Below are 144,179 nucleotides of genomic sequence, written 5' to 3'. Positions count from 1 at the left end.
TCTTAATGGTTTAGATTTGGATCACAAGCAGAACTTGACACTATTGATCCAAATCCACCTATGTTATAAAGTTGATAAAATATTTATTTCTAAAATCAGCTCCTAGGTCAAACATGGCGAGACACTAGGACTTCTTGGGCATGAGATCATCCACCACTGCCTCGACAAAGCCTTTAATAGAAATTTAATATTTAATTTCCTAAAATAACATTAGGTTTAACCGAAAAGAACAATCGAATCACAAATTCAAAAAATTAAAAAAAAACACAGCTTTGAATATCTAATCCGAAACTCTAGAATCATATGCCTCTTGTGTTTGGAATTCACACAAAGAAAAACTAGTATGATGCGGAAAATAATTACTAGTTATACCTTTCTTTGTATGTAACGACCTCTTGATCTTCTACCATATTCCTCTTCTTATCTCGGACGTCGTGTGGGCGATGATCTACCGAGACAAGAACCACCCAAGCTCCTTCTTCTCCAAGCTAGTTTCGGCCACCACAAAAACTCCAAGAGATGTGAGGTTCGGCCAACACCACCAAGCTCCAAGGGATACTAGAAACAAAGCCTCCTATCTCTCCTTCTTCTCCAAGCAAAATCCGGCCACCAAGCTTTCTTCAAGAGGATGATGCCACCGGCCACTTGAGAGGAAGAATAGGGGAAGAGGAGAAAAGAGAATCCGGCCACACCAAGGAAGAGAGGAGAAGAGAAGAATAGAATAGAGTTCTTAGCCATGAAGACACCCCTACCCCCTCTTTTATAATCCTTGGTCTTGGCAAAATAAGGAAAATTTAAATAAAAACTTCCTTATTACTTTGCCATGAAAAGGAAAATTTAATTTGATTTTAAAATCAAAATCCTTTTCTTAAACTATATGGCCGACCACTCTAAAACTCCAAACAAGGAAAATTTTAATCACAAGAATTAAAACTTCCTAATTTGTTTCCGGAAATTTTAAATAAAAATTTCTCTAACAATTTTTCCCTTCATGGTTGGTTATAAAAGGAAATTTTATAAATTAAAAACTTTCTTTTAAACATGTGGTTGATTTCCAAAAAGGAAAGTTATCTCTAAAATTAAAATATCCTTTCAATCTACAAATAAGGAAAAATATCTAATCTTTCTCTTAATCTTTTGTAGAAGACTATAAAGGAAATATTTAATTTTAAAACTCTATTTTTAAATCATGAACATGGTTATAAAAAAGGAAAGTTTTATCAAAATTAAAATCTTACTATCAATCTACAAATAAGGAAAGATATCGAATCTCTTCTTAATCTTTTGTAGAAAGCTATAAAAGGAAAGATTTAAATTTTAAACTTTCTTTTAAAACTATGAAATCCACATAAGAAAAATTTTTAAAATAAAAATCCTTTTATTTTGCTTAGGGCCGGCCACACCATGCTTGGGCTCCAAGCATTGGCCGACCCCTAACTTGACTCATCCTTTCTTCTTTGGCCGGCCCAAGCTTGGGTTCCAAGTTTGCTTGGCCGACCCCATTAGGATGGGTAAGAAGGTGGGTAAGGGTGGGTATAATACTTTATAAATAAGAGGCTATGATAGAGATCGAGAGGAGGAATTGGTTTTGGTCTCCCGATGAAATTAAGCTTCCCGTGTTCGCCCCGAACACCCAATTTAATTTCATCAATAACAATTCATATCACTAAAGAATTATTATTGAACTACCGCACCAATCCCAAATTACATTTTGGGCTCCTTCTTATTATGAGTGTGTTAATCTCCCCGTGTTTAAGATGTCGAATGCCCACTAATTAATTAAGTTACTGACAACTCATTTTAATTAATATCTTGTCCAAGAGTAGTACCACTCAACCTTATCATCATGTCGGACTAAGTCCACCTGCAGGGTTTGACATGACAATCCTTATGAGCTCCTCTTGGGGACATTATCAACCTAGATTTTTAGGGCACAGTTTCCTTCTATAATCAACAATACACACTATAAGTAATATCATTTCCCAACTTATCAGGCATTTTAATATATCGAGCTAAATCGCACCCTTTGATAAGTCAAAGAAATAAATACTAAATATATGTGCTTGTTATTATATTAGGATTAAGAGCACACACTTCCATAATAACTAAGGTCTTGTTCTTTTATTAAGTCAGTATAAAAGAACTTACCTTAAATGGTCCTACTCAATACACTCAGAGTGTACTAGTGTAATTTATTAGTCAAGATAAATTAATACCTAATTAAACTACGACTATTCTAACAGTTTGTTCCTTTCCATCTTAGTCGTGAACAACTATTTATAATTTACAAAGAACTGATAACATGATCTTCTGTGTGTGACACCACACACCATGTTATCTACAATATAAATTAATTGAACAACTACACTTAGCATATAAATGTAGACATTTGACCAATGTGATTCTTATTTCTAAATAAATGTTTATACAAAAAAGCTAGGCTTTTAGTATACACTCTAACAATCTCCCACTTATACTAAAAGACTATGCTGCCATATACCCTTCCATACATCTGATTCCCAAACCTTCAACATGCCCATCAAAAGCCCTTGCCTTAAGGGCCTTAGTGAAAGGATCTCTAGGTTATCACTTAATGCAATCTAGGCAGCAACAATTTCTCCTCGTTATACGATGTCTCATATTGGGTGGTACTTACGCTCTATTATGTTTATTTGCCTTATGGACTTATGGTTTCTTCGAGTTTGCTACTGCACCACTATTATTACAAAAATTATAATAATCTTTGGGCAAGCCAGAAATCATGTCTAAGTCCATTATGAAGTTTCTGAGCCATATAACTTCTATGGTCGCCTCAGAGGCTGCCACACACTCAGCTTCTATGGTGGAGTCCGGAAAAACACCTATGCTTAATATTCCTCCATTATTATGGCTTCATCTCCTAAAGTAAACACAAAACCCTGAGGTCAATTTACTATTGTCCCTATCTGATTTGAAGTCAAAATCCATGTAAACCACAGGGATCAAATTATCTACCTTGTAAACTAGCATATAATCTCTAGTCCCTCTAAGGTACTTTAATATATGCTTTACGACAGTCTAGTGTCCCGGTCCTGGATTACTTCGATATCTACTAACTATGCCCTGGGCAAAACAGATATCCAGTCTCGTACACAGCATTACATACATTAGGCTTCTAATAGCCGAAGCATAAGGAACTGCCTTCATGTCCTCTATCTATTTTGATGTCTTCGGAGACATCTCTTTAGATAAAGATTCTTCATGTACAAAAGGTAGAAAAACCTTTCATGGAGTCTTGCATACTTAAACGAGCTAGGATAGTATGAAGCTCGGGATAAGCACAACATTCTTTTCTTGTGATCCCTTTGATCTCGAGAATATGTGCGCACTCTCCCAAGTTCTTCATATCGAATTATTTGGACAACTATACCCTTACTTCCGACAATACTTTGATATTGTTTCCAACTACCAAAAATGTCATCTACGTATAGTACAAGAAATATCACCACGTTTCCATCACACTTCTTGTATACACAAAACTCATCCGGACACTGAATAAATCCATAGGTCTGGATTACTTCATTAAACTGGATGTTCCAAGACCTTGAAGCTTTGCTTCAGTCCATAAATAGACTGATTGAGCTTACATACTAGATGCTTTTTGCCCTTTGCAATAAACCCCTCTGATTTCTTTATATGGATGCTTTCTTCAAGATTTCCATTAAGGAAAGCTGTCTTGACATCCACTTGCCAAATCTCATAATTAATATGAGCAACAATAGATACAAGAATCCGAATAGACTTAAGCATGACTATTGGTAAAATGTTTCCCTTTTTCAACAAGCCTTGCTTTGAAAGTTTTCACCTTCCCGTCTGTCCCTCTTTTTCTATTGTAGACTTATTTTCACCCAATGGCTTTTACACTATTTGGTGGTTTTATAAGCTCAGTATTCATTGCTCTTTGCCAAGATGCTGCATCTTTATCTTGGAGCGCTTCATCATATGTCTGGGAATCTGGTTCATGTTCACCAGGGATCAAGTCCAAAAACTCTCCCAAAACATGAATATTTTAGGTTGCCTAACAACCCTCCCACTACGACGAGGCACTTTATCCAATTGTGCATCATTTGTGATACGTGTTGCAGTTTCTTGTGATATCTCATCTTGTACAGTTGGTACTAGATTAGACGTGTCCTTTATTATTCCTTAAGAACAAATTTACTTATGGACATGTGATTCATTACATAGTCCTTTTCTAAAAATTGGGCATTGGTGCTAACAATGACCTTCTGATTTTTAGGACTATAAACCTCCTTTCGTTTCTATAGGATAACCCATAAACAAGTGAACTCTTGTTCTTAATTCCAACTTATCAGTGTCTCCCTTCAACACATGTGCTGGACTACCCCAAATTCGAATATGCTTTAGACTAGGCTTACGCTCATTCTACAATTCTATGGGAATAGAGGGTTCTGATTTAGAAGGTACTATGTTCACTTTCGTTTCCAGAGTATATTCTCAAAACGAATTTGGTAATAACTCATCATCGATCTAATTATTTCTATAAGAGTCCTATACCTTCTTTCTGCCACACCATTCTGTTGGGATGTACCAGGTGCAGTCAGTTGGGATTTAATCTCGACTTCTGATAAATGTCTCCTAAACTCTCCTAAGAGGTACTTGCCACTACGATCTCATCGCAGTGTCTTGATACTTTTACCTTGATGTTTCTCCGCATTAGCCTGTACTCTTTGAACTTATCAAAGTATTTAGACTTGCGGCGCATCAAGTAAATATACCCGTATCTCGAATAGTCATCTATAAAAGAGATGAAATATTCAAAATCACCTCTTGCCTGGATAGTTATAGGTCCTTACAAATCAGAATGAACTAATTCTAACACGTCTTTGGCTCTATACCCCTTAGACTTAAAAAGTCTCTTGGTTATTTTTTCTTCCAAGTAAGACTCACAGGTTGGAAAGATTTCCACTACCAATGAACCCAAAAGTTCATCGGCTATTATCCTTTGAATCATACTCAAGTTAGTATAACCTAGACTTAGATGCCAAAGATATGATTGATTCATTTCCAAAGGTTGCTTTCTCTTATTAGAGTTAGAAGATATGTTATTAATTTCCATTTGTTGCATCGTGGGAGTTATTGAATTTATAAATTGCCAACCAACGTACCAGAACAGATAACTTCCCTCTTTTTCTTGATAACAACTTTGTTATTAAAAGAGACAGAATATCAAGTTCTTTGAATAGTTTGGAAACTGAAAACTAGTTCTTTCTAAACTTGGTACGTAAAGATAATTTCTTAAAATCCATATTTTATTCCTATCAGAAGGTAAACATCTCCCATTGCAACAGCTTCTACTTTTGCAGTAGTGCCCATGTAGATGGTGTTTTCCCTTTCATATAGTTGTCGGGTTTCCTGGAACCCTGCAATGAATTGCATACATAATTAGTGGCTCCCGTATCTACACACTAGGTACCGGTAGATAACACCACTAAACATGTTTCAACAACTAATGAATAAAATACACCTAGATTGTTCTTAGTTCTGAAAGGACAGTCCATCTTAATGTCCAAGTCTTATTTCTAATCTTAATTGAGACTACTAAGTCTATTCTATAGTATAACATCTAGGGGATTGACAAATATTTGTAATTCTAAGAATCACAAAAATATTTGGTCAAGACCAACACCTTAAAATCCCCATGAATTTTGTATGCCATGATAGTGTGGACGTATACAAAATCAAAGAGAAAATTTTATCCATTAATTTTATTATCTTGTCAACCTAACTTTATGACAAATAAAATTAATAATTGGTCTATCTCTGATCAAATATTTGATCAAAACTTTGAATTTAAAATAATATTGATTCCTCAAAACAATATCATTTAAATTCACCAACACCTCAAACACCGTGAATTTTGCATGCCATGATAGTGTGGACGTATACAAAATCAAACATTTATAAGAGGAGGGTTCTACCCATTAATAACTTTGTCAACCTATCTTTATGACAAATAAAATTACCTCAAACACCGTGAATTTTGTATGCCACGATAGTGTGGACGTATACAAATCCAAACATTTGTAAGAGGGGGTTTTAATTTTATTATCTTGTCAACCTATCTTTATGACAAATTAATAGTTGATTTTCCTTCGGTCACACAAATAATAGCAGTGACTCCGATGGGGAGGATACTATTAGATATGCCTAAGTGTATACCATTACTTGACACTTAGTCGATTAATTAAGATTGTGCCCCTTCCGATGGGGAAGATCACATGCTCCTAATTAATTTTCTATAGTCATCCAAAATGGAAGTTTGATCTAGTGATCCACAAACAAACTCATCCGATATGGAGGAAGACACTCAGAGCCAACGCGCAAGTTTGTTTGCATCACTTACAAACCAGTAATGGAGACCGTGGAATTTATTTAAAAATCACTCTCCCACTTAGTTATTTAAGGTGAGGAATTTTAACCTAGCAAGCACACATCACACACATCATAGTAAATAAAAGCAATAAATATGGAAATTAATTTTCCAACTATTATGGTATTTTCCATCACTGTCCTTCGCGTGCTGTCAGCCCTAGGGTTCATGTCGTCGGGTCCATCAAGATTCTTTTTTCGCTGCGTCTCTGGTCCTCCAATAGCACCATGCATTGTAAGGATACGATCCGCGACAGAAAAAATAAAATTTTACATACATCGATCCTATATTCCACAAGAGAATGTACATCAAGTCTAGATCAAACATAAATGTAAAATCCTAGGGCTAATACAACTCTTGTTGTATTAGTTAAATACAATCATGCACACAAAATAAAATGCCCTTGAAATGTCCAAGGGTCCAATCACACATAATAACCATAAACCATAATAGTTGGAGCCTGCAACCACAGAGTTAGCATATCCTACTATTATCCTACCTAAATTATGTATGACATGTACATAATTAAATTGAAAACCAAACACACAGAGGTAAACCCAAGCTCTGATATCAATTGTTGGTTGGTCCTAGGAAGATCGTACCGGTTCCACCGTATAAAAATTTTGTACAAGTGTTGAACCTTTCCTAAACAACCTATTGTGTTCTTTAGAAATTAAATTAGGAATCACAAACGGAACTTAACATTATTGATTCCAAATTTAACTTATTTGTTCTTAATGGTTTAAATTTGGATCGCAAGTGGAACTTAACACTATTGATCCAAATCCACCTATGTTATAAAGTTGATTAAATATTTATTTCTAAAATTGGCTCCCAGGTCAAACATGGGGAGGCACTAGGCCTTCTTGGGTATGGGATCATCCACTACTGCCTCGACAAAGCCTTTAATAGAAATTCAATATTTAATTTCCTAAAATAACATTAGGTTTAACCGAAAAGAACAATCGAATCACAAATTAGAAAAATTTAAAAAAAACACAACTTCGAATATCTAATACAAAACTCTAGAATTATATGCCTCTTGTGTTTGGAATTCACACAAAGAAAAACTAGTATGATGCGGAAAATAATTACTAGTTATACCTTTCTTTATATGCAACGACCTCTTGATCTTCTACCGTATTCCTCTTCTTATCTTGAACGGCGTGTGGATGACAATCTACCGAGATGAGAACCATCTAAGCTGCTTCTTCTCCAAGCTAGTTTCGTCCACCACAAAAACTCCAAGAGATGTGAGGTTCGACTATCACCACCAAGCTCCAAGGGATACTAGAAACAAAGCCTCCTATCTCTCCTTCTTCTCCAAGCAAAATCCGGCCACCAAGCTTTCTTCAAGAGGATGATGCCACCGGCCACTTGAGAGGAAGAATAGGGGAAGAGGAGAAAAGAAATCCGGCCACACCAAGGAAGAGAGGAGAAGAGAAGAATAGAATAGAGTTCTTAGCCATGAAGACACCCCTACCCCCTCTTTTATAATCCTTGGTCTTGGCAAAATAAGGAAAATTTAAATAAAAACTTCCTTATTACTTTGCCATGAAAAGGAAAATTTAATTTGATTTTAAAATCAAAATCCTTTTCTTAAACTATATGGCCGACCACTCTAAAACTCCAAACAAGGAAAATTTTAATCACAAGAATTAAAACTTCTAATTTGTTTCCGGAAATTTTAAATAAAAATTTCTCTAACAATTTTTCCCTTCATGGTTGGTTATAAAAGGAAATTTTATAAATTAAAAACTTTCTTTTAAACATGTGGTTGATTTCCAAAAAGGAAAGTTATCTCTAAAATTAAAATATCCTTTCAATCTACAAATAAGGAAAAATATCTAATCTTTCTCTTAATCTTTTGTAGAAGACTATAAAGGAAATATTTAATTTTAAAACTCTATTTTTAAATCATGAACATGGTTATAAAAAAGGAAAGTTTTATCAAAATTAAAATCTTACTATCAATCTACAAATAAGGAAAGATATCGAATCTCTTCTTAATCTTTTGTAGAAAGCTATAAAAGGAAAGATTTAAATTTTAAACTTTCTTTTAAAACTATGAAATCCACATAAGAAAAATTTTTAAAATAAAAATCCTTTTATTTTGCTTAGGGCCGGCCACACCATGCTTGGGCTCCAAGCATTGGCCGACCCCTAACTTGACTCATCCTTTCTTCTTTGGCCGGCCCAAGCTTGGGTTCCAAGTTTGCTTGGCCGACCCCATTAGGATGGGTAAGAAGGTGGGTAAGGGTGGGTATAATACTTTATAAATAAGAGGCTATGATAGAGATCGAGAGGAGGAATTGGTTTTGGTCTCCCGATGAAATTAAGCTTCCCGTGTTCGCCCCGAACACCCAATTTAATTTCATCAATAACAATTCATATCACTAAAGAATTATTATTGAACTACCGCACCAATCCCAAATTACATTTTGGGCTCCTTCTTATTATGAGTGTGTTAATCTCCCCGTGTTTAAGATGTCGAATGCCCACTAATTAATTAAGTTACTGACAACTCATTTTAATTAATATCTTGTCCAAGAGTAGTACCACTCAACCTTATCATCATGTCGGACTAAGTCCACCTGCAGGGTTTGACATGACAATCCTTATGAGCTCCTCTTGGGGACATTATCAACCTAGATTTTTAGGGCACAGTTTCCTTCTATAATCAACAATACACACTATAAGTAATATCATTTCCCAACTTATCAGGCATTTTAATATATCGAGCTAAATCGCACCCTTTGATAAGTCAAAGAAATAAATACTAAATATATGTGCTTGTTATTATATTAGGATTAAGAGCACACACTTCCATAATAACTAAGGTCTTGTTCTTTTATTAAGTCAGTATAAAAGAACTTACCTTAAATGGTCCTACTCAATACACTCAGAGTGTACTAGTGTAATTTATTAGTCAAGATAAATTAATACCTAATTAAACTACGACTATTCTAACAGTTTGTTCCTTTCCATCTTAGTCGTGAACAACTATTTATAATTTACAAAGAACTGATAACATGATCTTCTGTGTGTGACACCACACACCATGTTATCTACAATATAAATTAATTGAACAACTACACTTAGCATATAAATGTAGACATTTGACCAATGTGATTCTTATTTCTAAATAAATGTTTATACAAAAGCTAGACTTTTAGTATACACTCTAACACCAATGAGTAAAGGCATAAACATGAGTCTTACATCGAACCCTGTCCACAACTACTCCTTGTTCCTAGAACAAAGGATCTACTCCATAGACGCAGGAGAAAAATCCAAAGATATAATATAAGTAAGCATACAATCCTCAAACGAGAAGGGAGAAAGAGAAGAGATGCTTATCCAATAATGTTGAGTAATCTTCGGATCCAATCATTTGCTTTTGGAGTTGATGCGGTGATGAAGGTGATCTTCGATCGTTGAACAAAGGTCCAGAATAGCGTGGAACGACACCAAGGTAACTCTCTTCTGACGACTCACCTCCCCCCCGAGGAGAAGAGTTATAGGGCACGGGCGCCGCACGACCCATGCCACGACCGTGCGAGATCTGCACGGCCAAGCTCTTCTTCTTTTCGGGTTAAGTGGCATGACCATGCCACATCTGCATTGCCATGTCTTGCTTTGGTTCGGGCTGCCCTTCACGACCGTGTGGATCTTGGCTACTGGTTGTGAGGCACGGTCGTGCAAGGTTACACGACCGAGCTCTGCTTTCTCTCGGGCAATGACCACACGGATGTGCAGGGTTGCACGACTATGCTCTGCTCTCTGTCTGGAAGGGACACACGACCGTGCAGGGTTGCACGGTCGTGCTCTGCTTTGCTCCATTGACAATCGCCGTTTTCGCTACAAAAGTTATCCTTGTCAACAGAAAACCCAACAAAGAGCAGATCTCTGACAAAAGAGTAATAAATACTGAATAAACGATAAGAGAGATGATCGTGCAAAGAATATATACAAATAAAACAAGTGAATGTGCATTAAAACATGCATAAATGATCATAATATCTACGCACATCACACCCCCAAACTTAAACCTTTGCTTGTCCTCAAGCAAAACGCTACAATTTATGTTCATGAGTTCTTATAGTTTGGTTTCATCAAGAACGAAAACGGCGATCAAACAGTTTGGTTTCATCAAGAACGAAGATGAGCCTTGTGTCGACAAGAAGGTTGTAGGGGATATAGTTGTCTTTCTCATATTGTATGTGGATGACATACTACTCATTGGGAAGGACATCCCTATGCTTCAGTCTGTCAAGACCTGGCTAGGGAGTTGCTTCTCAATGAAGGACTTAGGTGAGGCATCCCGCATTCTAGGGATTCAGATCTATAGAGATAGATCTAAGAGATTGCTTGGCCTAAGTCAGAGTACATACATTGACAAGGTACTCCTTCGGTTTGCCATGCAGAACTCTAAGAAGGGATTTCTGCCGATGTCACATGGCATGAGTCTTTCGAAGACTCAAGGTCCCTCTTCTAGAGAGGAGAGAGACCGCATGGATCAGATCCCTTATGCCTCAGCCATAGGATCGATCATGTACGCCATGCTATGTACTCGACCTGATGTCTCGTATGCTTTGAGCATGACAAGCAGATACCAGTCAGATCCAGGTGAAAGTCACTGGATAGTGGTCAAGAATATTCTTAAGTATTTAAGAAGGACTAAAGAATATTTCTTGATATATGGAGGTAATGATGAGCTAGCTGTAAAGGGTTACAGTGATGCTAGCTTCCAGACAGACCAGGATGACTATAGATCATAGTCGGGGTTCGTGTTTTGCATTAATGGTGGTGCTGTGAGCTGAAAGAATTCGAAGCAGGACACAGTAGCTGATTCTATGACAGAGGCTGAGTATATTGCTGCATCAGAGGCAGCAAAGGAGGCAGTTTGGATTCGCAAGTTCATCACTGAACTTGGGGTGGTTCCTAGCATGCTAACCCTATTGAGCTCTATTGTAACAACAATGGAGCTATTGCACAGGCGAAGGAATCTCTCTCACACCAGCGGACCAAACACATACTACGTCGCTTCCATCTCATTCGAGAGATCATCGAGAGAGGAGATGTGAAGATTTGTAGAGTACCTACAGAGGCTAACATCGCAGATCCCTTAACCAAGGCTTTGGCACAGAGAAAGCATGATGGTCACACTAGGTCATTGGGGCTTAGAGCCTACATTGATTGGCACTAGTGCTAGTGGGAGATTGTTAGCTAGAGCCCTAGAGCCAATCATTTGATGATTGTATTTTAGACTTGTTGTATCATATTCTATATAAATAAAGGCATTTGGTTTTTGGTTATTATACTTATTTGTATTGGTGCCAAATAAACTAAGTATAATAACGTCCTTGAGTAGACGGTTCTCACCTATATCAATCGGTTAGTTGAACCGATAGTGAGATGATATAGGGAACACTACTCTTAATCATTCCTAGTCGAGTATTAACATTCAGGGATAATGTTAATGCAATAAGACTAGCATGTAGGTCAACTCGATGACTTGATCTCACAAGTCATGGATATAGAGATATCAAGTTGACACATGGGTATGCATTGAAGAATGTATACTGAATGACCCGCCATGAGAAAGTATCATGGATCGTTATATGAGTGTCATATACTTTCTCATGTGGCTATTAGTATGACTACTAGTCCTTAGACCTGAAGTCACCATGGTTCCCTACATAAGGAGTTATGTACTTTGGTTTCGTCAAACGTCACCCGTAACTGGGTGGACTATAAAGGCGATTACTGGGTATGTAACAAATTATGCGGTGGGATGTGAGTGATGTAGATGGGATCTTTCCCTCCTATATGATGGGAGAGACATCGGTATTCTTGATAGAGTGAGACCACGAAGTGCATGACCATGCCCAAATGAGTCAATATGAGATATTGAGCTCATTTGATTGAGTGAGTCTACTTGGGATTCAAGATTTAGATTGATTAGAGGATGACATGGTCTATGCCTCACATTGATCAATCTATATGTCTAGGATAGAAGGACACTTGTCATATATTGTGAGGAGTCACAATTAGTAGTCACACGGTGATGTTGGATCTCAACATTCTTGTAACTTGGGTAGTAATGATGTATTGCTAGATACCGCTCATTACTTATGTTTCTAAATGAGTTTAGGGGCATTGCCAATGTTACAAGAACCTATTGGGTCACACACAAAGAACAAGTGGATGGAGATTAGGTTCATATGATGAACCAAGAGGATTGGATTCATTTGATGAATCAAATTGGATTAAGAGTAATCCTAATTGGGCTAATTGAGTTGGACTCAAGTTGATTCATGTGTTTAATGAGTCTAATTTAGATTATGACTCATTGAATCAATTTAATTAAATGAATTAGATTCATTATATTAAATTGGCTTGAATTAAATGGTTGGATTAGATCAACCATGAGAGAGATTAAGTCAAGTTTGACTTGACTTGAGAGGAAGATGAAGAGTCAAGTTTGACTTGACTTTATGCCACCTCATTGGTGAGTTGGCATTAAGTGGACCAATGATGATGCTCCACATCATCATGATTACTTAAGTGAAGTGCCACCTCATGGGAGTTACCAAGAGTTGTGACTCTTGGTATCCCATGGAGGTTACAAACCACTTAATTAGATGAAAAAAGAGTTTCATTTTTTGCAAGTGTAACTCTCATTCAAGTGATCTTCCTCCTCCTAAGCTCTCTTCTTGCTCCTTCTCTTCTCTTGGTCGTGGGTTTCAAGCAAGGGAGAAGAAAGGAGAGTGAATCTAATCCAAGAAGAAAGGTTAGTGAAAGTCACATAGAGATTTTAGAGGAGTGTGTTCTCTTCTTTTCCTTTCTTCTTCTTCCAATCCTACCCGAGAGCCCTAGAGAGTGCTAGCACACTTGTGGTGATCTCTTCTCCATCCTTGTGTGTTAGAGAACACATCTTGTTCGTGTGGATATCACTAGAGAGTTGTCTACGTTGACAACTTCGAGATCCGGCGTACCGTTGGACGAGCGGGATTTGTGAGGGCACGCTTCAAAGGTATAAAATATTTTTCCTTTGTAGATCTACTTCAGATCATAGTTTGAAACTCGTACTCGTATTTTCGAAAGTTTTCTTCGCACGGATCCAATGGCTAGGGGGTTTCAGGGTTTCCGCGACGCGAAAAAGCGATTTTCGCGGCCCGAAAAACCCAACAGCTTCCACTTGTCTTGAGTCTCGACCTGTATCCTTGGTAGGCACACTCCCGACCTGTATGCATCAATCTTCTTCCACTTGTCTTGAGTCTTGCTTCCGAACGTATCTTCTTCCCGATCGCAGGTAGTTAGCACTCCAAGGCCGGTCTAACTTCCTGCCCTGATTATCTTGTAAATAATAAGCCCTTGACGATAATTTCTTGATGACTTTGTAAGGCCCATCCCACTGTGGTGCTAGCTTGGCCACATCTCCCACGGGGTTCACTTGCTTCCAGACCAAGTCTCCTTCCCCGAAGAACCATGGGATTGCCCTTTTGTTATAATTCTGCCTCATTCTTTGTCTGTAGGCCTCCAGTCTTGCTGCTGTCCTCTCATAAATTCCACCGATGAGATCCAGCTCAGCCAGTCGCCGCTCTGCATTTCCTTAATCGTATAACATCCTCCTAACTGACGGCACTCCAATCTCTATAGGTACCACCACTTCGTTGCCATAAACTAGATGGAATGGTGTCAGGTCTGTACTTTCTCGGGGTGTTGTGCGGTAAGCCCATAGAATGCTCGGCAGCTCTTCTACCCAGTTGCCTCCCACGTGATCCAGCTTAACCTTCAGACCTCGCACTATTTCTCGATTGACCACCTCGGTCTAGCCGTTGCTTTGGGGGTATGCTACTGAAGTGAATGCTTGCATTATACCGAACCCCTTACACCAGGCCTGAATTTTTTACCCTTGAAATTGCCTCCCATTATCTGATACCAATTTGTGCGATATGCTGAACCTGTAAAGAATATTCTTCCATAGAAACTGGATGATAGCACCTTCTGTGATCCTGACCAGGGCCTCTGCTTCCACCCACTTGGAAAAATAATCCACCACTACCAATAAAAAACGCTATTGGCCTGGAGCCATTGTAAATGGTCCCACAATATTCATGTCCCACTGATCAAAGGGGCACGAGACTATAGATGTTCTTAGCAGCGCAGTTGGTCGGTGCGTCAGATTCTGATGTTTTTGGCAGGATAGGCAAGTGTTCACCAATTTTTGAGCATCCCTCTGTAAAGTAGGCCAGAAATATCCGGCTAGGAGCACCCTGCGAGCTAATGTCCGACCTCCCACATGACTGCCACAGCATCCCAGATGTATTTCTCGCAGGGCCTGATCTGCGCCCTCCATGCCCAAGCATTTGAGTAATGGTCTAGAAAAGGACCTCTTGTATAGTTGATCCCCTATCATGACATAGGCATGAGCTTGTTTTCTGACCAGCCGTGATTCCTCTAGGTCAGCCGATAAGGTACCCTGCAAAAGATACACTACAACAAAAACCCTCATAGACATCGGTGGAACAATAATGATTTTAAGCAAAAACCTATTCTTTGAGTATTTTACACCGATTTTTCCAATAACCGATGTTTATGAGCGCAGATTTTCGCTCACAGACATCGGTTTTTTAAGCGATGTCTATGGGCGCCTTGTTTTCGTTAATAGATACCGATTTTAACAGCGGTTTTTAAAATCCGATGTCTATGATAAAATAAAATAATTTAATTTTTCCACCCATACTTAGCCGAAATTTGCAACACTTCACTCTTCCCTCCAAACCTAAACCTATATCGCGTCGTCCACCCATACTTAGCCCTAAACCTATATTGTCGCGATGGCACCACCACTTTCCTCCGGCCATCTCTCTCAGCCTCATCTCCCTCTTCTCCTTCTAGATCGAAGTACCTGCCTCTCCCGATTAGGATCAAAACCACCTGCTTCGGTCCTAAGCAAAGCTGCAGCATAAATCGTTCCGTTCTGCCTCCTCGTCCGATCATCTCTTCCTCCTCCTCCTTCCTCTCTTCGCTCTTCTAGGCTGAGGCAGGGGCCGATGAGATCCTAACAGCGAGAGGACGCCCACGACCACTATGGCACGGTTGGTCGGCAACGTGAGGGAATCCGAAGGAAGAGAGAACATCACCGAGATCCAGGAGTTTGCTCGCTTCGCCGTTGACGAGCACAACAAGAAACAGGTCTCAAAGACATTGCTTGAAGCTTTCTGACAATTAGTTATGCTTTTATCTTTTTTTTTTATTTCATCTATAAATTATTTGATTCATGTATCTATTATGATTATAAATGTTCTTAATAATCACTTTTCTACTTGTAAATGCTGAAATGTTGTAGCAGTATTTTTCTCTTGTAAATATTCAATGTTTTCATGAGCTCACATTGATGGTTCTAATTGGAGTGGATCATAGTTCCTGTAATTTGATTTAACATATGCTAGTTCCATGTCTCGTTTATGCATGAGTGACTGGTTTCACTCATTTGGTTTATGTTAGCTACATCTATCTTGTTTGGTTCAGTCTTGATAAGTTCCTAATCGTTTCTTCCATAAGTAATCTCATGAATTTATGCATACCAGTGCATTTCAACTCTATGTTAGGGTTTTGATTTACTGGAACCACATGAAAATTTATTCTAGCTTGTTATAGCAAGACTTATTGAGGCTGGAGTTGTCTGATACTCGTGATTTGTTTTCTTTGTTACTTGTTCTAGTTCTTTTGACTTAAAATTTAACATTTTTGCAGCTTATTTTTTGGAAGCATATCATCCTGTTAGAAAAGGGGATCTTTTCCTTGTCAGGGGTGGGATGAGGAGTGTTGAGTTTAAGGTTATAGAAACTGATCCTGCAGAGTACTGCATTGTTGCTCTTGATACAGAGATTTTCTGTGAGGGGGAGCCGATAAAAAGAGAAGACGAGGACAGGCTTGATGAGGTAGGTTATGATGATGTTGGAGGAGTTAGGAAACAAATGGCTCAGATAAGGGAGCTAGTAGAGCTTCCTCTAAGACATCCTCAACTATTTAAATCTATTGGTGTCAAGCTGCTAAAAGGTATTTTGTTGTATGGTCCACCTAGTTCAGGTAAGACATTAATAGCTAGAGGAGTCGCAAATGAGACAGGAGCTTTTTTCTTTTGCATCAATGGTCCAGAGATCATATCAAAGCTAGCCGGTGAGAGTGAGAGTAATTTGAGGAAGGCTTTTGAGGAAGCAGAGAAAAATGCACCCTCAATTATCTTCATTGATGAAATTGATTCCATTGCTCCTAAGAGAGAGAAAACTCATGGGGAAGTTGAAAGGCGCATAGTGTCTCAATTGTTGATACTGATGGATGGGTTGAAGTCTCATGCTCATGTAGTTGTCATTGGGGCTACAAACAGGCCAAACAGTATCGATCCAGCTCTTAGACGATTCGGTAGGTTTGACAGAGAAATTGACATCGGTGTTCCTGATGAGGTTGGCCGATTGGAGGTTCTTTGCATCCATACTAAGAACATGAAGCTATCTGATGATGTATGTGAACATTACCAATTGTTGTTACCTTGTTAATAGATATCTTGCAGTGAATGTCCAAGTTATGAAATTTGATTTATTCAATGCAGGTTTATTTGGAAAGGATTGCTTAGGATACTCATGGCTATGTTGGGGCTGACCTTGCTGCTTTATGCATTGAAGCCGCTCTCCAGTGTATCCGTGAAAAGATGGACATAATTGATCTAGAAGATGAATCAATTGATGCTGAGATTCTCAATTCTATGTCTGTTACAAATGAACACTTTAAGACTGCTTTGGGATCTAGTAACCCATCTGCCCTCCGTGAAACTGTAAGTTTTTGCTTGGGTAATTGTAATCATTTTCAGTTAGTTTTTTTTCCTTCTAAATATGATTATCTACATGAATTTTTAAAATAAATTGTTACTGCAAGAATTGAAAATGAGAAATTTGACATTGGTGTTCTTTCTAAATTAAACTTACCTTTTTCAAATCAAGAAATTCTATAGCCTCATGTGTCTGGTTGGTAACTTGTGTTTACTGTCATATGTTGATGAATGACCTAAAAACCACTTCTATTTCTACCTTGAGATATGTTGATAGTTTGTTGGGTTTTGATCAGGTTGTTGAAGTACCAAATGTCAGCTGGGATGATATTGGTGGGTTGGAAAATGTCAAGAGGGAACTGCAAGAGGTAGTTTGCTGGATATGTTTGAGGTTTTATGTCCACCAAGTGTGTTTTTTTCTTTCTGATGGTGATATTCTAGGACTTCTACAGCATGTATATTTCTTCTATTTTTGTTCTTTGCTGTAGTTAAGTAGACCAAATGATACTTTTGTTTGACAGATTAGAACAGTGGATGTTTTAACTCAGAAAACTAGGCATTTGAAGGTGAAAAGTGGTGAGATTAGGGAAATGAAAGGCGCAAGAAGAATGGAGCAGTATAGCAAGTTGAACAGATTCTGATTCTCATAATTTAATGTAGCCTCAGCTTGATTTTTGACTCACGATGTTCTACCTTGATGTGCACAGTATTTATTAGCTTTTGATGTAAAAAGAATATTTGTGTATTTTATGGATACTGTTGTAAGAAGAATATTTATGTAATTTGTGAATATTTGTGTATTTTATGGATACTGTTGGAAGAAGAGTATTTGTGTAATTTGTGAATATTTGTGTATTTTCTTGGATACTGTCGATTTTTCACTGTTTCGGAAATCGAATTTGTGTCGTTAAACAATACTGATATTACATCGATTTTCCACCATTGTAAAACCGGTGTCATAACTAATATTACATCGGTCGTATACCGCTGCCAAAACTGGTGTTATTAACATATAATATTACATCGGTTTTACACCGTTGATGAAACGGTGTTGTTAAGTGATACTACACCAGTTAATAATCGATTCGAAAACCGGTGTCGTTAAGTGATACTACACCGGTTTTAACCCGATGTCTAAAATGGCAGACCTTTTACTTCGCCTTCATAGACATTGGTCGAAAATGTAATAGATAGCAGTGGAAAACCGATGTCTATGAGGGTTTTTGTTGTAGTGATAGTTGATCATGGGTGCCCGCCAATCAATGGTTGCTTCCCTATTATTCTGCAAATTTATCTGAGCTATAAGGAAGGTTTGTGCCATTGATCTGTCCAATACCCAAGTAGTTAAGGAACTGGCCATATCTTTGCTAGCTCATCCTCTTTCTCGTTCTCTGCCTGGGGATCTTAGTCACTGTAACTTCCGCAAATTCTTCTTTCATCTTCTCATATGCTTCTCGATATATTTGTAACTTATTACAAGTTACCTCAAAGTTGCCCACCACTTGTTGGGTTACTAATTGGGAATCCAAGTAAATGATGACCTGGGCAGCCCCTACGTGCCGAGCTGCCTGCAACCCTGCCAACAAAGCTTCATACTCTACCTCGTTGTTAGTGGCTCTGAAATTAAGTCGAACAGCCAACTGCAATATGCCCCCTTGGGGAGATATTAAGAGACTCCTGACCCCACTTCCTTTGTGAGTTGCTGACCCATCCACGTAGATTTTCCAAGTTTCCTCAGAGTTAGTCTGATGAATCTCAGTCAAAAAATCTGCCAAGGCATGCGCTTTGATGGCTGTGTGTGGCTGGTATTGTATGTCGTATTCTCCTAGCTCAGTTACCCACTTGATAAGTCGGCCGGCTACTTCTACATTAGTCAGGGCTCTTCCCCTGGTGCTATTAGTTAGGACCGTAATAGGGTGCACCAGGAAGTAGGGTCTTAATCGCCGCGCCATAAGAACCAATCCATAAACCAACTTTTCCAGGGCCGTATATCGAGACTCGACCCCTTTCAATAGATGGCTGAAGAAATACACTGGTCATTGTACATTATCCTGTTCTTTAACAAGCACAACCCCCACGGCCTCAGGGGTGGTAGACAAGTATACCCACAGTGGTTCTCCGACGATCGGCTTGAATAAGGATGACAGAGCCTCCAAATACTTCTTCAGTTCTTCAAAAGCTCGGGTACATCCCTCGTCCCACTGAAACTTGGAGGCCTTCCTGAGTACTTTGAAGAAAGGAGCAGCCCGGTCTACAGATCTGGAAATGAACCTTGACAGGGCTGTTATTCTGCCAACCAACTTCTGTGTCTCCTTCAAATTCTGAGGAACTTGCATATCCCGTAGTGTTAGTTAGAGCCCTAGAGTCAATCATTTGATGATTGTTGTATGGACTCATTGTATTATATTCTTATGTATATAAAGACATTTGTTTATGGTTATTATGCTTACTTGTATTGGTGCCAAATAACTAAGTATAATAACGTCCTTGAGTAGAAGGTTCTTATCTATATCAATAGATTGGTTGAATCGATAGTGAGATGATATAGGGAACGCTACTCTTAATCATTCCTAGTCAAGTATTAACATTCAGGGACAATGTTAATGCGACGAGACTAGCATGTAGGTCAACTCGATGACTTGATCTAACAAGTCATGGATATAGAGATATCAAGTTGACACATGGGTATGCATTGGAGAATGTATACTGAATGACCCGCCATGAGAAAGTATCATGGATCGTTATATGAGTGTCATATACTTTCTCATGTGGCTATTAGTATGATTATTAGTCCTTGGACCTGAAGTCACCATGGTTCCCTACATAATGAGTTACATACTTTGGCTTCGTCAAACGCCACCCGTAACTAGGTGGACTATAAAGGCGATTATTGGGTATGTAACAAATTATGCGGAGGGATGTGAGTGATATAGATGAGATCTATCCCTCCTATATGACGGGAGTGACATCATTATTCTTGATAAAGTGAGACCACTAAGTGCATGGCCATGACCAAATGAGTCAATATGATATGTTGAGCTCATTTGATTGAGTGAGTCTACTTGGGATTCAAGATTTAGATTGATTAGAGGATGACACAGTCTATGCCTCATATTGATCAATCTAGATGTCAAGGATAGAAGGACACTTGTCATATATTATGAAGGGTCACAACTAGTAGTCACAAGGTGATGTTGGATCTCAACATTCTTGTAACTTGGGTAGTAATGATGTGTTGCTAGATACCGCTCATTACTTATGCTTCTAAATAGATTTAGGAGCATTACCAACGTTACAAGTGTTGGTGCAGGAAGCATCCGACGATCGAACCTAAGTTTTGATAATGGCAAAGAGATTTAAAGTTAAGATTCTCTATTATTTAACATGTTGAATGAGTATTTCAGGAAAGTCCTAACTGCGGTTAGGCAGGTGAAAACCCTAGGGGGTGGTAACCCTAGGTCCTAGGGGGTGGTAACCCTAGGTGGAGAAAAGTCCTAGCTGCGGTTAGGCAAAGGGAAAAACCTAGGGGGTGGTAACCCTAGGTCATAGGGGGTGGTAACCCTATGCGGAAAGTCTTGGCAGGTCGATGGCTTCAGGCAAAAGTCCTAGGGGGTGGTAACCCTAGGTGGAAAGTCCTGGTGTCACGAACCAGGTGAAAGTCTGGACTAGCCGGGAAGCGGATGTCCAGCAGAAAGTCCGGAAGTATCGAGTGCTGAGCAAAAGTCCAATCGATCTGGAGGATCGCACTGGCAACAGGTAAATCTCCTGAGTGGAGTAGGTGAGGACGCGTTCCCCGAAGAGGGAACAGTAGGCATCGGGTCGACCTAGGGTTTTCGGCTGGAAACTCGAAGTCAGACTCGGATAGTCCGGAGACTGTCTATACTTCATTTATCATGTTTATTGTGCTAACTTTGTGTTGCAGGATAGTGTTTGGGACTAACGGATCTTGCAGGAGCAAAGGAGCAACCTAAAGCCTCGGATGAACAGTGTCCGAGGCGCCTCCATGGAGGCGCCTTGAAGCAGGCAGAAGGCGCCTTGGAAGGCGCCTTGAGAGGGCTATAAGGCGCCTTGAATGGATGAAATTCGACCAGGTCAGGTTTGATCCATGCGGAAGACCAGGCAGCATGGAGGCGCCTTGAATAGCCTTCAAGGCGCCTTGAACACCCTTTATAAGGGGGTTTCGACCATCACTTCTAAACAACGCATTCCAAGTCTGCTCTCTTCAACGTGTTGCTCCGAAAGATGCCCGGAAGTGCTGCTACAAGTCTCCGAAGACCCGAAGCTCCAAAATTCTACTCTTGTCGTCGGTATAACTAGTTTTTCCATTTACTTGTACTTCATCTTGTAATCCTTTTATCGAGCTTATAGTTGTTGCCCACCGGAAGCGATCAAGGATCGCGGGCCTTCGAGTAGGAGTCGATCAAGGCTCCGAACGAAGTAAAAATCCTCCTGTCTCTGTGTGCTTGTTTTGTTTTATTCCGCTGCTTAATTACTCCGATAATTCTTACGATTCCGATAATCGAACAAAATAGCCACGAGCGCTATTCACCCCCCCTCTAGCGCGGTCTCGATCCAACAATTGGTATTAGAGCGGGGTCGCTTTGAACTGGTGCAACCACCATTCAAGCATTTTTTTCGTGGCTTTGTCGTGCAACTCCGATAATTCTTACGCCTTTCGTTTTTTTTCCCTCCAAAATTATTTTCGAAAAATACATTTTCATCCTTTCACGATTTATTAGTATTGATAAAATATTGAATTTGACAAAATTTGAAATAATATTTTTAAATATTTTTTTAATAATATTTTATTATTATTTTATTATTTTTTCTTGAAACTCGTAAATTTTTTTTTCCTTCTACCATACTACTAATCCAGGATTAAGTCCTGGGACAAGTTTTTTGCTCATTTTTTCGTGCAAGATTCAATGGCTCTCCAAGAAGGCTATAGCACCACTCGACCACCGCTCTTCTCCGGCGAAGACTTCGGCTACTGGAAAGGCCGAATGGAGTCGTACCTACAAACCGAGTTCGATGTCTGGATGATCACCAAGACCGGGCTCGAAATACCAACTGACGGCGCCGGCATGCCACTACCGTTCGAGAACTGGGACGCGAACCTTATCAAAAAGGTAGAAGCAAACGCAAAAGCAACGTATACACTTCAGTGCGGCTTAACGAATAGGGAGCTGAATCGCGCCGGCCCATTCTCAAGCGCCAGGGAGCTGTGGGAGAATCTGATTCAGTTACATGAAGGTACCCAAGTAAGTAAGCATAATTTTATATATGATTTATTTGAATTAGATGAACAGTATGATACTACTTCGGTCGAGGAAGGTATTACATTGGTTGCAGGTACAAGCAAGACAGAGGAAGCTAGAAAGAAAAAGACGAAGAAAGTGTTAAAGGCAACATGGTCTGAGTCATCAGACGAATCTGAATCCAATGAAGAAGAATAAGCAAGCCTCCTCGCTCTACCAGTACTAGCACATGTTGTTGAAACAGAGTCCGAGTTCGAGTCCGATTTAGAAATCGAGAGCGAATCAGACACCGAGTCTGAGCGAAGCCACGGATCTGTATCCGTTTCAGAAGGACCCAAAACCACTGTAAGTGCTTTAATATCTAGTATTAACTTAGATGACTCGCAAAATTTAATTCCATACTTGCTTAAGAAGTTGGCTAAATCCAACATCCGGGTTAAGTCGCTCCAAAAGGAGGTAACAACCCTTAAGGAAGCGACTGACTCGAGTTCTTTAGCTGAGTTAGTTCAAATTGGAAGTTCAACTCAAGTCCAACAACTTAAGTAAGAAAATTCCTATCTGAAAGCTCAAATTAAAGAACTCAAGAACACATTGGAACGGTTCACCTTGGGTTCCAAGAATCTGGATCTGATTCTTGGAAAACAGCGAGCCGTTTACAACAAAGCCGGACTTGGATTTAAGACCAAAACGAAATACAAATCGTATTTATCATTAGTTAATAGAAATAATATAAAGGTAGTCCAAGCATGGGTACCTAAGTCCAACTTGGTCAATCAAGTTGGACTTGGTCAATATTGGGTCCTGAAGGATCAAATACACTACCTCGATAGACCATATCGAGGCTATGATCCAGGGGGAGCAAAAAGAAAAACAATCTTAAAATTTTTTTTAAAAAAATTAATTAAAAATTCGAAATTAAATTCAAAATTTGAAATTTGAAATTCAAAATTAAATTTAAAATTCGAAATTAACTCAAAATTCAAATCAAAATCAAAATTTAAATATAGATGGAGGATCCAGAATAGCTGGCACCCCCAACTAAATTACCCGACTGGGTAACTGAACCTAATCTACCCGAAATGGGTAAAACAAGAGTAGATTACCCGGTAGGGTAACTAAGGTTAGATTAAAACGGACTAGGTTTAACTTGACTCATAGTACTGGTGAAGTTTTTGGATGATAGTACGTTAGGGAAGCTTGGGCATCGCATGTCTAGGAAGATATGGCTTCGACCTAGTGCATTTGGCCAAGTGGAACTGACCGAAGCTACCCTTAAATGGATCCTAACTAGTTAGATCAAGAATTAGTATTAAGTTCAATGGGTAGGACTATTTGGAAAACCTCGAAGGCATGGTTACTTTAATGAGCTCCGTGTGACTCACCATAGCCCAGAAGTTTATCCAAAGAATGCTTACTTGTTGAAACCAAAGCTAAACCTGAATCTAACACAAAGTTAAACCAAACCCTTAAATTCAACAATAATTCATCTCACAACAATTATAGGGTTCCCTGATTGACAATTTAGATCAGGTGAGATGACTAAAAAATTAAATTATAAAAATTGACTTGAACTTAAATCAAGTTAATCAATAATTAAATTACCTTTAATTAACTTGAATTATTCTCAAATTTCATAACAAAATTTGAAAAATATTTTCAAAATCATTTTAAAAATCTTTTTAAACTTCATTTCAAAATTATTTGAAAAAACTTTCAAAATCATTTTAAAAATCTTTTTAAACTTCATTTCAAAATTATTTGAAAAAACTTTCAAAATCACTTTAAAAAATATTTTTAAACTTCATTTCAAAATTATTTGCAAAAACTTTCAAAATCATTTTAAAAATCTTTTTAAACTTCATTTCAAAATTATTTGAAAAAACTTTCAAAATCACTTTAAAAAATATTTTTAAACTTCATTTCCAAATTATTTGCAAAAACTTTCAAAATCATTTTAAAAATCTTTTTAAACTTCATTTCCAAATTATTTGAAAAAACTTTCAAAATCACTTAAAAAAATATTTTTAAACTTCATTTCAAAATTATTTGCAAAAACTTTCAAAATCATTTTAAAAATCTTTTTAAACTTCATTTCAAAATTATTTGAAAAAAAACTTTCAAAATCATTTTAAAAATATTTTTAAACTTCATTTCAAAATTATTTGAAAAAACTTTCAAAATCATTTTAAAAATATTTTTAAACTTCATTTCAAAATTATTTGAAAAAACTTTCAAAATCATTTTAAAAATATTTTTAAACTTCATTTCAAAATTATTTGAAAAAACTTTCAAAATCATTTTAAAAATCTTTTTAAACTTTATTTCAAAATTATTTGAAAAAACTTTCAAAATCTTTTTAAACTTCATTTCAAAATCCTTTGAAAAATATTTGAAAAACTAATTTCAAAATCCTTTGAAAAGTACTTGAAAAACTTATTTGAAAATCCTTTGAAAAATACTTGAAAAACTTATTTCAAAATCCTTTGAAAAATACTTGAAAAACTTATTTCAAAATCCTTTGAAAAACTTAGTTCAAAATCCTTTGAAAAATATTTCAAAAACTTATTTCAAAATCTTTTGAAAAATATTTGAAAAACTAATTTCAAAATCCTTTGAAAAATGTTTTTCAAAATCCTTTGAAAAATATTTGAAAAACTTATTTCAAAATCCTTTGAAAAATATTTGGAAAACTAATTTCAAAATCCTTTGCTCCCCTAAATTTACTAGACTTACAAAAACATGGAATTAGCCCTGAAGGAAATGGAAATTTGAAGTTTGAGCATGCTCATACTTTAGGGCTCTGATACCTTAACAAAACAATCTGGATAACTTAAAATCTATTTAACCTCATGCTTGGACTTAAAGACCAGCTAAAATAAATAACCTAAATTAAACATTTAGTCACTCCCTCTTTGTATTAACAAATTCTTACTCCTATCTTTTCAAAATTAAGTTTTAACGCTAAGTACCTTTTAAACTGAACCTACATTCTCAAAATTCATTGTTTACAAAAGGCTTAGCTAAAGTGACTCATATAGCAACCTTCAAACTTTCTCAAACTTAGCCCCCTTATAAATTTTAACTCTAAATGATAAAATACTTTTCTAAGTTAAAAATATTCCGATTAACTAAGTTTCACAAGCCTTCTTCTTCCTTCTCTCAAAAAGATTGTTTTCTTAAAATCTTAAAACTTGCTTTCAACTGATTTTTGATATATGACAAAGGGGGAGAGTAGAAGAAAATTCAAAGAATTAAAGAAAATTGAAAGAAATTCAAATTTAAAAAAGTGAGCTTTATATTAAGGGGGAGTCTTTATATTAAGGGGGAGCTCTGCACTTAATTTAGCTCTGCACTTAACTATCATTATGCTTGTAATTTCATGCTTATCTTTTAATGGCATTATTTTCTTAACTTTGAATTTTTGTTGCCATAATCAAAAAGGGGGAGATTGTTGGTGCAGGAAGCATCCGACGATCGAACCTAAGTTTTGATAATGGCAAAGGGATTCAAAGTTAAGATTCTCTGTTATTTAACATGTTGAATGAGTATTTCAGGAAAGTCCTAACTGCGGTTAGGCAGGTGAAAACCCTAGGGGGTGGTAACCCTAGGTCATAGGGGGTGGTAACCCTAGGTGGAGAAAAGTCCTAGCTGCGGTTAGGCAAAGGGAAAACCCTAGGGGGTGGTAACCCAAGGTCATAGGGGGTGGTAACCCTATGCGGAAAGTCTTGGCAGGTCGATGGCTTCAGGAAAAAGTCCTAGGGGGTGGTAACCCTAGGTGAAAAGTCCTGGTGTCGCGAACCAGGTGAAAGTCTGGACTAGCCGGGAAGCAGATGTCCAGCAGAAAGTCCGGAAGTATCGAGTGCTGAGTAAAAGTCCAGTCGATCTGGAGGATCGCACTGGCAACAGGTAAATCTCCTGAGTGGAGTAGGTGATGACGCGTTCCCCGAAGAGGGAGCAGTAGGCGTCGGGTCGACCTAGGGTTTTCGGCTGGAAACCCGAAGTCAGACTCGAACATTCCGGAGACTGTCTATACTTCATTTATCATGTTTATTGTGCTAACTTTGTGTTGCAGGATAGTGTTTGGGACTAACGGATCTTGCAGGAGCAAAGGAGCAACCTAAAGCCTCGGATGAACAGTGTCCGAGGCGCCTCCATGGAGCTTGGAGGCGCCTCGGGTGCAAAAGCTGAGCTGGCTGCGAAGCACCACTGGAGGCGCCTTGAAGCAGGTAGAAGGCGCCTTGAGAGGGCTATAAGGCGCCTTGAATGGATGAAATTCGACCAGGTCAGGTTTGATCCACGCGGAAGACCAGGCAGCATGGAGGCGCCTTGAACAACCTTCAAGGCGCCTTGAACACCCTTTATAAGCGGGTTTCGACCAGCACTTCTAAACAACGCATTCCAAGTCTGCTCTCTTCAATGTGTTGCTCCGAAAGACGCCCGGAAGTGCTGCTACAAGTCTCCGACGACCCGAAGCTCCAAAATTCTACTCTTGTCGTCGGTATAACTAGTTTTTCCATTTACTTGTACTTCATCTTGTAATCCTTTTATCGAGCTTATAGTTGTTGTCCACCGGAAGCGATCAAGGATCGCGGGCCTTCGAGTAGGAGTCGATCAAGGCTCCGAACGAAGTAAAAATCCTCCTGTCTCTGTGTGCTTGTTTTGTTTTATTCCGCTGCTTAATTACACCGATAATTCTTACGATTCCGATAATCGAACAAAATAGCCACGAGCGTTATTCACCCCCCCCCTCTAGCGCGGTCTCGATCCAACAACAAGAACCTATAGGGTCACACATAAAGGGCAATTAGATGGAGATTAGGTTCATTTGATGAACCAAGAGGATTAGGTTCATGTGATGAACCAAATTGGATTAAGAATAATCCAAAGTAAACTAATTGAGTTGGACTCAATTTGTTTCATGTGTTAAATGAGTCTAATTTGGACTTAGACTCATTGAGCCAATTTAATTCAATGAATAGAGATTCATTAAATTAAAAAATTGACTTGAACCAATGGTTAGATTTGATCAACCATGGGAGAGAAGTGGTCAAGTTTGACTTGACTTGAGAGAAAGATGAAAGGTCAAGTTTGACTTGACCATTGCCACCTCATTTGTGAGTTGGCATTGAGTGAGCTAATTATGATGTGCCACATCATCAAGGCTAGCACATGTGTGTGCCACCTCATGAGGGAGATCAAGAGTTGTGACTCTTGATATCCCATGGAGGTTTAAAAGCCTTCTTGAAGTGGCCGGCCACTTTAACTCAAGGGTGAGTTTCATTTTGTTTTGGGTAACCTCCTTCTTCTTCCTCTCTACCTTTCTTCTCTCCCTCTCCTCCACCATTGCTGATCCTCTAAGGTTGCTAGCACATCTTTAGAGGTTCTCTCCATCGATTTGTTCGTGTGGATACACATAGAGGGTTGTACACTAGACAACCTTGAGATCCAGCAAACCTTGGACGAGCGGGATTTGCGAAGGGCTTCGCATCAAGGGTAATCTCTTTTTCTTTGTAGATCTAGTGTATATCTAGGTTAGAGAAACTTGTACACGTAGAAAATTTTTGTTTTATAACTTCGCACAGATCCGGTGGCATGGGATTCGGGGTTTCCGCAACGTAAAAAGCGATTTTTGCGGCCTGAAATACCCAACAGTGGTATCAGAGCCACATGCGAAGCGTGTATGAGTTTCTTTTGTATTTTTATGAAAAATATCAGTTCTGTAACTTTCTGTAAATTTATGATTTTTATGTATTTTATGGGTATTTTTCTCATAGAAGCGAAGCAACAAGTGTTTGAACACTTGTAGGCTTCGACTACCGAGAAATACCTTCCGAATCGGCAAAGTCTCGCCCAAAATGATTTAGGATAACGGGCTAAGGCGCTGTAGGATCGCTTAGGAACACTCGCGATGGTTATATCGCAAGTAGGGGGGCTGCCCCTAACCCCGCAAGGGGCTTCGTTTCACGATTGCACCCGAAAATCGCTAATCGGGACCGCCGGGAAGTAGCGACTCATAAAATTGTAAAAATATTAGAAAAATTACAAAAATTTATGGAAATCACATAATTTAGAACTATGTATCATTTTATGATGGTCATGGCCCAAAGAACCCAATTTGATTGGAAATATGTGTTGTAATTCATAATATGGCCTGTGCGCCATTTTATGTGTTTGTGCGTGTTGTACTTAATTCGCGATCTGCGCGTCGTGCCCTTCTATTTATATTCCTATTGTAAAATAGTTTTAGACTCGAATGTAACTCGAGTTTCACCTTTTTTTAATGTATAAAATGAGGCGGTGGAAGATCCACTCGAGGAGGAGTTACGAGGAGAGTGCGAGCAACACATGGCGGTCAAAGGGAGGAGCTTGGAGAAGCTATTGACCCTAGGTTGACCAACCGATCTTCTCATTGGCTTGAGAAGATCGTAGTAAGGCCATGACTAATCGCAAAATTTAATTAATTGCTTGTGTGTGTGTATGTGATGCATGCTAGATTAGTAATTAATTAGTGCCTTAACAATTAGATTCGATCTAAATCGCGTACTTGATACACATCGCTGATTAGATTAGATCTCAATCACGTCAACTCAAAATGCCTACCATGCCGTGATACCCATCACTACCTCGATCACATGTTGTTGAATCTGCCAAAGTAGAGCAACACATATTATCTTGGTAGGGTGCGGAGGGACAATCTTGGTCCCACCTATCAACGCATGGGTGAGTACAACTCAATTAGATTGAGTAACTAGTTAACTCAATTGGATCGAGTTTAACTATAGACATTTTCCAATGGTTGGTAGAAAGGTCAAAATCACATTTATATTAACTCTTGGGTGATTTAGCCAAAGCTAACTCAAGTTTTAATATGCATGCGGATCTTGATCCTATAAACAAGAGTTGCATAGAGATGTAATTGGTAATTAGTTACCTACCGATCATACTAAGTCTTGGGTGATTTAGCCAAAGCTAAATCAAGGCGTAGTATGATGTGGATCTTGTCCCACACGAATTATAGTTGGTTAGAATTATAGTTGGTGTGGTTTGACTACATCCATGACTTGATTCTGTTGGTGCAACATCCCTCAGGTCAAGGTTGACCAAGCTTGAGTCTTAGTTTGGGTTTCGATGTTTGACAATACAAGGTTGATTGAAGAAGAGTCAAGTAGGTCAAGGATTGACCGGATACTTGACTGAGAAGTCCTAACTAGGATGTTAGGCAGAAGGAAAATCCTGGTGAGTGAAGCCAGGTGAAAGACCTAGTGAGTGAAGCTAGGCAGTAAGGAAATCCTAGTGAGTGAAGCTAGGTGAAAGTCCTGGTGAGTGAAGCCAGGCAAAGGAAAATCCTGGTGAGTGAAGCCAGGTGAAAATCCTAGTGAGTGAAGCTAGGTGAAAGTCCTGGTGAGTGAAGCCAGGCAAAGGAAAATCCTGGTGAGTGAAGCCAGGTGAAAATCCTAGTGAGTGAAGCTAGGTGAAAGTCCTAGTGAGTGAAGCTAGGCAGAAGGGAAGTCCTGGTGAGTGAAGCCAGGCACGGGGAAATCTAGATGGGTCAAGGTTGACCAAACATCTGGTGAAAGTCCAAGTAGGTCAAAGGGATTGACCGGATACTTGGCACGAGGAAGAAAAGTCCAAGTAGGTCAAAGGGATTGACCGGATGCTTGGCAAGAGGAGAAAAGTCCAAGTGGGTCAAAGGGATTGACCGGACACTTGGTGAGAGAGTTCTAGATGGTCAAGGGTGACGGGATGCTAGGTTTTATGTACCAACAAGTCATGGTTGACCGGATGTTGGTTTGGGAGGCTCGGGACTTGGTTTTGGGTAAAAACCAAGAGCTGAATCAATCAGTGGATTGATCAGTGGATCGATCAGTGGATCGATCCATGCTTTTCCCAGCGAACAGAAAGCCTCTGGATCGATCAGTGGATCGATCCAGGCCTCCGGATTGATCAGTGGATCGATCCAGGCTTTTCCCAGTGAACAGAAAGCCTCCGGATCGATCAGTGGATCGATCCAGAGGTCTCAATCGATCAGTGGATCGATTGGGACGCTGCTTCTTCGCGCGATAAGCGCTTGATCGATCCGTGGATCGATCCAGACATTTTTTCAGAGCATAGAGGTGCTCTGGATCGATCCGTGGATCGATCCAAAGCCTCCCCAATCGATTGGGAGCAATCCAATCGATCGGGATCCGACCGTTGGCGTCGTTTATAGCTGTTGGCGTGCGATTCCTTCAGTAGAACTTCACCGATTCATTCCAGATTCATCACAGCTCCTCCCCAGCACTCTCTAAGCTCCTCACCGCCAGTTTTTGAAGGTTCTTGGAGGTTCATCCAAGTCAAGAGGCGAGTTGCAACGAGAAGAAGAAGAAGCTAGGGTTTTTACTGCATCTCTTGTAAGCTTTTGCTTATTCTTTACTACCCTTTCTTCTACTTGTATTGAGAGTCTTGTAGGGCTTCTCCGCCTTCAGTAGTTACCGAAAAGGAGTGTTTATTAGTGGAGGTGTGTGTGTGTGCGTGGATCCTTGGACTAGTCACCTCTTGTGAGGTGGATACCAAGTAAAATCCTATTGTTAGCATTGTTGTAGTTTTGTTTCTTTGTATTCCGCTGCGCATCACTTTGAAGAAACAAGCAACGAAGCACGATGAGCACACGCGAAGCTATTCACCCCCCCCTCTAGCTACTTTTAGGTCCTAACAAGTGGTATCAGAGCAAGGTTGCTCTTCACCGGAATCACTGCCGGAAGGGGCAAACATAACAAGCAAAGCTAGAGGGTGAAGAAGTTGGAGCAAATTCATCAAAGTCAAAGAATTCAAGAAGCTCAACTTCAAGATGCAATTCCAAGATGGACTTGGATTTGATACAAGGGTGGCTCCACCATACACATCCACAAGCTTCGATTCTTGGAGATCAAGAATTGAAAATTTCTTGATGATGGAGATAGAGCAATGGTTTGCTCTAATGGAAGGTTTTAAGGCTCCAAGGAATTCAAAGGGCAAAGTTCTCAAAAGGAGCAAATGGAGCCAAGAACAAATCCAAAGATGTGAGGCCAATGACAAAGTTACCAAGCTTTTGGTTAATCTATTGCCGAGCAACATCTTGGAGAAAATTGGAGAAGTTGAAGATGCCAAAGAGCTATGGAGCAAATTGGAAAAGGCTCATGAGATCCCCTCCACTGTACCTAACCAAGAAGAATCCAAAGAGGGTGACTCATTGGAGCAAGATCAAGAGGAGGACTCCGAAGTTGAGAGATGCTCAACTTCCGAAGAAGAGAAAATCCAAGAAGCTTCATTCTCAAGGGAGTGTAATCAAAAGAGCAAGGAAGGAGCATATTCCTTGTTTCATGTACAAGAGGATGAAGAAGAAGGTGAAGCCTCCACCTCTAGGATTGAGGGGGAGCAACTCTTGGTGAGACCGGATCAAGAAGAAGGAGAATCTTCCACATCCGGGTCAAGAGAAGAAGAGGATGAAGAAGCTTTCACCTCCACAAGTCAAGATAAATCAATTGGAGGGAAATCGATTTCGGATCAAGAGGAAGCCTCTACATTCATATCAAATGGAGGAGCAAGTGCCACCCCTACACAAGAAGGTATAAATAGTTCAATTAATAATAAGAATCATATTATATGTTTTGAATGTAGGGAACATGGGCACTACAAAAGCAAGTGCCCTAAATTGGCCAAGAAGAAGGGCCAAGTGGCACCTAAGGGCAAGGAGAAGCCGAAGGAGACCATCCCCGGAACAAAGAAGAGCAAGGAGCACATTGTGTGCTTCTCTTGCAATCAAAAGGGGCATTACTGGAGTCAATGCCTTAAGGGGAAGAAGATGGTCAAGGCTAAAGGAGGAAGCTCAAGTCAAGGGGGAGCCTCTAAGGTAAAAAGGAAGGTAACTTTTATTGAGCCTACCCCTTTACATTATGGTAAAAAGCATGATAGTTCTAACTTATATCATTTTAATGCTATTTACCATGAAAATAGGAAGCATGATAGCGTTAAGGAAAAACATATAGCTTTTCATGCTAAAACCACTACACCTAGGGCTAGGAATGTAGGTAAAAGTCTAGGCAATAACTCTAAGGATTTTAGCTACAAGCCTAGAAACAAAAATGCTCATGGACTTAATGGAAAATCAAAAACTAAGGACTTAGTGATGGAAAATCAAGTCTTGAGGTCAAGACTTGACAAACTAGAAAAGACCCTAAAAAGGATGGAAAATATCCTTAAAGGGCAAAATGAGCAAAATCTAGGTTTAGGACAACAAGGGTCATCCAAGGGCCATAGAGGTTTGGGATACAAACCTAAAATCAAAAAGGATGTACCTACTTACCATAGGGTTCCATATAGCTATGGAACCAACCCTAAGTCTAGAAGTCAAGTCAAGGATACAAGGGAAGTCATCCCTAGAAGTATCTTTGCAACAACAAATGTGACTAAGACCTCTAAGAAGTCTAAGAAAGTCACTAACAAGGTCACAAGGGAGGCTATCCCTAGAGTTGACCTAGAAAAAGTGATCAAGGCTTCTAAGAAGCCAAACAAGGTCACTAGGAAGGTATCTAGGGAAGTTATCCCTAGTGAATACCTAGAGCATCCAAGGAGAATCAATAGGTTTTGGGTTCCTAGGAGCATCTTCTCTACCCCATAGATGGGTTAGAGAGTGTCAACTCTAAGAAGAAGGGTAGTTAACCCAACTTTGAAGAAATTGACACTCAAGAAGCATTTTCAAGGTTATTATTAACCTTTGAAAATGAAGTGGATTTATGTTTACTCTTGGGAAGAGTAAAATGTGTCACAATTTGATAAATTGGATGATATTTTAAGTGACACAAATTGGGAAAATCATAAGAACTACCAAGTTGGGATTTTGATATGTTCTTAGGAAATTTAAGATCAATCTAAGCCTTAATTTAAAATGCTACTCTTGTGGAAGAACGAAATATGCCAACATTTGAGGAATAAGCTTAATTTCAATTGGCATAAGTTAATCAAGAGAACTAGAAATTCCAATTTAGGCTTTGGCATTTTCTTGGAGCATTTAGAGGGCAATCTAGGGTTAAGTTTTAACTTAGCTAAGGTTTAAGGACACTTAGATAGGTAATCTAGGTATCTTATTTATGCTAAACCTTGTCATGTTATGTTTGTCCATCACATGCCATGACACCATATTTAGTTTTATATTTTTCATTCATGACTTATTATGAAAAATACAAAAATACCATGTCATGTCATACATACATCATGTAATTATAGGAATCTTTCTTTTGAAAGCTATTTCATTTTGATGTATGCCATAACATTATCATGCATTATGTTTAATTCCTTAAAAGCAAGGACAAATGGCATTTATCAACAAGTGTTTTCAACAAGTGTTGTCAACAAGTGGTATTAACAAGTAACATCCTAAGTGGATGTTCAATATCCACAAAATACCTAGATAGATATGCATGATCCCTAGATTAGGGCAAAACCAAACTTTATATCTCACAAAGACCAATAAGATGACTTGTATGTGTTTTAGTGCACATTAGATACAAGTGAGATGTTAGGATGATGAACAAAACTCAAGATGTTGATTTAGTGCATTCTTTTGAGTTTTAAGTTCATCAAAACATATAGTTATGTGTTTTCCCATCATTGGGAAAGCTAATGTACAAGTAATGTGCATTAAGCCCAAGGAATATGGTGGGATATTAGTTTTGAAAATGTTTTTAAAATAATTTTGGAAAACCTTGGTGAAGGCTATCTTTTGATAGTAATCACCATTGAATAGTTAGACACAAACTTGAAGAAAACACTAAAGTTTTTGCAAGTTCTCAAGTTTGTGTCAATCTTTGAAAATATGATGTATTTTCATAGAAAACTATTTTTCCATGATAAATTATACCCTAAATAATGTCTACACAAATTTTTACGATTTTTAGAATTTTGTAGAATTTTCTAGGGGTTTCTGAAATTGGCTGAAATTGAATTTCAACAATTTCAGGCCTTCAATCGATCAGTGGATCGATTGGAGTGCCTCAATCGATCAGCCGATCGATTGAGAAGGCATTTCTCGCGAGCAGAAGCTCGCTGGATCGATCAGCCGATCGATCCAAGAAGACTGAATCGATCAGTGGATCGATTCAGCAGGGTTCAATCGATTGGAACCCAACTCCAATCGATCGAAGATGCTGATTTTGGCTGGGAAAACTTATTTTCAGCATTTTGAACCTATTCTAGTCTAGGTAACCATTCCTAACCTTTCAAAATATATTTGTATACATAAAAAGGATGTTTTCATGTGGAAAACAAGGATGGATTGGTTAAGGAAGGCTAAGTTGAAGTTGAGGTTGAGGTTTGTTTCAAATTTTGAATATTTGAACCTCAAAACTTCTACAATTGGGTTTCCTAAAGGTTTAGGGATTCCAAGTCATTGTTGGTGCAATGACAAAAGTTACTACCATGTCTTTAGGGGGAGGGACTCTTTAAAGACATTAAAATTATTTTTCATGAACCTTGGGAGGTGGTTAACCTTCTTTTCAGAACATGCTCAAGGTTAAGCGTTTGAACTTTAATGGGGAGTGGATATCCTCATTGTACAAGTGGTTCAAGTTAAAAATGCTCAAGGATGGGCATTTGACTACATTAATGGGAAATGTAGGGTTAAGGATAATGAAGGGTATGAGACCTTCATTATCGTATTGATCACAACGAGTGAAGTTGTGAACAACGATAAGCAACTCTTCAGGGGGAGAGTTTTCAACAAGTGAATGTGTTGATGTGTGCCCAAAAATGAGGCATGATTTGATGTGTGCCAATAGGGGGAGAATGAAAGAGAGTAAGTTAGGCTTTCATTACCTAGAGGGAGTTTGCCCTCTTAGGGGGAGAATGAAGGGCTTAACTTATGTATTCATTACATAGTGGCATGAAGAAGGTTTAGGCTATGGGATTAGCCTAACTTACATGTGGTATTGTAAGTGATAGTGTTGATATTGTCAAACATCAAAAAGGGGGAGATTGTTGGTGCAACATCCCTCAGGTCAAGGTTGACCAAGCTTGAGTCTTGGTTTGGGTTTCGATGTTTGACAATACAAGGTTGATTGAAGAAGAGTCAAGTAGGTCAAGGATTGATTGGATACTTGACTGAGAAGTCCTAACTAGGATGTTAGGCAGAAGGAAAATCCTGGTGAGTGAAGCCAGGTGAAAGACCTAGTGAGTGAAGGTAGGCAGTAAGGAAATCCTAGTGAGTGAAGCTAGGTGAAAGTCCTGGTGAGTGAAGCCAGGCAAAGGAAAATTCTGGTGAGTGAAGCCAGGTGAAAATCCTAGTGAGTGAAGCTAGGTGAAAGTCCTGGTGAGTGAAGCCAGGCAAAGGAAAATCCTGGTGAGTGAAGCCAGGTAAAAATCCTAGTGAGTGAAGCTAGGTGAAAGTCCTAGTGAGTGAAGCTAGGCAGAAGGGAAGTCCTGGTGAGTGAAGCCAGGCACGGAGAAATCCAGATGGGTAAAGATTGACCAAACATCTGGTGAAAGTCCAAGTAGGTCAAAGGGATTGACCGGATACTTGGCACGAGGAAGAAAAGTCCAAGTAGGTCAAAGGGATTGACCGGATGCTTGGCAAGAGGAGAAAAGTCCAAGTGGGTCAAAGGGATTGACCGGACACTTGGTGAGAGAGTTCTAGATGGTCAAGTGTGACCGAATGCTAGGTTTTATGTACCAACAAGTCATGGTTGACCGGATGTTGGTTTGGGAGGCTTGGGACTTGGTTTTGGGTAAAAACCAAGAGCTGAATCAATCAGTGGATTGATCAGTGGATCGATTAGTGGATCGATCTAGGCTTTTCCCAGCGAACAGAAAGCCTCTGGATCGATCAGTGGATCGATCCAGGCCTCCGGATCGATCAGTGGATCGATCCAGGCTTTTCCCAGCGAACAGAAAGCCTCCGGATCGATCAGTGGATCGATCCAGAGGTCTCAATCGATCAGTGGATCGATTGGGACGCTGCTGCTTCGCGCGATAAGCGCTGGATCGATCCAGACATTTTTTCAGAGCATAGAGGCGCTCTGGATCGATCTGTGGATCGATCCAAAGCCTCCCCAATCGATTGGGAGAAATCCAATCGATCGGGATCCGACCGTTGGCGTCGTTTATAGCTGTTGGCGTGCGATTCCTTCAGTAGAACTTCACCGATTCATTCCAGATTCATCACAGCTCCTCCCCAGCACTCTCTAAGCTCCTCACCGCCAGTTCTTGAAGGTTCTTGGAGGTTCATCCAAGTCAAGAGGCGAGTTGCAACGAGAAGAAGAAGAAGCTAGGGTTTTTACTGTATCTCTTGTAAGCTTTTGCTTATTCTTTACTACCCTTTTTCTACTTGTATTGAGAGTCTTGTAGGGCTTCTCCGCCTTCGGTAGTTACCGAAAAGGAGTGTTTATTAGTGGAGGTGTGTGTGTGTGTGCGTGGATCCTTGGACTAGTCACCTCTTGTGAGGTGGATACCAAGTAAAATCCTATTGTTAGCATTGTTGTAGTTTTGTTTCTTTGTATTCCGTTGCGCATCACTTTATAGAAACAAGCAACGAAGCACGACGAGCACACGCGAAGCTATTAACCCCCCCCCCCCTCTAGCTACTTTTAGGTCCTAACAGATTCTACAAAAGTTATATAATTCAGTGGGAGCATCATTTAGTTAAAGACCTAATTAAATGATTAGTGGAATATGATTATTTATTTTCTGCATTTTTCTATTATAGATTACCATGTCGTCAAACACGAACTCCTTCTCCCTGCGTTCTGTCCTCGATAAGGACAAGCTCAATGGAGCTAACTTCCTGGACTGGTACATAAATATGAGAATAGTTCTCACTCAAGAAAGAAAACTGTACGTCCTGGAGCAGCCCATTCCTGAGGCACCTCCTGCAACTGCCACGCAAGCTCATCGTGATGCTTACAAGAAGCATCAAGATGACGCATTAGATGTGTCATGTCTTATGCTCACGATGATGAACTCTGAGCTTTAGAAGCAACACAAGTTGATGGGCGCTTATGATATGATTGAACATCTTCGTCAACTATATCAAGGACAAGCGAGACACGAGAGATTCGAGATCTCTAAGGCACTGTTTCAGTGCAAGATGCAAGATGAGACTCCCGTAGGCCCATATGTACTCAAAATGATTGGGTACATAGAAAATCTATAGAGGTTGGGATTCCCACTTCGTCAAGAGTTGGCCACTGACCTGATTTTGCAATCCTTGCCAGATAGCTATAGTCAATTCGTTCTAAATTATAACATGAACGAAATTGACAAGTCACTGCCCGAGCTACTTAGCATGTTAAGAACTGCTGAGCTCAACCTTAAGAAGGTTAAGCCCAATTCCATTCTAATGGTACAAAAGCATAAGGGCAAGGGCAAGCCCTAAGGTAAGGGAAAGTCCCAAGCTAAGGGCAAAGGCAAGGCACTGAAACCCAAAGGAGGGGTTGCCAAGGATGCTACCTGCTTCCACTGCGGTCAGACCGGGCACTGGAAGAGGAACTGCAAAGTGTACCTGGAAGATCTTAAGAAGAAGAGAAGTGAGACTTCCACTTCAGGTATATATGTTATAGAAGTCAATCTATCTATTTCTTCATCATGGGTATTAGATACTGGATGTGCTTCTCACATTTGTACTAATGTGCAGGCGCTGAGAAATAGCAGGGCATTTACGAAGGGCGAGGTGGACCTACGCGTAGGCAATGGAGCACGGGTTGTTGCTGTTGCTGCTGTTGCTGTAGGAACTTATTCTCTATCTCTGTCCTTTGGGCTTGTACTAGAATTGGATGATTGTTGTTATGTGCCTGCTTTGACTAAGAACATTATATCAGTTTCTTGTTTAGACAAGAAAGGCTTTTCATTTATAATAAAGAATAAATGTTGTTCAGTTTATTTAAATGATATGTTCTATTGTAGTGCACCTCTGATGAACGGACTCTATATTCTAGACCTTGAGAACCCTATCTATAACATAAGTATCAAGAGGTTTAAGTCAAATGACATGAACCAAACTTATATCTGACACTGTCGCTTAGGTCATATAAATGACAAACGCTTATCCCAACTCCATAAAGATGGTTTGCTGGACTCATTTGATTTTGAATCATATGAGACATACGAGTCATGCCTATTGGGCAAGATAACCAAGACTCCCTTTAGTGGACACAGCGAGAGAGCGACTGACTTGTTAGGACTTATACATAGTGATGTATGTGGACCTTTCAATGTCGCTGCTAGGGGTGGTTATAGGTACTTCATTACATTTACTGATGATTTCAGTAGATATGTTATGTGTATATGATGACACATAAGTCAGAATCCTTTGAAAAGTTTAAAGAATTCAAGAATGAAGTACAAAATCAACTTGGCAAGAGTATTAAGATACTTCGATCAGATCGAGGTGGTGAATACCTTAGCCATGAGTTTCGTGACTATCTAGCTGAGTGTGGGATTCTATCTCAACTCACTCCTCCTGGAACACCACAGTGGAATGGTGTATCCAAAAGGAAGAATCGTACCTTATTAGATATGGTACGGTCTATGATGAGTCACACAGATCTTCCCATGTATCTTTGGGGCTATGCTCTAGACACAGCAACCTTCATTCTCAACCGAGTTCCATCTAAGGCTGTAATAAAGACACCATATAGGATATAGACTGGGAGAGATGCCCAGGTATCTTTTATGAGGATTTGGGGTTGTGAGGCTTACATTCGACATCAAGTCTCAGACTAATTGGGACCTAAATATGATAAATGCTATTTTATTGGATATCCCTAGGAAACGAAGGGATATTACTTCTACATTCCCAGTCAACACAAGATAGTTGTGGCTAAGACTGGGGTATTTCTAGAAAGCGATTTTGTTTCTAGAAAGACTAGTGGGAGTACGTTCGATCTTGAAGAAGTTTAAGATATGGACCATAGCACTAAAGCCTCAATGGAAGTTGAACTGGAACCACAAAGTGTTGTGGATGATGTTGTTCCACAAGGAGTTGAGGAACCACAACCAGTTCAAGTAGACCTACCTCTTCGCAGATCTGATAGGGTACATCGTCAGCCTGAGAGATACTCATTTCTTTTGTCTGACCATGATGACGTTGTGCTCATTGAGGATAAGCCTACCTCCTATCAGGAAGCTGTGATGAGACCAGATTCCGAGAAATGGCTAGAGGCCATGAGATCCGAGATGGAATCCATGTACACTAACCAAGTATGGACTTTGGTTGATCCACCTGAAGGGGTCAAACCCATTGGGTGTAAGTGGGTCTTTAAGAGAAAGACTGACATGGATGGACTTATTTATAAGGGTCGCTTGGTAGCTAAAAGTTTCAAGCAAATTCATGGTATTGACTATGATGAAACCTTTTCTCCAGTAGCGATGTTTAAGTCCATTCGGATCATGCTTGCTATTGCAGCGTACCACGATTATGAGATCTGGCAGATGGATGTCAAAACCGCGTTTCTGAATGGAAACCTGCTCGAGGATGTGTACATGACACAACCTGAGGGTTTTGTAGATCCACAGCATACTGGTAGAGTATGCAAGCTGCATAGGTCCATTTATGGACTAAAGCAAGTTTCTCGGAGTTGGAATCTTCGATTCGATGATGCGATCAAATAGCTTGGTTTCATCAAGAATGAAGATGAACCTTGTGTCTACAAGAAGGTTGTAGGGAACACAGTTGTCTTCCTTATATTGTATGTGGATGACATACTACTCATTGGGAAAGACATCCCTTTGCTGTAGTCTGTCAAGACTTGGCTAGGGACTTGTTTCTCAATGAAGGACTTATGTGAAGCATCCCGCATTCTAGGCATACAGATCTATAGAGATAGATCTACGAGATTGCTTGGCCTAAGTCAGAGTATATACATTGACAAGGTATTACTTCGATTTGCCATGCAGAACTCCAAGAAGGGATTTCTGTCGATGTCACATGGTGTGAGTCTTTCGAAGACTCAAAGTCCTTCTTCTAGAGAGGAGAGAGACCGCATGGATCAGATCCCTTATGCTTCAGCCATAGGATCTATCATGTACGCCATGCTATGTACTCATCCTGATATCTCGTATGCTTTGAATATGACGAGCAGATACCAGTCAGATCCAGGTGAATGTCACTAGATAGCAGTCAAGAATATTCTTAAGTACTTGAGAAGGACTAAAGAGTATATTTCTTGATATATGGAGGCAATGACGAGCTAGCTGTAAAGGGTTACAGTGATGCTAGCTTCCAAACTGATCAGGATGATTATCGATCGTAGTGTGGGTTCGTGTTTTGCATAAATGGTGGTGCTGTGAGCTGGAAGAGTTCGAAGCAGGACACAGTCGCTGATTCTACAATAGAGGCTGAGTATATTGCTGCATTAGAAGCAGCAAAGGAGGCAGTTTGGATCCGTAAGTTCATTACTGAGCTTGGGGTGGTTCCTAGCATTGCTGATCTCATAGAGCTCTATTGTGGCAACAATGGAGCAACAGCACAGGCTAAGGAACCTCGCTCACACCAGCGGACCAAACATATACTACGGCGCTTCCATCTCATTCGAGAGATCATCGATAGAGGAGATGTGAAGATTTACAGAGTACCCACTGAGGCTAACATCGCAGATCCCTTGACCAAGGCTTTGGCATAGAGAAAGCATGCTGGTCACACTAGGTCATTGGGCCTTAGAGCCTATACTAATTGACACTAATGCTAGTGGGAGATTGTTAGTTAGAGCCCTAGAGCCAAGCATTTGATGATTGTTGTATGGACTCGTTGTATCATATTCTTATGTATATAAAGACATTTATTTATGGTTATTATGCTTACTTGTATTGGTGTCAAATAACTAAGTATAATAGCGTCCTTGAGTAGAAGGTTCTTACCTATATCAATCGATTGGTTGAATCGATAGTGAGATGATATAGGGAACGCTACTCTTAATCATTCCTAGTCAAGTATTAACATTCAGGGACAATGTTAATGCGACGAGACTAGCATGTAGGTCAACTCGATGACTTGATCTCACAAGTCATGGATATAGAGATATCAAGTTGACTCATGGGTATGCATTGGAGAATGTATACTGAATGACCCACCATGAGAAAGTATCATGGATCGTTATATGAGTGTCATATACTTTCTCATGTGGCTATTAGTATGACTATTAGTCTTTGGACCTGATGTCACCATGGTTCCCTACATAATGAGTTACATACTTTGGCTTCGTCAAACGTCACCCGTAACTGGGTGAACTATAAAGACGATTACTGGGTATGTAACAAATTATGCGGAGGGATGTGAGTGATGTAGATGAGATCTATCCCTCCTATATGACGGGAGTGACATCATTATTCTTGATAGAGTGAGACCACTAAGTGCATGGCCATGACCAAATGAGTCAATATGATATGTTGAGCTCATTTGATTGAGTGAGTCTACTTGGGATTCAAGATTTAGATTGATTAGAGGATGACACGGTCTATGCCTCATATTGATCAATCTAGATGTCAAGGATAGAAGGACACTTGTCATATATTGTGAAGGGTCACAACTAGTAGTCACAAGGTGATGTTGGATCTCAACATTCTTGTAACTTGGGTAGTAATGATGTGTTGCTAGATACCGCTCATTACTTATGCTTCTAAATGAGTTTAGGAACATTACCAACGTTATAAGAACCTATAGGGTCACACACAAAGGGAAATTAGATGGAGATTAGGTTCATTTGATGAACCAAGAGGATTAGGTTCATGTGATGAACCAAATTGGATTAAGAATAATCCAAAGTAAACTAATTGAGTTGGACTCAATTTGGTTCATGTGTTAAATGAGTCTAATTTGGACTTAGACTCATTGAGCCAATTTAATTCAATGCATAGAGATTCATTAAATTAAAAAATTGACTTGAACCAATGGTTAGATTTGATCAACCATGGGAGAGAAGTGGTCAATTTTGACTTGACTTGAGAGGAAGATGAAAGGTCAAGTTTGACTTGACCATTGCCACCTCATTTGTGAGTTGGCATTGAGTGGACTAATTATGATGTGCCACATCATCAAGGCTAGCACATGTGTGTGCCACCTCATGAGGGAGATCAAGAGTTGTGACTCTTGATATCCCATGGAGGTTTAAAAGCCTTCTTGAAGTGGCCGGCCACTTTAACTCAAGGGTGAGTTTCATTTTGTTTTGGGTAACCTCCTTCTTCTTCCTCTCTACCTTTCTTCTCTCCCTCTCCTCCACCATTGTTGATCCTCTAAGGTTGCTAGCACATCTTTAGAGGTTCTCTCCATCGATTTGTTCGTGTGGATACACATAGAGGGTTGTACACTAGACAACCTTGAGATCCGGCGAACCTTGGACGAGCGGGATTTGCGAAGGGCTTTGCATCAAGGGTAATCTCTTTTTCTTTGTAGATCTAGTGTAGATCTAGGTTAGAGAAACTCGTACACGTAGAAAATTTTTGTTTTATAACTTCGCACAGATCCGGTGGCATGGGATTCGGGGTTTCCGCAACGCAAAAAGTGGTTTTTGCGGCTCGAAATACCCAACACGTAGTGCCCGAACCTTTTCTGGATTAGCTTCTATTCTGTGCTCAGTCATTAGATAACCCAAGAACTTTCCTCTTTTAGCTCCAAACAAGCATTTCAATGGGTTTAGCTTTAGTCTGTATTGTCGGAGAGTCCCGCAGGTTTCCTCTACATCCCTGATCAGATTCACTGCTAAAGGGGATTTAATGAGTATATCATCCACAAAAACCTCCATGTTGTGCCTGATCTGCTCCCAGAAGATTCTATCCATCATCCTTTGATATGCGGCTCCTGCATTTCTAAGACCAAAGGGCATGACAGTATAACAGAATGTACCGTCAGCCGTAATGAAGCTAACCTTTTCTTGGTCCTCCACCGCTAAGGGGATTTGATGATACCCTTGATAAACATCCAACATGCAGATTCTCTCACAACCAGCAGTGGAGTCTACCATCTGATCAATCTAGGGCAGGGGATAGCAGTCCTTGGGACTAGCTCTATTTAGATGTCTGAAGTCTATGCATACCCTCCACTTATTGTTGGGCTTCTTTACTAAGACCACATTGGAGAGCCAAGATGGGAACTGCACCTCTCGGACGTGACCTGCTTTCTTGAGCTGGTCCACCTCAGCTCTGATTATTTTATTCGGTCGGCTGAGAAGTTCCTTTTCTTCTGTTTGACTAGCCGAGAGTCCGGTAGTAGATGTAACTTGTGCTTTGCTACTTCGGGTTTAATTCCAGGTAATTCCTCTGTAGGCCAGGCAAAGACATCCCGATTGTGGATCAGGCATTGGATTAATTCTTCCTTGAGAGGAGGAGGCAGGTCGCTTGCTATGCAAGTAAGACTTTCGGGACGTTCAGCATATAGTTGTACCTCCTCCCAGGGGATGGGTTCCTCAGCCATGGGCAGAGGTTCTTCTTGGATGACATGAACTCCCCCGTCTTGTATCCTTTGATTCTTCCGAGCTTCTACCCGAACCATATCAATGTAGCATCTCCGGGAGACCTTCTGTTCTCCCTTAACTTCCCCGACCTGCTTGCCAACAGAGAATTTGATTTTTTGATGGAAAGTAGAGACTGCAGCCCTAAACTCATGCAGGGTTGGTCTTCTCAGGATGACATTATAAGAGGAGGGGGAATCCACCACTATAAAAGTGCTCCTCCTAGTGCGCACCAATGGCTCGGTACCCAGAGATATGGCTAGCTTAATATGACCCATTGGCTTTACTTCGTTGCCCGTAAAGCCGTATAGAGAGGTGGCCACGGGTTGGAGTTCAGTGGCATCAATCTGCATCTCTTCGAACGCAGCTCTGAACAAAATATTAACCGAGCTCCCGGTGTCAACGAAAACGCGGGCCACTCGGCTGTTGGCAATAATGACCTTGATGATAAGAGCATCGTCGTGAGGCAGCTCCAGACCTTCCAGGTCTTGCGGCCCAAAGCTGATGACAGGGCCAGCAGCCTGCTCCTGACTGCATCCGACGGTGTGGACCTCCAAGCGACGCACATGGGACTTGCGCGCTCTCCCAGAATCTCCGTCAGTTGGACCTCCCGAGATCATGGTTATCTCTCGGACGGCTGCGTTGTTGTGATTTTTTGCTTCTCGAGCTTCTCCTGGTTCCCCAACCCGATCGGGCTGCTGGGCATTGGATCCCGCTGGGTCGGGGTGGGGTCAGCCTCCTGACCCGGCTGTGGCGCGCTGCTCCTCCATCATTTTGAGTACTTGAGGAGCTAACTCAGGAGGCGGTAACCCTAGCTCAGCTGCTCGTCTAGAATCTCGAGCGAACTGAAAGCAATGGTTGGTATCATGAGTACGGGACCGATGATAGGTGTAGTACCAGGAGTTCCATGGTCCAGGTCGGGGGCCATGAACTGCCGCGACTCGTGGTGCCGGTCTAATTTCCTGACCGGGCTGAAAGAGAGGCCTGACTTCCCGCACCTGGGGAAGGGGTTGGGCTGGCTGTTGAGGTGTTCGCCTCTCCGGTTTGTTAGCAGCGGCAGGCGTCCAATCTGCCTTCCTTAGAGCAGCTTGGGCCTCCTCCACATTAATATAACTGGCCGCTCTTTCCAGCATGCTATCAAAATTCTTAACTGGATCTCGAATAAGATCCCGGAAGAACTCCCCCTCTGCCAGTCCGTGAGAGAAGGCGCTCATTAGTATCTCAGAAGTGGCTGAGGGAACGTCCTGAGCTACTTGATTGAATTGCTTGATATAGCTCTGTAGGGGCTCGGCTGACCCCTGCTTGAGGGCGAAGAGGCAATGATCTATTTTTTGGTACTTCCTGCTACTAGCGAAGTGACGCAAGAAGATGGTCTTAAAATCCTGAAAGCAGGTGATGGATCCATGTGTCAATCCATCAAACCACTTTTGTGCCGAGCTAGAGAGAGTGTTCAGAAACACTCGGCACTTAACAGCGTCACTATATTGATGTAGCAAGGCAACATTCCTAAATTTGCGAAGATGATCCTCGGGGTCCTTGCTGCTGTCATATTCTCCAATGGCTGGGGGTCGGTACCATTTAGGCAACCTCTCCTCCAATATTTTGAAAGAGAAAGACACTTTCTCGTCGGGTTCCATCCGGGGCTCCTCCCTAAGAATTATAACCTTTCCCTTCCTTGAATCTTGATGGAGAGAACTTTCGGCCGCTGAGACCTGCGGCTGTTCCTTCTTGAAACTGGGACCGTTGGGATCTGGCTGATAGTACCCCAGTCAGGTTCCCGATAAAGAGCCTGGGGAAATTCTTCAAGCTGCTTCCTCTTAGAGCCCCGATCTGATACGAGAATGGGATCCTTAGAGACCTCGAGTGCTCGACGTGGTTGTGAGACAGTTGCTTGTTTTTCGGAGGCTGCTCGCCTCTTGGCTTCTTTGAAGAGTTCATACTCTCCCGCGGTCATGGTGACATAGATTTGACCCGACTCCTCCATCTTCCCATTCCGGAACAGGTAGTTGTGTTCCCACAGACGACGTCAAATTGATCCCGTCCGGAAGCTGAGTCAGACAGAGGCCGGTGATGCTGGAGTCGAGGTTGACGGAAAGTCGCTGTGAGGCCTGGTCGATCTGGCACCCACTGGGAGCCTTGACACGAACAGGTGACGAGGGTAGATGACGGGGATGGTGAAGCAAGGATACTGCACACACTCAGACAAGCCCACAAGTTGTTAGAGACCAGAAATCAGGACAAAAGTCCTCGGGTCATGCCCTCCGACATTCAAGTCAGGTACTTTTCCCCCAGAAGCACAGAGAAAGGATGAAAAGTAAAGATGAGTAAGAAATGAGGAGTGAGCATACCTGCGTAAGGGACTAAGCATCCCTTTTTATACTGCCATGGGTGTTTCTGGAATCTGGTGGATGCCAGGGAATGTCGGATGTTAGGCTTTCTCTGGCGGTGAATGACACGTGGGATCTTCCTATAGGCTGGCGGAAGAACCAAAGGGGTAATGAGCCCCGACTGTTGGCATATTCCCTAACACTCTGATTATTCTCTGACAGGTGGTTATGATTCCCTTATGTACTTGTCATGTAGTGAATGGTCTCCTCAGTTCATGATCACTAAACTGGGTCTTTGCACTTGCTGACCCCGATCTGGTATCGCCTCCAGACCTGTACCTCTAATCTTGTTCTATGCATCCCCTGCTGCAGATTCCCGACCAGCCCTACCTCTTATTGCCCCACGTATTGCGCCCTATATGCCTTAGTTCGACTCTGTTTATCCTGCCTCCAAAGCTATACGTCTGTTTGATTCCGTCTGACCTGACCTGTATGCCCTCATCCAATTCTGCTTATCCTGGTCCTGCCTCCGACCTGTACACTTTTGTCCCTGTATCTTATGCTCCAAGCTTATCAGTCCTGCCCTGTATGCATCAGTCTGCTTCCGCTTATCCTGAGTCTTGACCTGTATCCTTGGTAGGCACACTCCCGACCTGTATGGATCGGTCTGCTTCCGCTTATCTTGAGTCCCGATCTGTATCCTTGGTGGGCACACTCTCGACCTGTACGCCTTGGTCTGCTTCCGCTTGTCTTGAGTGTCGACCTGTATCCTTGGTAGGCACACTCCCGACCTGTATGCATAGGTCTACTTCCGCTTGTCTTGAGTCTCGACCTGTATCCTTGGTAGGCACACTCCCGACCTGTATGCATAGGTCTGCTTCCGCTTATTTTGAGTCCCAACCTGTATCCTTGGTGGGCACACTCCTGACCTGTACGCATCGGTCTGCTTCCGCTTATCTTGAGTCTCGACCTGTATCCTTGGTAGACACACTCCCGACCTGTATGCATCGGTCTGCTTCCGCTTATCTTGAGTTCCGACCTGTATACTTGGTGGGCACACTCTCGACCTGTACGCCTTGGTCTGCTTCCACTTGTCTTGAGTCTCGACCTGTATCCTTGGTAGGCACACTCCCGACCTGTATGTATCAGTCTGCTTCCGCTTATCTTGAGTCCTAACCTGTATCCTTGGTGGGCACACTCCCGATCTGTATGCATCGATCTACTTCCGCTTATCTTGAGTCTCGACCTGTATCCTTGGTAGGCACACTCCTGACCTGTATGCATCACAGATCCATTGACACATATGTCCAGTCCCGAGCCATCGTTCGAGATGCCCCTCGTGTCTAACCGACCCCTCTTGTAACTGGGCCCCTTGAGCTACCCATAAACAGGCTCTTTGACTTCCACGTAGGTCAAACTTTTGAACCCCACATAGGCTTGACTTCTGACCGTCACGTAATCTTGATTTCTGACCGCCACGTAATCGTGACTTCTGACCGCCACGTAATCGTGACTTCTGACCGCCACGTAATCATGACTTCTGACCGTCATGTCTTACTGACCCCATAATCATGCACCGTATTACAAGAGCTATACATCTGTTTGACTCCGTCTGACCTGACCTGTATGCCCTTATCCAACTCTGCTTATCCTGGTTCTGCCTCCGACCTGTACACTTTTGTCCCTGTATCTTGTGCTCCAAGCTTATCAGTCTTGCCCTGTATTCATCGGTCTGCTTCCGCTTATCCTAAGTCTCGACCTGTATCCTTGGTAGGCACACTCCCGACCTGTATGTATCGGTTTGCTTCCGCTTATCTTGAGTCCTGACTTGTATCCTTGGTGGGCACACTCCCGACCTATACGCCTCAGTCTGCTTCCGCTTGTCTTGAGTCTCGACCTGTATCCTTGGTAGGCACACTCCCGACTTGTATGTATCAGTCTGCTTCCGCTTATTTTGAGTCCTAACTTGTATCCTTGGTGGGCACACTCCCGATCTGTATGCATCGGTCTGCTTCCGCTTATCTTGAGTCTCGACCTGTATCCTTGGTAGGCACACTCCCGACCTGTATGCATCACAGATCCATTGACACATATGTCCAGTCCCGAGCCATCGTTCGAGATGCCCCTCGTGTCTAACCAACCCCTCTTGCAACTGGGCCCCTTGAGCTACCCATAAACAGGCTCTTTGACTTCCACGTAGGTCAAACTTTTGAACCCCACATAGGCTTGACTTCTGACCATCACGTAATCTTGATTTCTGATCGCCACGTAATCGTGACTTCTGACCGCCACGTAATCGTGACTTCTGACCGCCATGTCTTACTGACCCCATAATCATGCACCGTATCACAAGAGCTATACATTTGTTTGACTCCGTATGTCCTGACCTGTATGCCCTCATCCAACTCTGCTTATCCTGGTCCTGCCTCCGACCTATACACTTTTGTCCCTGTATCTTGTGCTCCAAGCTTATCAGTCCTGCCCTGTATGCATTGGTCTGCTTCCGCTTATCCTGAGTCTCGACTTGTATCCTTGGTAGGCACACTCCCGACCTGTATGCATCGGTCTGCTTCTGCTTATCTTGAGTCTCGACCTGTATCCTTGGTGGACACACTCTCGACCTATACGCCTCGGTCTGCTTCCGCTTGTCTTGAGTCCCGACCTGTATCCTTGGTAGGCACACTTCCTGACCTGTATACATAGGTCTGCTTCCGTTTGTCTTGAGTCTCGACCTGTATCCTTGATAGGCACACTCCCGACCTGTATGCATAGGTCTGATTCCGCTTATCTTGAGTCTCGACCTGTATCCTTGGTGGGCACACTCCCGACCTGTATGCATTCGTCTGCTTCCGCTTATCTTGAGTCTCGACTTGTATCCTTGGTAGACACACTCCCGACCTGTATGCATCGGTTTGCTTCCGCTTATCTCGAGTCCCGACCTGTATCTTTAGTGGGCACACTCCCAACCTGTACGCCTCGGTCTGCTTCCGCTTGTCTTGAGTCTCGACCTATATCCTTGGTAGGCACACTCCCGACCTGTATGCATTGGTCTGCTTCCGTTTATCTTGAGTGCCGACATGTATCCTTGGTGGGCACACTCCCGATCTGTATGCATCGGTCTGCTTACGCTTATCTTGAGTCTCGACCTGTATCCTTGGTAGGCACACTCCCGACCTGTATGCATCACAGATCCATTGACACATATGTCCAGTCTCGAGCCATTGTTTGAGACGCCCCTCGTGTCTAACCCGACCCCTCTTGTAATTGGGCCCCTTGAGCTACTCATAAACAGGCTCTTTGACTTCCACATAGGTCAAACTTTTGAACCTCACATAGGCTTGACTTCTGATCATCACGTAATCTTGACTTCTGACCGACACGTAATTGTGACTTCTGACTGCCACGTAATCATGACTTCTAACTGTTATATCTTACTGACTTCATAATCATGCACAGTATCAACAACCATGACCATACTTATGTTATCACTGTACCTTTCTTTCTCCCTTCCTATTCTTTCTTTTTAACAACCATGACCATACATATGTTATCACTGTACCGTATTATATTTTATAAGTGGTTTATACTTTAAGTATGGTAGTGCAAAGGTAGCCGGAAGGGAGATGCCGGCCGCAACCTTTAACAAGTAGAGGTTGATCGGGCCACCGGAAGTAGCAAATAGAGCGCAGCGTTCATGTCGGCGAGACCTGTGATCCCCATTCCCCATGTCATGTGCAGAGGCAGCACATGCGCCTCCCGGAGTCACCGATCCCCACATGCAAGATCCTGCTGAGAAGGTTGACGTAGGAGCCAAGGCACAATGAGTGGATATTGGGGTAGCTGCATCGATCGGCCAGAAAGAGAGGAAGATAGTAGGGATCAGAGGAGGAGGAGGAGAGGTAGTAGCTAATAGTGTGGGTGGGGCAATCACTAGGGCAAGCAAGGGAAGGTTGTGGGAATGTGCCAGTAGGAGGTGGAGGAAGGGAATGTGCATGGAGGAAGGGAATGGTTTCCATGGCAGAAAAGGTGATAACGCAGCTTGTAAAATTTTGTTACTTATGTAATTTCTTTTATCACTTTTTCTTTTCTCCCTTAATCTTCTATAAAAATTAATAATCAACTCTAGTTTTTTTTTTAAAAGTGGATTGATCATGTTACTACTCACTATTTGATATGCAATTTAAAATAAGGAAAGATATTCTGAATTCCGATTAACAGGTGTGAGTTATTATCTTCTATCTATCTATCTGTCTTGGTCCAAGAACGGATTAGGACAGGTGATTCAGTGAATCTTGATCCATTTAAACTTAATGACATTTTGGCTATTGTAAAATTTAAATTAGTAGCACTTTTATAATTATTCGATAATAATTTGATGAAATTTAGATAATCATTTAATAGTACTATTCAAAACTGTGATCTGTTCTAAAATTTATGAACAAAGTTATTGTAAGATCTATGCGCTAATAATTAAAAGTAACCACAGGTTGATTAGTTATAGTTGTGCATAAAAAAAATCAAGATTTTTCAAGGAAGTTAGTCTTCTAAGACTTTTTCTTAGGCTACACAAATTTAAACATAATTTTACATATTGGTGGTACTTATAATATAATTTAATAATATCTATAATATAGTTCAATAACATTTATAATATAATTACATAACATACAATGTAACATAGTAGTGCCTAAAATATATTTTAATAACATATATATTTCGCTTTGACCACTTAATTTTTCCACATTATATTGGAAATAAAATTATTCTTCGTTCAAGCTAGCGTGATAAAGTTAAATCCTTTTTGGTAATACTATTATACGAATGTTAATGTAGAAAGCAAATATTAAATACATAAATTTTTGCGATATGAGATTTATCATATATTATCATTTCTAGATTTATTACAATAATAATAAAGGACGATATAAATTGAAAATCGATCGAGTGTGTATTTTTGGAATATAAAAACGAGATCTCGCATAGATTTTAAAAGTAATTTGCTCGTACATCAATTATAATATTCTTCGTTATTTTATGAAAGAATTTAAGAAAATATTTTTAAATTATTTAATGTTCCTCTATTTTAAAAAAATATTTTTACTCCATTTAATTAACTATTAGTATAAAAATAGTTATTTTTTTATTGTATTAAATATTAAAAATTTCGGCACAGTAGTGTTTAGAAAAGGAGAAAAAAAAAGTGGGGATTTGTTCTCCGTCCCACCCAAGCAGCAGCGATAGAATTCCTCCCTTCTTCGTCACCCCCAAAACCGCCGCACGACCTCCAGACGGACCTTTTGATCGATCCATCTGCCTCCGTCTTCAATCAGGTGCGCTTCAAATCGATCGCCCAACCCATTTGCTGACCAGATTCTTCTTGCTACTCATTTCGTTATTTTATTTCCAACTTTTTTGGGTCTTACCCCCTTCGATCGACCATCGGAACCTTGTTGAATGAATTTTCCTGCCTCCCAATGATCCTTTCAGTTTCTTCTAACATCTTCGTCTTTGTAGGTTTCGTTTTAGAAATTTGGTGTTATGGATTGGTCTTAATTAGATTGTCGCCTCATTTTTTTTTTTTTTTGATTGGTGTTGGCTTTATTAATTCGAACCTAGAGTAGTTTAAATACTTGTTGTCCCTCTGAAGAATTAATTATCTGTCGCACGGGAAAACAAAAATCATCTTTTGACCAAATCAGTAAGGTTTGATCCTCATCGCCTCCCTTTTTCGTTTATTCGGACTGTAGTTTGCGTTGCTTGATGCTTTTTCTTCCTTTTTGCGATCTGTTCCAGTGTTTATTGAGGAATTCATAGTCGGAATGGCCACTGTGGTTGCTGGTGGTGGTAGTTATCTCAACTCGACAATAGAAACAGGGAACAGGAACAAGAGAAAGTTCCGAGCAGAACCACCCCAAGCAGACCCGAGCACACTTAGGAGTGCACCGCAGTCAGAGTTTCCCAATCACGATTTGTTTTCTGCGGAGAGATCCGGTGAGCTAGCCTATCACCATCATCACGCAGGTATCTGTGAAATGTGTAGGACTCATTCGGTTGCTCAGCAAGCGGGGCTGGAGTTGGATGGATTCCAGGACATTGATTGGAGTTGCATCACAGAATCCCAGCTTGAGGAGATCTTGTTGACTAATTTGGATACTGTCTTTGAGACTGCAATCAAGATGATTATCTCTCATGGGTATACTGAGGAAGTTGCAACTAATGCTGTGTTGAAGTCAGGGTTTTGCTATGGGTATAAAGATACTGTATCTACTATTGTTGAAAATGCGTTGGCATTTTTAAAGAGTGGCCAAGAGCTGGATTCTTCTCCTACAGGGAATGCTTCAAAACATCTAAGACATTTGGAGAAGCTTGTATTGGCTGATATGATTCGTGTGCTTAAGGATGTACGACCATTCTTTAGTACAGGTGATGCAATGTGGTGCTTGCTGATGTGTGATGCAAATATATTGGATGCTTGTGCGATGGATGACAATTCATCAGATGTCGTTGAAAATGACTCGAGTGCTTCTAAATCTCAGTCAGAATCAGGGTCAATCTTTAGAAATACTACATCCATAGCTCCTGAAATAAAAGATCAAAGACATAAGAAGTTACTTGATATCTTACCTTCTCCCAGGAACATTCAGCAATCAGAAACTTCAAAAGTGGCAGTGATACCAAGTCTTGAATTGGGAAAATTCTCTTCCTCAAATGAGAATGGCATGATTTCAACACCTGAAGAACTGAAGGAAAGCATGATTTCTTTATCTAATCATATTGAAGAATCTTTAGTTTCTCAATCTTCCCAAGATGAAAAGTCAGTTAGCAGTATAAAGGTTCATGTGAATAGTTCCAAAAAAGAATTTCTTGTGCGACAAAATTCAATTCATTTTGAGAAAAGCTATCATGCATTGGGATCTAAAGCAGTTATCAGAGCATGCAAACAAAGTGGATTAGGAAACTTAATCTTTGATAGAAAACACAATCCAATTTCTGGTTCTGCCAGCATAAATTTGACGAGCTCATTAAACATTGCAGAAGTGCCAAGAGTAGAAAATTCTTTGTCAGATGCTAAACTTAATCTTTCCATTGCTCATGGACACTCTCCTAGTCCCACATGCAGTGACAAAGAAGCTACAAGTCAATCACTAAAACCTACTACTAACACTGAACTTACATTGTCACTACCGTCTGGGAGTAGTAACAGTCTTAGTATTACACCAGAATGTAATTCTGACACTCCAAAATACAGCAATAGGGCTGTAAGCCATTCATGTATGACATGCAGCGATTGTGTTCCTGAGGACAAAAAGGACGAGATGTTGCTCCTATTGGTTCCCCTAATGCATGAACTCCAGGCACAGTTGCAGGACTGGACTGATTGGGCCCAGCAAAAGGTGATGCAGGCGGCGCGAAGGCTTAGCAAGGATAAAGCTGAACTCCAATCCTTGAGACGGGAAAAAGAAGAGGTGGCACGGCTACAAAAAGAGAGGCATGCTTTAGTGGACAATACCAAGAAGAAGCTTGCTGAGATGGAACTTGCAATATCCAAAGCAAGTGTGCAGGTTGAAAGGGCTAATGCTGCTGCCCATAGGCTTGAATATGAAAACACTCAGCTAAGGTTGGGAATGGAAGCTGCAAAAATGCGTGCTGCAGAATCAGCAGCAAATTGTCAAGAAGCTTCAAGAAGGGAGACGAAAACACTCAAAATGTTCCAGACATGTGAGAAACAGCAGCTTTTGTTTCAAGAGGAGCTCGCAACTGAAAAACATCAGCTGTTTCAGCTGCAGCAGCAACTTGAACAGATTGAGGATCTTCGGGATCAATCGTTGGTAACTTCTTTTGCCCTACCATGTCATTGTATTCTACTGATAGGGCAGTGCATGAAGTGTTGCACTAAGAGAAATTCCTTGAATGAAATTAATTGATCATGATGTCTACAAGTTCTTTCTAGATTTTTACTTTTTAGGTTCTTTAAAATTGATTACCTAGTGACTAAAACTTATCTCTTTTGGGCAAAGAAGGTTGACAACTTGATTACAGGGAAACATCTATAGTTGTTTCTCTTGAGAAATAGTTGACCAAATAAGATTGCGTAATATCACTTTAAGATACAAGATAGTCACATAAAAAGGGGAGCCCAGTGCACAAAGCTTTCGCCAATGTGGGCCTCCGGAGAAGTGTATTGTATTGCAAGATGCTATTTCTGCGACTCAAACCCGTGACCATCAGGTCTCAACAACAACTTTACCGTTGCTCCAAAGCTCCCCTTCAGATATAAGATAGTCACATGCCAAGAGTTATATTAAAAATAGCTTATAAAAAAAAAGGTGTTCAGTTCTGGTAACTTTGTTCCTGCCTTTAGGTTGTTTCAGGTTTCTCTAGCTATTCAAAGTGCTTATGCTCTAGATAATGTCTAAAGGCTCATGTTTCTCAGAATTAATTCATCTCAGTTAGGAGTGTAATATCTTGAGAAATGCAACAGAAATATTTTTCTTCTTTTAATTTCCAATTTGTTACTTGCAGTTTAGAGTTTTATCAATGATAGGTTAGGGAAGGTGGCAGGAAGGATGATACGTGACTAAATGAGGTAGATGATTGGATTGTTTGCAAGAAGGGACAAACAGCAAAAGGAGTTAGTGGTGGAAGTTGTTTCTTAGCATAGCATCAGTGAAGTGGCATGAAGGATGGGCCATGTGAGTGGATACTAGGACTACTCTCATCTTGGTGTCAAGGTACTTTGAGCTACAACTGAACAATTTGAGAGGTAGTTATGAATTAACATACTTATAATCAAAGAGGTTGATATTAAAATGTTGGAAATAGAAATCTGGCTTTTCAAATCATGGCTACATGCTTAAAGGGAATCACATGAAAGTGAAAAAGATAAAAAAAAAAAAAGACAAGGATAAGCATGTTAATTCCTTGGAGGGAAGTTGGAGAGAAAGGAGAGGGAGGAAAAGGACAGAAGGGAAGCGATGCTCTATGTTGTTTACTTGAAATAGGGGAATGAAGAGGAAAGGAGGGAGGGAAGTAGCATGTGGAGGAAAACATAGCACCACACCATCCATCTTCTCTCGCCTCTTCCATCCAATGTGGACTGAGCGAATTCATAGGAGAAAAAAGACCCAAAAGATCTCTCCGCTTCCTTACTGCATCAGCAACATTAAGCTGAGGAAAGCCCTATTTCCCCTTCCCTTTCCTCAAATTTGCCTTCCTTCCACAGGAATAAATAGAGCATAGGTGGGTGATTGGATAGTGCAAGTTTACTCAACAGAATTCAGTGGTGGGGAATGTAAACTGCTCCTTACTCCAGATAGTTGGTTTTAATTAGTAGGATAACTTATTCATACACAACTAATGCCAACTATAGTTACTGAACAACTGCATTGTAATATATGCCTCTACAAATTATCCTACATTGGTAGGATATTCTTTAAGAGATCTTGACGCAACTATAAAGTTGCTATCATATGACCTAGAGGTCCTAGACCCTTCTCCCGGAGAAGGGTCTATTATATACAACCTTACCTTTGCAAGAGGTTGTTTCCGAGACTCAACGAACCCATGACATTGTCATCTTATAACTACAGTGTTACATCAAAAGTAAGCCTCACATCATTTATATTACAACCCATGTTATAAAGTGCCTATCTTAGAGTTTTGATTAGTGATTATAAAAAGGTGAAATGGAAACTCTTATGTGAAATTGAAAATTTTGAGTTCAGAGGTCCTGAGATTGGATATATTTATGTAGTTCAATTTACAGCCACAAAATAAGAACAATGGAAAGTAGTAGAAATTTTGCTACTTTGAACCGTTATTCAATATGGAAAAGTTAAAGAGATCACTCATGGTGTAAAAATCTGTTACTTTATTCTCATTGCTTAAGTTATCAATATGGAATAGTTAAAGAGATGGCTCATGGTGTAAAAAACTGTTAGTTTATTCGCATTGCTTATTTCTTTATCAAGCTGAAAAATCCAAATATATTAGCTAAGATTGTTCCGATGGCAACTACTTGCAGGCAAGGTTGAAACAAGAAGAGAAATTAAAAAACGAGGCACTTGCAGTGGCTCAAGCTGAAAGAAAAGAAAGGGAGCAAATAGAGACTTCAACAAAGTCAGTGGAAAATGCATTAAGATTAGAAGCTGAAAACGACCTGCGTAGGTGTAAAAATGAAATCTGCAGGCTTGAACAGCAGATTGCACAATTGCAGCTTGTCAAAGACTCTTCAAACATTGCTCATCTACAGTGGGGAGCAGACAAAAGCTATGCCTCCCGTCTCTCCCATGGTCAGAAAAACATCAAGACCTACATGTTGTCTACAATTATCGACTTGCAGGAATCAGAAACAGATGAGCTCCAGCGTGAATGGGAATGTGTGATGTGCCTATCGGAGGAGAGGTCCGTTGTTTTCCTTCCCTGTGCTCACCAAGTTTTGTGTGTAAAATGCAATGAACTTCACGAGAAGGAAGGCGTGAAGGATTGTCCTTCATGCAGGACCCCAATTCACCGCAGAGTATTGATTCGCCCCTTGGCCTGAGTATTAGCTCCAATATGTTTTACTTTGAGCTAATGTTTCAGAATAAAAACTGTGGCTTGGAAATGAATAAGTCATGATGAACAATTTATGTTGGACATGAAGTGACTTTACCACGAGTTACCCCCTCCATGAAGTTCACATCAAACACCAATCTCTGTCGGGATGGTGTGTTTCATTCCCAGACTTTCTTACCTTCAACCTATCCTCTTAGGGTCAGGGAGCAAACTGTACGAGGATTTTAAGTATTTATTGTTGTTTAGAAGTTCACCTTCTTGCTAAAATATAATAGATCGACTTATTTAATTACTGTATTGTTTTCTATATACTATATGCTTAACTTGCATGGAAATCAGAGCGCCATGAACGTACTATAAATTATCAACCTATGCAAAGTTTTAGTTAATCATGTATTATTTTCTCAGTTCATTAAAGCAATTAGTATTGTCAAACACGTTACACTTAAAAGGTTGCGGAACACCAATCCTTTGTCACAGCTCAGTTTATTACCGAAACATCAACATTAATATATATTTTTTAAAATGATAGTTATGCCTCGAATACAATCATCGACGAGAGAACGTATTATGGGTCATATCACATGAGACAATTTCAAGTAGAGGTGTAATCGAATTATGCTGAACTCAATGTATTAAATGTATTAAACTGAACTCTTGAATGTTTAAATTTGGTTCATTTATAATCGAGTCGAATTCGAGCTTTTATCGAGCTTAAATAAATTTAATAAATATAAATTATAAATTTAAATATTCATTAAAAATAATTTATATATTTTGAAAAATTATAATATTCTTATTAAAATTTATAATTTTATTCTAATAAATAAATTTACTATATTTTTCATAAATAAAGTGTAAAATTTATAAATTTAAATCAAAACTATTATTTTTTTCATTTAAAAGTTGATTCATGAGCTTACTAACGAACATGTTCACGAGCTAACGAGCCGAGTATTATGAAACTTGAACTTAGTTTGTTTATCCTAACCAATCTCATTAAATGAGCTCAAACAAACTTTTATCGAATTAAATTTCGAATAGCTCATAACCAGCTTGGTTCATTTACACACCTAATTTCGAGGGAACCAAAAAAAAACAATTATAACCATTCATAATGGTTACGATTTACATAGATACCACAAAATTCTAGATTTCTTGACTAATGGAGCAGTAGTTAACAATGGCAGCTCAACCAATTGGCGGCCGGAAGCGAAAACATAATCTTTTGAGCCGCTGCACCGCCGAAGCTAGCTAACGCCGGCTTGTTTCCGAAACTCTCTAAGACATTTCCGCTACCCTAACCCTCGTCCTCCACCATCGAGGATCAATGAATCATCGGGAAGATATCCTCGATCGGACCACATGATCATACGGACCGGCGGCATGCAGCTAGCGTCATGAAGATAAGCTCGTTGCAGAGGATTGTGCGGGTCGACGTCGACAGTGGCACCAGGGATTTGAAGCACCACAGAGATGGTTAAGTGACTGCAGCCACGAATCAGTAGATTCTTGTAGCCGCAGAAGGCAACGATGAGGAAGCGAAGGCCGTAAGGATACAAGTGGTTACCAGTGACGAAAAGGATCATTTCTTCGGCTTTCCTGCTTCCATGTATATATACATATTCTTCTAGTATAAAGGTAAAGTGAGGAAGAAGGTCGTTGCCGGCGATCCGGCAGCGGCAGGCAGACGGAGAGGCATCATGAAGTAGCTGAAGATATATACCGACAAGAGTGGGTCGCTACTGTTGGGACGACGTCCAACAGCATCTCGATCGGCTCCTAGCTAGGCGAAGAATAAGTCCCGACGGCGAGAACAAAATTCGTTTAATTCCAAATTCGAGAGGAATTCTGTTATAATTCGTTGAGATTATGTAGGATGTCTTATGTTTTTCTAAAGCAACAAACAAGTTAATCTGAAATCCAAATTATTCCTATCTAAGTAGATTGGAATAAATAAAATTTTCAATTATTTATTAAAAAAATCAGTTATCATATAATACTCTGAGTTTTTTTTAGTCTTCAATATATCCCAATGATGATACCCAGTTAGTTAGAAGGAGACAGATTTATTACAATGAGACAGATAGAGCTGCAAATGAATCAAATCAAGTCAAATTTTATAGTATTCAAGTTTGTTTGATAAAGTAGTCAACCCAAGCTTAAAATGAACCAAGACATTAAAATGATAGTTCAAACTTGACTTAGTTTTTTTTTTTTTTTGAATTTGAGCTTGGTTTGAACTTGACTTAAGCTTGGTTCGTTTAAATGTTACCGAGATCTTAGTTCAAGTTTGTTTGATTGTCTAAAATTTTTAAATTAGTTATTGTTGATTTTTATTTTTTTTATTTATTCTGCAAGTTAAAAAAAATTATTGATAAACATAGTTCACAAATATTATTCACGAATATATTCGCGAACATTAATGAGTTGAACACATATGTGTTCTAATTTGTTCGTTTAGTTAAATGAGTTATTCAAACAATTTATTTAATTGATCTTGTGTATATTGAACGAACATAAACAAACTTTTACCAAGTTAAATACCAAACTTGTTCACGAACATTCAGGGATCAGTTTTTGGTAGACGCATGCTCTAAGAAAAAATTCCTCCCACCCCTAGGCCGTAAGGGACATTTGAGGTGTGTAATCACTTTTTACTATAATATACTATATGGAAAGTATAAAAATATACTATTTGCTCCACAATATACAATTTTGCATTAATACTCTACTCTATGTATCTTTATTTATTATTTTTACATTTAATATCTCTAGATAATTTTTATTTAATATTTTAATTAATTATAATCTTTAATTTAATTTATAATTAATATATTAATTAACTTATAATTTTTATTTAATATTTAATTTAATTATAGTCATTTTGTATATTTTTTTAACTTATCAAATGTATTTGTTTTCAAAAAAATTGCTAATAATTTTATTAAAAATTTATATTTATATAAAAGAAATAAGAAATAAAAATATGCTTTTTGAGTAATTCACTGAGATAAAATAATTCATTTTTAAGTTACTTTGAAACAGTAAAATATGCAATAATATTTTATCATCCATTACGAATTCCATCTTTAAAAGACAAAAAAAAAATAGATTTAATTTTTCACTACTATTTTTAAACTAAAATCTCAAACTTCATATCTACCATGCTTCAATTTTTTTTTTTGTTCAGCTTTTTTTTTAAAAAATTTTTATAAATGTTTCAAAAACCTTATGCCTCCTAAACAAACTATATATTTTGCAACTTTAAATTATCTAAAACATTATTTTCTTTAAAATTTGCAATAAATTGATTTTACAAGCTATTTTTTATTAAAAAAAAAACTACCTACCACGATAGATGTAAAAAAAGCTCTTATCCGCCCTTTAACCTTTGCTCAAAAGAAATTTAACTATATAATTCAAGAGCACAGTCATTTAATCTGTTGAAAGCACCGGGAAAAAAAATACTAGAAGAGGATGAATAACGCACTACTTTTTTAGTTCTTTTATAAAACATTAAAGATAAGTAACCAAATTAAAAAGAAATTGAAGTAATGCTAAGATACTTTATTTTTATTTGATTCATAATCTACTACAGCTAGTCAAGGTCTGTACTTATTGAGTATTTTCATTGAACAATTTGTTAAAAGATTCAAGTACACGAGTATTTTCATTGAACAATTTGTTAAAAGATTCAAGTACACGAATTTAAATATGAAATACAATTGACTTAGTTAATAAAAAAAATACCAACAACGTCAAGAGATCCAAAGTAGAGCATAGTATAGGATTGTAGCCATGAGGGGGGGGGGGGAGTGAACCATATGATTTTAAAAACATTTCTTTTTTGAACTTTAAAATAAATGTGCAATGGAATAAAATAAACTAAGTAAGAAAGAATCGAAACAGAAAACCAAAAATAAAGACAAGGCCAATTTTATTTGGTTTGGAGCCTTCGGTGGCTCTTACTCTAAGACCCAGGTCACTTGAACCTATCGATGGATAATCCACTAAAATTCTTTACCGGTAAACTCTCGGTAGAATAATTGAGTACAATGAAGAAAAGGAAAGTGTAACAGACCTACACTTCCTTATGCAATAAAAATAATTGACTTTAAATTAAATTATTACCTAAGACAATGATGTTGAAATGGATGTGCTTGTGTATTGATGTCGATTTGTCTGTAGCGGTCGATCGTAGTCGAGTAGTAGTAAGACAGCAACACGAGGTCGTAGCAGCAGAATGGACGTAAGAGCTCGTGTAGAAGATGATATCTCAGCCACTGGTCAAACCCCTCTTTTAAACAATATTGGAGGTGCCTCCAACAGTCTAAGGTGCCTCCAACGGTGCTTATCCGATCCGAAGACTTCAGTTTTTATCCGTGCAAAGGCGTCTCCATCAGCTCCGAGGTGCCTTCAATATGCTCGGAGACGTCTTCAATCGCCTTTAAGGTGCCTCCCCACAGCGAAACTCTATCTTCAGAACTTATCTATGTGAGGGCACCTCCACCTTATCTAGGGCGTCTCTATTCAGCTCTAAGGTGCCTCCTCGCATCTCTGAGGCACCTCTAGCACTAATCATCCTAGGCTAACTCTTTGCACTTCATTCCTGCAAGACATGTTAGTCCAAACAACAAGGGGTACCCTACAAACAGAGTTAGGACAATAAAAATAAGATAACATTACTAATTAGATTCTATCTTTCCAAGATCAGGATCTACTCATGGTTTTAACTTAGAGTTCTAAAATGGATCTAACTTGGATCAGCGCCTACAGCTCCAATGGAGCTCGTCATCACTAATCACTCTACTCTAGTGCTTATCTCACTTACCATTGCAAACTTACTCAACTCTTGACCCACCAAGTCTTCCTATTATATGTCACATTTGGACTTCATCCAGTTGTTAGGTCCCGTGAACTCAACTAGACTTTCTGTCAGATATCAACTTATATGGTCTTCCTGCCAGTTCCTAACTGGACTTCAAGTTGGTGTTAGGTCCCATTAAGTCTTTCAGTCATGTACACTTGGTAAATAGGTCAAATCACAAGTCAAACTTTAACATTTGTTATACATTAAAATCTGAGTTTAATTATTAGTGCAAACTACACCAACATATAGTTGTCAATTAACATTTTGGAGTCGTAGCAGAGTTTCGAAGCAGCTCGAGAGTCATTCAGCACAGAAAAATTATTGTTTGAGCTGCTGATCGAAGCCTTCTTTTATAAGGCATTCTGAGCGTCTAGATTCGACCTGATCTGATCCGACTCCATCGGTAATTATCCACCTCCAGACGCCTGGATCCCTTCTGAGCGTCTAGACCACTATGTGGCTGCACCTAGGTGAAACTTTATCTAAGTCATTTTTATCCCTTTATGGACACCTGAATCCCTTCCAAGCGCCTAAAGTCTTACATGTGCCAGCCAACCAAAGCGAGCCAACTCAGCGACATGCGTGGCTAGGTTCGGGACATTCTGGGTGCTTGGATCCTTTCTAGTCACCTGGACTACCGGGCACTCGGATCTATTTCAGGTGCTTGGAATCCTCTTAGTGTTGGATCATTACGCATGTGAGAAGGGGGGATGAATCACATGATTTTAAAAACTTATCTTTTTCGATCTATAAAATAAGTACGCAGCGGAAAAACTAAACACGAAAATATAACAAACACAATAACTCAAGGAGTTACTTGGTTTGGAGTCTTCGGCAACTCTTAGAGGATCACACAGACATATCAACAGGTAATCCACTAAAGATCTCTTCCAAAATCACTGGAAGAGGGAATCAAGTATAAATAAAAGAATAGAAAAGTGTAACAAGCTGCACTTTCCTTTATGTAGTAATTAAGTACACAAAGAGACTTCGTTACCCAACATTTATAGATTTAATAGATCGAGCTCTGTGTTGGACCACTTCTCAGTAGTAGTCAAACGCAACAGCATCATGAAGTTGGAGTGGTCAGAGTGTCGAATGGATGCGCAAAAGCTTATAGAAGAGTTGTGTTGAATGCACTAGCTGAAGCTCTCTTTTATTGAGTGTTGAAGGCGCATCCATGGTATTGGAGGCGCCTTCAACCATCCAACATTTATCCTAAATAGCGCATCTCTTATCGCTGACAAAGTCCTCAATGTTATCCAACTGAAGGCATATTCAATGCTATCCAAGGCGCCTTCCATCGCCCAACTCAAGACGCCTTCAAATGCTTCTAAGGTGCCTCGAGTATTGTTCACCTAAGGCATTTTGTGCTCTTTTCACATTGCAAAATGTGTTAGTCTAATAAAATAAAGTACACCCTACAAGATAAAGTTAGTACAATAAAAATAGCAGTATTAATTAGATCTTGTCTTTCCGAGATCAGGATCTAATCACGATCTCAATTTAGATTTCTAAAATGGACCTAAATTGGACCTGCGCCTAAAGTCCCTAATTAGGACTCGTCCTCACTGGAACACTCTCCTCTAGTGACTTACCTTATTTATCTTGTAGAATTGCTTGACTCTACCTTGGTCTACCAGGTCTTCCCGCTAGTTGTCAGATCGATAAACCCAACTGGACATTGGCCAGCAGTTAGGTCCCACAAACCCAGCTAGATTTTTCGCCGGATATTGGGTCACTCCTTGACCTATTTGGACTTCTACATCAGCTATCAGGTCCTCCAAACCTAGTCAGATTTCAGTCTGGTGTCAGACCAATCAAGTCCTGCACACTTGGTAGAAAGGTTATATCACACAACACATTTAACTTTAACCTATTTGTCATTCATAAAAATTCAGATTTGATCATTGATATCAACTGCATTAATAATCTCCTCCTTTTTAATGCAATGATAATCTGAGTTAAAGTTAAAAAAAAATAATGCAACAAGAAATAGTAACATGAAAATGATTAAGAGAAATTAATTGATTTTTGAATTTATTCTCTTGAGCAATTTTGGGCTAAGTTTTTTAAATTTTCTTAGTTTTCTTACTTTTTCTTACTTAAACACTAACCTTCCTCATTTGGCATTCATCAAAAATTATGCAGATAAGTAAGTGTAAGCAAATAGAAGGGAGAATGTAGAAAAATTAAAATAAGTAGGTATATCAAGCAACAAAATTTTCAAAGGTAAAGTTTTTCATAAAAACTTACAGGTCTATTTCAGGGATGAGTTAATGATAAGAATTTTTTTAAAAGTATTTAAGGAAATTTTCAAAATTTTGCAAAAGGATTCCAAAATGTTGAAAATTAAAATTTTTAAAAACAAAATATTTTGCAAGAATAAACTTTGCAAGAGTTTTGCAAATCATTTTTTAAGATAAATTTCAAAACACTTTTTAAAAGTAATTTTTTAAATAATTTCCAAAGTGGTGTTGTAAAGTTTAATTTTTCAAAGCAACTTTTGAAAAGAGTTTTTCAAATTATTTTTTCTAAAATATTTTTAAAGTAATTAGCTAAGGGAACATTGTGAAATGCATTTTTCAAGGATTTTTCTGTTGGTGCAATATCCTTAGGTCAAGGATGACCTAGTTGACTAAGCTTGAGTTGACTCAAGGTTGAGTCTTTATGTTTGAGTTTCGATGTTTGACAATACAGATAATACGTGGAGATTGTAGGTGTAATCATCCAATTGGGGAGATTGCTGGAGCAATTCCCCTCTGGTTAGGGTTTGACCAGTCTGAGTTTGAAGAAGAGTCAAGTAGGTCAAGATTAACCGGATACTTGACTGGGAAGTCCTAGTGAGTGAAGCTAGGCAGAAAGAAAAATCCTGGTGAGTGAAGCCAGGTGAAAGACCTAGTGAGTGAAGCTAGGCAGTTGAAAAATCTTAGTGAGTGAAGCTAGGTGAAAATCCTGGTGAGTGAAGTCAGGCAGGTGGAAAGTCCCGGTGAGTAAAGCCGGGTAGTGGAAAAATCCTGGTGAGCGAAGTCAGGTGAAAATCCTAGTGGTTGAAGCTAGGTGAAAGTCCTGGTGAGTGAAACCAAGCAGATGGAAAGTCCTAGTGAGTGAAGCTAGGCAGATGGAAAGACCTGGTGAGTGAAGCCATGCATGCGGAAATCTAGGTGGGTCAAAGTTGATCGGACACCTGGTGTTTGGAAGTCCAAGTGGGTCATGGAGGACCGGACACTTGGCATGAGATGGTAAGTCCAAGTGGGTCAAGGTTAACCGGACACTTAGCGCAAAGGGAAAGTCCAGATGGGTCAAAAGTTGACCGAATTCTTAGTGGTCGTAAGTCCAATAGGGAATTGGCATGGAACTAGGAAGTTCGGACGTAGTAAACTTCCGAAGGCCATAACTTTTGACTCGGATATCGGAATGAGGTGATCTTGGATGTGAAACGAAGCTAATTTCAAGCTCTATCCAATTTTCTGCTTTCCAATCAATTGGGGGGGGGGGGGGGGGGTTCAATCGATTGGTTGATGCAAATTCGTGTAGAAATGGGCTAAATCGATTGGGTAATCGATTGAAACTTCCCCAATCATTCAATCGATTGGTCAATCGATTGGGAGAGTTTCTTTGCGAACAATAAGCTTCTGAATCGATTAGTTGATCGATTGAAATCTCCAATCGATCGGCCGATCGATTGAAACCTCCAATCGATCGGCCGATCGATTAGAGCGCTGGAAATCACTCGAGAAGCCTTGAATCGATCGGGTAATCGATTCAGGGCGATTCCAGAGAGCACAGAGGTGCTTTGGATCGATCGACCAATCGATCCAAAGCCTCCCCAATTGATTGGGAGCAATCCAATTGATTGGGATTCGACCGTTGGCGTAGACAAAGTCGTTGGCGAGCATGTCTTCGAAAAACTTCTTCGATTCTTCTCCACGGGCGATCACAGCAACTCTCCACAGCGATCTTTTCTTCCTCACCGCCAGTTCTTGAAGGTTCTTGGAGGGTCATCCATGTCAAGAGGCGAGTTACAACATGAAGAAGAAGAAGCTAGGGTTTTTATTATAATCTTGTAAGATTCATTTGTATTTTGTTTCTTTCTTTCTCATTGTTGTATTGTGAGGTTGTAAGGCTTCTCGGCCTTCGGTAGTTACCGAGAAGGAGTATTTTTATAGTGGAGGGTGTGTGAGTGTGTGGATCCTTGAACTAATCATCTCTTCTTGAGGTGGATACCAATTAAATCCCTAGAGTTAGCGTTGTTGTTTGTGTTTCTTGTATTTCCGCTGCACATCATCCCAAGAAGTGAGCAACGACGAGCACGACGATCGCGACGAGCTATTCACCCCCCCTCTAGCTACATTTCGGTCCCAACAAGTGGTATCAGAGCAAGGTCGCTCTTCACCGGAATCATCGCCAGAAGGGGCAACTGTTAGAGTGTATACTAAAAGCCTAGCTTTTGTAAACATTTATTTGTTAAAATAAAAGAATCACATTGGTCAATATCTATATTTATTTGTTAAATGTAATTGTTCAATTAATTTATATAGTAGATAACATGGAGTGTAGTGTCACACTCAGAAGATCATGTTGTCGGCTCTCTATAAATTATAAACAAGTTGTTCATGACTAAGATGGAAAGGAACAAACTATCAGAATAGTCGTAGTGTAATTAAGTATTAGTTTATCTTGACTAATAAATTACACTAATACACTTTAAGTATATTGAGTAGGATCATTTAGGTAAGTTCTTTTTGTACTGACTTGGTAAAAGAACTAGACCTTAGTTATTATGGAAGTGTGTGCTCTTAATCCTAATATAATAACAAACACATATATTTAATATTTATTTCTTTGACTTATCAAAGGGTGAGGTTTAGCTCGATAAATCAATATGCCCGATAAGTTGGGAAATGATATTACTTATAGTGTGTGTTGTTGATTATAGAAGGAATTTGTGTCCTAGTTATCTAGGTTGAGAATGCCCTCAAGAGGAGCTCATAAGGATTACCATGTTAAACCCTGCAGGTGGACCTAGTCCGACATGACAATGAAGTTGAGTGGTACTACTCTTGGAGTTATATATTAATTAAGTGAGTTGTCAGTAACTTACTTAATTAGTGGGCATTCGTAATCTTAAACACAGGGAGACTAACACACTCATGATAAGAAGGAGCCCATAATGTAATTTGGGATTGGTGCGGTAGTGCGGTAATAATTCTCTAGTGGAATGAGTTATTATCGATGAACTTGAGTTGTGTGTTCGGGGCGAACACGAGATACTCAAGCTCATCGGAAGGCCAAAACTAATTTCTCCTCTAGGTCCCTGTCGTAGCCTCATTATAGCCTCAAGTCCATCCAAATGTAAGGCTCTTCTTGGTGTCCAAGACGGGGGCCGGACCATTGCTTGGTGACCAAGCAATGGCCGGCCACATCCTCTTATAGGGGCCGACCCTATTGCTTGGTGACCAAGCTTGTAGGGGTCGGCCAAGATTAATTCAAATAGGAGGGGTGTTTTAAATTTTTAAAATCTTCTCTTTGTAGAAAATTATAAGTTTTAAAAGAGAGATTTTAATTTTTAAAACTTTCCTTATTTGAATTAGGCCACATGTTTTAATAGAGAGTTTTTAAAAGTTTTAAAACTTTCCTTTTTTAACCATCCTCATGGTTTAAGAAAAAAAAGGAGATAAGTTTTAAAATTAAAATTTTCTATCATCATGTTAAAAAAGGAAATTTTATAAGAGAAGTTTTAAATTTTAAAACATAGCTTTAATTTTTTAAAACTTTCCTTTTTTAACTCTAGGAAAGAGAGCTTGTAAAATTTTATAAGAGTTTTTTCTCTTGTAAAATTTTATAAAAAAATTATTATTCCTTTCCTAAAAGATGGTGGTCGGCCACCTTGCTTGGTGCCCAAGCAAGGGGCCGGCCAAGCTTAATCCTAAACCAAATAAGATTAATCACAACTATTGATTGATGATTGATTCAATCAAGAGGAAAGAAAAGAAAAAATAAAAAGGAAAAAGGAAAAACTCTTGGATGATTTTATTTTTTATAAAAGGTTTTTCCTTATTTGCCTTGGGCAAGTAATATAAAAGAAGAGGTGAGGGGGCTTCATGTGACACAACTCTTATTCTTTTGCTTGGAGGATCTCTTGGTGGCCGGCCCTCTCCCTTCTCCCTTTCCCTTTGCTCTCTTCTCCTTGGTGGTGGTAGTGGCCGAATTCTAGAGGAAGAGGAAGGACTCTTTTGGGTGGTGTTCATCTTGGAGGATCGTCGCCCACACGACGTCCAAGGTGAGGCGAGGAATACGGAAGAAGATCTCGAGGTCATTAGCTTACAAAGAGAAGGTATAACTAGTAATTTTCTTCCGCATCATACTAGTTATTTTCTTTGTAAGAATTATAAATACAAGAGACAATTAGATCTAGTTTTTCGAAATAGTTTTTCGATTTTGTGTTTTCTTCTTTTTCGAATTTGTGATTCGATTGTTCTTTTTGGTTAACCTAGAGTTATTTAAGGAAATAAATATTAGTTTTCCTTAAAAGGCTTTGCCTAGGTGGTGGTGGTGGTTGCTCCCATATCCAAGAAAGTCATGTGCCTCGCCATGCAGTCCTAGAAGCCAATTTTAGAAATTAATATTTATGGAATTAATAACTTAGGTAGATTTGAATCAATAGTGTTAAGTTCCGCTTGCGATTCAAATCTAAACCATTAAGAACATATAAGTTAAATTTGGAATCAATGATGTTAAGTTTCGTCTGCGATTCCTAATTTAAGTTATAAAGAACACAATAGGTTATTTAAGGAAAGGTTTGACACTTGTACAAAAATTTTTGTACAGTGGAACCGGTTCGTTTTCCTAGGACTAACCTACAGCAACAAACTAGAGGGTGTAGAAGTTGGAGCAAATTCTATCAAGTCAAAGACTTCATCGTCAAGCTCAACTTCAAATGGAATTCGGAGATGGATTCGGATTCGACACGAGGGTGCCTCCACCATATGTATCCACGAGTTTCGATTCTTGGAAATTAAGAATCGAAAACTTTCTTATGATGGAGATAGAGCAATAGTTTGCTCTCATGGAAGGCTTCGAGGCTCTAAGAAATTCAAAGGGCAAGATCCTCAAGAAGAGCAAATGGAGCAAAGAGCAAATTCAAAGGAGCGAGGCAAATGATAAAGTGACCAAGCTATTGGTCAATTTGTTGCCAAGCAATATTTTGGCTCAAATTGGAGAATTCGAGAATGCCAAGGAGCTATGAAGTAAAGTGGCAAAAATACATGAGATCCCCCTCCACTGTACAAAACAATGAAGAATCCAAAGAGGGGAACTCATTGGAGCAAGACCAAGAGCAAGAGGACTCCGAAGTTGAGAGATGCTCAACTTCCAAAGAAGAAGAAGTCCAAGAAGCTTCATCTTCAAAGGAATACAATGAAAAGGGAAAAAAGGGAGCATACTCTTTGTTCCATATACAAGATGAAGATGAAGAAGCCTCCACCTCTAGGATTGAGGAGGAGCGACTTTCGGTGATGCCGGATCAAGAAGAAGGAGAAGCTTCTACATCCAGATCAAAAGGAGAAGAAGATGATGTATCCTCCAAAAATCAAGAGACATCAAATGGAGAATCAAGTGTCATCCCTACATGTGAAGGTATGAATATTTCATCTAAAAATAAAGATCATATCATATGTTTTGAATGTAGGGGGCATGGGCACTACAAAAGTAAGTGCCCTAAATTGGCCAAGAAAAATGGTCAAGCGGCACCAAAGGGCAAGAAGAAGCTCAAGGAGACCGCTCCCGGAACAAAGAAGAGCAAGGAGCACATTGTGTGCTTTTCTTGCAATCAAAAGGGACACTATCGGAGTTAATGTCCCAAGGGGAAGAAAGCGGTTAAGGCTCAAGGAGGAAGCACAACTCAAGGGGGAGCCTCCAAAGTAAAACGCAAGGTATCATTTGTTGAGCCTACCCTTTTAAATAATGGTAAAAAACATGCTAGTTCTAATTTATATCATTTTAATGTTATTTACCATAAAAATAGGAAGCATGATAGAATAAATGAAAATCATGTGGCTCTTCATGCTAAAACTATCAAACCTAAGGTTAGAAAGATAGAAAATAATTTAGGCAATAACTCTAAGGATTCTAGGTATTTGCCTAAGAAAAAGAAAAATCAAAGTGTAAATGAAAAATCTAAAGTTGAGGAGTTATGGAGAGAAAATCAAGTCTTAAGGTCAAGACTTGATAAATTGGAGAGGACTCTTAGAAAAATCACAAATGATACACAAGGGTTCAAGAGTCAAAACCTAGGTTTAGAGAAACAATGGTCATCCTATGGTCGTAAAGGTTTGGGATACAAACCTAAGGCTAAGAAGGATGCAATTTCTTACCATAGGGTTCCATATAGCTATGGAACTAACCCTAGGCCTAGTGGTCAAGTCAAAAATACAAGGGAAGTTATCCCTAGAAGTATTTTTGCAACAACAAATGTGACTAAGACTTCTAAGAAGTCTAAGAAAGTCACTAGGAAGGTCACAAGGGAAGAAATCCCTAGAGTTGATATAGAAAAAGTGACCAAGGCTTCTAAGAAGCCTAACAAGGTCACTAAGAAGGTATCTAGGGAAGTTATCCCTAGTGAGTACCTAGAGCATCCAAGGAGCTCCAATAGGTTTTGGGTTCCTAGGAGCATTTTCTCTACCCCTTAGATGGGATAGAGAGTGTCGACTCCGACTAGAAGGGTAGTTAACCCAACTTTGATGAAGTTGACACTCGGAGAGCATTTTCAAGGTTATTATTATTAACCTTTGAAAATGAAAAGGATTATCATTTACTTCTTAAATGGAGTAAAATGTGTCATAGTTTGAGTATTTGGATATAATTTTAATTGACACAAGAGATCAAGTGTAAAGAAATGTCAAGTTGGGATTTTGACATTTTATTGGGAAGTTAAAAGCAAATCTAAGCCTTATTTTAACTTGTTACTCTTTAAAAGAGTAAATTGTGCCAAAATTTGAGGAATATGCTTAACTTAAATTGGCAAATGTAGGAAAAGTAAAAGAAATGTCAATTTAGGTTTTGGCATTTTCTTGGGAAATCTTGGGCAATCTAGGTTTAAATTTTAAGATTAGCTAAGGTTTAAGAATACTTAGATAGTTAATCTAGGTATTCTATTTATGCTAATTTACCATACTTTGTTTGTTCATAAGATGTCAAGACATCATGTTTTGCATTCATGTTTTATTATGAAAAATACAAAAATATCATGTCATGTCATACATACATCATGTAGTTATAAGAAATTTTCTTTTGAGAATTATTCATCTTTGATGTATTCCGTAACGTATCATGCATTATTTTAATTCCTTGCAAATTAAGGACAAATGACATTCATTAACAAGTAACATCCTTGGTGGATGTATATAATCTCAAAATGTCTAGACAGATATGCATGATCCCTAGATTAGGGCAAAACCAAAAGTTTACATCTCACTAAAGAACTATAAGGTGACTTGTATGTGGTTTCGGATGCATTAAATACAAGTGAGATGTTAGGATGATGAACAAAACTCAAGATGTTGATTTAGCGCATTTTTTTTAGTTTTAAGTACATCAAAACACATAGTTATGTGTTTTCCAATCATTGGGAAAACTAATGTACAAGTCATGTGCATTGAGCCCAAAGAATATAGTTGGATATTGGTTTTGAAAATGATTTTAAATATACTTTGAAAAATCTTAATGAAGGCTATCTTTTGATAATAATCATCATTGAATAGTTGAGCACAAACTTGGAAGAAAACACTAAAGTTTTTACAAGTTCCCAAGTTTGTGTCAATCTTTGAAAATAGAAAGTATTTTCATAAAAAACTATTTTTCCTTGAAAGTATATACCCTAAAGATTGTCTACATGATTTTTTAAATTTTGTAGAATTTTTGGGGACTTTCTGAAATTGACTGAAAATGTATTTCAGCATTTTCAGAGCTTCAATCGATCACTCAATCGATTGGAGTGCCTCAATCTATCACTCGATCGATTGGAGTGCCTCAATCGATCAGGCAATAAATTGAGAAGGCATTTCTCGCAAGCAGAAGCTCGCTGGATCGATCTACCGATCGATCCACACAGCCTAAATCGATCAGTGGATCGATTCAGTTGAGTTCAATCGATTGGGACCCAACTCCAATCGATTGAAATGCTGAGTTTGGCTGGGTAAGCTAGATTTCAGCATTTTTAGTCTAAGTAATCATTCTTTACCCCTCAAAACACATTTGTATACATTTAGGGAGTGTTTTCATAATGAAAACAAGGATGGATTGGTTAAGGAAGACTAAGTAGAGGTTTAGGTTGAGATTTGATTTCAATATTGAATTTTTGAACCTCAAAACTTCTAAATTTGGATTTCCTATATGTTTAGAGATTTCAAGTCATTGTTGGTGCAATGACAGAAGTTTGAAGTATATTTTTAGGGAGAATTACTCTTTAAGGATATAAAAATCTATTTTTTCATATATCTTGTAAGGTGGTCAACCTTCTTTAACGTAAATGCTCAAAGTTGAGCTTTTCAAATACGATGAGGAGTGGATATCTTCATTGTTTAGTTGTTCGTGCTCAAGGGTGAGCATTGGAGATAATGAAGGGTATAGGACCTTCATTATCATGTTGAACACAACGAGTGAAGTTGTGAACAACGGTGAGTGACTCTTCAGGGGGAGATTTTTTATGTGTGCCAATAGGGGGAGAATGTGTGGTTTAAGTTAGGCCTTTATTACCTATAGAGGGAGTTTGCCCTCTAGGAAAGGGGGAGAATGAAGAAAACCCTCATTCATACATTGACATGAAGGAAGTTGAAGCTATGGGATTAGCCTAACTTAAAGGTATTATCAAACATCAAAAAGGGGGAGATTGTTGGTGCAATATCCCTAGGTCAAGGATGACCTGGTTGACTAAGCTTGAGTTGGCTCAAGCTTGAGTCTTTATGTTTGGGTTTCGATCTTTGACAATACAGATAATACGTGGAGATTACAAGTGTAATCATCCGATTGGGGAGATTGCTGGAGCAATTCCCCTCTGGTTAGGGTTTGACCAGTCTGAGTTTGAAGAAGAGTCAAGTAGATCAAGATTGACCGGATACTTGACTGGGAAGTCCTAGTGAGTGAAGCTAGGCAGAAAGAAAAATCCTGGTGAGTGAAGCCAGGTGAAAGACCTAGTGAGTGAAGCTAGGCAGTTGAAAAATCTTAGTGAGTGAAGCTAGGTGAAAGTCCTGGTGAGTGAAGTCAGGCAGGTGGAAAGTCCCGGTGAGTAAAATCGGGCAGTGGAAAAATCCTGGTGAGTGAAGCCAGGTGAAAATCCTAGTGGTTGAAGCTAGGTGAAAGTCCTGGTGAGTGAAACCAGGCAGATGGAAAGTCCTAGTGAGTGAAGCTAGGCAGATGGAAAGACCTGGTGAGTGAAGCCAGGCATGTGGAAATCTAGGTGGATCAAGGTTGACCGGACACCTGGTGTTTGGAAGTCCAAGTGGGTCATGGAGGACCGACACTTGGCATGAGATGGTAAGTCCAAGTGGGTCAAGGTTGACCGGACACTTGGCGCAAAGAGAAAGTCCAGATGGGTCAAAAGTTGACCGAATTCTTAGCGGTCGTAAGTCCAATAGGGAATTGGCATGGAACTAGGAAGTTCGGACGTAGTAAACTTCTGAAGGCCATAACTTTTGACTCGGATATCGGAATGGGGTGATCTTGGATGCGAAACGAAGGTAATTTCAAGCTCTATCCAGTTTTCTACTTTCCAATCGATTGGTTGATCGATTGGGGGGTTCAATATATTGGTCAATCGATTGGTTGACGTAAATTTATGCAGAAATGGGCTGAATCGATTGGGTAATCGATAAGCTTCTGAATCGATCAGTTGATTGATTGAAACCTCCAATCGATCGGTCGATCGATTGGAGGGCTAGAAATCACTCGAGAAGCCTTGAATCGATCGGGTAATCGATTCAGGGTGATTCCAGAGAGCACAGAGGCGCTCTGGATCGATCGGCCGATCGATCCAAAGACTCCCCAATTGATTGGGAGCATCCAATCGATTGGGATTCGATCGTTGGCGCAGATAAAGCCGTTGGCGAGCATGTCTTCGAAAAACTTCTTCGATTCTTCTCCACGGGCGATCACAGCAGCTCTCCACAGCGATCTTTTCTTCCTCACCGTCAGTTCTTGAAGGTTCTTGGAGGCTCATTCAAGTCAAGAGGCGAGTTACAACAAGAAGAAAAAGAAGCTAGGGTTTTCATTGTAATCTTGTAAGATTCATTTGTATTTTGCTTCTTTCTTTCTCATTGTTGTATTGTGAGATTGTAAGGCTTCTCCGCCTTAGGTAGTTACCGAGAATGAGTGTTTTTATAGTGGAAGGTGTGTGAGTGTGTGGATCCTTGGACTAGTCACCTCTTCTTGAGGTGGATACCAAGTAAATCCCTAGAGTTAGCGTTGTTGTTTGTGTTTCTTGTATTTCCGCTGCACATCATCCCAGAAGCGAGCAACGACGATCGCAACGAGCTGTTCACCCCCCCCCCCCCTCTAGCTACATTTCGGTCCCAACATTTTCAACACAAATTTAAAGCAAATTTTTGAAGAAGCTCTATAATTACTTTAAAGATACAAAGTAATCTTCAAAAGATCTTTAAAGAAATTATAGAATAATTTTAGAAAATATTTACAAAATACATTTCAATAAAGTTTCAAAAGAATTTGTAAATTAACAGTTTGAAACAACTTTAAAAAAAATCCTTTTGAAAGCAATTTTCAAATATCCCCCCCCCCCCCTTAACCTGATATTACTTTAAAAATAATATTCATCTATATATTTTTATTAAATGTCTAACCTTTAGTTACTAATTAACTACCAAAAGATAGTAGCGTTCACTTAGTTAGTCAAGTTAAGTGTATTGTCCAGTAAGGTTTTTGCTGAAAAAAAAGGACTACTTAACTTCATCAATATATTTTTGTATTTTTCATCCAGACTTATGTTGATACACTGATATAAGTATCTGAAGTCTGAGCAAGAGGCCTACGCATCTCACGTCATTTTAAGTTTTTTAATACACAATCAAGGTAGACCTAATGTGCTTCTGAGATGCTCATTATCTAGATTTATAGGAACATGCTTTCTAGGGGTTTGTCCTAGACTAAGGCTAAAACAAATTTTGAAACAATAGAAAAATAGGATTTTTTTAGAAATACAAATAAGAGTAGCCTAGTATTTGATTTCATTAAGGTAAGGTTAAGATTAATTAACCTAGGTTTCCTATTCCTTCTTTATTCCACCCGACCCCTCTCCTCTCGTTGATCCTCCCTCTCCCTCTCCCTCTCAAGCCACTGTGCCCTATCAACCCACAAGACGCCAGTGTTTCCTGCCATCAACGTCGCTAGCCATCGACGTCACCGAGAGATCTGTGTTGTCGATCCCTCTTCACCCCGGTGACGCCAGCTTCTTCTCATCGACTTCGGAGTCACCCGATTAGCCAATCGCTCGACATTGTGCCCTAGTTTCGACTGCCACTGTTCCGATCATCGATTACTGATGACGGCATTCCAGGTGGGTCGACCATCATTAGTGAATCTCTCCCTTCACTGCCAACATAGATCCATCATCGTCTGTGCCCTCTCTTCCTTCCCGCTGTTAATCCCCTCTTTCTCTCCAGATCTACCGCTAATCTCTCGCAATCTCACTGTGCCACCGATCGTTGGTGACGCCATCCTAATCACTTGGTGCCACTGGCTTTTTAGTGAGGCTAGATCGGCAACGCAGCAAATGTCGTGTTCCCCTATGCATCGATGCCCATCGGTTGGATTGAGCTCGGCCAGTAGTTGTCACCTTTGCTCCAGCCATTGCAGCCACCTCGACCAGCTTGCTGCCACCATTGCTAGCTGAGCCATGTCGGGAACTATTCTGGTCACCATAGCACTGATTGTGAGCCACCAGCGACCACATCAGAATTGGGTGGGTGTTAGGGATGAGTTGAGGCTTTGTCGTTTCTTCCCTTGACTTTATTTTGAGTGCTGGATTGTAAGGTTTTCTTTTGATTATCATTGCAGCTCCTACGATACTGTTCACCAGTGATCTAGAGCTCTAGCCATCTTCTCTGATCGCGCACTGTATCTAGCTGTGAGCCACTAGAGACCACAACGTATCTTTGTGAGTATTATGATGAGTTATAGTTAAGGTTAATCTAATTATGTAGATGGATTAGATTAGGGTTGATTGATGATTCATGTATAAATGTAATCTAATTAGGTTGTAGTATAGCTAAGGTTAATTGGAGTATTAATCCATAATCATGTTCAATTAGGGTTACTCTGATTAGGTAGGAGAAGTCATTTAGCTATTTATTTCATGTGTAATTAGCTAAATACATTATGTGATCGCAGGACTTGAATTCGGGATGAGCGTCTCGAAGTGGGATTACTTTAGCACGCACTATATTTGAGGCGGGTGTTAGAGTGTATACTAAAAGCCTAGCTTTTGTAAACATTTTATTGTGAAATAAAGAATCACATTGGTCAAATGTCTACATTTATATGCTAAGTGTAGTTGTTCAATTAATTTATATTGTAGATAACATGGTGTGTGGTGTCACACACAGAAGATCATGTTATCAATTCCTTATAAATTATAAACAGTAGCTCATGACTAAAATGGAAAGGAACAAACCATTGGAATAGTCATAGTGTAATTTGGTATTAGTTTATCTTAACTATAAAATTACACTAATACACTCTGAGTGTATTGAGCAGGACCATTTAAGGTAAGTTCTTTTTATACTGACTAAATAAAAGAACAAGACCTTTGTTATTATGAAAGTGTATGCTCTTAATCCTGATATAATAACAAACACATATATCTAGTATTTATTTCTTTGACTTATCAATGGGTGAGATTTAGTTCGATAAATCAAGAGGTCTGATAAGTTGGGAAATGATATTTTTTATAGTGTGTGTTGTTGATTATAGAAGAAAATTGTGTCCTAGTAATCTAGGTTGATAATGTCCCCAAGAGGAGCTCATAAGGATTGTCATGTAAACCCTACAGATGGACTTAGTCCGACATGACGATAAGGTTGAGTGATATTATTCTTGGAGCTAGATATTAATTAAGTGAGTTGTCAGTAACTCATTTAATTAGTGGGCATTCGATATCTTAAACACAGGGAGACTAACACACTCATGATAAGAAGGAGTCCAAAATGTAATTTGGGATTAGTGCGGTAGTTCAATAATAATTCTTTAGTGGTATGAATTATTATTGATGAAATTAAGTTGGGTGTTCGGGGCAAACACGGGAAGCTTAATTTCATCGGCAGACCAAAACCAATTCCTCCTCTCGGTCCCTATCGTAGCCTCTTATTTATAAAGTGTTATACCCACCTATACCCACCTTCCTACCCAACCTTAGGTGGTCGGCCAAGCAAGCTTGGAGTCCAAGCTTGGGCCGGCCAAGCCAAAGGTTGAGCCATGTAAAGGTGGTCGGCCCTAGCTTGGAGCCCAAGCTTGGTGTGGCCGGCCATATAAAATAAAAGGATTTTATTTTTTAAATTTTTTTCTTATGTGGATATCATGGTTTTAAAAGAGAGTTAAAAATTTAAATCTTTCCTTTTATAGCTTTCTACAAAAGATTAAATGAAAGGTTTGATATCTTTCCTTATTTGTAGTTAAAAGGAAGATTTTAATTTTTGATAAAACTTTCTTTTTTTATAACCATCTTCATGATTTAAAAGAGAGTTTTAAAATTAAATCTTTCCTATTATAGTTTCTACAAAAGATTAAGAAAAGATTTGATATCTTTCCTTATTTGTAGATTGAGAGGAAGATTTTAATTTTAAAGAAAATTTTCCTTTTTGGAAATCATCCACATGTTTTAATAGAGAGATTTTAATTTATAAAATTTCCTTTTATAACCAACAATAAAGGGAAAAATTATTAGAGAAATTTTTATTTTAAAAATTTTCGAAAACAAATAAGGAAGTTTTAATTTTGTGTTTAAAACTTGCCTTATTTGGAGCATATGAGGTGGCCGGCCATGTAAAGGGTTAAAAGGAATTTTTAATTAAATTTTCCTTATTAACAAATGGCAAGGAGAATAAGGGAATTTTAATTATAATTAAATTTCCTTATATGCCGAGACCAAGGAATATAAAAGAGGGGGTAGAGGTGTCTTATCTCACAACATATCTTCTAGTATTCCCTTCCTCTCTTCCTTGGTGTGATCGGCCCTATTCTTCTCCTCTTCTCTTCTTCTTTAGTGGCCGGTGCATCCCTCTCTTAGAGTTCTTGTTGGTGGCTAGTTCTTGCTAGGAGAAGGAGAGAAAGGAGGCTTTGCTCTTGCATCCCTTGGAGCTTGAAGGTTGGTGGCCGAAACTTGCAAGAAGGAAGGAGTCTTGGTGGTTCTCATCTCGATAGATCGTTGCCCACACAACGTCCGAGATAAGAAGAGGAATATGGTAGAAGATCAAGAGGTTGTTGCTTACAAAGAAAGGTATAACTATTAATTCTATTCCGCATCATACTAGTTTTTCCTTTGTAAGAATTTTGAAATATCAAATACAAGAGGCATATGATTCTAGGTTTCGAATTTGTGATTCGAGTTTTGTGTTCTTTTCTTTTCTTTTTTGATCTTATGATTCGATTATTTTTTTGGTTAAACCTAGGGTTACTATAAGGAGATTGAATATTAAATTTCTTTAAAAGGCTTTGTCAAGGAAGTGGTGAATGATCTCATATCCAAGAAGGCCTAGTGCCTCGTCATGTTTAACCTGGAAGTCAATTTTAGAAATAAATATTTAATCAACTTTGTAACATGGGTGGACTTGGATTAATAATGTTAAGCATCGTTTGTGATCTAAGTCTAAACCTCTAAGAACAGATAAGTTAAATTTGGAATCAATAATGTTAAGTTCCGCTTGTGATTCCTAATTTAATTTCTAAAGAACACAATAGGTTGTTAGGAATGGTTCAGGACTTGTACAAAATTTTGTACAGGGGAACTGGTACGATATTCCGGGTATCAACCAACAGGCTATAGAACCCATACGGTCATGCAACACATCCACAACCGAAGAAGCGCACGTCCGTGTAATCTCACACGGCTGTGCAACATTTCTAGAGCCAGAGAGGAACACGGTTGTGTCACTTGACCCGAAGCCAAGGTGACGCTCCGTGCTAGGCCCGTGCCCTATGATGAGGCGAGTCTGTCACATCCGCTAATCAAATTGTACAAATGTATTTTTCCTGAACCCCTTAATTTTGCAATAACGTTGTAGTAACGAGCCCAGGATCGATCTCTCGAGGAACCAACGGTAGGATGTAATCTAGGATTGTCATTTTTTCCTATTTTTGGGGTTTTAGTATGAAAATGGGGTTGGGGGGATTTAAGCTTGAATCTAAATCTAACAACTGAAAAACACAGTAATTAAGAAATTATTCTAATGCATAAATAAAACCTACCTATGTGCCAACAATCAAACCTTAACGCATTGTCACTCCTACATTGAGATTAAATCATTGACACACTCTTAAACTAAGCATAAACAACAAGACATGAATGAATACATTCTAAAGCAGAAATTAAACCTTAACTATAGAAACTAAAATATTTAACAGTGATACAACTTAAGCTAAGCAAGATTAAGAACAATTTCAAACTCAATTGAAACTAATTATCTAAGACACTTGAATTAAAACAATTAAGCTAAAAACTATGATTACTGAATCAAAATAGCATAACTGAAATCTAAATCTTTCAACAATAAAATGAATGCAAAAATTAAACCCTAAATCATCTCAACTCCAAATCTCTTCTCACGGCAATTTCTCCTTGCCGTCACACAAGGAAACATCGGAGAACACTCCAACTGTAATCAGAGAAGACAACCTCAGTAGCTACACTCAGCTCAGCCTTCACCAGCACCATCGGAGACCACTCCAAACGAAGCTAATGAAGATCGGTGCCGCCCAACTCGGAAAATCTGAAAACCTGTGAGCTGCAACCTCAGATCTGATGTGGAGAAGATGATGGATGGAAGGTCGTCGGGAATGGTCCAGAAGCAGTGGAGGAACACCGCCAAAGCTCACTGATGGAAGCAAAACCACCGATTGGAGGAACACCTCACAATCTGCAGCGGCAGAAGCAGAGGTTTGCGGAGCAGAATTCTCGCCGCAGGACCACCTTTGAGCGAGCTCAGATTGCCGGAAGCTGGTCGCAAGCAACTGAGAACGTCGTCGCCGATGAATTCGCCGGAAAATAGATCGGGAAGAGGAGATGGTGGTCGGAATCCGAAGAAGATGCGCCGCGGGACGCGAACAGTGTGTGGAGGACTCGACGAAGAAGCTGGGTACTGTAGCTTCTCATTTAAATCAGATCTGGATCTGGAATGAACGGTTGAGATGATTCCGGGCTAAATCAACGGTGAAAAGTCATCCAAAATCTGATCCGAAGGTACTGATGTTGATCTAGGGTCTGGATCTACCTTCCCGTAGGTCGGATAGATCAGATCATCACTGGATGGTCCAGATCGGCCCAGTCTTCAATGAACGGTGCAAAACGTTTCGGACTGGATCAATGGCTAGATGAACTCAGATATGGATCAAAACTTCTGGATCTTCATCAATGGCTCATATCTGCTCCCCATTAGGTTGGATCGGCCAGATCTTCAACGGATAGTCCAGATCTCTCCTATTCTTGATGAACGGCCCATAATGCTTCAAAGCTTGATCTTCTTATTTGAATTCCGATTTAATCCCAATTTCGGTCCAAATAAATCCAAATCCCATATCCTTTGATGCCTACAAAATAAGAATCAAATATTAACATCAAATAATATAAAAATAAAGTAATTAAAATTAAGTCCAAAAATACACACAATGCACAAAATGTGATGTAACCATGATTTTAACCTATGAAATCAACATTAAACCATGCATTTATGAATCAAAATAATGCAATGAAATCATGGTTATCAAATCCCCCACACTTAGTCTTGAACGTCCCGTGCAAGTAAAGAAAACTAAAAATCATCTCCATAGAAATTTCCCTAGCAATACCTAAAAATGGTAAAAAGAATTTAACTAAGATCATCTAAAGATCACAAACAATCATGCATACCATTCAAACAATAATCAGTAGGTACGGTAGTTTTAATCCAATTGAAAAATTAAGCAAGTTGCAATCTCACAAGGGATTTACCTAATCTATCTCTCACACTCAAGCATGTGTATAAGTGGAGCTCTCTCAATGCAACTCACAACATTTCACTACCATAAGCTTGTTTATTTTCTACTTCTCCACCACCATAGAACATAGCATACATGAATCAAAAGGATTTTATCATCAAGAATTGAAATGGAAGCAAAAAGAACAATGAAAGTGATTGAAATAGGCAAAAGAAAAGGCATTAATGAAGAAAATGAGAAGATGAGAGTATTGGAGGAGTATACTTGATGAGTTTGACCATTTTGATCTGTAAAGAGATGAATACCATTTGTTGTTACCAATTCAACATATCAAGCTAACCTCTCCTTCAATTTGATGGAAATCATAAAATCTTGATACTCTATCTTCCATATTTGATACTTTTGATTTGCCACTTCAATTTTTTTCTCTGTTTTCTTCACTGTTTTTCCATTCCAATTTCAGCACTTTGAAACAAAAAAACAAGCTCACATCAACTTGCCAAGAAGAGTTCCCTCCCCCACACTTAAAATATTGTCCGTCTCGGTCAATGAAACACATTATGGCACTCTTTAAACCACTTGCTTGGTACACTTAAAAAAATCACTGTTCTTCCTTATCTGAAGTTCCATAAAACTCATACTGCAATATCAGTGACACTAATGCTAATAAGAAACAATATTAGCAGTTTGCACAAGAAATACAATCAAATGCAGCAACAAAACTTTATCAACAGCCGCCCTTCTAGCTAAAACTTAACAACCAACATCCAATTCCTCCTCACTCCTTACAGCTATCAGATTAAATTTTCAGAGAATCATTTGACACTCAAAAATCCACAACCCTTCAGAATTCCAGTTCCAGAAACTCAAAACTGATATTGTAGAAGAATTGACTTGGTAACAACATTTAAAGTAACTTCACATGAGTATCAGCAACACAAGGGAGCATGTGCCTTTTTCCAATAGATTTCCAGTATCCTTTTCTAAGAAAGAAACAAATTCTAACCTCACAAAATCAGACTCTCTTCATTCCAGAAATAAAACTAATTCCATTCTTCATTTCAAATTTCATTCCTGCAGGTTCTGGTTATACTGCACTCTTCCTGTTCCTTCACTCTTGAAATCTTTACCACTGCGATCCACTTAAGCACCAGACTTAAATTCACAGTTTGAATTAAGAGGGATGTGAAGTATCAAGTAAGAATGTGTAGTTTCAGATGTCTTCAATCGGATTCACATCCAAAGAATTCAGAAATAGCACAAGTTCAGAAATCCAATCCATTCCTGCATATCTCCAATTCAGACATCCAACACTGGTTACCTAAACCTCTCGAGAGTTGCATGAACTTCACATAAGTAGGGAACTGGAACAAGGTTTATGGAACTTCAACAGCAGCCCCCTTCACTCCCTTCCTGCATGTTGCATTCAGCAACTAAATTTCAGAATTTGAAACATGAATGAATATTTGCTCGAAGCATGAATTAACAACTTATCAATGCATCTCAATCAGCACTGTATGAATGAGAGGTTCACATCTAGCTATTGGTAGCTAGAAAATTCATAAAGAATTTGGCACACAACTTGTTCTGTTTTTTTTTTAACTTTGTAGGAGAGGTGACTTCAACCTTCAAAACTAATCAGCTTCCATGGTCTAGTATCTTGAATCATCCTACAAACGAGCAACCTAAATCTCATATCTTACAACAGCATGAAAAGTTAAATGTATCTGTTGCACACAAGGAACCGAGAAGAGTAACCATTGTCTTCTTGCACTTCATCAATTCCAGTAATTCACAACAAAAGTTGGCACACTATATTTAAGATTCAAATCACAATAAATTCATACTTGTACTTATTCCAATTACAGAATTTCAGAGGCATGCACTGTTGTGAATTCAGTTAAATGATTCAGCATCCAACTATATAGACACTTGGCACACAGTAGATCAGCTTCACTTCCAAGTCATTCTCTGTAAAAGAAATTCAGACTTCAACTTTACTCTGATTTCTAGAAATTGAAGAGGAATTGGTATCAAATGAGAATGAGGATTTAGTGCTCTTAGATTTCTTTCAATCTTGAATAATCTCTTAAGCTTCTAGTTTCAGAACATAACACTTGAAGAAATTAAAGTTCGAATCATGTAGATGTGATTCCTCACTGAAATTTTCACAACATCCTAACATTACCCATTGATCATATGCTTGGATTAAAAGCTCGGAACAAACACAATTTGCTACTGATCAAACACATATTAGAAATCTCTGCAGGTTCTGTTTTTACCTCTTCATGTTTCTGTGGTGTTTTGCATTGACAAGGTCCTCACAATTACAGCACCTCACTGATATACTTCAGCTTCCATATTTAGCTACTCAACAATACATCAACAATTAGCAACAAACTATATTCTAAAAGCTTAGTTGACAAAATTTCAATCAGAATTCCTCTTCAAGTTAATTTCAAATGACAGCATGGATATAACACTTACTGTGATATAAAACTAAATCTTCTTAAAAGCCCCTATTCAAAACATCTCAGTTAAGCATTGAATTCAGAAAATCAAGTTCAATTCCTATTCCATTTTATTCCTGTTCAGATTTTGTATCAGTACAACATTTTGATGCACTTTGGCACACAATTCATCAAACTCTGAATCTGCTCTTGTAGCTATCCTTTTAGAGTAACACAAATATGATAGATGAAAGTTTGTTCCATTTGAGCTTGAAAATTCTACAGATTGTACTAAATTCCAGCATTGACCAACAATTGAAATGATAACAGTGAGAAAGTCAGATTGTGCAAGCTGCAGGATTAAAATCAGAGTGCTTGACACAAGTTTTGTGCCAATATCAGTGAGCATTCCTGAAATCTGATTTCTTTGATTCACAACAGATGCAAATCAAAACCAACTCAGCAATAGCAATATCAGAAATCAGATCTGTTAATGTTGTTGTCACTGCTCCATTTGCTACTCCACTATTTCCACACTAGCAGAAACCATTTGTCAATGAGTAAGCATGATCTTTACTTGGTCTTTTCATTGATCACTAAGCCCCATAAGGAACTAGGCACATAGTAATTGAAACTCTCCCTTCCCTTCCTGAATTCCAATCATTGAAACGGTCAAAGAATTTCAAAACTGAACTTAAGCTCTTGATTCTGTTTATTTAACAGCTTGAGTTCCCGAATTTGGAATCTTATAAATTTCAAGCTTAAGTCATTCAAATTAGGCTCACTATAAGGTATCAATTAGTATGACATTTGTTGTTTAAACAACTTAAAGATTGCATTTCTATTGCTTAAGTGCAAAATTGAAACAAGGCTAACGAAGCATCCATGTGCAGAATTGTACAGCTTCGAAAATTCTGCAGCTTCCATTTTGTTGCTCTGAATTCTGCAGAAATGAAAATTGCTACTGTATTTTGATACACCATCCGATACACAACAGTTTACAGCTTCTAATCATGCAAGAATTTAAAAGGAAACGACACCAATTGACAATAGACATGTAGGGCTTCTCTTGAGGTTTATTGATACTGATAAATCAGAATTTCCCACCAACCAATTGATGCTAAAAACTTTCCATTAATGTATCATTCCAACAAACCAACCAAATCGTGCCTCTCAACTGAATTGTTAGCTTCCTATCCTGCATTGTACTTAGCACATTCAATCTAACATATTAATCTCAAAACTCCTAATCTCCATGAACTTTGATCATGGAGTAATCAAAGATCCACTTAAATTCTTTTTATTCATCCTTTTTCCCTTGAAAGCTCTTTCTGGAGGACGGAGGCGGTCCAGTTTTAATACCCACTCCGGAAGCTTAATTTCTCCTACAACATCAATCAAAGAAAACACCTCCCACACACACGTGGGGTCAAAAGCAAATAGGAGAATATTAGTGTGGGTAAAAGATATATCCAGAAATAAATCACAACTAATACATGGTACCTCTATGAAATTTTCTGAAAAATCACACAAAATACTCACCTTGTCATCTTGAAAGGTACCTGGAGTGGTGATGGTTATCTCTTTCTCCTCAAATAAATGCTCAGACTCCAGTTCTGGCGAATGTTCAACTTCATGTAGTGATTCTTGGGTGCTTGGCTCCATAGCACAAGTCCCTACACTTACATCCTCCATTCTTGGTGATTCTTGAGGTAATGCTTCCAGTAAGCACTCCCCTACACTTATATCATCTTCTGCAACAATACCTGCATCTTCAACAACATCTAAAGCAACACTATCAGTAGAATCAGAAATCTGAACAACTACATCATCATCACAAATAAAATTAGATAAATCTTGTGAATAAATGGGAATAGGGTCAGGCCTGACAAAATCACTACTCTCCATCTCTCCACTGGAGTTCTGTGCTTGTAACTGATTAATGGATGATGCAATCTGATCTAACTGACTCTGAATATTCTGTATCCTTGCAAATTGCTGCTCTTGATGTTCTCTCATTTGTTGCATAACTTCATTGCATTTCCACATTGATTCTTCAATTTGTTCTTGTGCATCCTCATACATATTCCGCTGCTCCATAGGTAGGTAGGACTGATAGAACTGAGTCTGAGGTTGATAAAAATAATTCTCCATCCCATCTCCAAAATACTGATGATATGGATCCATGGTCACATGAATTTCGTGTTCTTACACTGAAACACTAGCAAATAAAATCAGAAGACTCAGGAACAAATACAATCAAACACATGGATATATAATCATGAAAAACAATCAAACAACAATTCTAAAATTACTAAACACTGCATATAACGTGCTTCCCCGGCAACGACGCCAAAATTTGATAAGGTGAATCTGTCACATCCGCTAATCAAATTAATAAAATGTATTTTTCCTGAACCCCTTAATTTTGCAATAACGTTGTAGTAACGAGCCCAGGATCGATCTCTCGAGGAACCAACGGTAGGATGTAATCTAGGATTATCTTTTTTTCCTATTTTTGGGGTTTTAGTATGAAAATGGGGTTGGGGGGATTTAAGCTTGAATCTAAATCTAACAACTGAAAAACACAGTAATTAAGAAATTATTCTAATGCATAAATAAAACCTACCTATGTGCCAACAATCAAACCTTAACGCATTGTCACTCCTACATTGAGATTAAATCATTGACACACTCTTAAACTAAGCATAAACAACAAGACATGAATGAATACGTTCTAAAGCAGAAATTAAACTTTAACTATAGAAACTAAAATATTTAACAGTGATACAACTTAAGCTAAGCAAGATTAAGAACAATTTCAAACTCAATTGAAACTAATTATCTAAGACACTTGAATTAAAACAATTAAGCTAAAAACTATGATTACTGAATCAAAATAGCATAACTGAAATCTAAATCTTTCAACAATAAAATGAATGCAAAAATTAAACCCTAAACCATCTCAACTCCAAATCTCTTCTCACGACAATTTCTCCTTGCCGTCACACAAGGAAACATCGGAGAACACTCCAACTGTAATAAGAGAAGACAACCTCAGTAGCTACACTCAGCTCAGCCTTCACCAGCACCATCGGAGACCACTCCAAACGAAGCTAATGAAGATCGGTGCCGCCCAACTCGGAAAATCTGAAAATCTGTGAGCTGCAACCTCAGATCTGATGTGGAGAAGATGATGGATGGAAGGTCATCGGGAATGGTCCAGAAGCAGTGGAGGAACACCGCCAAAGCTCACTGATGGAAGCGAAACCACCGATTGGAGGAACACCTCACAATCGGCAGCGGCAGAAGCAGAGGTTTGCGGAGCAGAATTCTCGCCGCAGGACCACCTTTGAGCGAGCTCAGATTGCCGGAAGCTGGTCGCAAGCAATTGAGAACGTCGTCGCCGATGAATTCGCCAGAAAATAGATCGGGAAGAGGAGATGGTGGTCGGAATCCGAAGAAGATGCGCCACGGGACGCGAACAGTGTGTAGAGGACTCGACGAAGAAGCTGGGTACTGTAGCTTCTCATTTAAATCAGATCTGGATCTGGAATGGACGGTTGAGATGATTCCGGGCTAAATCAACGGTGAAAAGTCATCCAAAATCTGATCCGAAGGTACTGATGTTGATCTAGGGTCTGGATCTACCTTCCCGTAGGTCGGATCGATCAGATCATCACTGGATGGTTCAGATCGGCCCAGTCTTCAATGAACGGTCCAAAATGTTTCGGACTGGATCAATGGCTAGATGAACTCAGATCTGGATCAAAACTTCTAGCTCTTCATCAATGGCTCATATCTACTCCCCATTAGGTTGGATCGGCCAGATCTTCAACGGATAGTCCAGATCTCTCCTATTCTTGATGAACGACCCGTAATGCTTCAAAGCTTGATTTTCTTGTTTGAACTCCGATTTAAGCCCAATTTCGGTCCAAATAAATCCAAATCCCAGATCCTTTGATGCCTACAAAATAAGAATCAAATATTAACATCAAATAATATAAAAATAAAGTAATTTGCAATTAAGTCCAAAAATACACACAATGCACAAAATGTGATGTAACCATGATTTTAACCTATGAAATCAACATCAAACCATGCATTTATGAATCAAAATAATGCAATGAAATCATGGTTATCACCCTACCCTATAAAAGGGGTTCTTTACCCCTTCTTAGGGGGGAGCCGTCGGCCTTGGGAGAATTATCCTGGTGTCGTTCTACATTGTCCTTGACTGTCATTCGACGATACGAGACAGATTCCACCATCCCATCAACTCCAAAAGCGAAGTATTGGATCCAAGGATTACTCTACGTCATTGGATAATCCATCTTCTCCCTCCTTTTCGTTGGGTTTTAATTGCTTTATTTCTCGATGTCTTTGCATTCTTTTCTTTCTTTTATGGAATAGATTCATTGTTCTAAGACAAGGGAGTAGTTGTGGTTATGTTATGATGTAAAAATGCATGGTTATGGCTTTTATTATCTACATTATATTAATTTGCTTTGTATCTATTCGTTCTAATGTGAATGGGATGTGTTTGCGTTTTATTGCCATGTTAGATCGAATGTTTGTATAGGGATTGCTAATATCGTAGAAAGAGTGCCCTAGATTATATACCCGAGGGGCCCTATTGACAGGGGTACCCCGCTTACGGATGTCTAGCACATTCCCTTGAAAGGAGAGATAGGGGCACCTTATGCACGTGGTCTTCGATCTAGCATCACCAGGCCACCAATTGAAGCTAATAACTTTGAGATAAAGTCAGCGGTAATCCACATGGTCTAGCAGAATCAATTTAGAGGAGGACCAAATGATGATCTGAACCAACACTTAGAATCATTTTATGAGATTTGTAACACGATGAAGGTGAATGGAGTTCCACCAGAAACAGTGAGACTACTACTGTTTTAGATTTTCTTTAAGAGACAGAGCCAAGCAATGACTTAACTCCTTACCAGCAAACAGTGTAGCATCCTAGGAGCAATGTGAGCAATAATTTTTGGATAAATTTTATCGACCAAGCAAAATAGCTCACATGAGGAATCTAATAGCAAGCTTCAGACAGATAGACTCAGAATCATTATTTGAAGCATGAGACAGATTCAAGAGTATGCTCATACAGTGCCCTCATCATGGGCTTGAGAAGTGGTTAGTCCTACATACATTTTATAATGGCATTAACTATCACATAAAGGCGGCCCTCGATTGTATAGAAGGAGGGGTATTAATGAACAAGAGCTTAGATGAAGTCGAAGAGATCATTGAAAATGTAACCCTAAACCATCATCAGTGGGCATCTGAAAGATCTAGAGGCTCCTTTTCTGAGAATCAAATCAAGGCTTCAGGAAAATTTGATGTAGATATAGTCACACTCATATCTGCAAAGTTGGATGCTCTGATAAAAAAGTTTGAGACTATGGGAAATAGCACTGCCAATGCAATTGTGTGTGTGTGTGCGAGACTTGAGGAAGTATGGATCACGCTCAAGATACTTGCCCCCTAGGACCAATCTCTGCATAAATAAATCAACTTGAGCAATGTGATGCAATAGTCAGTTACAATCAAATACAGAACAATCCGTACTCCAACACTTACAACCCTAGGTGGAGGAGTCATCCAAATTTTTCTGACTGGAATAATCAGGACTAGGTACCATCTGTAGGAGAAAAGGAAAGCTACCAACTTGGGTAACAAACTTATCAACAACAACCATCACAAGGCTATCAATTATCAAGAATAGAGAAGATGCTTGAGGAAATTCTTGCTGAACAAAGGGAAATAAAGAATGAGATCAAGCAATTAAATCAAAGAATGGATAACTCTGAAAAGCACCCAAAGATCCAAGATAGCCAGATCGTTTAGATAGCCTAATCCTTTTCAAGAGCATCAGGCACATTCCCAGGAAAACCTTATATTAACCCGGTGGAACATTGCAATTATGTTGAATTAAGGAGTGAACGGACCTTGGGAGACCCCCAAGTAACTACATCGAAAGGGATTGATCTTCAAGAAGGACCCTCTCCTCCTATGCCAAATTTAGTCCAGAACAAGGACAAGGAGGAAATTACCAGGAAGGTTGAAGAGACCTTTCCATTTCTTCCACATAGTCAAATAGTTTCTTTTCCTCAAAGATTAGTAATGTCCTAAAAAGATGAATAATTCTACAGATTTCTAAAAAAATTAAGGAGATTTGCATTGAGGTCCCTCTTGTAGATGGCCTTCACCAGATGCCAAAATTTGCAAAATTTTTAAAGGGAATCATGTCAAACATAAGGCAGAAAGGCGAATTCGAGACCATAGCATTGACAGAAAAGAGCAGTGCTCTTCTCACGACAATCACTCCCCTAAAGCTCTAGGATCCAAGAAGTTTTTCTATACTTTGCAAAATAGAATCTGAATTCATAGATAAGACTTTTTGTGATTTGGGGGCAAGTGTTAGCCTCATTCCATATTCAATTTGTAATAAGTTAGGTCTCAGGAACATTAAACTTACTACTATGGCTCTGTAATTAGCTAACCATTCATGCAGATACCGTATGGGTATAGTGAAAGATGTACCAGTAAAGGTGGGTGGATGCTAGGGATGACAATTTCATTCGAACCTGATGGAAGATCCGACATCCGACTCGAATGGAGGAGGGTATGAAGGGACTATCAATACCCGATACCCGACCCGAATATCCGATTAAATAATATATATACATATATTAAAAAAAATTCTTTTTCCAAAATTAACTTTCTATTTTTGTTGATATTAGGAGGAAACTATATAGATGTTTAATCTATTTTTTAATTATATATATATATATTTTTAATAGATTGTTAATTTTAATATATATTTTTTTGAATGATAATAGTTGGATAGAAAGAAGAAAAATTATAAATATAGAAGATATCCAATCATTTAATGGGTATGGGTATACCCATCAGAGATCCTATACCCGATGGTATGGGGACGGAGGATATAGAATCCGACCCGAACTTGACTCATTGCCATCCCTAGTGGATGCATCATACCCACATATTTTGTTGTTTTGGACATGGAAGAGGATCCTAAGATCCCAATTATCCTTGGACGACCTTTCCTTGCAACTGCTGGAGCCATCATAGATGTGAAGAACCACAAGCTATCTCTGGTTATTAGTAAGGATATGCAAGAATTTGATTTATCTGATTTTCCTAACCATGTCTCTTCCTTTCAAGGGAATACCAGTGGGATGGATGTCAACAGAATTGAGGAATAGAACCTCCATCCTCATGGAAGACCACCGGAAGCAATGCATGATCCGGGAAAACTTAGAAAATTTCCCCCAACTAATAATGAGAAGTACATCTGCCCTACACAGGAAAGAATGAAGGAAAAAATTGAAGCATTGGAGGAAAGGCAGTGCCTCCATGGGATAGTTCGTAATAACTGAAGCGGGGTCAAGCTAAAGACCTAAAACAAGCGCTTCTTGAGAGGCAACCCAAGAGTTTTTCCTTATTTAGTTTTCAATTTGCTATTTTGTTTTTAATTAATTTATTTGAAAATCTTACTCTTTTGAACCTTTCTTTTTAGGTTGTGCACAACCTCCACGATGTGGCGATGATCGTTTCATGGGCGTAGAATGTAGGAGGAGTCAAAGATGAGAAAATTTAGTCACTACACAAGTCAAGAAGTAGATCATGTGCACTCACACGGCCGTGTGGGATTAGCAGAGAAGAAGTTGAATCTGGCCGTGTGACTTCACACAGCCGTGTGAAGCCACCCGAGCAGAAGGAGATATGGGCCATGGCGATTGACACGGCCATGTGACCCCAGCTGAGAAGGGGAGGAAGGGGGTCGTGTCGAACGACACCACCATGTAAAGTCGACGAAGGAGAGGTCATGTGGACCCACACGGCCCAGCCCAATCATACCCTCTTTTAGGACACAGGTGTGCGGAACCCCACATGGTCATGCCTGCCGATTTTCCTCTCTTCTTCATCCCTCTCTCACCTCTCTTCCTCCCTAAAGCTCTCAAGGTGCTACCTTCCATCCTCACAACCCATTTCATTGAAGTTTCAACCTTTCCATCATCCATAATGTCAAATTTCATCGAAGGAAATGATCGCCCTAGCAAAGGAAAGAAGAAGATGGTTGTTTCAAATAAGGGGAACTCACGCTTCAAAGGTACATCTAACAATTTTGGCATTATTTTCTCTAGTAATGAACAAATGTATCATTATGATTTTTTATTTAAATGTTCCATTTTGAGCACTAGATTTATGGACCAAGAGACCTTAGAAGTGTTAGGATTTAGAGATGATGTTGATTGGCTACTTGAAAGAATAGGGTGGACTTATTTAATGAATATGAAGTACCCAACTTACCTTAGAATTGTTATGGAATTTTTAAGCTCAATCACTGTTGATAATATTCAAGAAGGGGGGAAATTGAAATTTTGTTTGTTTAATGATGATTATAAATGGACCCTAAATGACTTTAATGCATGTTATGATTTGTCTATGGATGAAACATATGCAATTCTCCCTTCTTTTGATAACTCAAACATATGGCAGCTAATCTCTGGGCAATCTCATTTTAACCCCCATGCTTCTGAGAGCACTAGTATCATTAATTCAATTTTCTGGTATGTCAAGTTGATTATGAAAAATACGATATTTGGAAGGGGATGTAAAGAAGGAATAGTGAGACTTTTAGATTTATATTGTTTATGGGTGATGATAGAAAATGTGTCAATAAATTCTGGCTATTTATTTTTAAGGCACTTGGCAACATTAGGGAAGATCTCTTCTACTTCCTCTATTATTTTAGGAGGACTGTTCACTCATATAGTAATAGTACTAGGATGTGACCTTAATGATCTAGAAATGATTGAAGATGTTCATCGATTCGATCTAAATTCTTGCTTAGAAACTCATATGATTCGTCGTGAGGATTACGGGTATAGTTTAGTGATCAAGAACAGTTTCCCTCTTTGACTTCCCAACAAAGATTTGACCATGATTCATGTTAAAAATAATTGGCGTTTGACTCTAGCAAAGAAACAACCTAACCCTAACACCTATCCTGTTCCCAAGGATGCCCCTTCAGTTAGTCGAGATCTTCTTAGATTTAATGTCCATGAGTTTCTCCCTATTATTGATATCCTTCATCGTGATCTAGAACAAACTAATAGGATGATTACTAGGGGCATGTGCATGAAGGATGAACAATTTAAACATTAGCAGGATTTTTTTAAGAGTGAGAGAGATTTATGCAAACAAATGATTGAGTTTATGGAGGTTCACAAGGAGAGAATGATTTTAAATGAAGATTTTAGGGGATATATGAGACTTCTTCAGAGTGATAACGATGAGTTATTTTCACATCATAGATTTGTGAGGAATGAAGTAAAATGGCTCCTTAAGTCTTTTCCTGAACTTCCAGAATTTCTCGATATATCTCCTCATCAACCATATTGATTTCATCGAGATGGTGAAAAGTTTAAGTTTGGGGGTATTGTATTTGCACAACCTGGGTCAAGTCTTTTCCATTTTCTCTCCTTTTATTTCTACAACTTTAGTTTGTTCTGTTTAACTCACTTGCATTCTAGTTTGTTTTGATTGTTTTCTTTTCAAGTTTCATATTGCATCTTTTTTTCTTATTTACAGTTTTTCTAGTTTGTTTGTTTTGCAAAAATAAAAATGATTTTGAGGCATATCGAGAGCATCATACCTTCTATTTTTTCTGCAGACTTGTCCAACAGTAAAATGACTAGCACATTTATTTTTTAATTCATGTTGTTGTAGAGATAGTGCTAGTATGTTTAGTGTACCTCTTTTCTCTATCTCTAGTAGCATGAAATAAGTTAAGTATTGTACGAAGATAAATATGAGTTTTGGCCTAACCTTAAGGATCTTACCTTCACTTCACTTAAGCTTGAATAGTAGATATATTTTGGAATAGTTATGATTCATCCAAATTATTTAGTACTCTTGTTCCCATGGTGATTTTTTATTTATATTTTGATTACTGGATGATCTCAGATCATGGCAGCTCATTTGGAAAAATCTAAATCTCTACAATTGCATTTATCTTACTTGCATTTGTGATTAGTGTTACATCTCTATGGTATAACATCAAAAAAAATGATTAAGGGATAAAAAAAAATAATTGTCGTGAGTAGAAACTAACAATTTACCTCATTGAGACCGAGTTAGGTTACTGGGGAAATAAATATTATATTTCTCTTGATTTCGAGTAGCCCTTTGAGACTTTGTGTAATTTAAGGAAAACGAACCAAGTGGGTGGCAGGCATCGCCGGGAACATTAAGAACTCAATTGTATGAGACTTGATTAGGACAGAAATTGAAACTTGAAGAGCTTAAGTCACTCTTTGCACTCAGCACAAGAACTTAAACTTACGTTTAGGTCATACTTAGGTTACTCCACAATCATGTTTATCAAGAAATTAATTGATAGGGTTAGGCGAGTGCACTAGAGATTATGAAGTACTATAGGAACTCATGAATTTAGATTACAATATTTTGTTTGAGGACAAGCAAAGGTTCAAGTCTAGGAGTGTGATGTGCATAGATCTTATACTATTTTATGCATGTTTTGACACACAATTATGTACTTTACTCATGATTGATTTATGCATTTTTACACTCCTTGTCATATTTTCAGTAATATTACTCTTCTTTGTCGGAGATATGTTCTTTGTGTGCATTTATGTTGATAAGAATCACTTTCAGAGCGAAAATGACGATAGTCGACAAATCGGAGAGCAAAGCAGAAGGCTACTGGCACCGGCCATGTGACCTTACATGGTCGTGTGGACGGTCCAGAAGAGGAGCAAGCACACGTTCATGTGAACCCACACGACCGTAAAACACATCCATAGCTGAAAAAGTGCACGACCGTGTGATCTCACACGGTCGTGCAACATTTCCAGAGCTAGAGAGGAACACGACCATGTCACTTGACCCAAAGCCAAGGTGACGCTAGCCGTGTGGATTTCACACGGTCGTGGCATGGGTCGTGTCAGGCCCGTGCCCTATCATATAAAAAGGGTTCTTGACCAACGGGGGGGTCACCGGCCTTGGGAGAATTATCCTGGTGTCGTTCCACGCCATCCTCGACTTCCGTTCGACGATACGAGACAAATTCCGCCATCTCATCAACTCCGAAAGTGAAGTATTGGATCCAAGGATTACTCGACATTATTAGATAAGTCTTCTTCTCTCTCATTCTTTTCGTTGGATTTTGATTGCTTTATTTCTCGATGTCTTTGGATTCTTTTCTTTCCTTTATGGAGTATATTCATTGTTCTAGGACAAGAGAGTAGTTATGGTTGTGTTATGATATAAAAACTCTTGGTTATACCTTTTATCTATCTACATGATATTAATTTGCTTTCTATCTATTCGTTCTAATGTGAATGAGATGTGTTTGTGTTTTATTGCCATGTTAGATCAAGTGTTTGTGTAGGGATTGTTGATCTTGTAGAAAAAGTGTCCTAGATCATATACCCGAGGGGCCCTAGTGACAGAGGTAACCCGCTTACGTACGTCTAAGACATTCCCTTGAAAGAAGAAACAATTCCTCCATAAGGAAGTAGGAAACCACACCTAATTTCTATCTTTATCTTTACTGTTATTTACTAGACATATATTCCTGTGATCTATGACCGAGGTGCCCTAGTGACAGGAGTTAACCGTTTCCAAATTTCATAGGAATCATCTCTATTAAATACTTAGGGATAATAAATCTAACTTCCTACAAGTGCATGCTAATTGAAGGTAGGAAATTGGTAGACCATGATACATTAGTAAACACCACAATGAAACTGAACTCCTAGAACACTCCCCAAACCAATATATTCAACACTTACTCTAGTTCTCTTTTCCTTCATCTAAGTTTCTTCCTTCTTTCTAAATAGTTGACTTCCAACAACTGATAGTTTAGCTAATTCTACGTGAGCAATCGCTAATGCTTATAATCAGTCTATGTTGTTCGAGATCTTTTATTACTGACGACGTATCCACGCACTTGCGAAAACGTAACACTGCACCTCGAAGAAATTTTATCTAAGTCGCCTCTATCCCTTCCTGGGCATCTGCATCCCTTCTAGGCATCTGGAGTCTGACGTGTGCCAGCCAACCAGAGCAAGCCAGCTCAGCTGTATGCGTGGTTGGGTTTGGGGCATTTCGGGCTCCTATATCTTGTTGTATCGTTACATACGTAAGAGGGGGTGAATTACATGATTTTAAAAACTTTTCTTTTTAATCTTTTAAAAACAAAGTGCATAGAGCGAAACAAAAAAAAAATAGAAATGAAAAAGAAAGAACTCGATCGGTTATTTGGTTCGGAGTCTTCGGAGACTTCTATTCCAAGACCCATGATTCCGTAGATCATATCGATGGGAAATTCACTATAACCCTCTTCCAAAACCCGCGGAAGAGGGAAACTAGTACAATAGAAAAGATAAGAGAAGTGTAACAAGCTACACTTTCCTTTTAAGCAATAATTAAGTACACAAAGAAAACTTCATTACCCAACACTTGCAGATTTCAAATCGAGCTCGGTGTTGGATAGCTTCTCAGTAGTAGTCGAGCGCAACAGCATTGTAGCAAAGCAGCAACACAAAGTCGGAGCAATCGTAACTTTGAACAAATGCGTAGAAGCTTATAGAAGAGATGTGTATGAGTTGTGTTGAAGCTTTGGTCGAGTAGCCCTTTTAAAGAGGGTTGAAGGCTCCTTCCATAGCACTAGAGGTGTCTTCCATCAGCAAGGTTTTATACTGAGAAAACCATGCCTTATCATCTCTGAGGTCTTCTGTGTTATTTGACTGAAGGCACCTTAAAGCCTCTCTAGGGTGCCTTCCATCGCCCAGCTCAAGGTGCCTTCCATGCAGTTGAAGGCGTCTCAAGTACTGTTCACCTGAGATATTTTGTGCTCCTTTCGCCCTGCAAAATGTGTTAGTCCAACACAAAATATTTAACCTATAAAACAAGGTTAACACAATAAATATGTAGCAGTAATAATTAGTTGTTATCCTTCTAAAACTAAAAACTAGTCATAGTCTCAATTTAGGTTTTCAAAATGGACCTAAATTGGACCTACGTCTAAAGTCCCAAATTCGGGCTCGTCTTCACTGAAACACTCTCCTCTAGTGGCTTACTTCCACTTACCTGTCAAACATCTAGTCCTCTAGACTTGTTTGGTCTTTCTCTTATCTTGCTTAATATCTGACTAAATTGATCTACTAGCACTTACCTGTAACACTGAGTTAGCACAATAGATATAAAATAGTAAAAAAAAAAAATAGTATTAGCATTATTAATAATTTGCTAGTCAGGTCAACAACGCGCGATCAACCGAAAACCAGTTGGTCACACATGTTTGAAATTTACTCCTCCAAGACTTTTCATTTCCTAGGGTTACCTCCCCCTAGGGTTGTCCAACTTCACTCACTAGGACTTCCATTGTATATCTTCACTCGGCAGGACTTCCATTGTCTAGCTTCACTCACCAGGACTTCTACCACCTAGCTTCACTCACTAGGGCCAGTTTCACTCACCAAGACTTCCACCACCTAGTTTCACTCACTATGGTCCAACTTCACTCACTAGGATTTCCACCACCTAGTTTTACTCACTAGGGTCCAATTTCACTCACTAGGATTTTCACCACCTAGTTTCACTCACTAGGGTCCAACTTCACTCACTAGGATTTCCACCACCTAGTTTTACTCACTAGGGTCCAGCTTCACTCACCAGGACTTCTACCACCTAGCTTCACTCACTATGGCCCGACTTCATTCACCAAGATTTCCACTACCTAGTTTCACTCACTAGGGCCTAGCTTCATTCACCAAAACTTTCACTACCTAGCTTCACTCACTAGGGTCTGACTTCATTCACCGGGACTTCCATTACCTAGTTTCACTCACTAGAGCATGACTTCACTCACCAGGACTTCCCCTTGTCTAACCTCCAATTAGGACTAATCACTTAGTAGACTTCTCACCTGTCTTACCCTTGCTAGTCATCTAGTCTTGACTAGACTTCTCTCTTCCAAATATCAAGTCATGTTTGGATCAACCCTTGGTCAAACTAACTAGACTTAGGTACATTATCAAACAATAAAATCCTAGAGGTCGATTGCACCAACAGATCCTTTCTAGTCGCCCAGACTATCGGGCACCTATATCCATTTCAGGTGTCTGGAATCCCCTTAGCCCAGCTTTTTACCTACATCACAAAGTTAGCACAAAAAACATAGTAATATATTTAACACAAAGAATCAGTCCAATTTAGATTGTCTAGTCTTGACTTTTGGGTTTCCAGTGAAACCCTGGGTTAGACTGATGTCTACCGTTCTCTCACGGGGAACGTATCCTCATCCACTTCTCTTAGAAGAATTTATAAATTTGCCAAACATTTGATCTTCCAGACATGTTTGGAGTTTTGCTCAGCATCCGATCTTGACCTTCGGAACTTCTTGCTAGACTTCTGATCCTCGATTTGTCTAGACTTCTACCTAGTGTCCACGATCCTAAGGCTTCCCGCCTAGTGTCTCAACCCCTAGAACTTCTGCCCAACATCGTTGATTTACCAAGATTTCTGCCCAATCCACTTAACCGGGACTTTTCTATCCAGTCCACTTGACCAGGACTTCTTTGCGCAATATACTTAATCAGGATTTCTTTACTCAGTCCACTCGATCATGATTTCTTTACCTAGCTTCAACTTAGGACGTTTCTACATACTTAGTCAAACTCGTTAAATCACAACACAAGTTAACTTTAAACTTTTTGTCAATATCAAAACCTATCTGGCACCAAGATTTATTAATAATAAATTAATAAATTCTTAGAAATAATTGATGGACTAAGTTGAGCTAAGGGGAAATAAATTATTTATTAAATAATGCTGGATTCTATTTAATATATTTTTCAATTAATAGGAATAATAATAATAATTTTAAATTATTTTTATAGTGTTTTTAAATTCAAACTGAAACAATGGATTCAACAATAAAATTGCAAACCAACAATAAATCCAATTTTTATCGGACTGAAAAAAAAATTAATTATAAACTAGTTAGTTAGTTGGTTTAAGTAGGAAATAGAATTAATACGTTGAGAATTGTATTCTTCTTGAGAGGATAATAAAGTTAAACTATTTCTAAAAAAATTATTATAATAATTTGAACTTTCAAATGTATATTCGTTACAATAACGGTTCCACGGACCACGGATATAGAAAGAAGCATACATAAATCAGACGCATGATGAGGTAAATAAAATTTACTAAATTTCTAATAATTTGAACTCGCAATTTTTAATTAGAAGTGGTTATAGATTTTTTAGTCTGTGGAAATAAAATTTACTAAATTTCTAATATTTATTTATGATCTTTCGTTCTATCTCAATTTAAAATAGAAGCAGAAAATCATTTATATATTAAATTAGCTACCTACGAAACATTCCATACAGTTATTAAAGAAATAATAAACAAATAAATAGAAATATGTTTTGACCAAACTTGTCGTTAGTACATAGAAAAACTCAACATTAACAATGAAAAAAGCGCCTTCTGAATAAATTTAATTTGATTGAACTAAGAAATCATAGCTACGATTTATCTAAATACATTATTTCTAGAAATCTTAATTCAATGGATCAGTTTTAGCAATGGCGAAGGTGTAATCGCGGATGAGAGCTGAAACCTGCATACACACAGATGACACAAATGGCTTTGCTTCAGCTATATATTCCTAATTAGGTAGCTACTAGTTACTCATAGTGGAATCCATGGCCGCACAGCATCAGATTGGCATCAAAATCACGCTGTGAAATAGTCCATGCAAATGGAACATGCATTCTCTTGGCGGTCTTCTGCTTCCACTTCTTGATCTCGAAACATGGCTCTTTTGAGCCGTAGCACCGCGGAGCTAGGTAGACATGCGCTTGTTCTTGAGACCCTCTACCGTGACTCCGCCACCCCAATCTTCGACCTCGGACACTCTCCTTTGAAGTTGACTAATCGTGGAAATTATTCCAAACCTTCTACAATTGGCTAAACCTCAAAATTATAGGATGTCAAAACCGCTGTAAATTTTATCTTAAAGTTAATCATAGATTTAGGCAGGCAGTGTATAATATATATCATGGTTGCTCACCTGAAAAAACAGCAACCTACTTGTTACTCTTATAACTATACTGCATGTTTTTTTTAAAACGAAATATGCATTCAACAGTAGCATACAACAGCGATTCCCAATGTCATCAACTCGAATAAACTCAAGTAAAAGAAAAACGACATGGAAAACAAAGATTGAATTGATTGTTGGGGTTATGAATCAAGAGTTCGGGCCATCATAACCAAAAGGTAGTTGGAACCTCGACATAAGGTGCTCTTCAATAAAAGCCAAAGCAGGACCGCATCATTGGATAGCCTTCCTTGAGATCCTTGTTCCAATGGCTCCTGCAGCAAAGCATTGCAAGTGTTAACGCGCTTGAAGGTGGAACGAGGCAGATGTGATGCATCAGCATGATGTAGGATGTAGAGCCCAGGTGAATGGGATTCAATACGTTGGAACCTTGCCATAGGCATGGGTGGTGAAATAAAGATGGCAAGGAAAAAAAATTTACACGCAAGAATCAACGAGGCAAACATCTATCACCATCTCAGTGAGCTGCAAGGAATCATATTATGCAAACTTTACTGTAAAAGAAATAGATTTTGGAAGAGTTAAACAGACCTTCTACTTCGACAAATTCGATTTCTTTCACTACGTCATCAGCAGCATTATACTCAAACCTGCGTTGTGCATAATTTCCACAGCTTTCATCTTTCTGGTTGAAAAAATAAACAGCCATATATTTTTTTTTGTCAATTTTACACACTACATATGCCTATTGATTTAGAGAATATGTATTCAATTTTACAAGGAAAAAAAGAGAGCTTTAGTTAGATTTTCCCACCGACGTTTGATCTACCCAGACATGAGGTTTATGTGAGATAGAGCTTGAGCAATTCCACAAGATATAATGGCTCAGTAATTGCTATGCAAATGTTTTTTAGGATGACTGCAATTTAAGTTGGTTGACGTGTATCAGCTAACAAGTAAGAGGAAATAGAAAAAGAACAGTGCAGCAGTTGATTGGAATTTGGAAGCCTCTTCAGAAAAATTAAATAGACGGTTTCAATCTGCATATGAAATTGTTAGAAGCTTCACTGAACAAGCTAATTCAAATTTCTACCATAAATTGCAGTATACACTCATCGGAAAGAAGTTTGATGAGCCAAAGTTTATTTCTCTTTACTTTTTCATTCCTTCACTTGTTTCATTTGTTTTTTCTAATAAGAAGGCTACTAGGCTACTATGAAAGAAAGTTAGTATGCAAGACAAATGGTGACAGACCGAATACAATGTTAGGATGGCTCCAGATGAACATGATTAAACTGGTTAATAGATCAGTGCTAAAATGGATGTGGATGCACAAAGCTTCTGTCAATACATGGTTAAAAGGAGTGACTTTGTTGGTCAAACTCCTGATAATAAAGCAATACAAAGAAAAAATATCTGACTTTGTGCCAATACTTACCAAATGAAAATGAAGCTATTTTCAATATTTACCTGTTGGAGAAAACGACTTCAAGTTCCTCGGTTGCACCCTTGGTGGCTTCAATCAAGACATTCACAATCTCTGTTTTTCTTGTGCTAGCCATTAGACAATCATACTCAGTAGGAATGATCAGTGCAAAAAAGTTGTCACTGAATTTGCTCGAACATATCTTTTCAACTGCTGCAAGTGCTATTCTCCTCTTTAAGGCATCAGCATCAGAGTCAACAAGATATATAGCAAAATCAGTAATCAGCATAATCTGTTTCTTCATCTTTCCGGATCCAGTGACTTTGATCACCTTATCCGCAAATAGAACTGTTCTGTCACCTGAAGAGATAATAATGTGGTCCTCAACACCAAGAATACAACTATTGATGCAACACCAAATTCGAACTGTTAAACCAGCCAAGAACTAAGAACGGAATTGATAAAACAAATAAGGAAATAACCTCACCCGCAGAAAAAACTGACACAAAGAAATCAAATTGGAAATTGCATTAATTCAAAAATGATTGAAATTTAGGACTCTGACTCGACTCAACAGTAAATATAAAATAAATATTTTAAATAAATAAAATATACTAATCATGATAGGGATTATAATTATTCTTTATTTAATAACAAAAAAATTATCTTAAATACACAAATCTTGAATACTTTCACTTTATTACCAATGCTCGAATTATTAATATTTTTTAATCTTGAAGATTTTCAATTTATCACCCTTTAGCGCAGATGAACCAATCTGAATTTTATCTTTAATTTATTTTCTTTAGATATAATTTTTCCCATGATATTTGTTTCTTTATTTGCATTATTCTCTCCAACTGATAAAAATTCGACTTCTAAGGAGTTTTGAACTTCTCCTTTTAGGTTTTCATTTCCAAACATAAGGAAGAATTATTTCAATAACTCTGTTTAACAAAATTTCTTCGTAATTTTTACTTTTCAAATGACCCTTCCAATGAGAAAGAAATCAATGCACTTTGTTTTTCTTTTTGCACTTTGACATTGAAATATTCTTTTCTAGTCGCCCTTTCAATAAGTAAAAAAATATCTAAGTTTGTTGTATGATGAGAATAATATTTTTGTCTTCCTTGTGAATGTAATAATGACGAGGATGATTCCACAAAATGTGTAACAAAACCAACATACGAAGACGAATATTCGAACTTCTCCAAGCAAAATTAGCTTATCCTCCAAAGGTGTTTAAATGAGTAGGAAAGTTAAAAAAAAAAAACATTGTAATCAATCTTTTCCACGATATAAACAACCAAATCTTATCTCACTAAGTATGGTCAGAAACCATACTAAGTGATTTGCAAAATGTTATCTAACTAATCAGGAAATATGTTAGGGTTCATAATTCCATCAAATATAATGGCTTTTGCCCTAACACATGGTTCATAAAAATACTAAGATTCTTCTTTAGGGATGACAGGATGTAATTATGTACATGTCATTCCTAAATTTAGCAGTGTACGAAGAATAACCACTATAATCCTTAAGCTTCCGTTTGGATGGGGTGAGGGAAGGTTCATTAATGGAAGGAGAAGGGAGGGAAAGAAAGGGGAAATAAAGTATTTATTTTCCCCTTGTTTGGGAGGGAGGGAAGGTTAATTAACATAACATGTGTTACCTTATTTAGGAGAAAAGGAAGAGGAATAAAGGGCAGCCCGATGCACAAAGCTCCCGCTATGCGGAGTCCCGGTAAAGGATCCATTGTACGCAGCCTTACCTGCTTTTTGCAAGAGGTTGTTTCCAAGGAAAAGGAAGAGGATTGAAGGTTAAATATATAAAATTACAAAATTACCCTCAATTTAGAAACAAATCATCATAAAGTTGTCAACGATCATAATTCAACCTCCCCTTTTGTAAAACAAAAAAAAAACATATTTTGAAGCCTGAAACAAAATATATGCTAACGCAGCCAATGGAAGAAAATGTAAGCATCGAGGAATCAAAGAGGAGCATTGAGGCTCACCCATAGCAGCAGAGGTCACAGCGGCAAGTTCTTCATCGATGTAGGCGGGAGTTATGACGGCAAGCTTTGGGGCAGCAAGGACAGCCTCCTGGGCAGCAAGCTTGGCCACATCTTTTCTATCGTAGAAGGGCTCCACAATCTCCCTCAATGTCCACAATCTCTTCTTCTTCTTCGAACGCGACTTCGCCATTTTCCCTTGGATATTGAATTAGGATAGGATCTGCAGTCAGCATCGCCATCTTCGACTTTCCTAGCGGCAGCCTTTGGGTCTAAGAAAAAGGAGTCACCGACTGCTCACCTATGCACACGGTCAGGAACGAAGGTGATACAATGGAAGGAGGGGGCGACGCCGGGTCCGAACGGCGAAGGGTTCGCTCCAAGGGAAGAGAAGCTTGGGAGGAGGTCTGCAACTCGAGGATAAAGTTCGAATAAAACTTTTTAGAATCCCCCTTCCTTACACCTCGAATTGGAATTTTGCCTCTTTTTCCCCTTCCAAGGTTAAAGTTTACCCTTCCTTCCCCTTCACCTCGTTAACTCACTCCTTCCCAAACGAGATTAGAAAGTTCCCCCTCCCCTTATTTACCCTTCCCCCTCACCTCCTCCCAAACAGAGGGTAAGTTTATTGTTCACATAGGGAACATTATGTCTATATTTAGTGGCAAATATGGTGTTTTCTCTCATAAATTAATTCAAATATTGACAAGTTATGAAAATTATAAAATTAAATAATGTTATAAATTAAATGAGATGTAGAAGCATTTGATAAATTGCTAACATGCAAGTATGATAATTGATGGATGATGATTAAACTAAATAGAAAATATTTTATTTGATGGATCCTCAACTACATAGGAAATATATTCTTTTGATGGATGATGATTAAACTAAAAAGGAAATATTTTTTATGAATGGTGCTAACTAAATTGGAAAAAATTTATAATATTTTTTATTTTTATAAATAAGATACTAAATATGTATGAATTTGTGAGGAAAAACTAATTAAATGCGAACAATTTAAAGTTACCAACTAAATAAACAAATAATTTCTTGGGAAGAGGAATTGCTTTTATACCTAGATGATGAGACATTCATCGATGTTGATGTGGATGTGGTCTGAGTTTTAAACTGGACCAATAGATGGAGATACTCAATCTGCTCTTTGTTGAATCTAGAGAAGACAATTGTTTTCTTGCAAACTAAAATGCGAAAGGACAATTAAATCGTTTTAGGAATTTTGTCTACGCTTGGTTGTGTCAATGTGTTGTTTGCAATTGGAGAAGTTGATGCACGTTGGTCATTGTTGTTGTGATGAGCTAGCAATGGTGATGCCTTGGAGGAAGCATGTGACCGAAAACAACAAGATGGAGGTGACAAAATGTTTATAATGTTGCCATAAATGTTCATGGCAATGCAAATAGAATAACACAAATTGACCATGATATTTTTTTATTACAACAAAATTTTTCCTCTTTTACTCAAATTTCCCCTTTCTCTCTCCCTCTCTCTCTCTCCACTTTTTCCTGAACTCTTTTTTTTCGCTCCCTTTCTTTCTCCTTTTTTCTCACTTCTCTCTCTCTCTCTCTCTCTCACTCTCTCACTCTCTCACTCTTTTTGCTTTTATTGTTTCCGTGTTGGTCCTAGGGTGGGCTAGCAGGGGGCGTTGGGCAAGTGCTTCGCCTTTTTTCCACTTGCTTTTATTGTTGCTATGGTAATAGCAACAATTTTATTTTGATGGTGAGGTCGACCATGAATGAAGATGACAAGAGGGCACAAGATTCTAATTAGAACTCAAAAACAGATAAAAATAGAGAAGTGACAATGATGGTAAAATAAAAATGTAAAAAAGTAAAGATGAAAGTAGATGTGCGGAGGATGCAGTTGAGGAAATGATGTATGTGATGATAAGAAGAAAGAGAAATCACAATAAAGACTAATGATTAAAGAAAGATGTAAAAAAACAAATTAAGTATTGAACTATGAATGAATTGTGGATAAGGGTGGAGCTAAAGTTTGAGGATGATAGATAAAGGAGATAACTAGTACCGAAATCAAGTCACTAGGCTTCAACTCTGATACCAATTGACACAACACCATATTTGAACTGCCCAACTACCAGGAACAAAGAATTAAATTGATAAAGCATCTCACCTAAAGGAAAAACTCTCACACATAGAAGTCATATTGGAAACTATAATAATTCAAAGGTGATTGAAATATAGGACTCTGAACTTCTTTTATAGAATCATTAGTAAATATGAAAATAAATATTATAAATGGAGAAACTATACTAATAGTAATAGGGATTATAATTATTCCCTATTGATTACTAAAATAGAAAATATTAATTACCAAATAACAAAAATTAATTCAAATATTGACTATTTTGCAATTCTTTTCCATTTATTACAGATGCACATATCTAACTAAAAATTAAGTCAGACCCATATAAAAAGGTTATTTATTTTGAATCTATCTCGTTGTAAGTTGAAATCTGGAATTTCCAAATTCAAAATGGAACTTTTTTGTACATTGGTGAATTTAAAGAATCAAATCTAAACTTGGAAATCCTAGATAAATATACATGTTTATAGGAACCAAGTTCTAGATGTGGGCACTTTGTTGGATCATGGGGGAACCAAACCCAAAACATGGCTTGTATATTTAGGAGGAACAAAACAAAAGGGGGCATGAACAAATGAGAGAGATTATGTAGCACTGATGCTTGCGATGCAGCAACATAGTTCTCCTTTACAAGAGATCAGCAAATAGTTAGGAACAAGGGTTGAAGCATTAGGAACAAGGGTTGAAGCAACACCATTGAAGGAAGCATCCACTTTTGTTGATAAATCCTCTCAATTTGAGTCTCATGAACAACAAGATGATTAATTGGAAGAGTATAGGATGTATGTTAAGAAAGTGGAATTACCAATGTTTGACGGTTGGAATCTAGTAGTATGGATTACAAGGGCTGAGATTTATTTTGAAATTCAAAATACTTCTGATGAAGTTAAGGTCAAGTTGCCACATGTAAGTATGAAGGCACCACCATTCATTAGTTTAATCTTCTTAAGGCGATTGAAGATAATCTAACTTGGAAAAAACTTAAAGGAGCTCTCATATCCCAATTTGGAGGATGTAGATATGACAATCCTTTTGAAGAATTGGCAACATTAAAACAAACTAGCAATGTGGAAGAATTTATTGAAGCCTTAGTTGATTTCTTCACAAGTTCCATGTCTCCCAAAGGAGTAGTATATTGACTAATTCATGAGTGTATTACAACCACATATCAAAAAAGAAGAGTAGGAATGATGAAGTCACTGTCTAGAGGGCAATTAATGCGCATGATAAAAGATGTTAACCAACTGAATTCGGAAATTTGGTTCAGTCCACAAATCGATTAAATTAATACATCATTAGTGGACTGATATACTTGAATCAGATGCAACTAGACTGAGTCTGATTCGATTGCCCAATATAAGAAAAGTTTGGTTTTGGTGGTAAAGTTGGATCGTTTCGGTTTGTCCAAAAAGTTTGATTTAATCAGTTTCAGATTATTCAATTCGATCGATTTGGTTTTGAACTGATTACTCACCCTTAGAAAAGACATTAGGGAAGGAGAGAGTATGGGGCAGTTTCAACCAGGGCAGGGCTGGTTTAGGTATTTTTCGATCACATAGGGCCTCATGCAATTTAAAAGGAGTTGGGTTAGTCTTTCTAGGTAGGCAGAACCTGTACAAAAAATAGAATGGGGAAGCTAGTAATGCAAGTTCTACATCAAATAGAGATCCCTCTATATCCCTAACCTCTACAGCAAGAAAAGGAGAGAAACAAGGGTTCATGGAAAAATCTAGAGGAATTTGTTTCATTACTTACCTAGAATTAATGGAACGAAGGGCAAAGAGATTATGCTTCAAACATAGTGAAAATTTTCACCCACTTCACCAATGTGCAAAGAAGCAATTAAAGTTGTTAAAGAAAAAAAAAGAAGCAATTAAAGCTGTTAGGGTTAGAGGAGAATGAAAAATTAAATCGATATGGAGAGATAGTGGGTCTTCAGGTAGAAAATTATAAGATGAAGAGTTGGAATGTAAATTTATGGGATTATTAGGTATGAATTTGGAACAAATGAAAACAGAACCATGAAGTTAGTGGGCAAATTAATGGAAATTGACATTGTGGTGCATACAGAGCCAGCCATAATTTCATTTCTCTTCATTTAAGTGTGGCTCGTGGATTGAAGGTGCAAGAGACGGAGATTGAGAATTAAACTTGGGGATGGGCACAAAGTGTTTACCAAAGGGAAGTGCCCTGAGTTATCTATTAAATTGGGTGATTCTGAGTTGAAAACATAGACGTATTAGAATTGGGAGGTATAGATTTAGTCTTGGGAGTTTCTTGGTTGAAAACATTAGGGAAAGTTATAATGGAATGGAAGGCAATGACTATGAAGTTCCGTCATGGAGATCTTGTGGTCACCCTCCAAGGTAAGTTGGAGGCAGCTAAGAAGAGTAAGCATATAGATAAAAGGGGGACAGAATCTTGCTCCTTGTATTGTCTTTTGGAAAGGCATTCCGTTAGTATTGATGAACTTTTATGGGTAGTAGAGGGAGTTCCTTCTCAAACAGCATTACCACTAGAATGCACCATAGCAATAGAAATTATTACAATTATTGGAAAGTTTTTTTGCAATTTTTAAATAAGGGTATGGGCTACCACTAATGAGAAGTCAACAGCATGATATAGTGTTGTTGGAAGGGCAGAGCCCTATTAGTGTGCATCGATACCATTACCCACACCACTAAAGGAGGAGATCGAGAGACAAGTTCAAGAAATGCTACAATCAGGGGTTATTTCTCTAATTGTTTGTTATTATTTAAAATAAATTGTCATGGAGAATGTGCGTTGAATATAGAGCACTAAATAAGGTTACAATTATGGATAAGTACCATATCTCTGTGGTAGATGAGTTGATATTTGAGTTATTTGGAGCTATATTTTTTTCTAAAATTGATTTGAAATCAGGGCATCATCATATTAATGTAAAGGAGGAAGGCATTCACAAGATTGCATTTTGCACTCACAATGGACAATATGACTTCTTAGTTATGCCTTTTACTAATGCCCCTACAACCTTTCATACAGCAATGAATTATTTATTTAGACCATTCCATTGTAAGTTTGTGCTAGTTTTCTTTGATGATATTTTGGTCTACAGTTCTGATTGGTTTACACATTTGTCTCATCTTTATGTGGTATTGAAAGTTCTTCTCAAGAATCAATTTGTGGCTAACTCCAAGAAATGCAGTTTTGGCACAACAACAGTTGATTACTTGGGTCAAATCATTTCCAAACAAGGTGTTCAATTGATCCTATCAAAATCCAATGTATTTTGGATTGGCTAGTTCTAAAGAATTTTGGAGTAAGAGGTTTTTTGGGTTGAACTGGTTACAAGAGAAAATTTGTAGAAAATTATGGTAGAGTGGCTAAGCCCTTGATAGAGTTGACTAAGAAAAATAATTTCCATTGAGGATCAACTTCTTTAGAGTCTTTCTTGAAACTTAAAAACTTTTGACCAATCGCTCGATTCTTTCCCTCTCTGATTTTTTCAACCCTCCTTGAATTTTTCAAAGCCTTTATTATAACAATGGATTACAACCATAGATCAACAATGTTGGATGGCCAAGCTATTGGGTTACCAATTTGAAGTCATTTACAAACTAGGTTTGGAAAATAAAGCCATGAAGAAGGTGAATATTACGCTTTAGTGTCTTACCCTCCTACATGGAAGGAAGGTGAAAATATTATTGAAGAAGCTCAACAGGATCTTCAATTACAGAAAATTATGGTTGATTTGACCAACAATCTAAATTCTCATCTGGGTTTTAAGATGCAACACGGAGTTCTATTCTACAACAACATGCTTGTTATTTCTACTGCATCTCCTTCGACACAATTACTCCTAAAGGAATTTCATTCTTCCCCTTTAGGAGGGCATTATGGTTTCTTAAAAACTCATAGAAGGTTGGCAAGTAATCTTTATTGGATAAGTATGAAATGTTGTGTACAAGAGTTTGTGCAGTCTTGTGATGTGTATCAATGACACAAATATGTCACAACCGCTCCTAGGGAACTGCTCCAAACTATTATCAATACCGGATCTTATATGGGATGATATCTCTTTGGATTTTATCACCGGACTTCCTCGATCAAAAGGGCATGAAGTTGTTTTGTTGTAGTGGATCAGTTATTTCAATATGCCCATTTTATTTTGTTGAAGCATCCCTATATAGCCAAGATAGTAGATAAGTGGTTTGCTAGAGAAATTACACGGCTCCATGGAGCTCCTAATCCATTATTAGTGACTTAGATCCATTGTTCATTAGTTATTTTTGGAAAGCAATCTTTCGCCTACAAGGCACCATGCTTCAGATGAGCTCTTCCTACCACCCTAAAATAGATGGACAAACTGAGGTATTAAATAGATGTTTGGAAGGGTATTTACGTTGCTTTGCTTCTAAACAACCCAGAAATTGGGCTCATTGCATACCGTGGACAAAATTCTAATATAATACTTCTTACAAATATCTGTAAAATTCCTTTTGAAGTCTAAAGCCCCATACTTTAACTCACTTCTTAACGCATGAACTAAAGTTGAGGTAGTGGCAAGGGAGTTATCTGGCAAGGATGAAGCTCTCCTTCAACTTAAATATAATCTCTCTAGGGCATAAGAAAAAATGAAGAGATATGTCGATAAAAAGAGGAAGCTGCTGCAATTTGCAATAGGAGAATGAGTGTTCCTTAAATTAAGCGCCCATAAGCAACACACAATTTCTAGGAGGATTAATCAAAAATTGGCAGCAAGGTATTATGGACCTTTTCAAATTGTTGCAAAATATGGAGAGGTTGCATATAAGCTTAAACTTCCACCTCATTCTCGGATCGATCTCATCTTTCATGTATCGTTACTTAAGAAGGCTATTGGAGATTACAATGTGCAAGCAGATCTGCCCAGTGGACTGGTGGTAGCACTAGAAGATGATGTGGAACCAGAATATGTGATTACTAATAGAGACATTGTTCAAAATGAAGAAGTGGTTCGTTAATGGCTAGCCAAATGGAAGGACAAGAGCATGATTGACACAACATGAGTGGATGAATTCACTCTTAGAACTCAATTTCCTAATTTTAGCCTTGAGAACAAGGCTAGAGCTGCAACAAGTGGTAATGATAGGAACCATGTTCTAGATGTAAGCACTTAGATTATGGAGGAAACAAGCCCAAAACATGACTTGAATATTCTAGGAGAAACAAAATAAAAAGGGAATAACAAGTAGTTATATTTTAGAATCAGTTATATCTATGGGGCAGTTATGTTAGTATGTTTTAGAGTTAGTTGCCTAAATGTGTGAAGTTATAAGTATGTGTGAAGTTAGAGGAGGTGAGAGTTGGTATTTTTTCTGATTTGTGAAAGAGAGCATCAGTGACTGGTTGAGAGAGTTTCTTTACTGCATTTGAGTGTTCTTTGTTGTATTATTTGTGTTAAACCTAATAAAATTCTGTGTGTTTCTCTATTTTGACTTCTGGAAACCAAACCCATGTACTCACAATATTGTTAACAAATTCAAGAAGTCATGAGTCAACTACTAGGATACACGTAGTTCATTTGCAATGCCATGAGTACATTTATGCTGAGTCAGCATTCAATCTGGCATGCCTACTTTGCATCTTACATATGAGTTTGTGAATTAGGATCAAGTTACAAAATTATGAATTTTCATTTTACTTTTATCAAAATTTGTAATTGCATACTGAGTCAGTTGAACAAATCCTATTTATCATCTCGACTCAACATAAATGGTGCGATATGGAAATTAACCCAATTGAGAACTATCACGGCTTCAATGTTTGATCATAAAGCCATGTAAAAATCTCTACAAATTCATCCTTAATATCCTTTCCAATCCAACTAGATTGATTCATTTTATTTTATGGAAAGATCATTCCAATACTGAAGAATCATATTGAAAAATTGACAAATTGTGGCGGCGCATTCATGGGGACATCAATCAAGGAAAAAGAGATAGAACAGCAAACAATTGGGCATTGAAGTTTACCTTGTTTGCGCAAGATCTTATCAAGGAAGGGATCATAAGATACGCCGACGTAGTCTCCCTTGCAATTCCCGGCGAGCGCGGCCCTCCTCCGCAACTTCAATCCCGCAAACTGCCCCGGCTCCTCGTCTGCGATCTCCAGCTCATCACCCTGCATCCCTTCATTCTGCGCCTCCATCGGCTTCTCGACGGCTCCCCCGCTTCCATCTCTGCTGCCGCCGTTGTCCTGTGGCACCTCCACTTGGAGTCTCCTCCTGAAGCGATCCATGGCTAAGGGGCAAGAGGAAGGCGGAGTTAGAAACCCGATGTATACGTCAATCCGTCGGCGGCACAGCCGGTCCAAACAATCCTAAAGCGAACCGAAGAGATAAACCGGACCGGGCTCGTCAGTGACCGTGACATACGGTCTAGGGAGTGAGGATCCGGTTACCCATGACCCATCAGAACCACGCCCGAATTCTGTTCCCCCACTTCCCGTCTCGTGGGCGGCTCGTTAAGGCGTCTCGTCAACGGCTTCGGTCTCGGCAACGAGTTTTCGTTGCAAAGGCGATCGCGTTAACGACTCCACGATGGTGTCGGTACCTTTTTCTCTATTCGTCTTCATTGCCGAAGAAGACTCCGTTTCCAGTTTCTGTTTCTCATATCGAAACAGATCGATTCGTTAAATTGGCAAGATGAGCCCATTTACTACCACTCAGTCGATTCTTTTCATCGTGAAACGTTTGTCTACTTTGAAGATCGAATTGTATGATTGCAGTATTGATAGTAAGAGAAGGAAACATTTGCTTTGAAGGGAACGAGGAATCAGATGCAGAAATTAGGAGACTTTAAGCTTCCTCAATTCTTCAACTATTTGCCCTTCTTAACGTAATGTTTCACTCTAAACCTTACAAGTGGTTTCCTTTTCTAGTGTCTAAAACTTGAAATGAATCGACTTATGCAAATTAATAGCAATTATAGATATTGATGGATTCTTCTATGTTCTGTGTATTTTGTTTTAAGTTGATTTATTCAAGTTGGATCGTTATATCAATTCCTAATTTAGAATATCCTCTAATCCTGTCCGAGGGTCGAGTCGACGGGTGCTGGGGACGTGACGCTCTGTGCTATCTCCGGGTGATCTCCGAGATGGCGCGGACCTCCGATGAACCTGCAACAAAACCGAGCCGGGAAGGGGTTCCCGGTGATGACCCTCCGACGCTCAAGTCAGGCGATGGCGAGATGAAGTAGAGGCAGAGTAACGAGACCATAGCTACAGTGAAGAATCGCGCATCCCTCCGTTGAAATCTAGGGATCCTTATATAGGATCTCTGGGGAGCATGCGCACGCCTCCCGAGGCGTGCACGCTCCTCAAAGCATACCTCAAAGTGGGTGTGTCAGAAAAGTGTGTCTGACGTCATACCGCAACCGTCCGAGCATATCGCCAGCGTGACAGTGGAAATTTCCACCGTACGATCTTCTGTCCGATCCGGTCACCGACCATGTTGTCTGTCGGCGACGCATGTCTCGAGAAAGATCTCGCCAGCTGTCCGTTTTATCCTCTTCTACCTTTTGTCCGTTACTAGGTCGAGCGGGAAGGTCGCTCGACCTCCTTGACATCCGGGAGTGAAAACATACTGGGCCGAGCGAGCGAGTCACTCGGTCACAGGCTCGGACGGGCATGCAGCCCTAGTTGTTGGGTAGCTCGGCCGAGCGAACGAGCCGCTCAACTCATCGTCTCTTTTATACAATAACCCCTGAGCATCGAAAACTCGACCTGCGATCGAGCTGTCTTCGCGTTGGCCTGGGCGCTATCACGGCCGATCGGCGAGGTGACCTCCCCGCTTTGCAAGACCATTGGGATGACCATCTTGACTTTAACTTTCACGTGTCGTTGACCACTGTACGGCCGGGTCCCCTCCTTCACCACCGGATCATCCTCATTTCTATGATTCAGTATTTCTTTTTATAAAAAAAGTGGAATCATTCGACAACCCTATCGTTGACTTTCAGAGGCTATCTTTGGCAATGCATTATTAATTCTCTAATTTCTCTCTATTTGCATAGACTTATAGATGAAAAAAAACAAATTATGATATTTTTCCTGTCAAGTGCCTCTAATCATCGTTCCATAATAAGATGAAAGAAGATAAATAAGGTACTTAGCGGTCCTCTAAATGAGACGAGTATTTGCGACAGCCATGAATTTACATAGCCTTATAGTCTAATATTGGGGTGGTGCGATGCTTGCTTGTATACAATTGCCATCTAGATCCAATAGATTGATGTAGTTAGAAGATGTGTCAGTTTTTAATTAGTATCTTCGGCTATCAGTAGTTTTTCTCTATTGGATTTATTATCTATAATTCATCCTTATCAAACATGTCATTAATAACAATCTTTTGTGAAATTGTCGAAGGAATATAAATGGTCCCGGAGCAATGATGCAGTCTTCTCAATGTCCCAAGTATTTAAGAATTAAGTCAGTTTCGATAAATTTTCCTTAATAGATAGTTAATCTAAGAATGCTAAACTGATAGGTCAGTAATTAAATGCTAAGGTGGGCACAAGGCACTTGAGAATGAAAACTGAGAAATTGAATGGAATCAGATCAAACTATTGTAAAAAAAAAATATATGGTTTCAGTTTAGTAATTCTTATAAACTGAACTAAATGTGGACTCGATATATATCCTTTAATATATGCAGGTATATTCCAGTTTATGCCCGTGGAATTCACAACAGATAAGTATTTGAAATGTTACTTAAACTGAACCAAACTGGAAAGGTTCAATTATATTTAGTTTCTTGATTGTGGGTTCAATTTGATTTTGGTTTGAAACATTTTTTATTTGGTTTTTGTTGATGTTGTTGGTTGACTAGACTGAATTCCTTCGGCGACTTGATGAAAAAACAAATAAGATTAGGTGATTGTGAGCTGAATGTTGATCTCACAAATAGAAAGGGAGGCACGGCAATCGCTTTCTCTCCTCCCTTCTCGCAAGAGTGATGCTCGTGGTATAACTCGCAACCACGAGCACGCCTCTTGCTGCCGTCTGTGACGGCCATGGACAGTCACCGGCCGTGGCAATGGATCCGTCTTGTTTTTTCCATTCCCTCTTTCTTTTTTTTTGTAAAAAAAAATCTCATTTCTTTCTCTCGGATTTTTTTTCTTTTCTCTATCCTTTCACTCACCTCTCTCTATCATTTCACTCACCTTTCTCTAGGGATTTTTGTTCTCATCTTGAATTTCTTTCCCTCCCAATTCCATCTTTTGGTATAAAAAGGGCTTTAATAACCACAAATATTCTTCCCGTATCATATCTTTAAAAATAAGTGTTCTATTTGTATATCAATCATTATTGTGCTTGCATGGAGAACAAAAGAGATTTGATATTAAAAAAAAAAAAGTAACTTCGAATAATATGATGTCACCGTAGTTCTTTAGTTATCAACCTCTACTACATATTAATTTCTCTAGATTTTATTTTCAATTATTAACCATGACAAAACAAAAGTATTCTCTGGGTAATATTCATTCGGATGAGATATTTATGTAGGACCTGGATGTGTGCGCCTTGCCTCGAAATAGTGTTGAAGTAATGGTCTCACTGGGTTTAAGGGTTTAAGGTAGGGCATCCATCATATGTATCCATATCAGTTATTCTATCTAAAAATTTTACTTTAAATTTTAGATAAGAGAATTAAAAAAATTCTTTACATCAATTGCCCTATCCATTATCTAAATTTACATTCAGTACTTCTCTAAATTTAAGGAATAGAATGGATTCTATTCTCAAGTCATAATCTATATTGGATTTCCTAATTTCTTAATAGACGGTCAAACAGGAAACATCGAATAATTATAGGTGAATATATATAAAAAAAAAAATTGTATTCTGAGAACCGGAGACTCAATATTGCTATTACAAAAGTAGAAAAACCCTATGGACAACCTAAGATTCTTATCGAATATATAACTTTACAATTAAAAAATAGAGTTTAATTCCGAAAGGTAATGAAAAAAGTTATTGAATTAGCTGATCAAACAGATACAAAAGGAATTCAAGTGCAAATTACAGGACGGATCAATGGAAAAGAAATTGCATGTGTCGAATGGTTCAAAGAGGGGAGAGAGCATCCACACCAGCTTCCCTATTCAAAATGCATAATTTAGGATAAAAAAAATTATTTTATTAAATTTATATATCCATTTTTCAATACACCATATATCAGTTTCCTTATTTCTTCTCTCTCTTCTTTAATGTTTACGGAATGAAATTCATTTCCTAAATTTAGAGAAATAATGTTCATAAATGCATAATTTAGGAAATGAATAGGATAGATGCATAGATTTTTTAGCTACCCTATCTAAAATTTAAGGTAAAATTTTTGAATAGAGTATCTGATGTGGATGCTCTAAACATTATTAAAAAAATGAAAATAGAGAAATTGATATATAGTGTAGTAAAAAATAGATATCTAAATTTAATAAAAATAATTTTTTTACCCAAATTATACATTTTAGATAAAAAAAAAATGATAGGGATGTTCTAGTATCCCATTCCAATTGAATTTTGGTAATATATTCCTATATTTAGATTCAAAATAAATCTTAAACGATCTACTAATTAGATTATTATTCCTGATCTCATCAATTATCGGACTAGATTCCTATTCTTATCTCATCCCACTTTCTAAGAATTTTTCTAAGCGTGTCACAGACAGTAATTATTCTTATGTTGATAAAATACAATGATAAGCCTAGCAAACTTATCTAATTGCCCACCACTAATTATCAGTCTGACGCAAGATCACATGAGGACCCTCGTAGCCAAACACTTCGATAAGATCTCTGCATCAAAGAAACACTGCTGACTTCTCAAAATTAAAGTCGATCTCACTATATGTGTTCTTAATGTTTAAATTCAACGAAATACCTAGACAAGTTCTGATTTATAAGTTGGATATATATAGAGAGATATGGATTCATGAAACAAAACTGCCTTTTATTAGAACTTACAGGTGTAACGAAAACAGAAGACCAACGCTGAAGAAATATGTTAAAACTTGATAAATGTGTATTGGGGTTTAGGGTTTTCTACCTACCAAAATTATGCTGGAGACCTCTGATTCCGTATATAGATAAAACAAACAAAATTAGAAAAAGTGTTTGCTTAATTTATTTATGCAAACTTTCCAACCACTATAAAATTTATCAAGTTTATCGATGGAATATTATTCTATCGGTATTTATTCAATATTATCAACGGAAGATAAATTTCGTCGACAATTGTATTAATTTTCAAAAATAAAAAGGCTGCCGACGAAATTTTAATGTAGTCAGTAAATTTTTTTTAGGATTTCTTTGGAAATCCCAAAATTATTAGGGCACTCATGCCCTTCCTTCCTCTCGTGCACGCGTGTCTTCTCTCTAGCGGTGATTTCTCTAGGTAGTCTCCTTCCCTCATTTTTTCCCCCTCCTTTCCTCAATCTCCGGCGACTACCGGTGTTTCCGCCCGCCAACATGCGGATGGCGCCGTGTTCAGCAGCCAACAGCGTGCTGATGGTTGTGCGAGCCGCCAGCCACGTGCTTGCGGCTGTGCAAGACGCCAGCATGAGGTTGGCGGCTTTGTCAGTTGCTAGCATGAGACCAGCAGCTACTGGCAGCGTGCCCGACCGTCAGCTTGCCCTATCGCAAGCTCGCGACTATAAGCTTGGCTCATCACATACTATTTTGTTATGTTTGTTTGTAATTAAATTTTACTATTTTTGGGTTTTGTGTAGTATACAACATTTGTTGCTTTTCTCCGGCTAGACTACTCTTTTTCAAGTATAATTTAATAAATAGTATTTTTTTTTTTATTTTACATGGTTGAATTTAGATGTATACTTTAAAAGATAGCATTGTTTGTTATTTGTCTGATCTGAAATCTATGTTTTTTTATCTAATCTAAAATATATGGAAAAACAATCTAAGTTTTATGTGGTTACCTAAGTTGAATGTTCAATAAAAAGTGAGCATTATGCCTAATCTAATATATTAGGTTATTAAATAGAAACTACCCACACTATATTATGTTGATTGTTTTATTTAAGCTTAAATAAAATTGTATAAATTTAATAGTATTTTAAATTATATTCTTATTAGGTGACAATGTCTATCAACAAAGTTTGGATGTACAATCCATTAGAAAATGGATTTATTATAGATGATTTTATTACTAAAGTTGAAGAGTTTGTGAACTTTACTAAAAATCATTCAGAATGTATGAATAGTATCGAGTTACGGTGTATGTGTAATCATTTGAAATGTAGAAATAGAGCCTTTCATGATGAGGATACCATGAAAATACATATATGTAGAAATGATTTTGTGTCAAATTACTATAATTGATATTGTCATGGAGAACCTTATTTGTATTAACCAATTGGGTCTTCTGGTGGTTCATCATCTAGCATAACTTTTACTATGCCTGAATTATCAACTAATGATGCTCTAATGCAAATAATGGTTTACGATGTGATGAATGTTGCAGTTGATTATTCCAATATAGATGAAATACCCCTGAATATATCACCAACTATATGAAATATTAAAGGCTAGTGAAAGAGAAGTGTGGCAAGGTATTCCCTCTAGTTATTCTCAACTATCAGCAACTGCAAGGTTATTGAATATAAAAGCAGAACATCATTTTTCAGGAAGATATTATGACGACATATGTCAATTGATATCAGAGTTGCTTCCTGCTGATAACATAATGACTGATAGTTTTTACAATACAAAGAAAATTGGTTAGAGGTTTAGGTTTGCCTATAGAGAAGATTGACTGTTGTATAAACAACTACATGATATTTTAGAATGAAGATAGTGATTTGAGTGAATGCAAAATCTGTATTCACCCTCATTATAAGCATCGTACTCACATACTAGGAAAGAAAAGGAAAAATATTGTTTGGAAAGTGATGTATTACTTTCCTTTAACTACTAGACTTCAACGCTTGTATGCATCTCCCGCTACAGTTAGCCACATGATGTGGCATCATGAACATGAGCACAAAGGAGGTATTATGTGTCATCCTTGTGATTCCCCTGCATGGAAATATCTTGATATTGTATTTATCTCCTTTGTAATAGAACCACATAATGTCATATTAGGACTTTCTGTAGATGGATTTCAGTCATTTGGTCAATTGGGATAACAATATTTATCTTGGCTAGTTATATTAACACCGTATAATTTACTATTGTGGATGTACATGAAAGATGAATTTATATTCCTTACTGTGTTAATTTCTAGTCCAACCAATCCTAAAAATAAGATTGATATTTTCTTGTAATTTCTGATTGTCGAGTTGAATAGACTATGGAATATAAGGTCAGCCACTTATGATATTGTAAGTAAAATTAATTTTAGATTGTATATTGCATTATTATAGACAATTAGTGATTTTCAAATATACTTAATGTTATCGGGATAGAGAACAACTGGTAAATTAGCATGCTCACACTACATGATAGATTCTGATACATTTTCATTACCTTCCAGTGGGAAGGTATCTTGGTTTGATAATCACTGTAAATTTTTACTTATTGATCACTCTTTCAAGCGAAATAAAAAAAATCCTAAAGAATATTGTAATTAGAAAACCTCCTCCAACAGTCAATGTTTTAGATGAAAAAATCATTAAATAAATAGACAGTTATGAATTTATACAATATCTCAACCTAGTTCCAATGAGTTAAATAAATACATTGCTAGCATGTGTAAGTGTGATTAAAAGAAAAGAAGTATTTTTTAGGAGTTAGGTAGTATTGGAAGTATTTATTTATTCAACATAATTTAGATGTTATGCATATTGAGAAAAATTTCTTTGATAATATCTTCAACGATGTGATGAACATGCCTGGAAGAACTAAAGGCACTGCAAAATCATTTGAGAAATTAAAAGAACTAGTCAATAGACCAGAGTTACATCAGGATGAAATAACTAATAGATTTCCAAAGGCTTGTTATATATTGGACAAAGATGGTAAGCAAGCTTTATGTAATTGGTTGAAAGAAATCAAATTTTCATATGGATATACCTGAAATATGGCTTGATGTGTGGATATGAACAGGTTAAAGATGTTTGGAATAAAGAGTCATGACTGTCATATATTCATATAAAGATTTATTTCAGTAACTTTACATGATTTACTTCCTCATAATGTTTGACAAGCACTCACAGAATTAACTTTATGTTTCAAGATTTGGCAGCGAGATGTATTATGATAGATAATATGCTTCGGCTAGAAACGAATATTCCTCTCATACTATATAAGCTGAAGCGCATATTTCTACCAAGTTTTTTTTAATTCAATGGAACATCTACCAGTACATTTACCATATGAGGCACAAATAGTTGGTCATGTGCAGTACAGATTGATGTATCTATTTGAATAGTTTTTTAAAAAAAAATTAAAGAATAATGTTCATAATAAAGTAAGAGTTGAAAGGTCAATATATAATGACTATCTGGTTGAAGAAGCATCTTCTGTTGGAACCCTAAGGTTGTTTTGATGTGATCAACAAGTTAAGTTAGGTCCCGTGGTGTTTTAACCTTATGTCTAAGTGTGCAGGAGCTTAGGAGCATAGAGAGTCAAGCAAGAGATGTAGCTAGTGAGAAGGACGGCATGGGAGAGAGTCAACGTGTAACGACCCGGCCCCTCATCCCCTTGGGCAGCCACACTGGCGGCCCATTTGGCGGCCCCTTGGCGGTCCCTTGGGCGGCCCCACTGGCGGCCCAACTAGTGACCCCTTATGTCATCGACCGACGACCCTCGGGCGTGTGTCGTTACTCACAAGGTCTTCCCACCCCTAGCCAGTGGATTTTTGCCTTCCCCAGGATTCGAACTCTAGACCTCCAGACTAAGTACTAGAGTTTATGAATCATGGTAGCCAAGTGAGTGCATTTTTTTTATTATAACGACCCGACCCCTCGGCCCCTTGGGCGGCCCAACTGGCAGCCCATTTGGCGGCCCCTTGGCGGTCCCTTGGGCGGCCCAACTGGCGGCTCATTTGGTGACCCCTTATGTCGTCGACCGACGACCCTCGGCCGTTTCGTTACTCATTAGGACTTCCCACACCTGGCCAGTGGATTTTTGCCTTCCCCAGGATTCGAATTCTAGACCTCCAGGCTAAGTACTAGAGTTAATGAATCCTGGTAGCCAAGTGAGCGACACTTACTTGGGCGGCAAAAATCCTGAAAGCACTCACTTGGGTAGCTAAGTACTCTAGACCTCCAGGCACTCACTTGGCTACAAGGATTCATAAACTCTAGTACTAGTTTTAATTTGTTGATTGAAACTCTCCTAAATTGCTCTTTTGATTGTGGCCGGCCATCACAAGGTTGATTGGGAAATTTTATTTTATTTTTCTCAATTAATTCATGTCAAGGAAAATTGAGGAAATTTTATTGTAATTAAATTTTCTAATTTGCCTAGGCCAAGGAATATAAAAGAAGGGGTAGGGGTTGTTAGGATCTTTCGTACGGCTAGAGAGGGGGGTGTGAATAGCCGCCCCAAATCGCTCTCGTTTCTTCCTACAATTAGGTTAGTCGCAGCGGAAAATACAAAGAAACGAAAGAGAAGAAAACCAAACCTTAACACGAGGATGTAACGAGGTTCGGAGATTAGGGCTCCTACTCCTCGGCGTGTCCGTAAGGTGGACGAGTCCGGTCAATCCGTCGGTGGATGAGTCCCCGGAGAACCGGCTAATACAATATACTCCTTGTGGGTGGAGAAACCTCGCCACAAACGTTTGCAACAGCAAACAAAGAGTACAAGAGCAGTAAGAAAAGCAATACAATATGAATACAATCGCACTCTACCAATTGCTTGCTTTCTTGTCGACTGGAGGTGAAGCAGCAACTTCACGCGACGCCTACAACAGCAGGAACCCAGCCGGAAGCTCACGCGAAGCTTTGGAGGAGCTCAACAAAGCTCAAGCACAGCAGCACTTAGAATAGCAAGAAGGAAGAAGGAGATCTATTCGCACAGAAGATGCCTCGATCCTTTATACCTGCGAAGAAGAAACAGCGAAGAAACTAACCGTTGTGTCGCAACGGCTAGAACCCTGATCGGTCTGACCGATCGGCCCTAAGCGCATGAGGCTTTTTGTCACCGATCGGTCCCCAGACCGATCAGGTGTCGCGATCAAGCCCTGATCGGTCTGACGATCAAGAACCTCCTGATCGGTCCATAGACCGATCGCCCCTTCTCTGAATCCCCTCGCTTCCGCTCCGATCAGGGTGGATCGGTCGCAGACCGATCCACGGTTTTCTTCGCGAGGTTCCCGATCGGTCTCGGACCGATCGATCGATTGCAACCGCGAGCCATCGATCGATTCGATCGGTCACCGGACCGATCGTGGCAACGCAGATATCCGGATCGGTCACGACCGATCCAACTCCTCGGTTTAGAGTGCCCTCTAACCTAGTTCGGAGAACGAGCTACCGAGCCCTCTCCGACTCCATATGCCAAGCTTCACTCACTTGGACTTCTCAACACCGGATGTCCGATCACCCTTGATCCATCTGGATTTTCCTTGCCCGCTTCACTCACGGGACTTTCCACCGGCTTCACTCCTCAGGATTTCACACCGCCTAACATCCCGTTAGGACTTTCTCATTCACCTAGCTTCACTCACTAGGATTTTCACCGCTTCACTCACCAGATTTCCAATCTGCCTGGCTCCAGGACTTTTTCCGTCTGGCTTCACTCACCAGGACTTTCCTTGCCTGGTTCCTCACCAGGACTTCCCAACCGCCTAACATCCCAGTTAGGACTTTCCCTGCTTCACTCACGGGACTTTCCAACTGCCTAACATCCCAGTTAGGACTTTCCACCGCCTGCTTCACTCACCAGGACTTCTCCGTGCCAAGTCTTCATACTTGGACTTTTCCGTGCCAAGTCTCCATACTTGGACTTTTCCCGTGCCAAGCTCCTGCTTGACTTTTCCAGCCAAGTCTCCATACTTGGACTTTTCCCGTGCCAAGCTCCTGCTTGGACTTTTCCAGCAAGTCTCCATACTTGGACTTTTCGCGTGCCAAGCTCCTGCTTGGACTCTTCCCAAGTCTCCATACTTGGACTTTTTGCGTATCAGGGACTTTTTTTTGCCAAGTCTCCATACTTGGACTTTTTCCCGAATCAGGTCAACCAGTCAACCTTGACCTACGGTTGCACCAATAATCTCCCAAACATCTATTCTTGTCCCATATCAAGAATAGAACTCTCGCACGAGTGTCAAACATCAACATGCAACACAACTAGGTCAACCTTGACCTAAGGTTGCACCGACAATCTTCCCAAGTCAAACATCAAAATACAACTCGAGTCAAGTCAACTCGAGTCGGGTCAACCAGTTCAACCTTGACCTAAGGTTGCACCAACAATCTCCCTTTTGATGTTTGACAAAACCATAATCAAGTTAGGTTAACCCGATAACCTAACTTAGGTTTTCAACCATCTTCCAATGTCCAATGTTCTTTCCTTGAACATTCTCTAGACATTCTCCCTTAGGTTAACCCGATAACCTAACTTGGGTTCTCTAATAATTCTCCCCTTTTGACACACATCAAAAGTATTCCAATGTTCTTCCTCGAACATTCCTTGACAATCTTCCCTAGCTTAGGTTAAACCGATAACCTAACTTGGGTTCTCCAATAATTCTCCCTCTTTTTGACACACATCAAAAGAATAAGGAGGGTATCAAGGTCAAGAGTTTCTTCCTAATGAAAGTCCCATACCTTTCATTGAAACTCTTATTTTCCCCTTGATACTAAGCTCAACAATCCACTTAGTGATAATCCCATATCACTAATCCTCAAGGTAAAAACTCCCCTAAAAGTCACCTCCCCTTGACTAATAGTTAAAACTCCCCCTAAAGGCCAACTCCCCCTTGACCATTGCACCAACAATGTCTTGGAGAGTTTCAAACCTTTAGAAATCTAAAAACCAACTTTCAGCCGAAATTTCAGACATGCAGTCGAATTTCAGCACATTGGCACGCTATCAGACCTCACTGGATCGGTCACCAGACCGATCCACAGCACTCTGGATCGGTCCAGTGACCGATCCAGCCCTCCCTGGATCGGTCCAGCGACCGGATTTCTGATTTTTCCTCTCCCGAAATTCAGAAACCCCTAATAAATTCCAGAAAATTCGAAAAATTGTGAAATTTTGAGGATACATTCCTCATATCATACACTATCATGGAAAAATAATTTTCTATGAAAATAGTTTCCATTTTCAAATCTTGATACAAAGTTAAAAAAACTTTGAAATAGTTCAAGTTTTAACTCAACTTTGTATCACAAAGTTCAATGATGAATGCTATCACTAGGAAAGCTTCATCAAGGTTTTTCAAATCAATTTTAAAATGCTTTTAAAACCATTTGAATTTAGGACCATAATCTTAGGGCTAGATGTACATGACTTGTACACAAGCTTTCCCTATGATCCTTAGTTTCTTGAATTAGGCTCATCTAGATACAAGAACTATGCACCTTGATCCTAACTCATGATCCTAATATCTCACACACATCTAAAGTGTATCAAACACATCCAAGTCAAATTTGATGTGAGATATGAGTTTAGGTATCTTAGACTAAGGTCTCATGCATTCTCTAAACACCAATTTGATCTCAATATCAAATTATATGTTTGTCCTTAAATCAATTTCATTGATTATAATGCAAGAGATGATGACATGGCATATAATGATATGAAAACATGTGCCAATGTCATGATGTCATGGCATAAAGTTTGAAACTAAACTAACACATGACATATAGATAACCTAAGCATTATCATGACATTTCAAATGATAATAAAATAAATATGATGTCATGGCATGGCATATGGCAACCAATCATGGCAAGTTAGCACAAATAAAATACCTAAATTCCCTATCTAAGTATCCTTAACCACTTGGCTAACTTCAAATTTAATCCTAGATTGCCCCAAAATGCCAAAATCCTAATTTTGACACTTCTTGAACTCTAGATTAATTCATGCCACTTAAAGATCAAATTTATCCTCAAAACTTGGCATGTTTCATTTTTCCTCGAGAGTTCTCTAGATTTTCCCAAATTGTGCCAATTGAGATTAAAAATGAGATTTCCAATCTTTAGGCACATTTAACTCTTCAAAGGAGTAAATGATAATTCATTTCATCTTCAAAGGTTCACAAAACCTTGAAAATGCTCCTTGAGTGTCAATTTCCTCAAAGTTGGGTTAACTACCCTTCTTATTGGAGTTGACACTCTCTAACCCATCTATGGGGTAGAGAAGATGCTCCTAGGAACCCAATACCTATTAGAGCTCATTGGGTTCACTAAATATTCACTAGGGATAGCTTCCCTAGCAACCCTCCTAATGACCCTCTTAGGCTTTAAAGCCTTGGTCATTTGGGTCTCATCAAAATCAACTCTAGGGGTGACTCCCCTTGTGACCTTGGTAGTAGTCTTCCTAGCCCTAGGTTTTGTTCCATAATCGAATGGAACATTATGATAGGTGGGCTTGACCACTTGGGACTTAGGTTTGTGACCCAAACCTTTCTTGTCCTTGGACTTGGGTTTTTGACTCTTAAACCCTAGAGATGACTTCTCCATGTTCTCAAGAGTCTTTTCCAAAGTATCAAGTCTTGACTTCAAGACTTGATTCTCCTTCTCTAATACCTCAATCTTTAATTTATCATTATTCCTTGAGGTATTTCTAGGCATATGTCTAGATGATTTGGGATTTCTACCTAGGTTCTCCTTAACCTTAGATGAGTTAATCCTAGGGTTGGCTTTCCTAGTGTTATCCTTATCTAGGCTCACATGTTTTGCACCTAAGCACATGTATTGATTCCTAAGGTTATCATGCTTGTTATTATCGACAAGTGCAATAAAATTCCTAGCATGCATTTTATTAGAGTTGCAAAAATGAACCTTAGAGGTTACCTTAGGGTTTGCCTTAGCTCCCCCTATCGATGTGCCCGGTCTCTTGCCCTTGTGAGGTTGCCTCCCCCTCGGACAATGGCTCCTATAGTGTCCCCTTTGCTTGCATTGGAAACACACGATGTGCTCCTTGCCCTTGCGTTTCGGGACTCCGGCTTCCTTGACCTTTGGCGCAGGTGGAGTCTTTCTTACCCTCTTTGGACACTTACTCTTGTAATGTCCATGTTTCCTACACTCAAAACACATTATGTGTAATTTGCTTGAAATCACAGTGTTTGAGTTACCTAGGGTTGTGGATGGAGATGAGCTTTCTTCTACAACCCTTCCGGAGGTGGAAACTTCTTCTTCTTGCTCCGAACTTGAGCAAGAGGAACTCTCCTCCTCTTCTTCCTTGGATGTTGAGTAGCCCTCAATTCCCAATTCGCTCCCTCCATGATGTGAGCTACTTGGCTCACTAGGCTCCTCTTCATGGCTTGAAGTGGAACTCTCCTCATGGTACTTGGCCAAGTTATCCCACAACTCCTTGGCATTGTTGTATTCACCTATCTTACGCAAAATATTAGTAGGTAATGAAAATTCAATTGTTTTAGTTACCTCATTGTTGATCGTTGATTGATGGACTTGTTCCTTTGTCCACTTGTTCTTCTCTAGAGGCTCTCCTTCTTTATCCATTGGAGGAGTAAACCCTTCTTGTACACAAAACCAGTTCAACATATTAGTCCTAAGAAAATACATCATCCTTACCTTCCAATATGTGAAGTTGTCGTTGTAGAAGGGTGGAATCGTGATGTCTTCTCCGAATTGATCCATCTCTAGCTTTGCTCCCACGGGTGTTGATCCGATGAAGAGCGGCCTCGCTCTGATACCACTTGTTAGGATCTTTCGTACGGCTAGAGAGGGGGGTGTGAATAGCCGCCCCAAATCGCTCTCGTTTCTTCCTACAATTAGGTTAGTCGCAGCGGAAAATACAAAGAAACGAAAGAGAAGAAAACCAAACCTTAACACGAGGATGTAACGAGGTTCGGAGATTAGGGCTCCTACTCCTCGGCGTGTCCGTAAGGTGGACGAGTCCGGTCAATCCGTCGGTGGATGAGTCCCCGGAGAACCGGCTAATACAATATACTCCTTGTGGGTGGAGAAACCTCGCCACAAACGTTTGCAACAGCAAACAAAGAGTACAAGAAATACAATATGAATACAATCGCACTCTACCAATTGCTTGCTTTCTTGTCGACTGGAGGTGAAGCAGCAACTTCACGCGACGCCTACAACAGCAGGAACCCAGCCGGAAGCTCACGCGAAGCTTTGGAGGAGCTCAACAAAGCTCAAGCACAGCAGCACTTAGAACAGCAAGAAGGAAGAAGGAGATCTATTCGCACAGAAGATGCCTCGATCCTTTATACCTGCGAAGAAGAAACAGCGAAGAAACTAACCGTTGTGTCGCAACGGCTAGAACCCTGATCGGTCTACAGACCGATCAGCCTAGGCGCATGAGGCTTCTGTTTGTCACCTGATCGGTCCCCAGACCGATCAGGTGTCGCGATCGAAGCCCTGATCGGTCTGTGGACCGATCAGGGAACCTCCTGATCGGTCCATAGACCGATCAGGCTTCGGCTCCTCACGCCACTGATCTATTCCTGATCGGTCTGCAGACCGATCAGGCCATGGGTGGATCGGTCAGCAGACCGATCCGATTTCCTTCTGCTCGGTCTCCGGACCGATCAGATAACCATCAGTAGCATACTGATCGATCACTGATCGGTCACCAGACCGATCGGGAAACGCTGAGTATCACTGGATCGGTCTGCAGACCGATCCAACTCCTCGGTTTAGAGTGCCCTCTCTAACCTAGTTCGGAGAACGAGCTACCGAGCCCTCTCCGACTCCATATGCCAAGCTTCACTCACTTGGACTTCTCAACACCAGATGTCCGATCACCCTTGATCCATCTGGATTTTCCCTTGCCCGGCTTCACTCACCAGGACTTTCCACCTGGCTTCACTCACCAGGATTTCACACTGCCTAACATCCCAGTTAGGACTTTCTCATTCACCTAGCTTCACTCACTAGGATTTTCACCTGGCTTCACTCACCAGGATTTCCAATCTACCCGGCTTCACTTTCCATAACTGCCTGGCTTCACTCACGGGACTTTCCTTTGCCTGGCTTCACCAGGACTTCCCAACCGCCTAACATCCAGTTAGGACTTTCCACTGCGCTTCACTCACCGGGACTTTCCAACGCCTAACATCCAGTTAGGACTTTCCAAGCTTCACTCACCGGGACTTCTCCGTGCCAAGTCTTCATACTTGGACTTTTCCGTGCCAAGTCTCCATACTTGGACTTTTCCCGTGCCAAGCTCCTGCTTGGACTTTTCCATGCCAAGTCTCCATACTTGGACTTTTCCCGTGCCAAGCTCCCTGCTTAGACTTTTCCGTGCCAAGTCTCCATACTTGGACTTTTCCCGAATCAGGTCAACTCAAGTCTCACCAGATTGCCAAGCTCCCTGCTTGGACTTTTCCGTTGCCAAGTCTCCATACTTGGACTTTTTCCCGAATCAGGTCAACCAGGTCAACCTTGACCTACGGTTGCACCAATAATCTCCCAAACATCTATTCTTGTCCCATATCAAGAATAGAACTCTCTCACGAGTGTCAAACATCAACATGCAACACAACTAGGTCAACCTTGACCTAAGGTTGCACCGACAATCTTCCCAAGTCAAACATCAAAATACAACTCGAGTCAAGTCAACTCGAGTCGGGTCAACCAGGTCAACCTTGACCTAAGGTTGCACCAACAGGGGTACCTTCATGAGACACAACCTTTATTATTTTCTCTCCCTCTTTTCCTTGGTGTTGTGGCCGGCCATCATCATCTCTTCTCTTCTTCCTCTTTGTGGTGGCCGAAACTCTCTATTGCTTGGAGCTCTTGTGGAGGCCGGATACTACTTGGAGAAGAAGAAGAAGAATGAGAGGAAGCTTGCATCTCTTAGAGCTTGGTTGGTGTTTTTCTTCTTCCTTGGTGAAGCTTTCTTGTTTTGGCCGAACCTAGCTAGGAGGAGAAGAAGGTGCTTGGTGGTTTCTCATCTCGGAAGATCGTTGCCCACACAACGTCCGAGGTTAGAAGAGGAATACAGTAGAAGATCAAGAGGTTTTTCTACAAGGTATAACTAGTAATTTTTCTTTCCGCATCATGTTAGTTATTTATGGAAATAATACCAAATACAAGAGGCTTACGTTCTAGAATTTCGAATATGTTTTTCTATGTTGTGTTCTTTTGTTTTTTCTTTTCCTTGTGATTTGATTGTTCTCTTTGGTTAACCTAAAGTTATTTTAGGAAATTAAATATTAACTTTCTATAAAAGGTTTTGTCTAGTCGGTGGTGGTTGCTCCCATATCCAAGAAGGTCATGTGCCTCGCCACGTCAGTACTGGGAACCAATTATGGAAATTAATATTTAATGGAATTAATAACTTAAGGAGACTTGGGTCGAACGTGTTAAGTTCCGCAGGAGATCTAAGTCAAAACCTAAAAGAACAAATAGATTAAGTTTTGGATCAAACGTGTTAAGTTCCGCAGGCGATCCAAAATTTAATTTAAAAGAACACATGGTAGCTAGGAAAAGGTTCAGACCTTTGTACAAAATTTTTGTACAGTGGAACCTATAGGTTTTCCGAGTAGCAACCAACAGTTAAAATAAAAAGGCGGAAGGAAAAAAATCCATTGGTCAGGGGTGGGAAGACCTAGTGAGTAACGACACACGTCTGAGGGTCGTCGGTCGACGATATAAGGGATCACCAATTTGGGCCGCCAGTTGGACCGCCCAAGGGACCGCCAAATGGGCCGCCAGTTGGGCCGCCAAATGGGTCGCCAGTTGGGCCGCCCAAGGGGCCAAGGGGTCGGGTCGTTACACGACCAGCTCGGTGCGTTTGAGGTACGAGGTGCTGCGGAAAAGTACGCGGGCGGACGAGAAGGAGGCGCATGGCGTTTCCGAGGGACGAGAAGCCGGAGCGGAAGGTTGCTCGAGAATGTCGAAATTGGATTCGAGTGAGCCTTATTTCGATTGGTTGAAATCACCCAAGTGAGCGGAGCCGGAGCAAAAGACTCAGACGAAGGTGAACAACACCAGAGCAGAGGGCCTATACCAAAAGTTAACTAGGTTGACTTTAGTGGTCCGGGCACCCGGAGCGATTCCGAGCGCCTGGAACTAGATTTTGATCGGATCGTGGTCAAACGTGATCCGTTGCAAAGGGGATAAAATTGCATCCCCCTCCCAGGTGCCTAGAACCATCCAGGCGCCCCGACCAAGGCTATAAATACAGCCTTGGTCCAGAAGCTATTCATTCAAGCAATTAGCAAACCAACACTTGTACGCGCCAATTTTTAGTTTAGCTTCTATTTTTTGTACGTCATTGTTGTAAGAGGCTTCTCCGCCTGAAGGAGATACTAGTGTGATTCATTCCTTGGACTAACAACCTCCCCAATTGTAACCAAGTAAAAATTTTTGTGCCTTTACCTTTTTAGTTCTTTCTTTAATTAATACAAGTGTTCTTTTAAATGTCCGAGAAGGGTAGTTTTGTTTTTTATTTGTGCAAGCTATTCAACCCCCCTTCTAGCCGGCAATGCGTTCTAGCAAGTGGTATCAGAGCCAGGATGCTTCAGGAGGACTAACCGATGATCGAAGCACCAAACAAATGGTCGGACCAAGCATATACCCACCGAAGTTCGAGGGGGAGTTCGCCAGCTGGAAAAAATGAATGCAGGTATTTTTCAAAACTGACTTTGATTTACTTTTAATTATGGAATTTGGTTTTGTAGTACCAGAGGGCAAAGAAAAATACCAATGGATGAAAAAGGAGCAGGTCGACTACGTGGCAAACGGCAAAGCAGAATTTCATCTGTTGAGCGTCCTTCTGCCACAAGAAGTCAACCGGATCGGCAACTACGACTCAACAAAGGAACTGTGGGAAATGTTCCTTGAGCTACACGAAGGGACATCCAAAGACAAGCTCGCAAGACGGGATTTACTTCGCAACCAGCTCACTAGCTTGAGACTTGAAGAAGATGAAACAGTTGCGCATCTGCACTCGAGAATTAAGGAGCTTATCATCGGACTTTCGAATCTCGGAGAAAAGGTAAGCAACCGAGATTCACTAAGGTACACACTTAATTCATTTCCTAGAAATATTAAATGGGCATCAATAGTATATGCTTTTTATATATCTAAGGACTTAGAAATTATTTCCTTAGAAGAATTATTTTCCACATTTAAAGTGCATGAATCGAGATGTGCAGGTACGAAGGAGCCTAAGCACAACATCGCCCTAAAGGCATCGAGAGACGAACAAGAGTCAGAATCCTCTCTCGACGATGATGAAATGGTAATGATGGTAAGACGATTTAAGAAATTATGTAAATCTAGAAAAACTAATCATCCGCGGGGTAGAAAGAAAAGGACGATCCGATGCTACCATTGCAATGAAGAAGGGCACGTCAAGGACAACTGGCCCAAGCTAAGAAACAAGAATAAAGGAAAGAAGCATGTCCAACAGAACAAATTCAAGACACTAAAAGCGACGTGGGACGATACGTCGTCCGAATCGGAAGTCGAGGCCTTCTCCGGACTTGCATTAATGGAAAGTCATCAAGACGAGGACTACGATTCAAGCTCGTCCGAAATGAGCATCGATGAAGGGGGAGCTACGTCAGAAGAAAGCAACAATTCAAGGGGAGATACAGATAACGAGATCGACAAGGTAAGTTAGGTACGATCCCTTCCTCCCGATAAATTATTTAAGTTTGTTAAATTGTTAACTAAGGATTGTTGTAAGTTAGAAAAAGAGATTAAAAATTTAAAAGTAATTCTAGCTAAATCTTGCCCATTAGAATAATTAGACAAATTAAAATTAGAAAATGAAATTTTGAAAAGACAAGTAGATAACTTAAAAAATCATACATGTTCATCAAATACAAGCTTTAGAAAATTCACTAATCAAACTGGTATTTTAGATATCAGAAGGGATAAATTAGGAATATTTCAAAAAAGTATGTCCCTAAGAAATTCTTAGTTAATCCAGTTGGTTGGAACCTATATTGGGTTCCAAAGTCTTGTTTAAACTAAACTTTAAATTAGACTTAACACTTTCAGCGAGAAAATTAAACGTTAAAATTTCTTTATGAGACTTTGTCTAAGAAAGTGGTTGTTGCTCCAATAACCAAGAAGGCCTAGTGCCTCGCCACTACCTGGAAGCCAAAATATTGAAATAAATTATTTAATTAACTTACTGATAAAATATTAAAATTGAAAATAAATAATGCTTTAAAAAGTTGTTTTTCAAACATTTTTTTCTGAAAATTTCTTAAAATTCTTTTTAACCGTAGAATTTTTAACTTTAAAAAAATTTCTTGCTTTAATTTTTTTTTTTTTGCTTAGAAAAGTTCTCAAAAATATTTATGCTTGCAATTTTTAGAATATTTTTCTTGCAAAAGTATCTAAACTTAGAATTTTTTTTTTAATTTTATTTTACTTAGAAATTTTTTTTCTATAAAGTATTGAAATAAGTTTCAAAATTTTCAAAATTATTACCCTTAGATTTTTCCTTGGTACCCCCTTTTTTTATGTGATCAAAGATGAAGAAGGAAAATGTTAAGTCTAGGGGGAGGTAGATTACAATTTCTTATTTTTGTACTTTATTGTAATATTATCTGTTTTACTTTTATGTCTATTTACCCTAACTTAACTTACGTTGCTCACATAAAAAAGGGGGAGATTGTTGGAACTCCAAGGTTATTTTGATGTGATCAACAAGTTAAGTTGGGTCCTGTGGTGTTTTAACCTTGTGTCTAAGTGTGTAGGAGCACAGGGAGTCGAGCAAAAGACGCAGCTAGCAAGAAGGACGGCACGGGAGAGAACTGACGGGCTCGGTGCGTCTGAGGTACGAGGTGCTGCGGAAGAGTACGCGGGCAGACGAGAAGGAGGCGCGTGGCATTTCCAAGGGACAAGAAGCCGGAGCGGAAGGTTGCTCGAGAAGGTCGAAATTGGGTTCGGGTGAGCCTTATTTCGGTTGGCTGAAATCACCCAAGCGAGCGGAGCTTGAGCGGAAGATCCAGACCGAGACGAGTAGCACCGGAGCAGAGGGCCCTGACCAAAAGTCAACTAGGTTGGCTTTAGTGGTCCGAGCGCCCGGAGCGATTTCGGGCACCCAGAACTGGATTTTGATCGAATCACAGTCAAACGCGATCCATTGCGAAGGGGATAAAATTTTACCCCCCTCCCAGGTGCCTGGAACCATCTAGGCACCCCGACCAAGGCTATAAATACAATCTTGGTCCAAAAGCTATTCATTCAAGCAATTAGCAAACAAACACTTTTGCGTGCCCATTTTTAGTTTAGCTTCTATTTTTTATACGTCATTATTGTAAAAGGCTTCTCCGCCTGAAGGAGATACTAGTGTGGTTCATTCTTTGGATTAACAACCTTCTCGGTTGTAACCAAGTAAAAATTCCTGTGCCTCTACCTTTTTAGTTCTTTCTTGAATTAATGCAAGTGTTCTTTTGAAAGTCCGAGAAGGGTAGTTTTGTTTTTTATTTGTGCAGGCTATTCAACCCCCCTTCTAGCTGGCTAACGCGTTCCAACATCTTCTTTTTGTTCCTATTATTTTGCTGATAATGTGAAAACCAAATATCTCAAGTGCCCTAGAAATTCTGAGGATCCGATGGACCCATTAATGTTTTCTATTTTCAAGTTTCCTGGTAAGCTAATAGGTGCATCTATTTCTAGATTCTTAACTCAGAAAGAGTACCATGCTGCAACAACATACATACTCTTAAACTATGATAAGGTCAAACCATGCATAAAGTATGTTGACTTCTCTAATCAAACATTTATCCTCCATTTAATTTATTTGTTTGATATCCTAATTATCTTAAAATTACCTTCTTTCCCTTCTTATACGAGTATCAACTATATTTATAAAATCCATCAATGGGTGCAAGTGAGGTAGCTGAAAAGTTAGAGATTGAATTTGCATTATAGTTTCAAATATATGTAAGTTAGAGAATTTATCAAATTTCTAAGTTCATGTGTATTAAGAAGTGTCTTAATGTCTACTACTTTTATAGGTAAAAGACCGTAGAATATTAAATGTACAAGATAATAGGATAATGAATCTTGTATTAAGACCCCTCTGTAAAATAAAGGTCTACTCTGGTTACTATATTAATGACTTCAAATTCCATGTGGCACAATGAGATTTATAGAGATTAGCCTATAATTTTGGTGTTTGCATCAAACGATCTATGGATAACAATAACACTCAGTTTGATGACTATGATAAACTTGAGGAAATCATAGAGGTTTAATATCCTGCATTACCTATAAAAAGGTGTGTCATATTCAAATATTCATGGTACGATCCTACCCCAAGAAAAGGTATCAGAATACATCCAAACTATAATTTAGTTGAGGTTAATGCAAACAAAAGGTTCAACAAGTTTGAACCTTTCATTTTCAGGATACAAGCGGGATAAGTTTTCTATCTTGAATATCCTATGAAAAGAAAAAAATATAGTGAATGGTTGTCTGTTAGTCGAATGAAGCTTCGCTCGACTATAGAAATGTCGAACACCATCAGTGCTCAAAATCATGATGCATTTCAAAATTACAAAGTGAAGAGACATTCGGTTGATTCACAACTTTAATCTACATCTCAATTACTTGTAGATGTTAATGTCACTTATGAGGAGATAGATGATGGAGAGATGTCTAATAGTGAGAATGAATTTGTACTAATAGAGTCTAGCGATGAAGACTTTGAAACTGTTAATGTTGATTGAACAGATATTAATGTAATGTTGAAACTGTTAATTTTCATATTATTTTATATTGATGTCATACATTTTTATAAACTTTAGTATGTTATGTCGTAATATTATTTTGTAGATATTATTATAGCTGAGCAGCAGACAGTAACACCACGTGGCTATAAGGTTCTTAGAGTTGTCAAAGATTCGTAACTATTTTTTGTTATTAGTAATTCAAGTTTATATGTTTCTTCAATAATTTTCATACCTTAATTTTTTTTTTTCTTGCAATTTGTTCCTAATGGGCACCGGGTTGCATCTTATATCACTGAAAGTTTAAAGAATGAGTATGCACTTCTAGTACTGCACAGAGGCATGTAGACCAAGAGATAAAGACATGAAGACATTTTATTATAATAAATACATAGGAAGTAAATTTAATATATTTGGTATTCCATAATATATTTATCCTTTCATATACTAAATTCTTAACTTATAATTGTAGAAAAGATATACATGAGAAGAAGGGCAAGAAGAACAATTTAAAACTATATGGAATAGTTACTGTGTCAAACTTTAGACCTTATGTAATATATAAGAAAGAAAGGCACTAGGTCGGCGTATGTTTCTGAGGCAACATAGAGTGCATGGACGGCCACCTGGGCTGCAGAAAGGTGGCGAGAAAATGCTAAAAATTCTCGATCTAATAGAAATATAGAGTCAAGTGGCTCGAACACTAGAACCGCTTGGCATACGTTAGGATCCAAATCTATTATTGAGCATATTATGGATCTGGTGAATTTAATTAAAAGTTATACTTTCTAGCAAATTTTGTATTTATTACCAAACTTGTATAATTATGACCCAAATTATTTGTGTATGCAGGAGCGTGATCTTGCCCAACAACCATATGTATTGAGGTGTTTCTTTAGACCGACAAGAAGAAAGATGGGTTATTTGTCGATTTTCGATCCCGGACCCTACACGTAAGATTATTAACTTTATTACATTTATTTATTTCTATCTTGATTAACTTTAGTAATTGTAATCAAACTAGATATTAATCAATATTGCAAAAATGGGCGAAAAAGCAAAAATTACTCGAACGGTAGTTGTACCGATTCAGAGTGACCCCTCTCTAATACCAATTGCGGGATCGAAACACTACAACAAAATCCCTCATAGACATCAGTGGAACAACAACAGTTTTAAGCAAAAACCGATGTCTTTGAGTATTTTACACCAGTTTTTCCAAAAACCGATGTCTATGAGCGCTGAATTTTGCTCATAGACATCGGTTTTTTAGCCGATGTCTATGAGCGCCTTTTTTTTCGTTAATAGACACCGATTTTAACAGCGGTTTTTAAAACCCGGTGTCTATGATAAATAAAATAATTTAATTTTTCCACCCATACTTAGCCAAAATTTACAACACTTTCCTCCAAACCTAAACCTATATCGCGCCGTCCTTCCCCTTGCTAGATCGACACCCCTTCCTCTCTGATCAAGATCAACACACGACTCCCTTGTGAGGTCTGTGGAAAACGACCACATCCATATCCTCTTTCCCCTTCTCTTCTCCTCTCCCTTCCGTCTTTGCCCTCTCACGGGTTGCTCCATCTCTTAGGGTTTCTTCTCCTCATGCTTTTTGGTTTCTAGTTTCTCCGTCTTTTCCTCATGCTTCCTGGTGCTTAGGGTTTCTGCTCCTTCGTCGTCTGCACATTTTGCACCTCGCCTAGGGATCTTTCCAATGACGACGTCCTCGACCGCTTCCGCTCTCATTCTCGCCATCATCCTTCTGCTTGTCGCCCCCTTGTCACCTGGGAACTGCGCATCGACTGGAGAAGGTAACACTCTCTTCTTCTCTTTCGGTGGGTCGGGGAAAAATCGGAGCTTCGCCACGGAGTTTGCCCTCTATGGCGATGCTGAGATGAATAGCTCGGAGGTGAGGGTGACGCGTGCGGCGAACGAGAGCTCCGGGCTTATGATTTACTAGAAACCAGTCAGATTCTTCGGCACCAAGCCCGGGTTCTTTCCATCAGATTTAGGTTAATCACAACGATGACAATTTCAATAACTCTGATGTGCTGTTATTTCCTCTCATTAATGTTCGCTTGCTGATCATGTATTTGCCCTTCTATTGTCAAAGAACTATTACATAGGTACAGCCCGAGAATTGTCTAGGTTGAATGGTGTTTGCAAAGCTCCAATCATACAACATTTCTCGGAATCCCTGTCTGGATCAACTACTATTAGAAGCTTTGATCAGCATCAAAAATTTATAAACACTAATTTCAACCTATCAGATTAGTTTTCTAGACCAAAGTTTCACACAGCCGCTGCAATGCAATGGCTTTGCCTTCGTTTGGATATGTTGTCGTCGGTTGTGTTTGCTTTTTCTTTACTTTTCCTAATCTCCATGCCAAGAGGGGTGATTGACCCTGGTAATTTCCTAGCAGACAGTTCAATTCTATGTTATTCAAGTACATGTGATATTAATTTCTACCATTTTGGGTTGGCATCCTCTTCCTCTCAGGTATTTCTGGCCTTGCTGTCACATATGGACTTAATCTTAATAAGGTACTAACTTGGGTCATAAGGAATCTCTGTCAACTTGAAAATCTAATGATATCTGTTGAGCGAATACTGCAGTACACGGCCATTGATAGTGAACCACCTTTGTCAATAGAATCAAATAAACTATACTCAAGTTGGCCATCCAATGGAGAAATTGAACTTCATAATTTGCAAGTACATGTGACACCAAACTTATGTAAAACTAGTTTTTTCTAGTTTCCTCCATGTAATTCTGATTTGTGACTTCTTCTTGTCGATTGTTAAGTGTAGATTTTTTCTAGTTGTGGATTCTTTCCGACGATGGTTTGCTTATCATCCTCAGCAGAGGAGAAAAATTGCATTCTTGGATTGATTACAATGGAGAATCGAAGAGAATAGAGGTCAGACTTTGCCAGGATAAGGATCCGAAGGAAGCAGCCCCTTCGATCTCTCACTCTATCGATTTGTCTTACATGTTGTGGAGGGAGGCGTCCTGGGTGGGTTTATCTTCCTAGAGTGGCAATTCTAGTCATGGCAGTAGCATATACTCGTGGAATTTTACAGAGAAGAGTAAGCTCTGTACTTGCACAATTCCAGTTTATTCTGCATTAATGCTTAGCAGCTTCAGGCATTCATATGACTGATGATGAAAGCAAATTAATTGTTCTATAATATAAGTATAGGATTGTTATATCAAAAAATTCATGCTAAAAAAATATAGTAAAAAATATTTATGGACTCAGTGCATCTTTTTTTAACTAATAAATTGTAAAATAGTTTCCTTGTTTCCCATTCTTTAGGTTATCCTTTGATTGTTACTGCTTCATGGTATCATGAATGTTTTGTTTGGTCTATTAAGTTGTTTGGATGTGGTTAATTTCAGCTCCTGTTTGAAACAAGAAAATGGTTTTGGTGCTGAGTGAATAGGAGAAATACTAATATACATGTATCCTGATTATATTTGCGCCTTTCATGGAAATTACTATATATTTCTTGTTCCTATTTAACTTTTACAATTCATTTCTGATTATTTTTCATTGTGCGTTGTATTTGTTTGCCTAGTTCCTGTTTGCTACTTTGTAGACAAGTCTCAATTCTTAATCAGGATCGGACAGGATGTGTTGCATGATGTATTTAAAAGGATACTTCTTTCATAACTAGCATTTGGTTTCTAATTGAGTTTGGTTAGTTTTATTATATTTAGTATATCCCAACTGAGTTGCATTTAAATTATTTGTATAAAAGTTGATTTCCATTGATAATTAGCTAAAACATTTAAATAGTTTTTAAAATTATAATTAAAATAAATAATAATAATAATAAATTAAATTGAACTAAATTTTAATTTGTCGTAAAAAATACAATAGCCTGGCTTCGTCACTGTTACATAATTGCTTCCTATTATGTACTTTGATTGGACAAGGAAAGTCTCCCATTTATAGTGTTTACTTAGAGGTACTTGGTTGCATGGTATGAAAAGAGCAATAGGAAAAAAAAAATGGAATAACGGTGCTTGATTTGAGTAAGTAGTGATGGATCCAGCAGAATCAATCTTCCAAATATGGGATTACTTAGCAAAATGGGGTATAAAAATCTTTCTATTCTCATTTCACACTTCTATTATTCTTATTTTTATTACCATTCATATTCTTAGGACGGATTAACAGGGATGCTGAGAATGAACATATTCATCTTTTATCATAATCATTTTCATTACCATTCATATTCCTTTCCAGAAAACAAGCGCACCCTTACCCTTCTCACAAATCATGGAAGCAACGTGATGTCAAATGGCATGGTTCAAATCCATTATTTAAAAGGCTCTCCATTGACTTGTTAAGGATCTGGTAAGTATTTTATCGCCAATGGCATGTTGAGACCAGCTCGTCAAAATTGATGTCTAAGTTATTTACATCTCAATTCTATGCTTTTAATCTAAATGAAGAATTACGACAACATTTGGAGGTCAGTTAATAGTTATGGTGTTTGGCAACCATATTTATGATGATGATGATAGTATCTTGTTCTGCAGATTGATGCTCATATAGGCAGTGTTAATGACATTGCCTTTTCCTATCCCAAGATGACTCTCTCGATCATCACTTGTGGCGATGACAAGGCAATTAAAGTGAGTAAAACCATGTGGTTGATCAGTCAGAAGATTGTACAAGAAGAATTGTATGTTCTTAACAGGTTCCGTTGCATGATGAATTGGTGTGGGATGCTTCAACTGGACAGAAACAGTATACTGGACAGAAACAGAATTATATATTTCTAGTGTTTCATTATTTCTATCTGTGAAGTTTTTCTTCTCAACTTCAACTGATGGTAAAATCAAAGCACTTGGTTCCAATGCAGTTTTTCTTCTGGATGCAGTTTACTAGCACTTGGTTCCAATGCAGTGCATAAACTCTAGCAGTGGCCGTGCGATGAACGAAATCCATCGGGCAAGGTCAGAAAGAAACAGTTGTAAGAAATTATCTATTTGCTATAAGCCTAGTGCTGATTGTTTGCTTTGCTTGTTCAGTCAACTGCATCTGTTGCTCCTCAGCTCCGTCAGCCACCAAATGGTATTCTTATGACCAATGAAAGGAGTGATAACAATCCAGAAGAAGCAACTGCTTGTATTGCTTTATCTAAGAATGACTCTTATGCAACGTCTGCATCAGGTGGAAAAGTTTCTCTGTTAAATATGAGGACTTTTAAGGTGCGTAGCCATGAATTGATTTTACTCTTGCTACCAAAAATGGAGAAACCAAACCGACTAAACCGACTAAATCGAAACATATCTTTCAGGTTATAACCACTTTTATGCCAACCCCACCGGCAGCCACGTCTTTAGCATTTCATCCTGAAGATAATAACATGATTGCTGCTGGAATGGAAGATTCTAGTATTTTAATCTATAATATTCGGATTGATGAGGTTCATAATCTCGTGCTTTCTATTTGTCAAACTATGTCGATTCTTGATGCCTTCTATAGTTTGTATTGCTTTTGAAATTCAATAGGTAACTTCCTCTTTTGCATTACTTTGAAATCATTGTCTATAATGTCACTTTCTTTCAAATATTTTGAAGGTAAATGGATGTATTCAGGAACTCCGACTAAACAGTTCAGGTATTGGAGATGAGGTTGTTTAATTTTACTTGTTGCAAGTTTCGGTTGTTTGTTTCTTGAGGAAGAAAATGATTCTTGATTCTGGTAAAGTCTGAATGCTAAATATGTTATGTAGGGTGCAAGGGTTATTGCAGATATGCTGAAAGAAAATCAAACTTTACGTGTACTGGAACTTAACAATAATATGATTGAATATTCTGTATGACCTTATTCTTGGGCAATCTTTCATGTTTTTTTATGAAATTCCTAGATCTTTTACACTTTGTTTCTGGTGTCCTTACTCCTTACACCTTATTTCCATGTGAAATTTTATAGGGTTTTGCAAGTCTTGCTGGAGCACTAGTTGAGAATAAGGCAATTCGATCTATACATCTCAAGTTAATAAGACTTACACACACTTAGATTTTCTATCCATGCAGTTCTTTCTTGCAGATTTAATTTCTTCATCAGATCTGTTGGCTTTCCAGTATTTATTGATTGTACTACTTCTCAGCAATTATGTAAAACTATATTTCTTCTTGTTTAGGAAAAATAACACTTCTAGATATTGGCAACAATGAGATTGGTCCCAAAGGCGCCTTTAGCATCGCTGAGTTTGTTAAGAAAACTAAGTCCTTGCTACGGCTGAATCTTTACATGAATGACATTGGCGATGCGGTGTGGTTATTGACTATTGTTGCTTTATGCTTTGTTGCTTCACTTCTGAAACATAAATTATCATCTAAGGTGCATATATATATCTCATTGGAAATCATATAAATGAATTGATATTACTCATCTTTATTGCTGCTGAGGAATTTATTTACTTTCCATGTACTCTTAGTGATAAAAGTGAATTTATTATTTGCAAACTAAAAGTGAATTTATTTACTTTTCATGTACTCTTAGTGGTAAACAGTTATGCCATTTGGGCCGACTACTAATGAATTGAATTTGAAAGATTAAATTGTTGTTTATGTAGTTAGATTAAAATTTTTGGTTTGGATTATATTAAGTTCCCAGGAATGATAGATCTATCACTATATGATGTGGTTGAGATAAATGATGAATGTTTTTCTTTTTAAGCATTCCAAATAGTCATCTTGTTACCTGGTGCTCTTACTACTTTTTCAACTATGATTTTTAGTCTTGATTTACTAATATATTATTTATGTGTTTTTACAGTTTACAAATCTCAAGTACTCCAGAGTTGAAATTGATGAAGTGCGGTTCGAGTGGGCTGTATGCATGCTAGATTACATTTGAAGTGTAGTTCTACCTTGATGTGTTATTAAAAGAATGTTCTACCTTGATTTTGATATCTATTAGCTAGCTTTTGATGTAAAAAGAATGTTTGGGTATTTTATGGATATTGTTGTAAGAAGATTATTTATATAATTTGTGAATATTTGTGTATTTTATGGATATTGTTGAATGAAGAATATTTGTATAATTTGTGAATATTTGTGTTTTTTTTTATTATTGTCGATTTTTCATTGTTTCGGAAATCAAATTTGTGCTGTTAAAAAAATATACATATTACATCGGTTTTCCATCGCTGCAAAACCGGTGTTATTAACTAATATTACATCGGTCATTTACCGCTGCCAAAACTGGTGTTATTAACATATAATATTACATCGGTTTTACACCGTTGATGAAACAGTGTCATTAAGTGATACTACACCGGTTAATAACCGATTCGAAGACCGGTGTCGTTAAGTGATACTACACCGGTTTTAACCCGATGTCTAAAATGGCAGACTTTTAACATCGGCTTCATAGACATCGATCGAAAATGAAATAGACACCGGTGGAAAACCGATGTCTATGAAGGTTTTTGTTGTAGTGAAAGCGCTAGGGGAGGAGGGTGAATAGCACTCATGACTTTCACGTCGTTTTAAAACTATCGAGTAAATGCGCAGCGGAAATAAAAGAAACAATAGCAAACACAAACACCAAGATTTACTTGGTTCGGAGCCTGTGGCGACTCCTACTCCAAGGCCCACACTCGTTGAGTGTTTACTTTAGGCAATCACTATCAATTTTACAATTTAGAATACAGAAATTAAGTGCAGTAAAATATACCAACGACTAAAATAGTAAATTCAAAGCTTCGGGTTGTTGGAGTCTTGATACAGCTTGTCGGATCATCCTTTGAGCAGTGCACAGTTGAAAGATTCTGATTTCAGGTTGATGTTCTATAGAATTTGCTGCTCAAATATGCCTTAAGTAGGTTGTTGAGGGCGTCTCCAACTGCATGGAGGATGCCCTCAAGCCTCGAGTCAACCGCGCGTGGATAAGCTCCGCACTGCCCGTTGCTTATCCGCCCGAGGGTGCCTCCAAGCACCATGGAGGGCACCCTCCACCCAGCATCGAGGGCGCCTCGAATACCCCTGTAGGGTGCCTCCTACTCTGCTACGCGGACTCTTCAAGCTCCACACTCGAGGCACCTCCAAGCTCCATGGAGGGTGCCTCGGGTACTGTTCATCCGAGGCTTTAAGGTGTTTTCACTCCCTGCAAGATGTGTTAGTCCAAAATATAAAACATATATTGCAAAACAGAGTTTAGCACAATAATATAAGAAATAATAAGTTGTTTTGACAGTCTCCAGACTGTCCAGTTCTAATTTCATATTTCCATCTCCAGAAATCCTAGGTCGAACCGACGCTTACTGTTCCCTCACCGAGGAACGCGTCCTCACCTACTCCACTCAGGAGAGTTTACCTGTTGCCAGACCGGTCCTCCAGACCGACTGGACTTTTGCTCAGCGCCCTAGTCTCCAAGACTTTTTGCTGGATGTTCGCTCCACGACCCATCCAGTCTTTTCACCTGGTCTACGACCACCAGGACTTTTCACTTAGAGTCCCCGACTCTAGGATTTTTGCCCGAAGCACTCGACCTGCCAAGACTTTCCGCCTAGGGTTACCACCCCCTAGGGTTTTCCCTTTGCCTAATCACAGCTAGGATTTTTCCTCACCTAGGGTCACCACCCCCTAGGGCTTTCCACCTGTCTAACCATAGCTAGGGCTTTTGGCTAAGTACACTTAGGACTTTTCTGCAAACTCATTCAAACATGTTGGATTATAAGACAACTTAACTTTGGACTCTTTGACATAATCAAAACTCAAGTTCGATCGTCTGGTGCTCCCTGCACCAACATAGAGTTTGTTAGGAGATGAAGTCACCTATTAAGCTTCGTGCAATAATCCTTTAAGGAATCTTTTTTGTACCCCAAATATACCTCTTTTGTTGTTTGTGACTCATATTTATGAGATATGCATAGGAACATGTTACTATAACTGAAGAAATTTCTAGAAGATATTTTCCGTCAAATTTACCAAGCTGTCATATTTATATACTTCTGTTAAGCATATCTTGATCGGTCATTTAAGTCAGTCATATATATATTGAGAATACCTTCTATTGAGCATGTTTCGACCGAGAATGCTTATGATCTTTATAAGGCTGAGCGCCCTTACGCTCGATCAGGTTTTGCCTGACCAAGCGCCTATACATACACTGGTGCTCACTCGGCCCTCATTCGGCCGGTGATATACTAAAAACTATATATAAGGCCAAGTGCTTGCACGTTCGGTCGGGCTTTGCTCGGTCAAGCGCGTATACTCACACTACTGCTCTCTCGGCCTTCAGTCGACCGGTAATATACTAAAAAGCTATATATATATATATATATATATATATATATATATATATGTTAAGTATTTTTATGCTCGGTCGAGCTATGGCCGGCCGGGAGCATATACGCATACGGGTATCTTCTCGGCTTTCAATCGCCCGGTAATATACTAAAAGTTATATACAAGGTTAAGTACCTTTACACTTGATCGGGCTTTACCCGGCCGAGCGCATATACGTACAATAGTACTCGCTCGGCCTTTAGTCGACCGATAATATATTAAAAACTATATATAAGGCTAAGTGCTTATACACTCGGTCGGGCTTTGCCTGACCGAGTGCATGTAAGCACATGGGTGCTTTCTCGGCCTTCACTTGGCCAGTAATATACTAAAAACTCCCATAAAGCTAAATACCTTTACGCTCGATCGGGCTATACCCGGTCAGACGCATATACGCATATAGGTATCCGCTCGATCTTCAATCGATCGGTAATATACTAAAAGTTTCTATAAGGCTAAATACATTTACGCTTGGTCAGGCTATGCTCGATCGGGCTATGCTCGACCGAGCGCATATACACATACGTGTGTCTGCTCAGCCTTTAATCGATCGGTAATATACTAAAAGTTATATATAAGGTTAAGTACCTTTACACTCGATCAGACTTTACCCGACTGAGTGCATATACGTACAATAATACTCGCTCGACCTTTAGTCGGCCGGTAATATATTAAAAACTATATATAAGGCTAAGTGCCTATACGCTCGGTCGGGCTTTGCCTGACCAAGCATGTGCAAGCACATGGGTGCTTGCTCGACTTTCACTCGGCCGATAATATATTAACAACTCCCACAAAGCTAAATACCTTTATGCTCAGTCGGGCTATGCTTTTACTTTGCTGGGATTGACTTCTATTCCCCGCTCGGTCACCATGTATCCCAGGAACTTTCCACTCTTGGCCCTAAATAAGCATTTGTTGGGATTGAGCTTGAGTCCATACCTCCTCAAAGTCTTACACGTTTCTTC

The 144,179-nt window shown here is 38.9% G+C and overlaps 2 protein-coding genes, 1 long non-coding RNA gene, 1 other non-coding gene and 1 pseudogene across 8 annotated transcripts; 3 read left to right on the top strand and 2 right to left on the bottom strand.

Moving 5' to 3' along the window:
- Window positions 1-15,532: 15,532 nt before the first annotated feature.
- LOC122041183 lies at window positions 15,533-17,987 on the top strand (annotated as a pseudogene).
- Window positions 17,988-51,484: 33,497 nt separating this feature from the next.
- On the top strand, window positions 51,485-57,150 carry LOC121974953 (putative E3 ubiquitin-protein ligase RF298). The gene is made up of 3 exons (XM_042526256.1): window positions 51,485-51,631; window positions 52,095-54,130; window positions 56,326-57,150. The coding sequence occupies exons 2-3, from the start codon at window positions 52,121-52,123 to the stop codon at window positions 56,842-56,844; spliced, it is 2,529 nt and encodes an 842-aa protein (XP_042382190.1). The 5' UTR covers window positions 51,485-51,631; window positions 52,095-52,120; the 3' UTR covers window positions 56,845-57,150.
- Window positions 57,151-88,416: 31,266 nt separating this feature from the next.
- LOC121994040 lies at window positions 88,417-88,523 on the bottom strand. The gene has a single exon (XR_006115556.1). It is a non-coding gene; the product is annotated as a small nucleolar RNA R71 (small nucleolar RNA).
- An 11,046-nt stretch (window positions 88,524-99,569) lies between these two features.
- Window positions 99,570-111,447, bottom strand: LOC121974925 (myosin IA heavy chain-like). 5 transcript variants are annotated; one of them, XM_042526232.1, is made up of 5 exons: window positions 111,092-111,432; window positions 102,975-103,169; window positions 101,002-101,317; window positions 100,123-100,216; window positions 99,570-99,845 (listed from the first exon to the last, which is right to left on the bottom strand). In XM_042526232.1, exons 1-4 carry the CDS (start codon window positions 111,354-111,356, stop codon window positions 100,153-100,155), a joined length of 840 nt encoding a protein of 279 aa, XP_042382166.1. In that variant the 5' UTR covers window positions 111,357-111,432; the 3' UTR covers window positions 99,570-99,845; window positions 100,123-100,152. The 5 variants fall into 5 exon arrangements, with proteins under 5 accessions (XP_042382166.1, XP_042382149.1, XP_042382157.1 ...); XM_042526215.1 differs by having other exon boundaries at window positions 100,123-100,181; window positions 111,092-111,428; XM_042526223.1 differs by lacking the exon at window positions 100,123-100,216.
- Window positions 111,448-139,512: 28,065 nt separating this feature from the next.
- Window positions 139,513-140,211, top strand: LOC121989558. The gene is made up of 3 exons (XR_006114284.1): window positions 139,513-139,545; window positions 139,647-139,730; window positions 139,847-140,211. It is a non-coding gene; the product is annotated as an uncharacterized LOC121989558 (long non-coding RNA).
- Window positions 140,212-144,179: the final 3,968 nt, after the last annotated feature.

Source organism: Zingiber officinale, chromosome 1B, assembly GCF_018446385.1.
Source record: "Zingiber officinale cultivar Zhangliang chromosome 1B, Zo_v1.1, whole genome shotgun sequence".
In the NCBI taxonomy this organism is placed as follows: domain Eukaryota; kingdom Viridiplantae; phylum Streptophyta; class Magnoliopsida; order Zingiberales; family Zingiberaceae; genus Zingiber; species Zingiber officinale.
This window is presented reverse-complemented; position numbering and strand designations above follow the sequence as displayed.

Coding starts and splice junctions, on each gene's coding strand:
- LOC121974953 (XM_042526256.1), top strand. CDS start 52,121: ATGGCCACTGTGGTTGCTGGTGGTGGTAGTTATCTCAACTCGACAATA. Junction 54,131..56,325: donor ATCTTCGGGATCAATCGTTG/GTAACTTCTTTT, acceptor AACTACTTGCAG/GCAAGGTTGAAACAAGAAGA.
- LOC121974925 (XM_042526215.1), bottom strand. CDS start 111,356: ATGGATCGCTTCAGGAGGAGACTCCAAGTGGAGGTGCCACAGGACAAC. Junction 100,182..101,001: donor GAAGTCGTTTTCTCCAACAG/GTAAATATTGAA, acceptor TGCACAACGCAG/GTTTGAGTATAATGCTGCTG. Junction 99,846..100,122: donor CGAATTTGTCGAAGTAGAAG/GTCTGTTTAACT, acceptor GCTTTGCTGCAG/GAGCCATTGGAACAAGGATC.